At 52.8% G+C, this 140,288-nt stretch overlaps 4 protein-coding genes across 16 annotated transcripts in view; 3 read left to right on the top strand and 1 right to left on the bottom strand.

The window, feature by feature from the left end:
• The window catches only part of FAM76A (family with sequence similarity 76 member A), a 10,459-nt gene extending 9,987 nt beyond the window's left edge, over positions 1–472 (bottom strand). Inside the window, exon 1 of the mRNA XM_057531580.1 lies at positions 299–472. Within this exon, the coding sequence (XP_057387563.1) occupies positions 299–379 (81 nt within the window). The 5' untranslated portion in view covers positions 380–472. The remainder of the gene's footprint in view (positions 1–298) is intronic.
• Positions 473–25,698: 25,226 nt separating this feature from the next.
• Positions 25,699–28,952, top strand: IFI6 (interferon alpha inducible protein 6). 3 transcript variants are annotated; one of them, XM_007170496.2, is made up of 5 exons: positions 25,699–25,797; positions 27,198–27,297; positions 27,651–27,719; positions 27,800–27,949; positions 28,738–28,952. In XM_007170496.2, the coding sequence occupies exons 2-5, from the start codon at positions 27,228–27,230 to the stop codon at positions 28,842–28,844; spliced, it is 396 nt and encodes a 131-aa protein (XP_007170558.2). In that variant the 5' UTR covers positions 25,699–25,797; positions 27,198–27,227; the 3' UTR covers positions 28,845–28,952. The 3 variants fall into 3 exon arrangements, with proteins under 3 accessions (XP_007170558.2, XP_007170557.2, XP_007170560.2); XM_007170495.2 differs by having other exon boundaries at positions 25,712–25,797; positions 27,010–27,297; XM_007170498.2 differs by lacking the exon at positions 27,651–27,719 and having other exon boundaries at positions 25,712–25,797; positions 27,010–27,297.
• A 20,786-nt stretch (positions 28,953–49,738) lies between these two features.
• Positions 49,739–67,245, top strand: FGR (FGR proto-oncogene, Src family tyrosine kinase). 6 transcript variants are annotated; one of them, XM_007170492.2, is made up of 13 exons: positions 49,749–49,815; positions 56,827–56,889; positions 57,906–58,138; positions 58,611–58,713; positions 59,533–59,631; positions 62,739–62,842; positions 63,087–63,236; positions 63,922–64,077; positions 64,174–64,353; positions 64,953–65,029; positions 65,266–65,419; positions 66,195–66,326; positions 66,435–67,245. In XM_007170492.2, exons 3-13 carry the CDS (start codon positions 57,919–57,921, stop codon positions 66,641–66,643), a joined length of 1,584 nt encoding a protein of 527 aa, XP_007170554.2. In that variant the 5' UTR covers positions 49,749–49,815; positions 56,827–56,889; positions 57,906–57,918; the 3' UTR covers positions 66,644–67,245. The 6 variants fall into 6 exon arrangements, with proteins under 6 accessions (XP_007170553.2, XP_007170554.2, XP_057390567.1 ...); XM_007170491.2 differs by lacking the exon at positions 56,827–56,889 and having other exon boundaries at positions 49,739–49,815; XM_057534584.1 differs by lacking the exons at positions 49,749–49,815; positions 56,827–56,889 and adding an exon at positions 52,891–52,934.
• An 8,132-nt stretch (positions 67,246–75,377) lies between these two features.
• AHDC1 (AT-hook DNA binding motif containing 1) lies at positions 75,378–140,076 on the top strand. 6 transcript variants are annotated; one of them, XM_057547685.1, is made up of 7 exons: positions 75,469–75,835; positions 76,067–76,164; positions 118,397–118,574; positions 123,646–123,757; positions 123,903–123,940; positions 124,337–129,244; positions 139,459–140,076. In XM_057547685.1, the coding sequence occupies exon 6, from the start codon at positions 124,411–124,413 to the stop codon at positions 129,199–129,201; it is 4,791 nt and encodes a 1,596-aa protein (XP_057403668.1). In that variant the 5' UTR covers positions 75,469–75,835; positions 76,067–76,164; positions 118,397–118,574; positions 123,646–123,757; positions 123,903–123,940; positions 124,337–124,410; the 3' UTR covers positions 129,202–129,244; positions 139,459–140,076. The 6 variants fall into 6 exon arrangements, with proteins under 6 accessions (XP_057403662.1, XP_057403668.1, XP_057403648.1 ...); XM_057547679.1 differs by lacking the exons at positions 75,469–75,835; positions 123,903–123,940 and adding an exon at positions 75,378–75,396 and having other exon boundaries at positions 123,541–123,757; XM_057547665.1 differs by lacking the exon at positions 123,903–123,940 and having other exon boundaries at positions 123,541–123,757.
• The last annotated feature ends 212 nt before the right edge of the window (positions 140,077–140,288 follow it).

Here is a 140,288-nt window from a genome sequence, read left to right as displayed (position 1 = left end):
GCCGCGGCTGGTCGAGGGCGAGCGGGGGACCAGCTGTCCCCTCCCCCGACCTCACGGGGTTCGAGAACAATCCCTCGCGGTTGCTAAGCACCCGGACACGCCGGCCGCTGGGGCCTGGACACGGCCCGGGTCTCCCCCACGTGCCCCGCCAGCCCCCGGCGGAGCGGGTGCGGTTCCTCAGCTAGGCGGGCCTGCCACGCCCTGCCCGGGGGACCCCGCCGGGCGTCCCCACAGAACCGGGAGCTCCGGGCCGCGCCTCCAGCGTCCCAGTTCCCGGCTGCCGCCCCAGCCCGCGCACCTTGCACAGCTGCTGCCCCTGAGACAGCGCCTCGAAGGGGAAGCGCTGGTGGCACTTGGTGCAGGCGTAGAGCGCCGCCATGTCCGGCCCGGGCCGTGCTCACAGCCCTACCGGCCCGGCCCGCCGCTTTATCTGACAGTCTGAAGCACAACCTGGCGGCGGCAGGCTGCGGGCTGCGGCAGGCGGGCGGGTCCTCGGCTGCGGGCGGACCAAGGCGGGCGCGGCGGCGCTGGGCGCCCGTTCACAGGTTCATTTTGACGTCTATCAAGGAGGAAGGGGCGGAACAGGGAGCTTCTTACGACTCTGATTCGGTCTGGACTGGAGTACGCCACTTATGACGCGGGCGGCCTCGATTATGTAAAGCGCAGTCACGAGGGGGCGCCGCTGGGAGGGAAGGTCTCCCGCGGGGGGACCTCTGAAGTGCCTAGACTCCTCCCACTTCGCTCTCTGTTCCCGCCCTCGCTCCTCCTCTCTCACAGCTGGAGCAACCGTACTTCTCGCGATATCTCCACGGAGTTGTGATGTTTTGGTTTCCATGGAGTTGCCCTCTCGCAGCTGGTTGAGCCGAGCGCGGTGCATTGTTGAACTAGAACTTGGCCGCCACCCCGAGCCTGAAGAAGATGGGGGCTTATGAGAAAACGCCTCCAACGTCGGGGTAGGAGGGGCCCGCACAGCCTTCTCACTCGAGGGAGGAGAGGAAACGTGAGAGGCAACTTAGAGGGATGCCCTCTGTCTGAGATCCCTAAAAAAGAGGGACCTCTAGGGTCCCTGACCTCCAGAGAGAAAGAGAGAAGCCCCAGAGAGAGCACCCCTATTTTGTGGAAGAGGGGTGCTAGAGTGATGACAGCTCCTCCAGGAAGGAGAAGACGGATACTAAGGCGAGGCCCTCCACCCCTGAGAGTCCTCGTGCCCTGGAGGCCCCCTCTGAGTGGGATGCAATTGGCCTGAGGACTGCTTCCTATGTGTCTAATCCAGTTGCACCCTCAGCTTCTCTGTCGAACAACTCCCTGGCATTTCCTGGTTAGGTCCGGCCACCGGAAGGCAAGCCACACCCTCCCAGCTACTCTGCCTCTTTTCAGGTCCCAGCCTAGTGCATCTAGGGGCTGTCCAAGGAATTACAAATTTCTTGTTCTTGAGGCTTTGGCAAAGCTTCCTGCAGTGCTGACCTTTCCAGGTCTCTGCCCTATAGCTGCTCTTACTTTTGACTCTGCTCACCTGAGCCATGCTAATTGCAGTTTTACCTAAACGTGCGTTTTTTAACAACGGAGGGCGCATTTATGGCTTATATATCCGTGCCCCCCCAAATTTACTCTTTTATACCCAAATCCAGCCCCCTACTTGTGACTTTGCCCAAAGATGTGTATTAATCAAAGATTTAGACTCTGGGGTCAGAAAACAAAAGTTCAGAATCACTGCTCCACTTCTACTAGCTAGGTAACCTTGAACTTCTGAACTTCTCACTATAGCTGAATTTCTCAGAGCCTCTTTCCTCAATTGTACAATTGGGTCATTGTGGGGATCAAAAACAGTACATGGAGGGTAATGGGAAACTGCTTCCTGGGTAAGGGGTTTTACTTTGGAATGATGGAAATGTTTTGGAACTAGATAGAGGTGATGGTTGCACAACACTGTGAATGTACTAACTGCCACTGAATTGTTCACTTTAAAATGATGAATTTTATATTATGTGAATTTCACCTCAAATTATTTTTTTTTAAAAAAGGATGCAGGGAATTCCCTGGCAGTCCAGTGGTTTGGATTCTGTGCTTCCACTGCAGGGGGGCCTGGGTTCGATCCCTGGTTGGGGAACTAAGATCCTGCAAGCCGCCACATGGCTCAGCCAAAATAAATAAATAAACAAAAATTTAATTTAATTTAATTAAAAAAATTTTTTTAAAGATGCAGGTTTGGGAGCCAGACTGCGTGGCTTTGAATCCCAACTCTATCACTTAGAAGCTGTATGACTTTGGGCATATTAAAAACAAACAAACAAGAAACAGTACATGGAACTTGGTACACTAAATAAATGCTATTAGGAGAAACTGAATTTCTTCTAGGGAGATGCTGGTGCCATCGATCATGGAAACACAGCCTCCTCTCTGCTCACACGCATACTCCACACTGGGTATGGGCCTCTCTATGTTTCTACTGCCTCCAGTTCTGGTCTCTACTATATTATTTACCAGTTTTGCAATTACCTATCTACTTCTTTTTCATCCATCAGATTATGGCATTATGGAACAGAAAGACCATATCTGGGTCCTCTGTATCACCCAGTGCAGGGCTAATTAATCCATTCATTCAACAAATATTTACATATTTACTATGTGCCAGGTTCTGGCTTAGGCACTGGGGATACGCTGGTGTGTAAAACAGATGTGATCCCTGCCCTTGTGAAGCCAACAGTCTAGTGGCAAAGACAGTTAAATAGCAAGGACTATGAACGAATAAACATGCTGCAGGGATAAAGAACAAAATTGGGATAGGGAGAAGGTAGGGGGAGTCACTTGGGTAGAGAGAAGGCCAGGGGATGCCAAGGCCTGAAGGTTGAGAAGGACTTAGACATATGACTTAGCCAAGAATGTTCTGGGCAGAGGGAAAGGTGATGACCTTGAGGTGGAATATTTCTTGGCATTTTCAAGAAATGGAGGAGAGGCCAGTATAGCTGGGGCTTAGTTGGACAGAGGGCAAGTGGAGAGGTTGGCAGGAGTCAACAGGGGCCAGATGTGTAAACCCTGTAGACCCTGATACGGATATGATTTTTTTTTCAAAGTACAGCATATGAAGTATAACGGGAAAGAAGCCATAGGCAGTTTTTAAGCAGTCAAGTGACAGATATAAATTTTTTAAACGATTTACTTGGCTGCTACGAGGAGAATAGACTGTAGGGGGCCAGCATAAATGCACAGAGATCAGTGAGGAGGCTACTGCAGTCATCCAGGTGAGAGGTGATGATGACAAGTTTGCAGTGGAGAGAAGTGGAAAGAGTCGGGATATATTTTGAAGATAGAGTCAACAGGACTTAGGGGTGGATTGGATTTAGGGGGTGGTGAGGGAAAGAAAGAAATTATGGTCTATGTGCCCAGCTGTGTGCAGATGATGGTACCATTTGCAACAAAAGGGAAGACTAGAAGGACGGGTTTCAGAGACAAAACCAAGAGTTTTATTTCTTTGCTTTTTTTTTTTTGGCCACGCCACATGGCTTGTGGGATCTTATTTCCCCAATCAGGGATCAAACCTGGGCCCCTGGCAGTGGAAGCATGAAGTCCTAACCACTGGACCATCAGGGAATTCCCAAGAGTTTTATTTTTGACATAGTAAGTTCTAAATGCCTATGGGACCTCCAGAGGGGGAGACATTATGTAGGTGGCGGCTCTAGTCTGTACATCTCTTAGAGGAGAGATCTGGGATGAAGAGAGTTTGGGGGAAAATGATCAGCATATATGCCCTGAGACTGGCCAATATTACCTTGGAAGCCTAGAGAGAGGAAATAGCAGTGCCCCTTCCAGAGTCAAGAGAAAGTCCATCCAACAGAGATCTTGTCATGAGGAGATGCCTGCAAAGGAGCCAGGAGCAAGAGAGTTCAGAGAGGAGAGTGGTTTCACAGAAGCCGAGAGAAGAGCAGGAGACATCAGTCAACAGCGTCATCAGCTACTGGGAGACTAAAGTGAGGACAGTGACTGATGTTTCCTGAACTGATCTGAACACACACCTGTTTGCTGAATGTCTAGCCTGTCAAACCTTATCCCCCTTTCCCTTTATCGAGGCTCCTTCCATGTGTCTTTGGCAACAGCAGTTGGGTGTGTCCCTGCGGGAACAGTAGGAAAAAAGGGTATTTCTAGCAGGATTGTTCATGGTAGCAAAAGAAAAGGGGGACAAAAAGGAAAAAACCATGGACAGAATAATGGATGACTGAATTGTGCTGTGCTTAGAGTATCATGGAAGTACACAGAGGGGACACTTAGCTTCAACAGGGTCAGCTCTCCCAGAGTGTCACTGCTTGCCTCCTGTTCACAATCTCCAGAAAAATCTTCATGCTAAGGAGGATGGTGTAGGTCCAGGGTGGAAGTGGGGAGTTGATAAAAATCAAAACTCCCTTCTATTGGCAGGTGTAAATTCTTGATCTGCAAACTCAGAAATAAAACTTTTTTAAAAACTGAATCCAGACAATCCTGCAGCCTGTGGAACAAAAACCACATTCACAGAAAGATAGACAAGATGAAAAGGCAGAGGGATATGTACCAGTTGAAGGAACAAGATAAAACCCCAGAAAAACAACTAAATGAAGTGGAGATAGGCAACCTTCCAGAAAAAGAATTCAGAATAATGATAGTGAAGATGATCCAGGACCTCGGAAAAAGAATGGAGGCAAAGATCGAGAAGATGCAAGAAATGTTTAACAAAGACCTAGAAGAATTAAAGAACAAACTAACAGAGATGAACAATACAATAACTGAAATGAAAGCTACACTAGAAGGAATCAATAGCAGAATAACTGAGGCAGAAGAACGGATAAGTGACCTGGAGGACAGAATGGTGGAATTCACTGCTGCGGAACAGAATAAAGAAAGAAGAATGAAAAGAAATGAAGACAGCCTAAGAGACCTCTGGGACAACATTAAACACAACATCATTCGCATTATAGGGGTCCCAGAAAGAGAAGAGAGAGAAAGGACCAGAGAAAATATTTGAAGAGATTATAGTCGAAAACTTCCCTAACATGGGAAAGGAAATAGCCACCCAACTCGAGGAAGTACAGCGAGTCCCATACAGGATAAACCCAAGGAGAAACATGCCGAGACACATAGTAATCAAATTGGCAAAAATTAAAGACAAAGAAAAATTATTGAAAGCAGCAGGGGAAAAATGACAAATAGCATACAAGGGAACTCTGATAAGGTTAACAGCAGATTTCTCAGCAGAAACTCTACAAGCCAGAAAGGAGTGGCATGATATACTTAAAGTGATGAAAGGGAAGAACTTACAACCAAGATTACTCTACCCAGCAAGGATCTCATTCAGATTCGATGGAGAAATCAAAAGCTTTACAGACAAGCAAAAGCTAAGAGAATTCAGCACCACCAAACCAGCTCTACAACAAATGCTAAAGGAACTTCTCTAAGTGGGAAACACAAGAGAAGAAAAGGATCTACAAAAACAAACCCAAAACAATTAAGAAAATGGTCATAGGAACATACATATCGATAATTACCTTAAACGTGAATGGATTAAATGCTCCAAGCAAAAGACACAGGCTTGATGAATGGATACAAAAACAAGACCCATATATATGCTGTCTACAAGAGACCCACTTCAGACCTAGGGACACATACAGACTGAAGTGAGGGGATGGAAAAAGATATTCCATGCAAATGGAAATAAAAAGAAAGCTGGAGTAGCTATACTCAGATAAAATAGACTTTAAAATAAAGAATGTTACAAGACACAAGGAAGGACACTACGTAATGATCAAGGGAGCAATCCAAGAAGAAGATATAACAATTATAAATATATATGCACCCAACATCGGAGCACCTCAATACATAAGGCAACTGCTAACAGCTATAAAAGAGGAAATCAAAAGTAACACAATAATAGTGGGGGACTTTAACACCTCACTTACACCAATGGACAGATCATCCAAAACGAAAATAAATAAGGAAACAGAAGCTTTAAATGACACAATAGACCAGGCAGATTTAATTGATATTTATAGGACATTCCATCCAAAAACCGCAGATCACACTTTCTTCTCAAGTGCGCACAGAACATTCTCCAGGATAGATCACATGGGTCACAAATCAAGCCTCGGTAATTTTAAGAAAATTGAAATCATATCAAGCATCTTTTCTGACCACAACTCTATGAGATTAGAAATGAATTAAGAAAACGTAAAAAATGCAAACACATGGAGGCTAAACAGTACGTTACGAAACAACCAAGAGATCACTGAAGAAATAAAAGAGGAAATCAAAAAATACCTGGAGACAAATGACAATGAAAACACGATGATCCAAAACCTATGGGATGCAGCAAAAGCAGTTCTAAGAGGGAAGTTTATAGCTATACAAGCCTACCTCAAGAAATGAGAAAAATCTCAAGTAGACAATCTAACCTTACACCTAAAGGAACTAGAGAAAGAAGAACAAACAAAACTCAAAGTTAGCAGAAGGAAAGAAATCATAAAGATCAGAGCAGAAATAAATGAAATAGAAACAAAGAAAACAATAGCAAAGATCAAAAAAACTAAAAGCTGGTTCTTTGAGAAGATAAAACAAAATTGATAAACCATTAGCCAGACTCATCAAGAAAAAGAGGGAGAAGACTCAAATCAATAAAATTAGAAATGAAAAAAGAGAAGTTACAACAGACACTGCAGAAATACAAAGCATCCTAAGAGACTACTACAAGCAACTCTATGCCAATAAAATGGGCAACCTGGAAGAAATGGACAAATTCTTAGAAAGGTATAACCTTCCAAGACTGAACCAAGAAGAAACAGAAAATATGAACAGATGAATCACAAGTAATGAAATTGAAATCGTGATTAAAAATCTTCCAACAAAAGTCCAGGACCAGATGGCTTCACAGGTGAATTCTATCAAACATTTAGAGAAGAAGTAACACTCATCCTTCTCAAACTCTACCAAAAAATTGCAAAGGAAGGAACACTCCCAAACTCATTCTATGAGGCCACCATCACCCTGATACCAAAAACAGACAAAGATACTACAAAAAAAGAAAATTACAGACCAATATCACTGATGAATATAGATGCAAAAAATCCTCAACAAAATACTAGCAAACAGAATCCAACAACACATTAAAAGGATCATACACCATGATCAAGTGGGATTTATCCCAGGGATGCAAGGATTCTTCAATATGCATAAATCAATCAATGTGATACACCATATTAACAAATTGAAGAATAAAAACCATATGATCATCTCAATAGATGCAGAAAAAGCTTTTGACAAAATTCAACACTTATTTATGATAAAAACTCTCCAGAAAGTGGACATAGAGGGAACCTACCTCAACGTAATAAAGGCCATATACGACAAAGCCACAGCAAACATCATTCTCAATGGTGAAAAACTGAAAGCATTTCCTCTAAGATCAGGAACAAGACAAGGATGTCCACTCTCACCACTATTATTCAACATAGTTTTGGAAGTCCTAGCCAAGGCAATCGGAGAAGAAAAAGAAATAAAAGGAATGCAAATTGGAAAAGAAGAAGTAAAACTGTCACTGTTTGCAGATGACATGATACTATACATAGAGAATCCTAAAACTGCCACCAGAAAACTACTAGAGCTAATCAATGAATTTAGTAAAGTTGCAGGATACAAAATTAATGCACAGAAATCTCTTGCATTCCTATACACTAATGATGAAAAATCTGAAAGAGAAATTATGGAAACACTCCCATTTACCACTGCAACAAAAAGAATAAAATACCTAGGAATAAACCTACCTAGGGAGACAAAAGACCTGTATGCAGAAAACAATAAGACACTGATGAAAGAAATTAAAGATGATACCAACAGATGGAGAGATATACAATGTTCTTGGATTGGAAGAATCAATATTGTGAAAATGACTATACTACCCAAAGCAATCTACAGATTCAATTCAATCCCTATCAAATTACCAATGGCATTTTTTAACGGAACTAGAACAAATCATCTTAAAATTTGTATGGAGACACAAAAGACCCCGAATAGCCCAAGCAGTCTTGAGGGAAAAAAACGGAGCTGGAGGAATCAGACTCCCTGACTTCAGACTATATTACAAAGCTACAGTAATCAAGACAATATGGTACTGGCACAAAAACAGAAACATAGATCAATGGAACAAGATAGAAAGCCCAGAGATAAACCCATGCACCTATGGTCAACTAATCTATGACAAAGGAGGCAAAGGTATACAATGGAGAAAAGACGGTCTCTTCAATAAGTGGTGCTGGGAAAACTGGACAGCTACATGTAAAAGAATGAAATTAGAACACTCCCTAACACCATACACAAAAATAAACTCAAAATGGATTAAGATCTAAATGTAAGGCCAGACACTATAAAACTCTTAGAGGAAAACATAGGCAGAACACTCTATGACATAAATCACAGGAAGATCCTTCTGGACCCACCTCCTAGAGGAATGGAAATAAAAACAAAAATAAACAAATGGGACCTAATGAAACTTCAAAGCTTTTGCACAGCAAAGGAAACCATAAACAAGACGAAAAGACAACCCTCAGAATGGGAGAACATATTTGCAAACGAATCAACGGACAAAGGATTAATCTCCAAAATATATAAACAGCTCATGCAGCTCAATATTAAAGAAAAAAACAACCCAATCCAAAAATGGGCAGAAGACCTAAATAGACATTTCTCCAAAGACATACAGATGGCCAAGAAGCACATGAAAAGCAGCTCAACATCACTAATTATTAGAGAAATGCAAATCAAAACTACAATGAGGTATCACCTCACACCAGTTAGAATGGGCATCATCAGAAAATCTACAAACAACAAATGCTGGAGAGGGTGTGGAGAAAAAGGAACCCTCTTGCACTGTTGGTGGGAATGTAAATTGATACAGCCACCATGGAGAACAGTATGGAGGTTCCTTAAAAAACTAAAAATAGAATTATCATATGATCCAGCAATCCCACTACTGGGCATATACCCAGAGAAAACCATAATTCAAAAAGACACATGCACCCCAATGTTCACTGCAGCACTATTTACAATAGCCAGGTCATGGAAGCAACCTAAATGCCCATCGACAGACGAATGGATAAAGAACAGGTGGTACATATATACAATGGAATATTACTCAGCCATAAAAAGGAACGAAATTGAGTCATTTGTTGAGACGTGGATGGACCTAGAGACTGTCATACAGAGTGAAGTAAGTCAGAAAGAGAAAAACAAATATCGTATATTAATGCATGTATGTGGAACCTAGAAAAATGGTACAGATGAACCAGTTTGCAGGGCAGAAGTTGAGACACAGAAGTAGAGAACAAACGTATGGACACCAAGGGGGGAAAACCGCGGTGGGGTGGGGATGGTGATGTGCTGAATTGGGCGATTGGGATTGACATGTATACACTGATGTGTATAAAATTGATGACTAATAAGAACCTGCAGTATAAACAAAAAAACAAACAAACAAAACTAATACTAAAGTTTCTTTGGGTTATTTGTATGGAAATACGTTAATATAAATGTTTCAGACATTACATGAAATTTCTAAAAATCTTATATGTTCTGGTATAATGTTATAAGTCACAATTCTAGTTATTACTTTAAAATGTATATCTCAGAAATAACTAAATTTCCTTGTCAATTGCATTATTATGAATTAAGTCTTTTGTCATTTACAAACAGTTCTGGGTGTACTCTGATGCTTTTGCAAAAATGTTCCTATAAAAAGGTTTCATCTTCAAGGAATTCATGGAAAAGACTCTGACAAGTCCAGGCTTCTGGTAACTGACTATACTGCTGAACTGAATGAATAAGCATTTTCAGAACTCTAATGGAAAACTGATGAATTCATAAAAGTGCTAACAAAAGATCAAGATGAAAAAAAAAATTAATTACCTGGGACTGAGCAAACTGATAAGGATGACTATAATTTTTGTGACTTTCTGTTTGTTTGTTTGTTTGTTTTAATTTTATTTATTTATTTATTTATTTATTTTTGGCTGTGTTGGGTCTTCGTATCTGTGCGAGGGCTTTCTCTAGTTGTGGCAAGTGGGGGCCACTCTTCATCGCGGTGCGCGGGCCTCTCACTATCGTGGCCTCTCTTGTTGCAGAGCACAGGCTCCAGACGCGCAGGCTCAGTAGTTGTGGCTCACGGGCCTAGTTGCTCCGTGGCATGTGGGATCTTCCCAGACCAGGGCTCGAACCCGTGTCTCCTGCATTGGCAGGCAGATTCTCAACCACTGCACCACCAGGGAAGCCCTGACTTTCTGTTTAAATAATAAAAAAAAAAAAATCCCACAAGGACTCAGAGGCAAAAAATATACAAGTCAATTTTCACTGCAAAGTAAAGGACCTGTTACAGTGGAGGATTACTGGACTGAATGTCAATATTAGGACATAGTATGAGTGTGTTTCGTGTTTGGTAATTGCAATCATTGTTGCTTTTGTTGTGGTCATCCATTTACAATGCTTGGTGTCAGTTTATCTCTTGTAAAAATAAAATACAGTGTGTGTGTGTGAAAAAGAAAAAAACCAACACACTTTAAAAAAAAAAAAAACTGGGCTTCCCTGGTGGTGCAGTGGTTGAGAGTCTGCCTGCCCATGCAGGGGACACGGGTTCGAGCCCTGGTCTGGGAAGATCCCACATGCCGCGGAGCAACTAAGCCCGTGTGCCACAACTACTGAGCCTGCGTGCCACAACAAGAGAAGCCACCACAATGAGAAGCCTGCGCACCTCAACAAAGAGTAGCTCCCGCTCGCCGCAACTAGGGAAAGCCCGCGTGCAGCATCGAAGACACAACGCAGCCAAAAATAAATAAATTTTTAAAAAAGTTAATTATTTCCCCAGCTTTATTGAGATATAATTGGCATATAACTGAATTTAATTTCTATATTATTTATCCAGTAAACATGAATTGCACATCTAGTATCTAGTGCTAGGCCTTGGAAGGACAGCAACGAATATGACCAAGTCCCTGCTCTCGTGAAGCTTCCATTCCAGAGAGGGGAGAGACAGGCGATAATACGAGTAAACAAACGTATAACATAATTTCAAGTGATGCTAAGTGCTCAGATAAATAAGTGGAGGAAAGGGACAGAGAATGATGGGAAAGGCTCTATTTTAGATAGAATGGTCAAGAAGCCTTCCCTGAGGAGGTGGCACATGAGCAGACACCTAAATGAAGTGAAGGTGTCAAGCATGTGAAGATCTGGGGGAAAGAATTCCAGAGGAAGGGGACAGTAAGTGCAAAGGGCCTGAGGCTAGGAGCGCTGGGCATGTCTGAGTAACAATAAGACCAGTGAAAGGGAGAATGGTAGGAGATAGGTTAGAGAGGCAGCCAGCAGCCAAATCCTCCAGGGTTTATGGGCCATGATAAGGAGTTTGGAAATTGTTCGAGGGTTATGCGAAGTCATTGGAAGGTTTTGAACTGCAGAGTGTGCGATCTGATTTACACTTTAAAAGATCACTCTGGCTGATCTGAGATGAGAATGACAGCAGGGAGACCAGTTAGATGACCAGAGGTGATGATGCCTGGGACTCAGGAGAAAAAGGTAGAGATGGTGAAAGGTGGCCAGATTTGGGATAAGTTTTTTTTCTTTCATTGTGGTAAAATATACATAATTTGCCAGTTTAACCAGTTTTAGATCTATAATTCAGTGGCATTAAATATATTCAGTGTTATGCAACTATCATTATTTATATCCACCCATCTATATATTTATATCCAGAACATTTTCATCATCCCAAACAGAAACTCTGTACCCGTTAAGCAATAACTCCCCAATTCCCCGTCCCTCCAGCCCCGGTAACCTTTATTCTACCCCCGGTCTGCATGAATTTGCCTATTCAAGATACCTCAAATAAGTGAAATCATACAAATTTGTCCCTTTGTGTCCGGCTTATTTTCAAGGTTCATCCATATTGAAGAATGTATCAGAACCTCATTCCTTTCAATGGCTGAATAATATTCCATTGTATGTATATATCACATTTTGTTTATCCTTTCATCTATTGTTGGACATTTGGGTTTTGTCCACCTTTTGGCTACTGTGAATAATGCTGCTATGAATATCGATGTTCAGGTATCTGTTCGAGTCCTTGCTTTCAATTATTTGCGATACATACCTAGGAGTGGAATTGCTGGATCATATGGCAATTCTATGTTTAACTTTTTGAGGAACATCCAAATTGTTTTCCACAATGGCTACACCATTGTACATTCCCACTAGCAATGAATAAGGGTTCCAGCTTCTCCACATCCTTGCCAACACTTATTTCCTATTATTTTTCTTTATAATAGTCATTCTAGTGGGTCTGAAGAGGTCTTCTCATTGTGGTTTTGATTTGTATTTCCCTAATGATTAATGATGGGCATCTTTGCATGTGCTTATTGGTCATTTGTACATCTGCTTTGGAGAAATGTCTGTTCAAATCCTTTGCCCAGTTTTAAATTGGATTGTTTGTTTCTTGTTGTTAACTTGTAGTAGTTCTTTATATATTCTGGATATTAATCCCTTATCAGATGTATAATTTGCAAATATTTTCTCCCATTCTGTGGGGTTTTTTTTTTCACTTTCTGGATAGTGTCTTTTTTTTTTTTTTAAATGATTTTGCTTTTTTTTTTGTAAAGCTATTTTAATTAATTAATTATTTATTTACTTATGGCTGTGTTGGGTCTTCTTTTCTGTGCGAGGGCTTTCTCTAGTTGCTGCAAGTGGGGGCCACTCTTCATCGCGGTGCGCGGGCCTCTCACTCTCGCGGCCTCTCTTGTTGCGGAGCACAGGCTCCAGACGCGCAGGCTCAGTAATTGTGGCTCACGGGCCTAGTTACTCCGCGGCATGTGGGATCTTCCCAGACCAGGGCTCGAACCCGTGTGCCCTGCATTGGCAGGCAGATTCTCAACCACTGCGCCACCAGGGAAGCCCTGGATAGTGTCTTTTAAAAAAATTTTTAAAAATCGAAGTATTGTTAGTTTACAATGTTGTGTTAGTTTCAAGTGTACAGCAAAGTGATCCAGTTACACATATATAATATATATGTATATATGTATATTCTTTTTCAGATTCTTTTCCATTATAAGTTATTACAAGATATTGAGTATAGGGCTTCCCTGGTGGCGCAGTGGTTGAGAATCTGCCTGTTAATGCAAGGGACATGGGTTCGAGCCCTGGCCTGGGAAGATCCCACATGCCGCGGAGCAACTAAGCCCGTGCACTACAACTACTGAGCCTGAGCTCTAGAGCCCGCAAGCCACAACTACTGAGCCCATGTGCCACAACTACTGAAGCCTGCGTGCCTAGAGCCCGTGCTCCATAACAAGAGGCCACGACAATGAGAGGCCTGCGCAGCGCAATGAAGAGTGGCTCCCACTCACCACAACTAAAGAAAGCTTGTGCACAGCAACGAAGACCCAACACAGCCAAAAATAAATTAATTAATTAATTAATTAAGAAAAAAAAGATATTGAGTATAGTCCCCTGTGCTATACAGTAAGTCATTGTTCATTTCATATATAGTAGTGTGTATATGTTAATCCCAAACTCCTGATTTATCCCTCCCCCCATTTCCCCTTTGGTAACCATAAGTTTGTTTGCTGTGTCTGTGAGTCTACTTCTGTTTTGTAAACAAGTTTATTTGTATCATTGTTTTAGATTCTACATATAAGTGATATATGATATTTGTCTTTGACTTACTTCACTTAATATCATAATCTATAGGTCCATCCATGTTGCTACAAATGGCATTATTTCATTCTTTTTTATGGCTGAGTAATAAGATAATGTCTTTTGATGCATAAAAGTTTTTAATTTTGGTGCGATCCAATATGTCTATTTTTTCTTTTGTTGCCCGTGCTTTTGTTGTGACACTTAAGAAACTATTACCAAATCAAAGATCATGAAGATGGGATAAGTTTCGAGACTAGAACTTAAATGGCCAGCCAAGGGATTGGACACTGGTGTGAACAATAGAGAGGGATGAAGGATGTGTGTCCTATGTTTTTGGCTTGAGCAACTGGGTAAAAGTGATGGCATTTACTGAGACGGGAAGAGTCGTGGAGGTGCTAATTTGGAAGGGAAAATCAAAGCTTCCATTTTGGCCATGATAATTTTGAGATGATTATAAGATGAATAGGCAGTTAGAGATACAGACCTAGGGTGTAGAGTATCAGCGAGGGCTGCAAGTGTAACTTGGAATTCATGAACACGTAGATGGTTTCAAAAGCCATGAGATCATCTGGGAAGAGTGAAGAAAGAACCAAAGACAGGCCTGGAGCTCCAAACAATAGATTGGGAACTGAGGATGGGATGAAGGAAGGAGAGAGTGGTAATAAGCAAATGAGACTGAGAAGGTACAACCAGTGAGGAAGAAAGAAACCCAGGAGAGTTTTGAGTCTCAGAAGCCAAGTGAAGAAATGGCTTCAAGAAAGAGGTGATCACCTGTGGTAAAGGGTGTTTGGTGAGCCTGACATGACCAGTTTCACTGGGTTGGCAGGAAGAAAAGCCTGCTTGGGATGGGTTAAAGACAGAATGGGGGGAGAAGAGGAGAAAGAGAGAGAATGAGAGGTGAGGCAGTGGAGTCAGGGAGTATAGAGAAGCATTTAGAAAAAGTGGAAAACAAAAACAGGATAATAATTGAAGGGGGGCCTGGGGGTCAAGGGAAGTTTGACCTCTTTGTCTCAAACTGGGGTTATGACAGTAAAGGGGAAATTAGTGATACAGGAGAAGGAGGAGAAATTTGCAGGAACAAAGTCTTTGAGTAGGTGAGTGGGGATGGGATCCAGTGTGTAAGTTGAAAGTTGCCTATAGGCATAGCAGGAGGAATAATTTAGAGTTTTCCCCACACACTCCCCAGGACCTGCATCTAAGTTCTAGGAGTCTTCTGAACCACAAACACAGGTGGAATGGAGCAGGGTAAGGAATATCTAGTCTTTGTCATCTGTCCTTACTGACATCTTCCTCCCTACCTTGTGTGAAGTCATCTGTCCATGTGGCTTGCTGCTGTGTCCTCCTCTTCATGTCTGCCAGCAATATGTGCCACACCTACTCTGCTCAAGGCCACTGGAGAAAATGTTCCACTGCTCCCAGTGCCACCCTCAAACATGAGGAGTCACATTCTTCAACCATTCCTTTTCTACTGCTCCTGGACTGGGTTGGGTGTGAGGACCTAGGGTAAGGCTAGGCTGCTGTTACAAAGAGAATGAACAATCACTCAGTGGCTTGAACAAAATAGAAGTTTCTTTTTCTCTTGTATAATTGCAATGGACTGAATATGTCCTCCCAAAATTCATATGTTGAAACCTAATCCAGAGTGTGATAGTATTTGGAGGTGGAGCCTTTGAGAGGTGATTAGGTCAAGAGGGCTAAGCCCTCACAAATGGGATTAGTGCCCTTACAAAAGAGGCCCCAGAGAGCTCCCTTTCTCCCTCCACCATGTGAGGACACAGAAGACAGGAACCAGGAAGCAGGTGTCTTCATCAGACACTGAATCTGCCAGCACCGTGCTCTTGGACTTCACAGCCTAGAGAACTGTAAGAAATAAATTTCTGTTGTTGATTAGCCACCCAGTCTATGGTCTTCTGCTATAGCAGCCTGAACTGACTAAGACAATCATGGTCTAAGGACTAACATTCAGGTCATCTGGTGGCTGTGCTCTCTGTTGTCATCCAGGCACCCAGATTCCTTCCACTGTCTGCATGATTGAGGCTAGTTCATGTAGAGTTGAACTGGCAGAAAACGTCCTGGAGTCCTCCCCCTCTCAGTTAACAACAGTTCCATTTTTCCAGTTGTTTGGGCCAAAAATCTTGGTGTCATCCTTTACTCCTCTCTTTCTCTCATATCTCACATCTGGATGGTCAATAAAGTCTAGGTATCCCTCACTAGTTGAGCTCCTATTATCCAAACTCAGAAACCAAAAAGACACAGATAAATATTTTGAAAAGTCCTTCAGTATCTGAGCCCTTACTACTACAACCAGCCTTCCACCTAGGCCCTGTGTTTTAGGGGGCCCTGCATATCACACACACACATCAAATAAAGAACACACAAGTGCCTCTGACTCTCAGGATCTGAAGCTCAGCACTGGCACAGCACAGCTCGTAATCATAAACATCTGCTCTAGGACTAGCACCATTCAGGCCCTGGGGAATGCTTCTAAAATCTCTTGCCCTATGTCTTCAAAACAAAAGTTGACTGTGTTGATTGCTATAAAAGTTTACAGGTTGCGTCGCTGCCAACATCAGGGACAGACATGGCTTCAGTGTCTGGGGAAGATTGAGAGATGGAAGAGCTTAAGTAAGAGAAACAACAAACTGGTTGACCTGCCAAATCCTTCCTCTCCGATAGCATGAATGTAGTTATAAATCCTTGCATGACAAAGCATCATTTGCCAGTAGTGCCCAATATCCATTTTCTTGCTTCTCTTCCAGTTTCAATTCCAAATGAGACGTACTCATAAAGTACCTCAACATTCACAACAGCTGCACATGGCAGCAAAGGGATGTTTTCCAATTAAACAATTATTACTCACCTGGATATGTATAGCTCTAGATTATATGTGAAGCATAGTACAAATTCTTTCTATTAGCATTTAGATAGCATTTAGATAGATATTGAACACTAAAATGGTAGAAAGTTTTATTTAAAAAAAATAAGATAAAAATAAGATAAAATTTACCAAAACAAAATATATCAGCTTCAAATTTTGATTTAAAATGTTACATTAATATGTATAGCTTGCTTTTCTATTTGTAATATATGATTTAAATCTTTTGGAGTAATTTAAAATTTTTTTAAATATATAATAAAATTTTTAAGTTTAATTTTTAGTTAATCTTTTGATGAAAATATATTCAAATTTTGTGTATTCTGAAAACAATTACATTTTAATTTTAATTCTTTAAATCAGAGGTTGGTAAACTTTTCTGTAAAGGGAGAGATACTAAATATTTTAGGCTTTGTTGGTCATTGCATTCTCTGTCACAACTACTCTGCCATTGTAGCATGAAAGCAGCCATAGACAATACATAAATGAACTAATGTGGCTGTGTTCCAATAAAACTTTATTTACAAAAACAGGCAAAAGGCCTGATTTGGCCCACAGGTTATAGTTTTCCAGTGCTGTCAAGAGAACACAAATTACGTGAAATTTTTAATTATGAAAAAATATTAGTAATTTTGCTGAAACAAAATCAAGAAAAATACATTGTAGGTGTGTCAGTACCCTTCAGCCAAAGACCAGCAGAAACACACCTGTAGTTAAATGAATTGGATTTATAACTCCCAGCAGTGAGGGAGAATACACATCACTAGGAATCATAGGATGTCTCAGAGGGTGTTGGGAAGAACCTATTATAGGATCTGGGCTAGGGTTGAGTGACTTGGGGGAAGGTCTAAGAAAGTGAGGGATTGCTCTAGATTGGATGTCAGAAAGAAAGGGCAGGGACTTCCCTGGTGGTCCAGTGGCTAGGATGCTGCACTCCCAATGCAGGGGGCCCAGGTTCCATCCCTGGTCAGGGAACTAGATCCTGCATGCCACAACTAAGAGTTCACAAGCTGCAACTAAAGATTCCACAGGCCACAACTAAGATCCCACATGCTGCAACTAAGAACTGGCACAGTCAAATAAATAAATAAATATTTTTTAAAAAAAGATAGAAAGCAAGGACAGTGCTATGATTGGGGATGTAACTTTGATCTATAGAAGGAAGAGACTAGCCCAAGGGTAAAACTAATTGGTAAGAAGCAGCAGTCACTCATTTTAGCTAAGGTGGGGTTGTTTGATATTTTGACTTGTTGTCTATGCTTAGACAAAATATAAAGTGGCCTTGTTTTGTCTCATTTTATCATGGTGTCAGACTAATCTTCTCTGAGACTGGTATTCTGTGTGGTCATTTATGTTCAATAACATGACCTAGCTCTGAGTGCCTGGCCAGCCTCCTTTTTTTTTTCTTTCTTATATGGAATAAATACATAATTTATTAATTGTGTACATATTTTCTTGTTCCTCATGCAAGCATTTCCAGTCCACCAATAGAACACCCAGATATGTACTAATATTCAGTCATTTTAATAGACTTTCAGTCATATAAAAACCATAGGTTTCTATACATATTTTTCACTTTGTTGTTATGAAGCTATATTTGTTAAGGTAAGAAGATAGAATATACCTTAAATAATAGGTTTTTGTCTTGATTTAGAGTTTTTAAATATTTAGACATCTGGTAGGTGAGCAGCCATTTATACCATTGTCGCAGGCCCTGTAGAAGTGAGTCATGGGCCTGTTTGCTTCTCCCTCATCAAACTCAAGATGACATGACCACTCTCGCATCAGAGCTCACCATCCAAGCTCAGAAACCACATAGATTCAGATAGTGAGGGGTAGTCAGGATACTTCCAGAATTCAAGCACTTCTTACACCCCTGTTGTCAATACTCTGGTCCAAGCCATTTCAATTTCTCATCTGGTGTGATGGGCTTTGTATTATGTCAACTCAACCAAGCTGCAACTATGTTTCCCAGAGTTCCTTTTCTTGTATAGTTTTGGATGAGAATTGGCCACAGAGGGAGATCTAGGCAGGATTTAGGAGGTGGAAGTGAAGCTGTAGACATGCTTATGCTTGGAAGGCTAGTACAGGGTCAAGTGCTGCTGCAGTTCATGCATGTTTTCACTGATCTGTTGGCTCCCCTTGTCAGTGTAAGGCAGCAGCTGGGCCATAGCTCCTCCAGCACCGCCTCCCCGCCCCAATCTCTGCCTTCAGCTTCTCCAGCTCCAGGGTAAGTGTGTGTTGATGAAAGGCACCAGCTTCTCTTGCCAGTCATCGTCAAAATTGGAGGCTTAGAGGTGGGGAGAGAGAAATGCGGGGGTGGAGGTCTAGTTTGTCCTCATAGATTCCAGTTCATCTTCATGGGTGCCAGCTTGACCTTGCCCTCCACCACTTCATGTCCATCTTTCAGAACACCCATCATTTAGGACTTCCCTGCTGACTCCTAACCCAACATCAGAAGCACAAACAACAGCTGTACATAAACTGTGTAACCAGCACCCATAATTGCATATAATCAAATATGTATAATAAATCCCTTATTCCCACCACTCTTAATGGTCCTGCTTCTCTGATGGAACCCTGATGGATACATCTGGATTATTGCAACTGACTCCTAACTGGTCCCCTTGCTTCTGTCCCTGCCCTCCTGGGAAGCCAGAGTGATCCTGTGAAAGCTTTTCAGACATGTCACTCCTCTGCTCAAATCTCTCCAATAGCTTCCCATCTCATTCTAAGTAAATGCCAAAGTCTTTCCTTTAACTGTACCAGATTCAGTTTAGATGTCTCTCAGCAGTCAACATCCTTGCCTCATTGCCAAACGTTACTGGCTGCCTCAGCATCATCAGGAGGCAAGAGCTAGTCTTTGGCATAAACTCAATTAAGCCTGCTACAGTAGGAACACCAGAAGCTTTGGCACTCATGTCTGACCCAACTGGGCTTATGAAGGCTCTGTCTTCCCCAGCAACAGCCCAGTGGAAGGAGTTAACACAGTTCCAAAGGGCAGACTGTTAAGACCCTGTTGGCAACCATGAGACTAGACAATGAAAAATTGATGACAGGGCTTCCCTGGTGGCGCAGTGGTTGAGAATCTGCCTGCCAATGCAGGGGACACGGGTTCGACCCCTGGTCTGGGAAGATCCCACATGCCGCGGAGCGGCTAGGCCCATGAGCCACAATTACTGAGCCTGCGCGTCTGGGGCCTGTGTTCCGCAACAAGAGAGGCCGCGATAATGAGAGGCCCGCGCACCGCGATGAAGAGTGGCCCCCACTTGCCGCAACTAGAAAAAGGCCTCGCACAGAAACGAAGACCCAACACAGCCATAAATAAATAAATAAATAAATAAATAAAAATTTAAAAAAAATTGATGACAGATAAATTCCTTACTATGGACTATTCCAAGGCACAGTGGTTCCATGTGACCTCTTCGAAGAGATCCCATGTGACTGAGCAACTGGCCTTGATTTTTGTAGACTCTGGCCAGCTAAGTAATGTAAGAGCTTATATTTCTTTCCTTCTTTCTCTGTTTCACTTCTGTTCTCCCCCTCACTTTTGCTTCCTTGGGACTGCAACACCCAGGAAAGCATCAGTGTACAACCTTTGATTCAGGCTCCATTTTCTAAGGAACATACATTGACATTTAGTACCAGAAGAGGTCCTAGAAAACAGACCTCCGGGGTGTGATTTTGTAGTTGAATTTCTCACCCATGTGAAAGCAATAAGGATCTCATTGTTGGTAGTAGATGGAGTGATAATAACTTTGCCCTTCAGCTGGCATCACAATTAGTAAAGCTTTCACTTGTGGTGAAGGGAAGGCTATGTAGAAAAAAAAATCACAGCCAATCACATTATAAGTGGCAGAGTTGCAAAGGTCTCTAAATGTACAGTGTCAGTAGATCTCCTATGTCACAGTCAAGGCCCTGATAGGGAAAGAGTAGGATCCTGAGACCGGGGCTAGGGATATCAGGGTAGACAAACCTAAGAATCTTTATCTCATAAGTTCTCCTGGGTGGCAGAAGCAGCCCCTGCCCTCTTGCTAAGGAATAACAGTTTCTCACTTCCCTGAGACTACACAATAATCTCACATGAAGCAGGTCCTTCATAAGATATTTGTTCTCCTTAATACAAATGTCACTCCCATCACACACTCAAATAACTGGGGTCTGTTCCTAGCAAATCCTAAGTGGGGAGATTTAAGTCCTTACCCAGGAAAAATAAGCTACACATCAAAGGAATCGAAAGGCCTGGCTAATATATGTGGGAGTGATCTTGGGAGTTTTAGACATGGCAGTGAGGAGGCAGGCATGGCAGAATATAAGACTGGCTAATGGGGAATACATCATCATGGACCACACTTGAGTAAGTCAGGCTTTAATATGCTTGCAAGGATGCCTGAGCTGGTCTCTGGTAGTTTCCAAAGAGGGTCACCATCAATTCCTTCTCTCCCTCTATGTACATGCCACTCCTCACATCAGAAGATGGAGTCTATTTTCCTCCTTTCCTTGAATTTGGACTGGCCTACGACTTGCCATAACCAACAGAATATGGTAGAAGTGACACTGTTCCAGTTCCAGACCTGGCCTTTGAGAAGGCTGGCAGCTTCCATTTCCTCCCTCTTGGATGCCAGCCACCATGTAAGAAATCCAACCACACGGACACCCTTACACTGTGAAGAGACACCATGCTGAGAAAGAGAGATGCCTGACCAGCCCCAGATGTTCCGTCCATCCCAGCTGAGCTGCCATTTATGTAAGTGAAAAGGACATCCTGGACATTGTACCTCCTGCAACACCTACAAACAATACATGAAGCGTACAAACACCCAGCTGAGCCTAACCCAGGCTGCGGAATTGTGAGAAATAATAAATTGCTGTTGTGTTAAGCCTTTAAGTTTTGGGTGGTTTGTTATTCAGCAATAGATGATTGAAATATGATCTTAATAGTTTGCAAGGATGGTTCCTTAAAGCAGGATGACGACCTACAGTAAATGAGGTCAAGATGCTAGAACTTCCTTGGTAGAGTATTAAGAAGAGGTCAGAAAGTTCAGGGAGGTGGGAATGTAAGATCTAAGAACTCAGCACCCATGTCCTCTAGGAGGGCCCACACAACGCCCTCTGCACTAAGTCAAAAAGGAACTCACTGATAAAGGGGACACCAGCACTTCTGAGTAGCTCAGTGGTGACTGTTCTGGGTACCCTAGGATTAAGAGTAAGAGATGCTGCCATGGTATTGGGATCCCTAATATCAACAGTAATGTTGGGATTCCAGAATGGCAGAGGTGGCATCCAAGACCAGGTGAATATAATTACTGTCAAGGGCAGCGAGGCCAGAGTGACAATGAGGATGCCTCGGTCTGCAGGAATCTATGGCAAGTTGTAATGGGGACGCGATGGATGGACAGCTGACTGGGTGATCCTCTATTTTCATATTTTTTTAAAAATCAGGAGCTGGTAAGCAGACGACTGACATCAGCTGCTACAATGGATAACCACAGTCCCTTATCTAGATTCTAGATCTAAGTTCACAGAGCCAGAACCCCTTGACTATAGCAGAGGCCATCCCCCTAAAGAAACAACTCTACAGTGATATAGCATAATTATATATAGTAAATATTCCTCCAATCCTTCCCCAAAGGAATCTGCTGTCATTTACCAGGATAATTGTGCATTGGAAAAAGGACAATATTCAGAATATTGAAAGATTGTTAAAGAAATGGAGTCTGAATTGACACAAAACAGAGTTCTCTGGCTAGAGCAGGGAGTAAAGGAGGCCAGGTGATATAGATGGAGTTTAGCCTAAGTCCAATGGGTTCCAAAGAAGCTGACAGAATCCTTTCATTGATTCCACGATCTGCAGGTAAAGGCTGTAATGATAGGAAGAGCCAAGCAGAAGCTCCTGAAACTCCCTGTATTAGTCAGAGCTCTCCAAAGAAACAGAACCATTAGGATGTGTACATATATAGTGAGGGAGGGATTTATTTTAAGGAATTAGCTCATGCAATTGTGGAGGCCGGCAAGTGCACAATCTGCAGGGTAGGCTGGCCACTTGGCGACCCAGAGAAGAATTGATGTTACAGCTTGAGCCCAAAGGCGGACTGCAGGCAAAATTCCCTCTTCCAAGGGGGAGTCAGGTTTTTTTTTTGCTCTTAAGGCTTTTAACTGACTGAATGAGGCTCACCCACTTTATGGAAGGTAATCTGCTTTACTCAAAGTATACTGATTTAAATGTAAATCTCATGTAAAAACTACCTCACAGCAACATCTAGAGTAGCGTATGACCAAATATCCAGGTACTGTGGCCTAGCCAAGTTAACACGTAAAATTAACCATTACACTGCCCTACAGCTGATTTGTGCAGTATTATTTCTGATCTAATACTTTGGCTGAGCTTGGATTCCCCATCGTATCCCCATTCAATTCACCTGTCTGGCCTCCAAGAAAACAGATGGATCAGGTAGACGATGGATAGGTCACTGTGAACTTAACCTTGTGATAGCCCCAATCAGAGCTGTTCTCCTGGATGTGGTATCTTTACTGGAGCATATCAGCACAATCTCCAGCACTGGTGTGTGGTTATTGATTTAGCAAATGCTTTCTTTTCAATACCCAAGAGAAGAGATGATCAAAGGCGGTTAGTTTGCCTTTACATCACAATATGACAGTGAGAACACCTTCACTCTCTCTCCTCAGGGCTTTGTTAACTTTCCAGCTCTCTGTTATCTATAGTCTTCAGGGAACCTGATCACCTTGACATCCCACAGAACATCATATTGGTCCACTATATTGATGACATCATGTTTATTGGACATGAACAGGAAATGGTAAGCACCATATTTGCCAGAGAGTGGAAGATAAATTGCATGAAGATTCATGGTCCTGCCACACTGGGAACATTTTTAGGGGTTCAGTGGTTTGGGGCATGCCAGGACAAGTTATCTCACCTCACATATCTCTTAGAAAAATGCACAGTTTTTGGTGGGCCTCTTTAGATTTTGGAGACAGAATAGACATGCTTAGAACTACTTCTCCAACCCTTTATTAGGTGACCTGGAAAGCTGCCAATTCTGAGTGGTGCCCAGACCAAGAGAGGGCTGTATAGCAGGTTCAGATCATAAAACAGGCAATGCGGCCACTTTGGATTATATGATCCTGCAGATACAATGTTGCTGGAGGAATCTGTGGTGGATAAAGTTTCTGTGGGGAGTCTCTGAAAGCTCAAATAGGAGAGTTGCAGTGAGGACCCCTAGGATTCTGGAGTAAGGCCGTAATTACCATGGTCCATTTGAACAAAAAGGTTCTGATGTGTCACTGGGCCCCAGTAGTGACTGAGCATGTGACCGCCAGCTGTCAGGTGGCTGTATGTCTAAAGCTAGATGTTATCAGACGGGCACAGCAGCAATCCAATATGATGGAAGTGGTACATTCAGGGCTGGGCTCAAAGATTTCAGAGGCATAAGTAAATCAAATGAACAGGCAGCTCAGAACTCCCATGGCATCTAACTCTGTTGATGTGACACCTCTCCTTTAATTCATACCTATGGCCTCATGGAGGGTTCCCTATAGCAAACTGATAAAGGAGGAAGGGAGTAGAAGCCAATTTACACACAAGTCAGTATAGGCACAAGCTGGAAATGGACCACTCTATTACAACCCCAAGGCGGGATAGCCCTGAAGGACGGCGTTAAACTCCCTGGGGGCAAAACTCCAAGCAATATACTTTGTCCTTCCTTTTGTATGGAGGAAGATATGACTGAAGCACAGATATACACTAATTCCTAATAAATGGCAAATGGCTTGGCTAGTTGGTCAAGGGCATGGAAAGAGAAAGAGCAGAATTTCAGAGACAAGCAGGTCTGGGTAAGGGGCATATAGATGAACTTATCGGAGTGGGTGCAAAGTATGCAGATCTTGTGTCTCACATTAATGCTCACCAGAGACCATCGAGGCTCTCCAGCCAGATGGCCAAATGTCCCATCTTGTGGATGTCAGCCAGCCTCTAAAGTTAGCCACCCTGTTGCTTTGCAAAAGACCCATAAAAGGGTGGCCGTATGGAGCAACTGGGCCCGTGAGCCACAATTACTGAGCCTGCGCGTCTGGAGCCTGTGCTCCGCAACAAGAGAGGCCGCGACAGTGAGAGGCCCGCGCACCGCGATGAAGAGTGGTCCCCACTCGCCGCAACTGGAGAAAGCCCTCGCACAGAAACGAAGACTCAACACAGTCATAAATAAATAAATAAAAGAACGTGAATTTCTTTAAAAAAAAAAAAAAAAAAAAAAAAGGGTGGCCGTAGTGGCAAGGATGGAGGCTGTGAATGGACCAAACAACTTGGGCTCCCTTTCATCGAGGCTGATCTGACAACGGCCAACAATTAGTCAATCAGCCAGCAGCAGGCAGCAGCATAGAAACATTGGTCAGGGAGGGCAGCCAGCCCCCTGTGGGCAGGTCAGTTATATCAACCCCCTTCCTCCTTGCAGAAAGCAATGATTCATCCTTACTGGAATTATATGTACTCCAAATACGGTTTGCGTTTCTAGTTCTGCAAGCATCGCCATCCAAAGGTTGAAAGAATGCTCAATCCATTACCCAGAGCCAGAAGACTCATTTTATGGCAAAGGATACGTGACAATGGCCTCATGAACATGGGCTTCACTGGTCTTACCATATGCCCATCACCCAGAAGCAGCCAGCCTGAGAGAACAATGGAATGGAGTGATTTCATTTCCACAAGTTTTAATATCCTCTTCTGCAAAATAGGATTATAAACAGTTCTAGTACTTCACAAGACGTTTGTGGGATTGGATCTCTTTCCTGGCCCTTGTATGCTGCAAGTGCTCAATAAGTGGTAGGCATTATTATTAATTGAATTAAACTGTGAAAGACCTTCTGCCCCAGGAGGAGCTGGTGATCGGGCTTCACTAAGCCCAGCAGGGCTGTGGATCTCACTCTAGTTTGACCTGCTTTGAATACTCTTAGCTATTCGGAAAGTCTCTGACTTGAATTACACTTTTTGGCCAGTACGCAGCTCAGCAGAGAGGTTGTCGCTGAGCAGAGCTGGAGGGGAGGAGAAAAGATGCTGCAGAGCTCGAGAAACCGAAACTGGAAACTCTGACAGGGATTGGCCACCTGTGGGCAATCTGAAAGGACTATGAAAAAACCAGCCTGAGAGCTGTTACCTCACTGCAGTTCCCGTCTATCAGCAGCCTGCAGGCAGGAAGATTCCTTCTCTGCTCTCCTCCAAGGTAAACCCAGAAGCTATGAGATGTGGGTGTCAAGCTGCCAACCTCTGCCAGGCTGCCTGCCTGTGAGGCTCATGCCATGAGAGCCAGGATGCCCATTCCTCAGGGAGTCTACACCCGAGTGCCCTGGACTCAGAGTGGTCTGAGGGGATGTGTTGGTGGGCTTTTAGGGGGTTGGGTTGCAAAACCCCAAGAGTCATGAGACTTAGCTTATAGATGCCATGTCAGCAGTCTTTGGCCTTAACTCTGTCACTTCACCTCCTTGGGCTTTAGTTCCTCATCTGTAAAATTAGAATCAAGCTACTTTACTTGCCCAAAGGACTGGACGATTTCGGAAACCCCTTTATTGCAGAATCTAATGTGACAGTGTGTTTATCTTTGAGGATAGATGAAGTGATCTGAAGTAGATATTCAAAGTGTGGGTTTGGGCATTAGTCAATTGTGGCTTTAAATCCTGACTGCTACTCCCTAGTTTAGCAGGCTTGGGATTATTACTTTTCTGAGCTTCAGTTTCCTTATCTATAACGTGTGGTTTAGAACAATGGTACCTACTTCATGCGGTTGCTATGGGTATAAATAACCTTGTGCCATAAAGCGCTGAGTAAGTGCTCAGTACAGAGGAAGTTGTTTGGGTTTTTTGTTCGTTTTCAATTCAAGGGAAATGCATTGAGCAGACAAAGTTCACATTAGAGGTGAGTTGTGGTGGGGGAAGGGAAGTGTGTTTCTATTTTGCTGTGTAATGGAAAGAGCATAGGTTTTGGATTCTGCAGTCTTGAGTGTGTGTCTAGGCTGCACAGTTTCTTGTGTGACCCTGGGCAAGCTCCTTTACCCCTCTCTGCTTTCTTTGTGAGAAAGGAAGTTGATGTGAAGCCAGTGTTTGGGGCCTGTAAATATTCAATGCATTGGGAGAATAAATCTATCAACAACCATCGTTTAGAAAATTCTGTGTGACAGACACTGTTCTAAATGCTAGGGATATAGTGGTGAACAGTTGCAAAACTCACAGCCACCCTCTGAAATAGGCTTTATTAATAGGCCCACCTTAGGGATAAGGAAACAGGCTCAAAGAAGTCCCAGGTATCCTGCTTAAGACAAAGCCAGAAACACAAACCACAGTAATGATACTAGCTGACTTCCGTTGAGTGCGCAGTGCATGCCAGGCACGGTACCAGAGAGGATTCCATCCTGTAATTCTCATAACCACCGGTGTGGCAGGAACATCAGCGCCGCTGGTGCCGTGAGGAAACGGAAAGCCTGCGGCTCCTTAGAGGGGTCCTGGGCTCAGTCCAGAGCATCTCGCTGCTTTTTGTGGACTCATCCTCGAATCGAAAGGGAATACAACAGAGCGGGAGTGGCTCCAATAGGGCTCTGGGGACCACCTCTTCCCTCTCCCCCATCCCAAGTACGGCGACAAAGCCTTGCGCTGTGCCACCATGCGGCAGAAGGCGGTATCGCTCGTCTTGTGCTACTTGCTGCTCTACACCTGCGGCTGCGAGGAGACAGGTAAGGATCCTGGGGCACCTCAGGACTCTGCGATAAAGAAGCGGAGAGTTTCAGGATCCCTGGTTTCGAGACCCAGGCGTGCCTCTGAACGAGAGAAGCTATTCCAATGGACAGTGCGGGGTCCCTGTCTAGAGACCCAGCTTCGAATCCCTGCTCTGTCAATTCTTCCATTCTCCCGAAATGAGTTCATGCCAGTTCTGTACCAGGCAGAGCGCTCTGGGAAAAGTCTCTTCCCTTCGTTGAGGCTCTCCGAAATGGGAGGATGGTGGCCCCACCTCCGGGGGTGGTCCGGAGCATCAGGCACAGAGTAGGGGACCCTGCTCCCCACTGGGCATTGTCCACTCTCCTTCCAGACAAAAGACGCTCAGGGGACGGTGACTCCGGGTTCTGGGGCACGCTGACCTACATGGCCGTCGGAGGAGGTGGGTCTGGAGGGCGGGGAGCCCCGGAAGGTGGGGCGGGCCCTGCGGCTGGCGTCCCTCACTGCTTCCTCTTCCTCCAGGGCTCATGGCCATGGCGCTGCCCGCACTGGGCTTCTCGAGCACAGGCATCGCCGCCAACTCGGTGGCTGCCTCGCTGATGAGCTGGTCGGCCGTGGCGAACGGGGGCGGAGTGCCCGCCGGGGGGCTGGTGGCCACGCTGCAGAGCCTGGGTGAGTGCGGGCCGGGCCAGGTGGCCCTCTTTTCTGTCCTGAGCCCTTTTCACAGGCTAACTCAACTCTACTAGGTGGGGCTTCTTCTAATGCCTACCACTCAATGGGGAAACTGAGGCACCCAGGGATTAAGGAATTTACTCAAATTCTCCCATATAGTTAGCACCACGGCCAGGATTCAAACCCAGTCAGTCTGCCTTCTGGCTTTCAGACTCTAAGGCCAGAGCCTTCACTAATGCTTTGGCCAAGTCGCAAGTCTCAGTTTCCTCATGCGTTAACCAGGATAAACATCCTCAATTTAACATTTTATGAATCTCCTCAATCTCAGAGAACCAGAGTGGCAAAGAAATGTGGTGAAGCGACCCAGTTCAATCTCATACTAACCCTGGTCTTGCATTTCTTGAACATCATGAAGGGGATAGATCAGAGCACAGAATGGTGCTTCTAAAAAACGTGCTTTCACCTCTCTCTCTCTTTCATCCAGCCCTTTCTTTCGTTCTTTCTTTTTTTTTTTTCCTCTCCCCCTCTGAGGCGTCCAAAATCCTACAGAAAAACCACCCCTGACAAACTGCCCCTCTGCCTTTCTGAACCCTCCATCTTCCCTCAGTTCTGGAAGGCAAAAGCCCAAAGAACCAGCCCAAAAGGACACAGCCCTTCTCAGAGTGGGCAGAGAGGAAGACAGACCAGGCTGTACCCCAGCAGTGAGAGGTGAAGGGTGTGGGCAAGGCTAGAAACAGTCCTGTGCTATAAGATAACCATCTCTCTCACCAACTGTATTTGCTTTACAGGGGCTAGCGGTGGCAGTGCCCTCATGGCCAAGATTGGGGCCCTTCTGGGCTATACTGTCCACAAGCAAATTGAAAGCAGAGGGAAGGAGAGAGCGGATGAAGAGTAGCTAGCAGCTCCCTGGAACCCCCTCCTTCCTCCTTGTCCTCCTTTTCCAGCTGTAGTCCAGAGGTTCCTCTTTCACACTTGGCAATGACCTAGGTAAAAAACCAGAATAAACGTCTCTCAGAAAACACTGTGTCCTGCTGTGAGTCGTGCTTGCTATGGGAAGCCCAACAAGATCTGGCTCTGGTCCGCCTCATCCACACGCCCTACCCGCATTTCCCCCAAAGGCCATCACAGCTCCTGGAGCAAAACTAGCTGATTTTGCCTCTGAGCCTTGGCATATTCTGTTCTCTCTGCCTAGAATGTCCTTCTGAAGCTAATAACCCAGCTCAGACATCTCCTCCTCCGGGACTCCTTCCCAGCACAGCTGCTACTCCTGTCACAGCCTGAATGCTCAGGCTCTATTTCTCAGGGTCCCTGGGGAGGCAGATTCTTTCTGTTTTCGGTGAGAGAAGTTTCCAACTACTTCCCTGATTGGGCAGAGATGGAGAAGCCAGATCTCCATTCTCCAAAGAAGTGCTAGAGTGGTCTCCCTCAGGCGGAGGATAGAAGGCCAGACATTTGTCTTGGGGAAACGGTGTAACAGCAGCTTTTGGGGGGTCAACAAGGCTTCCCTTCCCTCAGAAAACTCTGGGGACAGGGTAGGCAGTTTTCATCTGGAGCCTACACGCCTTCTGAGGGGGAAGGGAAGGCCAAGCCCTTGGGAGGATCTGAGGTTTGGGAGGCCTGTTCAGTGAACCAGAGTGCCAGGACCTAGGCAGGCGGGGGGCAAAGAGGCTCTGGAAATTGTTTGGTAGTAAAGCTAGGGCTGGTTCTATCACCAATGGGGAGAGAGAGAGAATCGTGCTGTGGTTCTGGTCTGAGTGGGTGCACCAGCCTCGATGCCAGACCAGCCTTCTAGAGAGATCTGCACCCCTGGGAAGTGGCCATGTGTGAACTACAAAAGCTGGTCACTAAAGGGCCAAGCCAGCTGTCCTCAGGCCTCCCCCACCCAGCCCCACTTCTAATCCAGAATTTCTTCTTCGATTACAAATGTATGGAGGTGGGTAAGAGGCTCTTTCATGCTTGCTCCCATCCCCAGGTCCAGCGCCACCCCTGCAGGTGGCAATGGTTTGCCTCAGCTGGCTTGCCCCAGGCCCCCAGAGAAGCAGTGTTTGTGGAAGAGGGGACACAGGTGGCGGAGGCACCATTTGCACCTCCAACACTGTCTCCACAGCTTGTGTCCAAGAGCGGAAGCTGAGCTGAGTCCCCTGCCCTGATAATCACCACTGGGCCTCAGCTGAGTCCTGCCTTGGTTCGGGCCATTCACTGAGGGGCAGATGGAGTGGACTTCTGCCCAGGAGGGGATGGGGTCTCAAGCATCACACTCTCCCAGGCCTGGTAATTGCACCCCAGTTTGTCTGTAGAGTTGATATCCCAGAGACAGAAACGGGTATCCCTCAGCCCCTTCATGGCGGGCACTGCATCTAATGCATCTCTCCTCCCCAGTGCCTGGCACACAGTAGGTGCTCAATATATGTGGGTAGAATTGAACCTGAGGTTAGTCTCCGCCCATCTACCTGTCCCTTTACCTTTCCCAACTTTCATGGGAAGGAGGGACTGGACCGCTTGTTCTTTCCCTGGGGAGCCCTTGATAATACCCGCTGTCACTGCCATGCAGGCCTCGGGGAGGGGACCTCAACCCCCTTTAACACTGTGGTCAAGTAAACACAGGCCCCTAACCTTTTATTCAATATTCTGTAGCACAGATGAGGCTGGGTTTTCAATAAGGCAGTGGAGCAGAGTGGGTAGGGATGTCCCTCTGGAGTCCCACAGACCTGGGTTCAAACCTGCCCTGCCATCTCCTACCTGCATGCCCTGGCACAAGTTCCTTTACTTCTCTGTGCCTCAGTTTCCTCCCCTGTAAGCTGAGAATGATAATAGCATCTACCTCGTGGGGTTTTTGTTATGAGATTAGATGAAATAATGAACAGAAAGAGTTTAACATGATGCTGGCACATAGTAAGTACTCAGTACATGTCCGTTATTATTATGATTAAGGACTTGCATAAAGCAAAGAGGAAATAGCCAAATAACAGCCAGGAATTAGATAACCTAACTTTGGAGTCAGGGTCTACTTTCTGGGGCTCACAGCCCCTGTTCTTCCTTCCTCCTAAGGGTGGGCAGCCTGCCCCAGGGGCAAACACCCTCCTTAGACATCATATTGCCTTGAACAGCGTCAAGGCCAGAGAGAGATGGACAGCTCTGCCCCCAGATTTTAGATCTGAGGCCTCAGCAATTCTCAAGCTGAGTGACACTGGCAATGACTCGTCTTTAAGGAGATCCTCTGCCTACCACAGGATCCCTTTGGGCCTGTCCAGGATAAATCTTTGCTTTCATTCTGCAGAGGTTTACTGGGCACTCACTCTGTGTCAGGCACTGTGCCAGGTGTTAAGGACACTGCAGTGGAAGAGACCCAGTTCCTACATACTTGGAGCCCATAGCATACAAACTAGGAGCCCCCCCAAATCATCCATGACCCCCTTTCTCCCTCCCTGTCACCACCTCCTTGCCCCCATCTCCTTTTACCCATCCTGGCCCTTGTCAACTTTCACGGACCACGGTCGTCTTGTCTACAAAGTATGAGACAGAATGATGACTACAAACCAGAATTCACTAGCGCAACAAGTCAGGAGATGCTAATCACCTTTGGACTTCTCCTTGACAATGGCCTTCAGAAAGACACAGTGCTGAGTCCTGGCCCAGCTCCAGGGTGGGGCACTCAGGCAGGTTACTTGCCCTCTCTGAGTCCCAGCTTCCTCATTTTCAAAACCAGGGGGGTTGGACATCAGAGTCTCCGAGCGCTTCCTGCTCCAAAACTGCTGAGCCTGAAGCACAGACTTCTGAATCCCCTGGGTCCTGTCAGGTCCCAGTCCTCTGAGATTTTATTTTTGGAAGCTACCAAAAGCCACCTTGTGGTGCCAACTTTGGTGACTAAGGTGGGTGATGGTGCTGAGAGATGCCTGTTTGGTCACAAATGAGGGTGGCTAGAAACTAGCAGGGCAGTTCCTCACTCTGGGACCACACCCTAAGACAAGCCCCAAAATAGATCCCATCTGTGTGGCTTATTTGATGGAAAACAGCGTTGAGGTCCCCTGACATCATCATTTCTCTCTGGACCTCAGTGTCCTAGTCTATAAAACAGAGGAAGGGAAGTGTTGGACTCTCCTCTAGACCTAGAATGTCTTTCCAAAGTGCTCAAGTTAGAGGTGTCTTGCTTTTTGATAAAAATCCCTTTATCTAGAGATTTCTTTTATTCTTTAAGGGCTTCCCTGGCCCCCAGACCCTTGAAAGTCCACTCACTCTCTCTCCCGGCAAGCCTCCCACAATTCCATTGCTCTATGCATGGATGTGGCCACCAGGTGGCAATACAGTCCCAGCCTGGAATCCTCAGCCTGAATCATCCTCCAGCAGCTCCACCAAGATCAACAACCCTCCCTGGGGCCAGGCCCCCCACAGATGTTAGAGACCAAAAAGATTCAGGCCCTGCACCTGCTCTGCAGCAGGAGCTCCTGAAGCTCACAGGAGTGGTCAACCCTCAGGATCTCTGCAGGGCCTGCCTCTTGCTCTCCTTCCAGGCCCTCAGTCCTGCAATGCTGGGATCTCCTGAGCACAGCATTCAGGACCCTCTGCAATCAGATCTCCCTTCCAGCCTGTGCTTCCAGACCTGAGCCACAGGGATTTAAAGGCAATGAGAGGAGCACTCCACACAAACATTTCTTGTCTGGGCAGCAGATGGTGATGCCAGGAAGAGGGCATCCCTGGACCCAGACTTGAAGGGGACCTGGGCCAGCAGAGGGCCTGGGTCAGCAGTAGCCGGAGGGAGGTGAGGCAGGGGAGGCCTGTGGCTTCCTGTGAAGAACTGAAGAGCCACTTCCTTTAAGCAGATGGCTATGAGGGAGGGGCAGAAGATTAGGGAGCACGGGCTTCCTGGCTCAGGGGCAGAGGAAGGCCCTAGGAAGACCCTATGAAGCGGCCCAGGGCAGCCTTCTATTTCCTTTCCCTCTGGGGTCTCCATGAAGCAGACAGTGCAGACAGGCAGGGTCACACCTTTCCCATGTGCTGTGAAGCCACAGAGAGGAGAGTCAGGTTAGGGGCAGTTCATTTGTACAAGACCAGTAAACAAATGGCGCCTTGGTTACTCAAAGAAGCAGGCCCAGAGGCACCTCCAGGCATGCAGGAACTGAGGCTAGACAAAGGCCTTCCCCCTGACCTTCCAATGACAGTTCCTTCTTCACTCTGGGGTCTCCGCTCAAATGTCACCTACTCGGAGAAGCCCTCCCTGACCACTACTTTAAAGCAGCCTCCTTGTTTCTCTCTACCACAGTGGTTCCCAAACTTATCTGCAGCTGGGAATTACCTGGGGGCTTCAAAACATACAGATACCTATGTCTCACCCACAGAGATTGTGATTTAACTGGTCTGGGGTGTAGCCTTGGGCTTTGGAAGTTAAAAAAAAAAATCTCTGGGTGATTCTAATGTGCAGACAGGCAAGTGTGGGAACCACTGTGCTAGCATATCATCCTGTTTCAATTTTCTGTATAAGGCCAGTAAAGAAATGGGGCTTGGTTACTTCAAGAAGCAGGCCCAAGCACTCAACCCCAAATACTCAAGTCCAAGTACTCAGCTTCAGAACCCAGTCCCAAACACCCAGATCCAAGGTCTTACATATATCAACTCATTTAACCCTTACCACAATCTTCTTTTTTTAAAAAAAATATTTATTTATATATTTAGGCTGTGCCAGGTCTTAGTCGCAGCACGCGGGATCTTCGTTGTGGCGTGCGAACTCTTAGTTGCGGCATGCATGTGGGACTTAGTTCCCCGACTAGGGATTGAACCCGGGCCCCCTGCATTGGGAGCGCAGAGTCTTACCCACTGGACCACCAGGGAAGTCCCTTTACCACAATCTTCTTAGGTGTTATTAGGATCCTCATTTTACAGAAAAGAAATCAAGGCAGAGAGAGGTCAAATCACTTCCCCGAGGTAAACAGCTGACAAGTGACAGGCCAGGATTCGAACCCAGTCAGCCTCACTAGGACAGTGCCTGGCACCCAGAGGGGACTCTATAAGTGACTGTCCAATCAAGGAACTTAATTTTAATCTCCTTGTGCCTCACCCATCCAACCCCATTCAACTGAGCAACCAGGCAGCCTGGAGATTCTCTTTTCTAATTATTTCTTTAGTCTGTTCACGCGTCTCCACCCACATGGCCCCCCTCTCAGCATCTAGCTCACTACCCTCAGGCCTGGAGGGCAACTACAAGGTCCTTCTAATGGGTCTCCCTGTGTCCACTCTTGCCCCCCTGTGTTCACGCTTGTCTATTCTCCACATAGAGTCAGGAAGATCTGAAAACAAAGTAGATCAAGTGACATCCGCCCCACCTCCCTCAAAACCAACGGTGGCTGCCCATCACACTTAGCATAAAATTCTACTTCCTGGGCTTTCCTGGTGGCACAGTGGTAAAGAAACCGCCTGCCGGGACACGGGTTCGAGCCCTGGCCCGGGATGATCCCACATGCCGCGGAGCAACTAAGCCCGTGCGCCACAACTACTGAGCCTGCGCTCTAGAGTCTGCGAGCCACAGCTACTGAAGTCCGCGTGCCTAGAGCCCATGCTCCGCAACAAGAGAAGCCATCGCAACGAGAAACCCACGCACCACAACGAAGAGTAGCACCCACTCGCCGCAACTAAAAGAAAGCCCGCGCGCAGCAACGAGGACCCAACATAGCCAAAAATAAAATAAATAAATAAATAAATTTATTTAAAAAAAAAAATTCTACTTCCTTACTTTGGCCTTCAAGGTCTTTAATAACCTGCTCCCCCAAATCTCCAGAGTCGTATCTCACCTTCCTTCCCCTCCGCCAACTCTTTTCCAGCCATACTGGCCTCTTTTCCCTTCCCAGAACCCTCCAAGAGCCTGCCAAGTTCAGTGCCTGTCCACAAGCTCTTTCCTCTGCTTGGAACACTCTTGTTGCTTCAGGAGTCAGCTGGAATGTAACTTCTCCAGAGACCTGAGCCCCCAGTCTAAATTAAACACTCCATTGTTCCAGCAGCCTGTACCTTATGTTCCTAGAATTGATCACGGTTATAATAACAGCACGATTGGTATAAGCATTTTGTTACTGTCAGACCTGCTCACTAGACTTGAGCTCTCTGAGCACAAGCACAGGACTCATCGTTATTTACCGCCAGCACCCAGCTCAGCGCCTGGCACACAAGAGGCGCCCAGTAGCTTTCGTTGAGTGGATAGACAGATAGGTGGACAGCTGGATGGACAGACGGATGGGTGGACGAGTGACTGAGTGCACAAATATATTTTAAAACTTATAAAACTATTCACCTGCCTGTATTTCTCAGGTCAGCTATAAAGTGCGCGATTCACAAGGGGGTTATTTTCATCCTTCTAGAGGCCCCACCCACCAGCCCTTCAAGGCCTTTCTCAGGCCAGGCCACTGGGCGGGGCTTCCGGGGGCCGGATGAGTGACGTCACGAGAGGCGTGCCCTGAGTCAGCCTCTGCTCCCTGATTGGCGGGCGCCACGAGCGGCTGCACTCACAGCCACTGCTGTCGGAGTAGATGCAGTGGGACCCAAGGCGAGGGAACGCAGCAAGGCGTGCCGGTGGACCTCGGCGAGGCTGTTCGCAGCCGCGCCAGCCTCACCTCATCGGAGTCCCCTGAGGTCGCGTTCACGTAGCGCCGAGCGTTTGGCCAGGTTCTCGCCATCCTGCAGGGAGATGTGACAGCGGAAGGGGCCCGCGCTGTGGCTGGACGGCTGCCCGCAGCGGGCGGGGCAGAGAGCCAGTGACCAAACCTCGACGCGCTCACCGAAGCGCTGCTATTTCGGGCCGCTGACCTCAGCGAGGAAAGTCCCAGAAACACAGCCCCACACTCCCCCCTCACACCTCTGGACACGCTTCACCTCTTCCCCCCACCCCAAACTCAGACCCCAAAGAGCTGGACAAGGAGTAGCACTGGACTCCTATTGCCTCCTTCAGACCCCATGCCAGCCCTGCAGGAGATGCTGTTCCCATTTTACAGATGCACAAACTGGGGTTTCTGGATGGATGCTCTTTACCTAAGGTCACACGTGAGGTAGTGGCCAAGCCAGGGCAAACTTCAAAGCCCAACCTCTTTCTTCTACCCCTCAGCTTGGTGTCTCTTGTCTACCTGCCCTGCTACCAGGCCCATCCTGCCAGAAGTATCATAAGGTCCTGAGGGTCCCATGGCTCCTGTTCCACACAGCTGGATCCCACCCCCACTGGGGCCTCAGCAGCTGTGTCTGGGCAGCACATGGGGGTCACAGGTCCTGGGTTGGGCAGGCACCAGGTGGGAGGGGGCATAGCTTCCCCAGGTATCCAGGTGGCCTCCCTCCCTTCACTCAGGTGTCTCCACCTCATCCAAGGGCCTTCCCTTGCTACCCATCTAAATACTACTTCCTACTTGCCTTCTGTCCTTTTATCTGCTTTATTATTTTTTTCTTGGCACTACCAAATGACAGGTAATTATTTGCTTGGCCTCCATCTCTGCTGAGGAGCTGGCTCTCATCACCTCTGCTCCCTCTACTCTCTGTGGCCTTTGCAGAGACATTCCCCAAGGGACCCTGCCTCTCCTGCCTCCTCCTATTGTCCTCTCTCCCTTCTTCCTCCCACAAATGTTTATCCATGCCTACTCTGTGTCACTGAATAAGCTCAGTGCTGGTCCTTGCAAAGGGAGAGACTGACAAGGAAACCACGTTATAATTCATTCACCCATCCCCAATCCTATTGCCTTCCCCTGTTCTGCCCCCAGCGGTGCAGTCTGCTCTCCACATTGCAGCTTGAGCCATCCTGATAAAAGGGAGGTCAGAACATGTCACTCTTATGCTCAACCCCCTCCCATGGCTCCCTAGCCCGGAGGAAAAGCCAGTGTCCTTGCTGTGACCTGCAAGGCCTGCATGAGCTACCTCATCGCCTCCCACTCTCCCCTCTGAGAGCTCTATTCTGGCTGCACGGGCTGCCTTGCTGTTTTTCAACATGCCAAGCATGCTTCTGCCTCAAGCCTTTGCATTTGCCCTTGGTGCTGCTAGGAATGTCTTCCCCAGGTATCCAGGTGGCCTCCCTCCCTTCACTCAGATGTCTCCACCTCATCCAAGGGCTTCCCTCACTGCCCATCTAAATACTACTTCCTACTTGCCTTCTGTCTTTTTATCTGCTTTATTATCTTTTTCTTGGCCCTACCAAATGACAGGTAAGCAATTATTTGCTTATTGTGTGTTCCCCTACAGGAGTATAAGTCCCATGAAATCTCCTACAGTTCCCCACCACTCAGGAGAAAAAAAAGGGGGGAAAGAGAAAAGAATATCAGGAAACTATGAAGAAAGAAAAGACAACATTAACCATACTACTATAGATAATTATATTTAAAGCCTCAATAATTAAAACAACTTGCTTTGGATGCAGGAAGAGACAAAGGAATGGGCTGGACTAGAATGTCCAGAAATAGACCCAACTGTACAGGAGAATTTAGTATTTGATAAAGGTGTCATCTCAAAGTGGAGAATGGACTCTCTAGTAAATAGTTCTAGGACAACTAGGTAGCCGACTGGGGGAAAAATGAGATCTCTACCTCACATGGAGCATTAGGATAAGCTCCAAAGATTTAAATGTTAAAAAAAATTAAAATAAATAAAAGCACTGGGACTTCCCTGGCGGCACAGTGGTTAAGAATCCTCCTGCCAATGCAGGGGACATGGGTTCAGGTTCGAGCCCTGGTCCGGGAAGATCCCACATGTCGCAGAGCAACTAAGCCTGTGCGCCACTTAGCTGGCATAAATAAATAAATAAATAAATAAATTTAAAATAAAAGCACTAAAGGAAAACGGGAGAGAATCTGTAATCTCATAGTGGGAAAAGTCTAACCATGACTCAAGAGAAGTCATTAGAAAAGATTGATAGGGACTTCCCTGGTGGCGCCGTGGTTAAGAATCTGCCTGCCAATTCAGGGAACATGGGTTTGAGCCCTGGTCAGAGAAGATCCCACATGCTGCGGAGCGACTAAGCCCTAGCACCACAACTACTGAGCCTGCACTCTATCTAGAGCCCACGCGCCACAGCTGCTGAGCCCATGTGCCACAACTACTGAAGCCCGCGCACCTAGAGCCCATGCTCCGTGACAAGAGAAGCCACCACAAAGAGAAGCCTGTGCACCACAATGAAGAGCAGGCCCCACTCGCCGCAACTAGAGAAAGCCCACACGCAGCAACGAAGACCCAACGCAGCCAAAAAAAAAAGAAAAGAAAAGAAAACCTAAATACATAAATAAACAAAAAAGAAGAGATTGATAAAGTCAACTATATAAAATCAAAAACTGTTGCATGGAAAAATCATATAAATCAAGTCATAAGATGAATGGCAAACTAAAGGAAAATATTTGCATCTCAGATCACAGATAAAGGGTCATCTCTCTAATTTATAAAGAATTCCCAGAAGTCCATTAAAAGGGTCAACAATCTAGTAGAAATAGGCATAAGATATGAACTGACAGTTTGCAGAAAAGTAAATACAAATGGCTTTTAAAGATATGGAAAGAAGATCAAACTCACTCGAAAGAAATGAAAATCAGGAAAACCACACTAGGATACCATTTCTTAACAGTCTGGCAAAAAATCCAAAAATTTAATAGTATACTCTGTGGGCATTTCTGTAAGGAAACCATACTCTCACACCTGCAAATATAAATTGGCACAGGTCCCCAAAAGGGCATTTTGGCAAAAATCTATCAAAATTACAAATGAGTCCAGATATTCTACATCTGGGAATTTATCCTTTGGATATACTTGCACAAGTGAGAAATGATGTATGGATACAGTTATTATCTGCAGCACTGTTTGCAATAGCAAAAGACTGGAAACAACTCAACTGTCCATTAGTAAGTGTTAGGTTAGGTACAGCACAGTCTATCCGTAAAATGGGATACTATGCAACTAAGAAAGAGAATAAGGGAGATCTGTGTGTCCAGATGGGGAAAGGATATCTGTAAGGGATATTAAGTTTAAAAAACAAGGTGCAGAGCAGCATATATGATATCCCACCTTTTGTAGGAAAAGGGGGGAGAATTATATATACAGTTGACCCTTGAACAATGCAGGGGTTAGGGGCTCTGAATCCCTGCACAGTGGAAAAACCCATGTGCTGCTCTCTCTGCCTCATAAACAAAGGACTTGATAAATGACTCACACAAGGGCAGGAACGGAAACAGTTTGGAGAGAATCAGGATTCAGACTCTAACTCTTTTGATTCCATAGATTGCGATCACTAATCAAACACAAACTTTTCCCCACACAATTAAAGATCTGTAAAATGAAAATCCAGGTACTATATTTATTGGAAAAAATCCCTGTATAAGTGGAACCACCCGTGTCGTTCAAGGGCCAACTAGATATTCAAATTCCTACTGAGGGGCAGGGCAACCAGTGATTAAGAGCACAGGCTCAGAAGCCAGACTGCCTGAGTACAAATGCACATTCTGGTACCATACTGGGTTCAGTAGTGTCCCACCAAATGTCCACCTGGAACCTGTGAATGTGACCTTATTTGGAAACAGGGTCTTCGCAGATGTAATCAAGGTAAGATGAGGTCATCCCTGATTAGGGTGGACCCTACATCCAATATGACTGGTGTCCTTACAAGAAGAAGAAAATTTGGACACAGCGACAGACACACACATATGAAGACAGAGGCAGAGATTAGAGTGATGCATCTACAAGTCAAGGAATGACAAGGATTGCTGGCAACCACCTGAAACTAGGAATGAGGCATGGAAATTCTCCCTATAGCCTCCAGAAGGAATGAGCCTTGTTGACACCTCAATGTTGGACTTTTAGCCTCCAGAACTGTGAGAGAATAAATTTCTGTTGTTTTAAGCTGCCCAGTTTGTGATAATTTCTTATAGCAGCCCTCGAAGCTGTAGTAGTAATACAGCTACTTAGAAGCTGTGTAATCTAGGAAAAGTGATTTAGCCTCCCTGTGCTCCAGTTTTCTCATTGGTCCTGGAACCAATCCTCCACAGATACCAAGGGACAACTGTCATTGAGTCACTATATTCTTGGACAAGTAACTCAGCCTCCCTGGGCCTCAGTTTCCCCATCTGTAAAATAAGGACAGTGAGATTGACCTTACTGTGCATTTAGTGTGCTCGGTGACCCAATACAGCAGGCATCTCACATACATCATCTCAGTTCATCACATAACAGATTTTATTAATATAGCCATTTTACAGATGAGGAGACAGGCTTAAGGAGTTTGAGCAGCTTGTTCAAGGTCACCCAGTCAGTAAATGGAGTAGTCAGGATTTGTCTAGAGGCCAATGTCAAGGTTATGGAGAGAAGGCAGTGTCAATCAGTTCAAGCAGACCCTGGGCCAAACCCCAGCTTTTTCACTCATTCACTAGTTGTGTGACCTTGGGTAAGTCTCTGGAACTCTTTGGCCTCTATCCCTATTAACAGGAAGAATGACTCTACTTCACAGGGAGATAATGCAGGTAGAATGTCTAGAACAGGGCCTGGCATACAGTAGGTGCTCAGTAAAGGGTGTTCCCTCCTCCCTTCCTTATTTCCCTGCTCTGGTAGGGATTTCAGGCCTGCGAGCTGACCTAGCTGTCTTAGACACAATATTTGTGTTCCCTCCTCCCATATTGAAAAGGCCTGGGGGACTGCTGGGAGCACCCCTCACTCCCAGGGTCACTCCATTCGCAGGGAGCCTCTGCCTGCTGGGGTCTAGGGGATAGTCTCCAGGCTGACGGAGAGCAGCCCAGTCGGAGAAGGGATATTCCGGCCACAGGCCTGACACAGAAACCACAGCATTGTGCCACCTCATTGCGCAGTGTGTGTGTGTGGCTAGGGTGTGCGCACAGGAGGTAGAAGGGCTGGTGCTCCGGCAGGGGCGTGGCTGGCGCTCTGCCCTATGTTGAGTGAGCTGCTGGGCTACTACCTGCTGGAAGGTGAACACATTGTGTGGACGGCGGCTGGAGAAGTTGGCACAGTCCAGCTGCTGCTTGTCCAAGTGACAGCCCAGTACGTCGCTAACGCTATGCATGGTGGAACAAATAGGAATTGTATCCTGAGGGCCTGAGCCACCCAAACTGGCCCACTTTCTTCCGCCCACCACCTACTGACACCCTCTCACTGAGCGCCCTGGCCCCCAAGGGCCTCAGGTCTCACAGGCTGTGAAGCAGAGTAGCTCCTCCACCCCAACAGGGCTCCTATACTCTGGAAATAAGCAAGCCCTCCATAAAGCAGGAGGGACTGCAGGTAGACTGCAGAGAGACCCTTGGAAGCAAGGGTCTGTGCCCAGCAATGCTCCCCACTTCAACTGGGAGTCCCATTCTTGAGAAAGGGTTGCTGAGGAAAGGAAAGGAGTCCTGCCCAAAGTTAGAGGGATGGCCAAGTTAACCTGACCCTTATCTGGAAGCCCCAGAGCTCAGATGGGATGCCGCATCAGGACTGGCTTCTCCTTGGTGCCACTGACTTGGAGGCCACAGCGGATATTGGCCCCCCCAAGGCCATGGTCACCAGCATCACCTTGTAGCCCATACTGAAGGGCTGCTTATGGCTGAACTGGAGAGTGATGACCTGCCTTGAGGGGCAGGAGAGAGCATGGGACTTCCAGGGACCCCAGAATCCTTGGACTGCAGACTCGGGGCTGAACAGGGCTCTCTGGGCAGCCTCCAAGACCATACACCATCTCCACCACTATTCTCACTCACCTCTGAAATATCCCAGCCCACTCAATGAAAGACTCCAGCCCTCTCTGAAGTACTCCTGTTGTCTCTGAAATAATCCAGCCTCCCCCAGAAGACTTCAACCTTCTCTATAACATTCCAGCTTCTCTCTGAAATACTCTAGATCTTCCTCACTCCCCATAATATTCTAGCACTTTCTGAAATAACCCAGCCCTCAGTGAAATTCTGTAGCCCCCCACTATACAATATTCCAATCATCTCTGAAGTACTCCAGCCCCGGCTTTGAAACAGCACTCCACTGTTAAGCTGCAGCTCAACTTTATTTTTTAATTTTATTTATTTATTTATTTATTTAGGCCGCACCACACAGCATGCAGAACTTCCCCAACCAGGGATCGAACCCGTGCCCCCTGGAGTGGAAGTGCAGAGTCTTAACCACTGGACCGCCAGGGAAGTCCTGCAGCTCAACTTTAAATGTGTGCTCCAAGTTCAATACTCCAGTCGCCCTGAAATATGCCAACACACGTAATACTCCTCACCTCCCTATAATACTCTAGTCCTCACTCCCATTATAGTCTCCACCCCCAGTGAAAATCCTCCAGCCCCTTCAGTAACACTCCAGTCTCACTCTGATAGCCCAAAACCTCTGTAATGCTCTGTCTGTCCACAAAGATGGACCCCCAGGCCTGCCTAGAACATGCTGAGAGGTAGTACTTGCTCTGGCTCCTGCTGGTTCAGACATCCTCCTGGACCTCAAATGGCTCCTGGACATCAGCATAGGGCAGCATCAACACCCCTGCTGGGAGGAGGCTGTGAGAGGACCCCACCAGCTTCCTCACAGTCCTCCAGCCAAACAGAGTCCCCTTCTAGAAATCTTCCCCCCGCCCCCACCCAGGTGAAGGGCCCCACTAACAAAACATGATAGTAGTCCCCAAAGGTTGGCGGCGCCCAGGCCCTGTGGGACAGCACACCACTGACCTGCCAGGTCAACTTGTCAGGAACCCCCCTGGCTGGGTCAGCTGCCCAGAGTAATCCCGCAGGCTCAGTCAGCTCCAGCACCAGGCCGGTTTCCCCCTTGTGCTGCTCTGACACACCTGTCCTTTGGCTCAATGGATCTAAGATAAAAGGGCAGTTAGGCCAAGGCCAAGCTGCCTCTGTTCAAGGAACACAGTGACCCAGTAGGGCTTCTGGGTCACCAGGGAGTGGAGCTGGGCCCCTTGGGAGGGTTTGGGGGGCTACCTGCCCTTTTTTGTGCTTATCCAAGTGCTACCCACTGGGTCACCCTTATGTGAGGGTGAGTGTAGCCAGAACCTAGCAAGTCCCTGACCACGAGGTGGCTGCATGGAAGGTGATATTAATTATGGGTTAGCAAGAGGAAGGAGCTAGGTTCCAAGGCCAGCTCTGTTGTGTTACTTTAGGCCAATCACTTTTCCCCTCTGAGCTGCAGTCGCTTTACCTTTGAAACAGATAATAATACTTATCTTGCCCCTTACCAGTTTGCTTCAAGGCTCAAGTGAACTAGCAGTTAGAGAATGAATCTTGCATTTAACAAGTATTTATTGAGTGCCTACTATGTGCCAGGCCTGCATCAGACACAGACATAAAGTATTTATTATTTCTCCCTGCATCAATCAGCTTATGTGCGTGCAGGGACTAGGGTATACAGTGGTGGTGGGAGAGATTCTAAAACTCCTGATCAGACATCCCTCCCTGGCTCCTGACAGCCTTTTGTACACCTACTATGTACGAGGTACTTTCAAAGGCATCATATCCTTTACTCCTCATCCTGGGAGATAAGTATTAAGTTCTGGTTTTACTGATGTGGAAATTAAAGTTTAGAGTTGTTAAGTCACGGTCTAAGAAAACATAGCTAGTAACTTATGGGGCTTAAATTTGGTCCATCCTACCTTTGACAAGGAAGAAGTCAGAGCAGCACCACATCCTGCTGCCCTCCATGAGCCAGGTCTGTTCCTGGGGGTCCTGGCAGTGGGGCCTGAGCCAGTGCCATCTCTGTCCTCCAAGAGACCCCAGTCCCATAGAGGACAAGAGGACCAGACTCCAAGCAAGACATCTGGAGGTTGAATAGGCCTCATAGGGCATCCTGTCCCACCCTGTCCTTGTACAGATCAGGAAACAGAGGTCCAGAGGTGGGCAGACCCTTGTTCAAGGTCACACAGCCCGTCAGAGGCCCTGCCTCTCACCCAGGTAAAAACTTGCTGCTCATAAAAGACAGAGCATGCCAATTGCCCTCCAGCTGTGCCGACAAGAAGTGCTCGAGGGTCAGGGAAGGGAGAAAATACCACCTGCCTAGAAGGCTGAGCCTGGGCAAGAAAAGAGGAGAGAGAGGCTGCCAGCTGGGGAGACCTCTGGGCCAAGGGTTGGCAGTGGGACTTGTGTGCATCACCATGGGGGCCCATCCACTGCCCATACATGAGGCTAGTCCATGAGGATCTCCTCTGTTGCTCTCCCTGGTGATTCCTGAGACCAACCATTCTGCTGCTGAGCTACTCTGAGAACGTAGCTCTTCCTTCTCCTGAGCTGAAATTCTGCTGCCTGAGGCTGCACCCGCTGGTCAGATTTCTGCTGTCTGGGTCCCCAGAAGGAGTATCATCCCAGAGCCTCGAGGGGTGGAAGTCGGGGGAGGGACTCTATCAGAGTTTTCACCTGTGGGCAATCTCCTATTTCTCCTTCAGAACCCACTAGATACTCTCTCCTCTGGGGAGTCATCCCTCTCCCCCAAGCAGAGTTCATTCCTTTCTTCACTCCTGTTTTCAATCAACGACTATCAAGCACCTACTAGGTGCCAGGCCCTATCTATGTGCTGGGTAGATCTGGTGACCGAAGCCCTGCCCTAGTGGAGCCGAAAGCCTATTCGGGAGGGAGAAAAACACATTGACTAATACACACCCTGATAGCTGGTTTTTTCCCCAAAACTATCTAGCCAAATTTTATACATTACATTTGGCAATGAAGTCTCTTTGGTCTCCTTTAATAGAGAACAGTGACCCCATCCTGCCTTTTTTTTTTTGTAAAGACAACTGTTTTAAATGACCTAGTCAGTTGTCTTTCAGAATGTTCCACATTATAGGTGAGTGTGAAGGTTCCCTCTAGTGTCGTTTACCGTATTCCTCTAAACCTGGTATCGCTTGGAACTGGAAGTTAGGTGGAGACCACAGGATGGCAAACTTTCTCTGTGAAGTGGCAGAAAGTAAATATTTTGGACTCTGCAACTCATACAGTCTCTGTTGCAAGTACTAAGCACCGTCGAGTAGCCATACACAGTACGCAAATGGAGCGTGGCTGTGTTTCAGTTACAACTTTATTCAAGGACATTGAAATTGGGATTTAATGTAATTTTCATATGTCACGCAATATTATTCTTTCTTTGATTTTTTAGAACCATTTAAAAATGTAAAAACCATTCTTACTTCAGGGGCTGCACAAAAACAGGCAGAGGGCCATCTTTGTCCCATGGTTTGCTAACCCCTGATTGGATTTAGGTTAAGCATCTGTAGCAAGAATTCTTCATAGTGATGGTGTATACCTAATAGTCATCGCGTGAGGAGGCACGTACTGCCAGCTTATGCCAGTTACGGGGTGAGTTGCGGGATGTCCGCTAGACCTCTCCATTGAAAAGAGAGATCCTCTTTGCAAATGCCAGGTCAGCTGTGCGGGGCTCCTTCAGCATTATGTGAACATTGTGTTCTTTAGAACCTTTCAACTAGTGTTTTTAGCACCAGCTATGCACTGAATTGTGTCCCCCCCACAAACTCATATGTTGAAGCCCAAACTCCAGTGTGACTGTATTTGGAGATAGGGCCCTTATGGAAGTAGTTAAGGTTAAATAAGGTCATAAGGGTGGGGCTCAAATCCAATCAGACAGGTGTCAAGGATAAGAAGATACACCAGAGGGCTTCCCTGGGGGCGCAGTGGTTAAAATCCGCCTGCCAATGCAGGGGACACGGGTTCGATCCCTGGTCCGGGAAGATCCCACATGCCGCAGAGCAACTAAGCCTGTGCGCCACAACTACTGAGCCTGCACTCTAGAGCCAGCAAGCCACAACTACTGAGGCCAAGTGCTGCAACTACTGAAGCCTGCGTGCCTACAGCCCATGCTCCCCAACAAGAGAAGCCACCGCAGTGAGAAGCCCATGCACTGCAGCGAAGAGTAGCTCCCGCTCCCTGCAACTAGAGAAAGCCCGCACACAGCAATGAAGACCCAACACAGCCATAAGGAAAGAAAGAAAGAAAAAAAGAAAGAAAGAAAGAAAGAGAGAGAGAGAGAGAGAGAGAGAGAGAGAGAGAGAGAGAGAGAAAGGAAAGAAAGAAAGAAAGAAAGAAAGAAAGAAAGAAAGAAAGAAAGAAAGAAAGAAAGAGATACACCAGAGAGTTCCTTCTTTCTCTGCCATGTGAGGACATATTGAGAAGGCAGCCGTCTGCAAGCCAGGAAGAGAGCTCCCACAAGAAACCCACCCTGCCAGACCTTGATCTGGGACTTCTAGCTTCCAGAACTGTAAGAAATAAATGTTTGTTGTTTGAGCCACCCACTCTATGGCTTTTGGTATGGCAGCCCGACGTGACTAACACATCATTGACGATTCTTGCCTAAATTGATTATCTAATTGAGGCTACAAAATGGAGTTTTTCTAGTTCTCACATTCCCTCTAGTATATTAGCTGGCATTCTTCTACAAAGAAAAGCTTTCCTTCATCAAGTAGGAATGAACTGCAGCTCCTCTTAAAAAGACAGAATAAATGTTAAATTCTCTAAGGGAAAGTTTTTGGGTTTTTTTCTTTTTTAATGGGAAATTCTAGAACCTGTTTGTATGCTGAGAGGATAACTCTTTGGAGAGGGAAAGACATGGTGCAGGAGAGGAGGTTACAGAAGGCGTGAAGTCCTAAAAAGGTAGGAGGATGTAGAGTGCAAGTGGGGAAGGGGGAAAAAGGGTGGGAAGGGGGAGGGCAGAAGAAAGGGTGTGAACTGGTCATCTGGGCAGACGTACAGGGCCAGCTTACTAAGAAACGCACCGGAGGGTTGCTGGGCCTGGTTAGCGCTCTTTGAATCTGGGAGCTGTAACTCTTGTCTGTCTGGCAGGTGGCTTTCTCCTCCTCACCCCGAGAAGGTGAATGGTTGGATTGCTGCAGGCCTGGGGCTTTCCAGGCAAGCACACTGGAGGGCGGCAAGGCAGGGCAGGGGCTTGGCAAAGGGGCACCATAACGACTGACCACAGAATCCAAGATAGTTGAAAACAGAAGTGAGAGCGGGAGAGTGATGGCTGGATGGGAAATGGATGGGAGGTCTCAGCAGCTTGCTGGGCCTTGATTTTTGGTTTTGGTATCAGTTTTCAGAATTGATTTAAAGGAACACATGAGCGAGCGGGGGAACTGTGAGCACTAAGGATAGTGGGGGAGGCCCCCCTGTGGCCTCTTTGCCCTGTGCCCATTGTCTCCTGTGTCATATGGGGAACACGTGCCACATGGAGGGCAAGGACTGGACCTGACTCCTATTCGAGCCTCCACCACCCAGCCTGCCACAGACTAGTGACAGGGAAGTTTGAGTATGATTGAACGAATGAATGAATGATAGCAAACACTTATACGGCACTGTGTACCAAGCACTAGTCTAACAGCTCATTGATTTCTCCCAAGACTTCTGTAAGGTAGAGACTCCCCATTTTACAGATGAAGAAACTGAAGCATGGAAAGGTAAAATAATTTGTCCAAAGTCACAGAGCTAGGAAGAGGCAGAGTTGGACTGCAAACCAGGCAGTCTGATCCCAGAGTCTGTGCTCCTAACCACCAGGTTATTCTGAATGGATGAATGAGAGTCATAGACTCGACCTATCTCTGTCTCTCTGGGTGAAGCCAGGTATATCTTGAGGTCAGAGCCCCGATCTAGTCAAGAGAGACCCCGAGACGATCAACAATGAACTGAGAAATACTCAGTTCTAGATTGTGACAACTGCCATGAAGGAGACAAACTGGGTGCCAAGGGCAAGAATAAAGGGACCTCCTTAGATGAGGTGGTCAGGGAAGGCTTCTCTGAAGAGGCAGCACTTCAGGTTAAGGATAGAAAGGAGCCAGTACTGTGAAAAGCCAGGGAAAGAGTGTCCTAGGAAGAGGGAACTGCATGTGAGAAGATCCTGAGGCAAAACGTCAATGTAGTCTAGGAACTGAAAAGGATTCCAGCGTGGCTGAAGAGGAGGATGGCCCAAATGGGACTGAAGAGGTGGGCACGGGCCAGGTACGCAAGGCTTGGGAGGTCATGGCAAGGCATTTGGATTTTATTATTCTTCCCTATTATTGAATTGTGTTTTTGTTATTCCAAGCAAAATGGGAGGTAAGCCGTGAGAGAGTTTTAAGCAAGGAACTTATGTGGTCTGATTTGTATTTTAAAAGCAGAAGCAGTTCTGTTCTGTTCATTTGCTTATTCATTGATTCTTGAATATTTTCATTCATTCTTTAATTCTTACATTCAGTCGTTTATTTTTTCATTGGGCTTTCATTTGTTTACCTGTTAATTCCTTTGCCCCTTGATTGATTCATGCACTCCTGTACCCAGAGAACCTGCCTCTCTGTGCCAGACCCTGCCTGGGCTCCAGGGGCACTGCCAACAGCCAGGTCTAGTCCTTGGCCTTGAGGAAAACATATCCCACACCCCACACCCCAGGAAAATGATGCTGAGTGCTCAGCTGGGGATAAGAAGCCAGCCCTTGAAGGATGACAGAGCCTGATAGATTGGGGGATCCCCAGGGATGGGACCAGTCTCTTTCATGTCTGTGCTCCCGAAGCCTGACACCTGACAGGCAATGATAAATGTTTGTTTGTTAACTGAACAGGTGGAACAATAGCCAGTCAGGGAGTGCTTGATGGCGGAGGTGATGATGTCCAGCCAGGGTGACGCCACCCTTCCCAAGTCCCTGCACCTCCACCTCCTCCCCTTTGTCTTCCTCCCCCCATCCTTCCTCCCATTATCCTAAGAGAAAGGCATCCTTACCTGCACCCCACTGTTCTCTGCCACCCCGCAAGCATATTGAGACACACATGAGCACATGCGTGTGCACAGACACACACAGGCATTCAAACGCATCCCTGCTCTTACACAGAAGCACATGTGCCTGCATAATGTGTCCCTGTTGTTGATTCCAAAATTGCAGTCATCACATTCATTGCCTCCAATCACACACTCACACACACACACACACCTGTTCTTACACACGCTCCCTGCCTCCCCACTATATCCCAACACACACACTTCTCCACCAAACAGCCCTCCCACACACATCTCTTCCTCCCCAGACAGGAGGGATTCTCCTGGTCCTGGCTGAAGGCTGAAGAAGTAACAGTGGTGGGAGGGGGGATTGAACCCCAGGTTGAGGGGAGGTCAGGGACCCCTGATCGTTGGAAAGGCTGGAACTGTGATAGAAGATGCTACTCAGTTTTTCTAAAACTTGGGTATGTGGGGGAGGCTTGACACCTCCCTGCTTCCTCAGTGTAGCCCAGTGACTGATCCTCTGAAAAGCAGTTTCCTAAGAGAAGGGTCTTCTGCTGCTCCCCACCGTCCTAGATCCCTGCCTCCCCAGCGGTCAGTCCCCAAGGATGGCAAGGTGTGGTGACTGGATCCAAAGTGGCCCTGGTGACAGCAGTGTGAGGTCAACTGGCTGTGAGAATTTGGGTTAAGGTCTGTCCGCATCTGGTCCTCAGTTTTCTCAGCTGCAGAAGTGGGGTGGGGCAGTGACAGAGAAAAGCCCCTCTTAACCTCAAATGCCATGATTCTAAAAGAGCAGGTGCTTCTGGGTGTGAGGAACCTGCCCCTTTGGAGGGGGTCTTGGGAAGGTTGTGCTGGGGGTTCAGGTCTGGGGACAGGAGCCAGGGTGCAGGGGGAGGCCTGGGAAAGCCGAGCCGCGGTAACCCGGGGGGGAGGTGGGAAATGGGGGCGGGAGGGCCTGGGATTTGAGGGCCCCTCCCCGCTGCGGGCAGCTGGCTTGGGGCTGGGGCGTGACTGCAAGTTCTCCCCGTCGCCACCGCCATCGCGCCGCTGCGGCTGCAATAAGAGAAGTCCGAGGCTGCTTCCTCCTCCCTGCCCAGAGGGGGCGGCGGTCAGAGGCGGGCAGCACCCCAGTTTTCTCGCCCCCACCCCCCGTCGCTACTTGTGGCTGCTGGGAGCCCCGGCTGGCTAGCCCCGGGGTCGGTCAGAAGCGGTGTCCCCTGGGACCAGGTAGGTGCAGTCAGGTGGGGCTGGATGGGCAGGCGGTGCCCCGCCCCCAGCCCGCCCTAGGCCCCAGGGTCCGGGCTGCGGGAGAGTGGGGGGACGTGAACTTGGGGAGGATTGTTGAGGGAGTTGAAGGCCAAAGAGACCCCACTCTGAAAAGAGCCTAAAAAGGAAAACTGAGGAGACCTGGGGCGTGAAACTGGTAAAATTTGGGGAGGGGGATGAGGGAATATGGGGAAAGTAAACTAAAAGGACCCCCAAAAATGGTCTGGTGGGGAAAACGGAGGGAACCTCTAGAGATAGAATTTGGGAAGGGGGCTGAGTCGGGGAAGGGAAACTGAGGGGACGCACACAAGGGCCTGGGAACCTTGAAAGCGAGAATTTGGGGAGAAGCTGAGAGGTCTGGAAGAGAGGAACTACTAGGTGGGGGGCCTGGGAGAATCAGGTGAGGGAGTTTGCCAGAAAGGGGTCAAGGAGAACCATTTATGGAGGACGCAGAACGTGGGGCGCAATTCCGGGGGTCCAGAAAGTCCCCCTATCCGGAATCGGCAGAAGTTGGGGGCGAAGTCTGTAGCTGGGAAGGGAGGGGAGTCTGCCACGCTGCAGCCCCCTAGACTCTCCCGCCCAGCACAGGTGGGCGGGTCCCGGTTGGCTAGGGGACTCCTTCAACTTGCTGGAGGCGTGGGTTCCCGTTTCCTGGGGAAGTCCCCGCCCTCGGCAGGGATGGGCCTCTCTGGGTGCCCCCTCCCCGCCCGCGGTGGCGGTCTCGGTCCACGTTCCTCTCGGGATCCGGGAATTGCTGGCCGCCCCGACGGAAATCCTGCCTTTGACCGCGATTGCAGGGAGGGGCTGTCTCCGTGGCAACAAGAGGGCGGAGAGACCGAGCCCAGCGCTTGGCTGCAGCAGGGCTCAACGCCCGCGGTGCCCCCTTTGGTCCCCTCCCCCCCGCCCATTTTGGGTCCTCAGTCGGGGGCGGCCTGCGGGATAGAGGAGTAAGGCAATGATGCTCAGTGTTCGGGGATCCTGAGGTGGGGAATCTGCAGTCTCAGGGACTTAGCCAGACTGGGACCTTGATTGCTGTGTGACTTTAGGCGAGTTATGGGGCTTCTCTGGGCCTCATTTTCCTCATTTGAATTATGTAGGACATTATCTCTGCCCCTACCCAGCTCCCATCCCCCACCTTATCCCCAGTCATGAGAACCAGGTGCAAAAAGCAGTTTTTGCCCAGTGTGCTGGAGGGGTTAAGACTTATCACTCCTTCACTTTCTCAAAAGCATGGAGCGGGACCAAAAAGCCTGACAGGGCCTCCAGGAACCAGCACACAGCTGACTTCTAGTGAAATAAATGTCTGTGGGTCTGTTGAGGCCCCATACTGGGAAAGGCAGCAGGTTTGAGATCTGTCCCCAGCCCACCCCCCTTTTTTTTTGCTATTTTTTGTGTTTATGTTCATGGTATAAGCACTGGTTTGCCAGCAAGTTTTGCCGTTCTCAATTCCAAATAATACAAAGTTCAAGAATATGAGTTTTATTGAAACTTCATTTTATTGAAACCAGTGATCCCTGAGTCCTTTGGCATCCTTCCATCTGTGCGTGGTGGTGGGAGAGCAGGGCTCTGTTCCCACTTCTAAGATGGGAAGATGGAGGTTTGGGAGTGAAGGACTGACAGGCCAGCAGTAGGGACCCAGTGTCCAGGGCATCCCGTCCCTGATGTGGTGAAGGAAGTAGCCAGAGATGAGGCCTGCGTTCCCCCCTCAACCCTACCAAATCCCACATAGCCCTCCGGAGAGGGGAGCGGGTGAGGAGGGGAGTGATGGAAGAAGGTATGGGGCTCCTGGGCTTCATGGCTGGCTCCTGCTCCCCAGTGGGTGTGAAGCGGTGAGTGAGGGTGGAGAGTGTGTGTGAGTATGCTTTGGGCTTTGAGTGAATGAGCATGAACATGTGAGCATATGTGTGGGTGTTTGGGTGTTCTCTGCAGCCACCTGGGGCTGACGTGGCAAAGGAAGTGGCCAGACTTTTGGGAGGATGGGTAGGGAGACCCCAGAACTGGGGAAGGAGGAGCCAGGGCCCTTCCTGCACAGAGCAGACCAGGCTGGGTTACCATGGGACCCCGGGGAAGTCTGGCCACACAGTGGAATCTAGGCTCCTGTTCCCTCAGCTCCCCCTGGACCACCCATGGCTCTCATCCCCCAAGAATCTCAATTCCCTCAAGACCCCTATTTTAGAGGTTAATGGGTAGATTTTCAGCAACAGATGAGAAACCACTTTTACCCACAAGAAATGGAGAAAATTCAGCTGATGCCCTCAGGGCCATGTGGAGGGTAAAGTGAGTGTGGCCCCTCTCCCACCTCTACGCACCTGGCCCTACCAGGGTGGCAGAGTCAGACTCTGGTATGTCTTCTTAGCCCCTGGGTGTTCAGGGCTGGGGGTGGTAAGGCCTCAAGCAGGAATGGTACGACATGGTTGGAGGTTCTATGAGAGGTGAGGGCCTCAGTGAGGGAGATGGGGGCTCAGTAAGGGCACTAGAGCCAGTGAGGGGTGGAGGGTCCCAGTGAGGAGTGGAAGCCGTCATCAGGGGTGTCAGGCCTTGGTGAGGGATGCAGTGCGGCGGGACTGAGACTTGGGCCTGCCTCTGGCCAGCCCAGAGCCCTGAGGAGGAGCCGGAACTCTTGCTGGATGGTGGTTTCCTGCTGCTGTTCAGTCCCAGTTCCCTTTTGGTGAAATCCCCCAGGCAGCTGGGTCAGCTCAGCCCTCCCGCCTCACCCAGAGCACTTCTCTTTCTTCTCAGCCTTGCCACTCCTCCTCCCTCAGCCTTGGAGGGGGCTTCTTCAAGGGAAGGGAACCGAAGTGAAAGTTCACTGAGCAACTACTGAGCGCCCTGTGCTTTCAGGGGCTTGACCGCAGTTGATGTGCAGAAGCAACCCCATGAGGTAGAGATTTAGATTCCTATTTTCTAGGCGAAGAAACTGCAGCTCAGAGAGAAGTGAACTGACTTGCCCAGTGTCTCAAGCTAGTTGTCAGGCAGAGTAGAATTTGAGGTGAAATCTGTCTTCAGATCCCACAGGACGTCCTGTGTCTACATCAAAGCCCTGATGTGGCGTTGGCAAGTATGGACCTCAAGAAAGATGGGTGAGCCTGGGGCTCCTATGTCCAGGAGTAGGGGTGGGAGGGAGGCAGGTTCCCTGCTGGGTGGCCAGCTGCCATATGGCAGGGGTGGTGTGATCAGTTGGCCTGGAGCTGGGTAGGAAATATGACATTCACCAGTCAGGGACAGCATGACCTCCTGCTCAGGCTTTGGAGAGCATAGCCGGGAACAGAACTCTGGACCCAAATTAATAATCCTGGCTTTGAATCCCCTGTCTGACTGTTTGACCTCCAGCAAGTCACTTCCCCCCTACACACAAGAGGGAGGTAGACTGATAAATGGTCCCTGGGGGCCATTCTAGCATACGGTTCTCAGCCTCACTCAGCCACACTGGGCAAGAGCCTTCCCAACAACTGCACAGAAGGTACAGATGCAAAAACTGAGGCTCAGAGGGCTCATGTTATTCACCCAAGGCCCCAGAGCTGGGTAGGACCACACAGAGGGAGATGCTGAAGGTGGGAACAACATGGTCCAGGACTGGACCTCAGCTCTGACATCCACAACCTGATTTTGATCCAGATCAGACTTTAGAAGCCAACTCCTGTCAACCAGATGTTCAAGAGGCATGTTTATTAACAGACTCAACTCCCTGCAGCAACCAGAACACTTGTAGCCGTTCTCTGAGCTTGTGCCTTTCTGGTGTTAGCAGGCAGCCTAGATCAGCGCTGAGAAAAGAGAGACCTGGATTCAGATTCTAAGAGCTATGAAAATCAGTGATTGCCTGAGAGACCCTGGGCAGGTCACTTCCCCTCGCTGGGCTGTAGTGAGAATTCAGGGCATGTAGCACAGGGCCTGGCACACTGTAGGTGCTCATTAAGGTACATACATTATTGCTTTCACAAGGACTTCAAAATACAACATTGCTTATGACGGGCTTTGGAGCCAAATTGATTGGGGTTGCATTTTAGCTTCCCCTTACTTGCTATGTAACTAATCTTAGGGAAGTTATTTAACACCTTTGTGACTCAGCTTCCTTATCTGTAAAATAGGGGTAATAATAAAACCTACCTTATAGGGTCACTAAATGAGATCAATCATGGGAATTGCTTGGCACAGTGTCAGGCACTGAGTAGGTGTTTAAAAAATTAGCATTTTAAAACTAATAGTTATTGCCCCCCCACCAGACTTCTAGGAAGTCAAATTACCCTCCTAGGAATTGGTGGCTGGTAGTTGAGATCAGAGCTAGGCGAGGACGAAGAGTCCTGGGGGGCTATTTTCATGCAGATGCCAAGCAGAGAGGACCCTACCTGCTCCCTTTCTCTTTTTCCTATCTTTAGCTCTTTAGTTCTCTGTCTCTGCCTCTCTCTTTCTCCGTCTCTGTCCCTCTCTGTCTCTCTACCTCTCATTTTCTGTCTGTTTGTCTCTTCTCTTTGTTTCTTTCTGGCAGTGATATGCTGGAGCTAGCTAGCTGGTACTGGCTCTTGGGAGCTGATTCTGCGAATCTCTTTCCAGCCCAGCGTTCAGGAAGTCACTTTGGTAACTTGAAATCATCCATGATGGTAATATTTACACCATGAAAATCAGCAACTGCTACAAATCAGGGCCCTTTTTCCCCCTTTTCTTTTAAGAGTCAGTATACCAGGATACCCTCACCCCTGCCCCCGCTGCCTTGCCAGGGCTCTCCCTAAGCCCACAGAGCCTTCCGCCTCCTTCTCGGAAGCTGACAGTTTCTGAACCCACGTTCCACTCCAGGCATGCAGAATTCTGGGCTCCCCTTAGGCTGATTTGAAAACATTGTGGTAACAGGTACCTGTGAATTGTTGGAAGTGGCCGCATTGTATCTAAGTGGGGACCCAAGAGGTTGCATAAGTTTGTATCTCTTACAGAGGGGAGCTCTCTGTGGGTCTCTGACTCAGGGATGGGGGAGCTACATATATCTCTGGGTTTCCCTCTGGGGGCTCCATGCACCTGTGCATGCTTGCAGGAATGGCTGTAATCATCTGTGTCTGTGACCAGGCAATGGAGAAAAGTGGTTCTGATCCTGGAACCAAACGCCAGGATACATCATCTGTGTGACCTTGGGCAAGTTTCTAAACCTCTCTGTGCCTCAGTTGCCTTATCAATAATTATAATACTTACCTCGTAGAGTTGTCGTGAGAATAAAATGAGGTAATATATATAAAGCGTTTAATGCAGTGGCTGGCACAGAGGAAGTGCTATAAATCCTCCATATGCTATTCTTCGGGAGAGGCTCTGTGTGTGTGTGTGTGTGTGTGTGTGTAGATGGGTGAGGGCTGAAGGTGTGTGTATATTCACAGATGTCTGCATCTGTGAATCTGTACAGAGGAGCTCATAGTCTCTGTGTGAGGCGCTACGTGTAGCTGAGGTGACGTGTGTGCGTCTGAGAAGGTGTCGGGAGGGCCGTGTGGACCTGCGTGTAGGGCTCTGTGTTGTTTGAGATGTGCAGTGTGTCTTCCTGTGAGAAGACCTCCATTCTCACCCTATAACCTTTGTTTTCATCTTACCCCCATCTGTTTCCTCAGTGCCTGAAATCCCCTCCCTTGGCTCTAGATGCCCCCCACCTCCACGTCTATTCTCTCCCTGAGTCTAACCAGCCCTGTAGCCCTTCGGACAGTGGCTTCACCCCAGGGGAGGGGTCCTGAGGTGAAGATCTCGGCAATGGCTTGGTGAACAGGGCCTATTTTGGGGCTCAAACCACAGCCTGCCTCACAGTTCACCACATGGGTGTCACCCCCCCCACACACACACGGGAGAACGGTTACAGTGGAGCATGAGACAGGCTGGTGGGTCTAGAGTGGGGGTCAGGGCACTGATGTGACAGAGCCATCAGCTAAGCAGCTGGATCCAGTGGATCCAGGAAGGCTTCCTGGAAGAGGTGAGTAGTGCTGGGTAGGAAGGGCAGGACCCATAGAGAAGAGGTGGGAGGCTATCCATAAAGGGAACTGGACTTGGGAGTTGAGAAAGGCAAGACCAGGCACCTGTCCCAAGGATCCTTGGGCCCCTCTGGGAGAAATCAGGGTTCACTGGGTTGGTCCCACCCTAGGACTCTCCATTCCTCTCATATCTGAGAAAACCGAGCCCTCTCCCCAGCAGTTCCTCTCTGAGTGTTGCAATGGCAGAGTTTCTGGAGGGGCGTGGAGAGCCCTTGCTCAATGACCTGCCTGCCGTGTCACTCAGAGGACACAGCTACTAAGAAAGGCTTGGCTCACTTAGGGACTCCCCAAGGGACCCTGGTGGCTCTGGCTTCTGACCTGGGCCTTTCCCTGATGTGGGGATAAGAACAAGCTCTGGAGGTAGGTGTCCACCTGCACTCAGCTACCAGATATAGTCCTGGGGTTGCCGGGGTTTACCCAGCCCAGGGTGGGAACAGAGGCAGCGCCCGGAGGCTGGGCTTGTTTTTAGGAGACAGTGACCAGAGGCCTGCAGTGAGCTGAACAGGGCTTGACAGAAATCCTATTACAGACATGGGTCTAACCCAAAGATACGAGTGTGTGAGTGTACGAGTCTGTTAGCCTGAGAGGCAGCCTGTGGCGTGTGTGTGCCTGTGTGTGCTACCATGCATCAGAGCCTGGGCTCGTGTGAGAGTTAGTTGTGTTGGTGTGTGGCAGTGCTGGTGAGCACGCTCATGCAAGTGTGCAGTGTGAGTACTGGTGTGTGACTGTGTGCTGCCGTGGGTGCTACTCTATGTGTTGGTATGTCAGGTGGATGTGAGTGCGAGAGGGCTGGTGTGGTGGTGTGTCCTGTCTGGGGGTGGATGTCTAAGTGAGCTGGGGCTGTGGGAAGGAAAATGAAGGCAGAAGACACGCTAGGGCCGAGCCCAGGCCCCCTGGCTTCCTGGAGAGGACAGGCGCTGGCATCTGGCTGCAGGAACACTGGCAGAGACTTCACCTTCCGTGTCCTCTGTCTCGCCTTCAGGTCTCTGGCCCCTCCCAAGGACCATGCCGCAGCCCCACTGACCCAGGAGTAGGGGCCTGAGGGGTGAGTGGGAGGAATGGGGACTGAGGGCTCTCAGGGTCAGGAAATGGGGTAGGGGTGGCCTTTCTGGGCCCCACAATTCCTCACAGCCCCCTCCTCCTACAAGGACCCTGTTGCTAGGTAACAGATGGGGGAGCCGGAATGAGGCAGCTTGAAAGGCCAGAGGCTGGACCCACGACAGGAAATGGCCTTGATCCCCCTCTGCAGGGAAGCTCCAGGTGCAGGCACACAGCCCTCACACACACTTACACACAAACATGCATTGATACATAGACATGCACACACACACAGAGACACACACATACCCACAGAGACATGCACACCTACTTACACAGACCTACACACACAGATACACACACGCAGACAGGCACAAATACTCCCACTCAGGGCTATGCACACAGTCGTGACACACAGATACAGAGGCACCCACTCACACACACCCACCTGCATGCACAGTCACACACACACAGGCACGCACATGCACGCTCACACAGAAACACACGCATACGTAATACTCATACAGACATGAACACATAGAGTCATCACATGCAATAAACATACACACACTCATACACATATTCACATACACACACAGACGCAGACATTCACAAAAGGCTGCACATACACACACACACACAGACACACACCCACCAGCAAACTCACAAATACTCAGAGATACACACACAAGCACTCTGACGGAGTCACAGAAACCCAACACACTGAAGCACTAGGAGGCAAAAATATGTAAATGAACACAGCAACATCGTGAAGCAGAAAACCAGCCCCGTGGAGGAGACACATACTCTCTCCACACACACTAAGGCAGCTGGGGGGGGGGGTGGACGCAATGGTGGCCCTGCCCCACCTTTATCCCTCACTAGGGACGACACCTCCTACTCCAGGCCTGAGAGAGGAAGCTGCATGCCTGCGTGAGTGTGTGTGTGCAAGCATGCGTGCATGTGTGCCTAGGGTGGCATATCTGGCAGGGGCCCCACGTGAAGCATGCCCCCGTTCCGTAGCAGGGCACGTGGAATGGGCTGTGTGTTCTGCAAGAAGTTGGAGCCGGGGCCCAAGGAGGATGTTGGCCTGGAAGAGGACTTCAGGGGCTACGGGGCTGCAGACCGCTATGGCCCTGCCCCTACTCAGGGCTGGCCTGCATCCTCCTTCGCCCATATCCCCAACTACAACAACTTCTCCCCTCAGCCCGCCAGCCCCGCCTTCCTCAACGGGGGCACCAGCAGGGGCATCTCAGGTGAGTCCAATGGGCTGGAGTCAGGCACTGACTGGACCCTGGCAGGACCTAGGGGAAGGAGAGACTTGGACTTTCCCTTAGGAGCCTCCATTATGATTTGGGAGACACGGCCCTGCTTTTAGCACACAGTCTGAGGGAGTATGTACAGCTCTACCCTCAGAAACCCTAGTCTGAGGGGGAGACGTAGTTCTGTTCCCAGTCTGAGTGAAGGATTCTGATGACAGATGCCGGTGGGAAGTCTGCTTGGTGGGGGAGAGCAGAAGCGACTCCCCAAGGAGTCCCCAAGGGGGGAGGGATGGGCTTGAAGGTGTGTGTCCTGAATCCATGTCCAAAGCAGAAATCCACTGGATTCCAAAGACCTTTGCGATCCAGTGCACTGCAGCAGTGGGGAGGCATAGTGCCTGGCTGTGGAACAGGACTCTGGGGATGCAGCCCCTGTGGTGCCCCCTGATGAGTAGCCCTGACTCTGCAGGGACTGGGGTGACCCTGTTCATCGCCCTTTATGACTATGAGGCCCGAACAGAGGATGACCTCACCTTCGCCAAGGGCGAGAAGTTCCACATCCTGAACAACATGTAAGTGACCAGGCCACCCAGCTCAGGACATGGCCTGGACGGGGAGCAGGACCCAGAGAGGAATCCTACCTGGTCCTTGTCCTCAGAAAGCTCTAGCCTAGTTGGGGAGGGATACTTGACAATCACAAGCCGGGGTGATTGCTACTATGTAGGGGAAGCCTGAGGAACTATGGGCACAGAAAGAATACCAACCATGGTCTCCAGGGTAGTAGGGATCAGGGCAGGCTTTCTGGAAGTGATTTCTAAGCTGAGACTAGAAAAATGAATAGACCTTGAAAGAAGGGGTGAGAAAAAAGGAAGAGAGAGCGAGAGAGAATGAAACTAGAGAGAATGAAACTAAATGATGACTTCTGGAAACCACCAAGTGGTTCAGTATAGGTGGGCCATACAGTATGAAGTGCAGAACAGAGAGAGCAGATCCTGAAGAGGTGGGTGGGAGCAGATTCTGCAGGGCTTTTTAAGCCATCCTGAGGAGTCTGGATTTTCTCAAGAAGGAAATATAGCCATTGGAGGGGTTTTTAATGGAGAAGTGACCTAGTTAGCTGTCCACTGCCCGCCCAAACCCCAGCCCAGCTGAAGTGCCAGAAAAGAAAGCCAGGAGGCCCAGATGTCCCCAAACATATTCCTTCAGCGGGGAAAAGCTCCCGGGGCAGCTGCAGTGGCTGGGGGCAGAACAGACGAAAGCCTTGGGGAGGGTGTGTACCCAAGGTGAGGGGTTGGCAGGGCCAGTGTCCACCTGACCCTCGGTGTGACCCTGCCTGGCCCCATGGTGCCCCAGGGGCTGGGTTGCCAACGCCGCCGCCTGTTCTGTGCCTTCAGCGAGGGTGACTGGTGGGAGGCTCGATCCCTCAGCTCTGGACAGACTGGCTACATTCCCAGCAACTACGTGGCCCCTGTGGACTCCATCCAGGCTGAAGAGTAAGTAGGGGTTGGGGGGAGGCCAGCCTTACAGACAGGACCCTGGAGTCCAGACTCAAGGCCACCTCTTGGGCAAGTCACAGCTCCACTCTGAGCCTGTCTCCTTACCTGTAATTCTGTAAGATCTTTGTGAGGATAAAAAGATAATAATGATGACACTAAGAGTAGGTAAATATTATCTAGCACGTACTATGTTCTGGACACTATTCAAAGTGCTTCCTGTGCATTAACAAAGGTAGAAACTAATAGAATCCTATTTTACAAATGAGGAAACTGAGGAACAGAGAAATTAAATATCCTGCCCAGTTCACATGGCTAGTAAGTAGGTGGAGCTGGTATTTGAACCCAGATAGGCTGGCTACATTTGTTAAGCATTATATATATATATATATATATATATGGCCTCTCGGAGATAACAACAGTGTATGAGCTTTAAAAAAAAATTGTAAAGTGCTAAACAGATGGAAGGGGGCATTACTTAGAATTAATTCTATTAAGGAATCAGGGAAGTATCATTTATGGAGTATCTTGATGTAATTGAGATACTGTGACAGATACTTTACCTATCTAGATTCATTTAATTCTCACAGTAACACTATGGATATTATTATTGTCCCATTTTACAGATGAGGAAACTGAGGCTCATAAAAACTCTTTATCTAGCCTCACGTATACATACATATATGGGAAAAGTAAAGATTGGAGAGACTGCAGAATGGGAGTCACCAGGACTTGGTGACTGATTTGCCATTGGGCTATGGGGAGTGGGAGGAATCCAGGGTGACCCAAAACCTTCTTGAGGAACTGAGTGGGTGCCATTTGCTTAAGTGGGGAACACAGGAGCAGGTACAGATACATGAGCGGGCTTGTTAGCTTGAATTCATGGAGAGGAACACCCACATGGAAGAGACGGCCAGCAATTAGATTAGGTTGTGTTTTGTACGCGAGGTGCCCAGCCCATGCCAAGCCATGCCCCTGAATTAGCCCAGAGGAAGGGGCATCTTATTCTCATTGGAACTAAGGCTCCTTAGTTTGTTTGCTGTGGCTCCTGCAGAGGGCACACCTGGGCTGGGGTGGCAGGACTCTTCAGCGTGGAGATGATAATTAGAGCTGCACAGGGGAGTGAAGGAAGAGGGAGAAGAGTGGGAAAGAGATTGGCCCTAGGACCCAACTTTGGAAAGAGCTGTTGGAAAACCAGGCCAGGCTAAGTCAGAACAGCCAAGAGGGCGGAGGGGAGGTTTCAGGAAACAAGAGAGGGAGTGTCAGAGGCTGCCACTGGATTTGGCAATGGGGGTGACCTTGGTGAGAGATCTCTCCACATGAAGTGGGGGTGGAGGCCAGACAGCAGAGCCTGGGAGGGAGTGGGAGGTGAGGAAGTAGAGACCCAAGTGTGAAGTGCTTTTTCAAGTGAAGGAAGGTGAGAGATATAGCAGAATGTTGATGGCAAGATAGAGCTTAGAACGGTTTCCTTTGGGGAAGGAAGAAATGTGGGCATATGTAGAGGCTGGTGGTGGGATGGAGAGGCTGCAGATGGGGGCTGGTCGGTGGGGAAGAGGTGTCCTTGAGCAGATGGGAGTGAACGGGGTCCTGAGCTCAAATGGGATGAGGCCTTCATCTGGAGAGGGTGGTAGGAGGCATGGAGGAGAGGAGAGGTGATGAGGTAGAAGGGGAGAGGTTTGGGGGTCCACATCTCGGCGGCAGTGTTGTGAAGTTCAGAGAGGCACTCCGTGCAGTGTCATGGTTAAGAACAGTGTCATGGTCAAGAGCGCATGCCTTAGAGCAGACAGCTTGGGTTCCTATTCTGGCAGCACAGCTTAAGAATCGAGTGGCTGTGGGTAAGTTGCTTAACCACTAGGCATTTCAATTTTCTCGTCTGTCTAACGGGGGTTAATAATAGTACTTACTTCACAGTGTTGTTATAAGAATTAAATGAATACATATATGTATGACAGCAGAGCCTGACACAAAATAAGTGCTGTTATGATTATGTCAATTATTAAGGAAGTAGCTAATGTCATGGGTGTGAGTGGGGGCAGAGCATTGAAAAAACTTGGGAATGTGTTCTGTCTGCATAGTTCTTCAACAGTTTCTCCTTTCCCACCCTGCCTGCCCTCCTGGACATGCTATTCGCCAATGCCGTCCCCTGTTCCCCAAACTGTGCGTAGTACCCAGGTATGGATTGACAGTCCCAGAGTTCACTGAGACTGCCACCTCCCTTGATTTGAAAACTATGCTCCTTTTAATTCGGCCCAAGACGGTCACAGGCCAATTTAGTGATCAAATGACATCTGAGTCTTCTACGACGCCTACGGCCACCTCGACTCTCCCAGTGTACTCTCACAGTTGGTTTCAGGCTACAGTTCAGTCCCAGGAGGAATATCCAAGAGACAGCAGGAATGCTTGAGGTCTGAGCTTGAAGTAGAGACTTAGAACAACATCCAAATTTAAGAGAGTAGAGGAAAAGCAGCAGTCAGAGCAGGGCAGGAGCAGTCAAAAAGAGGGGAAGAGGGAGTTCCCTGTCAGTCCAGTGGTTAGGACTCGGCGCTTTCGCTGTCGTGGCTCGAGTTCAATCCCTGGTCAGGGAATTAAGATCCCACAAGCCACGAGGTGCGGCCAAGGGGGAAAAAAAGGAGGGGAAGAGAAGCAGGGAAGGGTGTCGTTCTGGACGCCAAATGAGGAAACGGTTTGAGATGTGTGCAGGGAGAGGAATCTGAGCGATTGCCTGCGATGGTGGGAAAAGAAGTAGGGTCGGTGGCGAAGGATTTCAGGTAGAGCTCATCAGCCGGCCCTGTGGGCAGGTCAGTTCCCCTCTCTGTGCCTCAAGTTCCTCATCTGTAAATGAGCCTATGGAAGGAGCGGTAGTGAGATGGACCCTGATGAAGTCACTGATGACTGGGATTCTAGCGATTTAAATTCAAGAGAAACCCAGAGAGTGAAGAGAAGTCTAACCTTTATTGGGCACCTTCTGTGTACCAGGCATTCTACATTCGCCTTCTCTGTGATCCTCCTAATCAGGCTGAATCTTGGCTAGTGAGGTGACTTTTCCCAGGAGGCTGAGTTGGGGGTTGAACTGGGTGTATCTGACTCTTGCCTGCCCTTCCCAACAGGTGGTACTTTGGAAAGATCGGGAGGAAGGACGCGGAGAGGCAGCTGCTCTCCCTGGGGAACCCCCGGGGGGCCTTTCTCATTCGAGAGAGTGAGACCACCAAAGGTGGGGCTGTGCCACTGCCCATCCAACAGGGAAGCCTAGCCATTAGGGGGAGGCTAGGAGCAGTGGGGTGGGACTTGGGACAGGGCCACGACTGGGACAGGGTTGGTGGGGCAGAGCTAAAACTGGAACTGGGTTCAAGGGATGTGGCCATCCAACCTCAGAGTCCCCAGCCTTTTGGGCCTCTCTGGGCTCCCAGACTGGGGATGAGGAGGAAAGCAGGCCCAAAGGTGACCCTTGCCCACAGGCGCCTTCTCCCTATCCATCCGGGATTGGGACCAGGCCAGAGGCGATCACGTGAAGCATTACAAGATCCGCAAGCTGGACACAGGCGGCTACTACATCACCACGAGGGCTCAGTTCGACTCGGTACAGGAGCTGGTGCAGCACTACCTTGGTGAGGGCAGCCCTCAAGGCTGGCGTGTGCTTCAGATTCCTGAACCAATCGGCTGAGACTGAGGCCCAGAGAAGGGAAGGGGCTCCCAAAGCAGTAGTGGCTGGACCAGAACTAGAACCCAAATATCTGGGCTCCCAGCCCAAGATCCTGCTCTGTAGGTTTCCAGAGGAAACTGAGGCATGAAGCTGTCCATGGCCAAAGGATGCCCTCTAATGTCTGAGCTGGGTAGGAGACTGAGTGGACCTGACTTGGAGGATGGGCTGTGGGGTTGAGGGGAAGGTTTGCATCCATGCCTGGTTTCCGCTTTGGTTGGTTAGGCCAAGGATAGGTCTGTGGAAGGGTGAGGGCTTCATGTCCACACCATTGTCTGGAATTCCCAAATCCATTTCTACCTGTCAGGCCCAGCTGGAGGCCACCTCTTATGGGAAGGCCCAGATGGACGCCACCTCTTATGCGAAGGCCCCCAATCCTTTCAGGGATCATCTCTCCCTCTGGTGCCACCTCCTTCCCTGGGCACCAACATGTTCACCTACTCAGTGGATCAGGTTGCCTTCTGCCCTGGCCTGTGACCTCAGCTGTGTCCTAGTTCCTTATAACTGATCTTGGGGGCTGGGGTGGGATGAGGAATGTGTGGGCCATTCTGGCCTGCCTTTGACCTCCAACCTCCCAATCCCCCACTGCCCAGAGGTGAACGATGGGCTGTGCCACCTGCTCACGGCGGCCTGCACCATCGTGAAGCCGCAGACGCTGGGCCTGGCCAAGGACGCCTGGGAGATCAGCCGCAGCTCCATCGCGCTCGAGCGGCGGCTGGGTACCGGCTGCTTCGGGGATGTGTGGCTGGGTACGGAGGTCCTGGGAGCGGGGGCCGGGGCCCGAGGCAGGGGCGAGGGCTTGGGACGGCGGCGAGCCGGTCCTGACAAGCCTTTCTGCCCGACAGGCATGTGGAACGGCAGCACGAAGGTGGCGGTGAAGACGCTGAAGCCGGGCACCATGTCCCCGAAGGCCTTCCTGGCGGAGGCGCAGATCATGAAGCTGCTGCGCCATGACAAGCTGGTGCAGCTGTACGCAGTGGTGTCGGAGGAGCCCATCTACATCGTGACAGAATTCCTGTGCCATGGTGAGGGGCGGGGTCATGAGGCGGAGTCTGAGAGGGCGGGATTTGGGGCGAAGTTAAGGTGCGTGTCTCTGGGGGAGGAACTTGGGTGGCGACTTGGGATGGGACGAGGAACAATGGACAGAGTCCGAGTGAGGGGCCGGAATAAGTGAAAACACAGGAGTGCTGGCAGTGGGGGCGGGGCCAAGTTAGACGGGGCGGGCCCGGCCTGGGGGCGGAGCCTTTGCCTCGGGGCGGAGCCTCGTGGGTGGTCGGCTGGTGGGTGGAGCTTGGGCGAGTGAAGGCGGGATCTGTGATAAGAAAGGATCTGGGGCAGAGTCTTAGTGGGGCTTGTCTAGGGAGGATGGAGGAAGAGAAGAAACGAGACGTGGGCAGAATCAGGGTGTCTGTGAGAGTAGGGCCTGAGCGAGATCTGTGAGGGGTTGAGGCACCTGGCAGAATCCTGAGTGGGGGCGGATCTAGGGTGAGAGGCCTGGGAGCAAGGGGGTGGGGGTCAAACTATGTGAGAGGAGTCATGGAGAGGGGCGAGGCCAAGCGAGAGAAGGCAAGCCTGGAGCTGGGAGTAGTGTGTTGATGCTGATTTTTTGAGTTCTCCTCCCCAGGTAGCTTGCTGGAGTTCCTCAAGGACCGGGAGGGCCAGGGTTTGAGGCTGCCCCAATTGGTGGACATGGCAGCCCAGGTAAACCGGGACAACAGCCTTTATCTCTCAGAGCCCCTCCTATTATCTTCCACAAATCCCTGTGTCCTCAAACGCCTAGCCTACCCCTGGAAGTGCAGCCCCAGCCCCTGGATAATCTGTGCGACCTGAGACAGGGCACTGCCCTTCTCTTTGAGCCCCAGTCTGGAAAGTGGGTTTTTCAAATGATCCCTCACGCAAACCATGGTGTTCCCATCTCTCTACACCTTCACCCCCAGGTAGCTGAGGGCATGGCCTACATGGAGCGCATGAACTACATCCACCGAGACCTGAGGGCAGCCAACATCCTTGTCGGGGAGCGGCTGCTGTGCAAGATTGCTGACTTTGGGCTGGCCCGTCTCATCAAGGATGATGAGTACAACCCCCAGCAAGGTGCCCTGCCTCACCCCACCTTCCAAGAGCTCCCCAGTGCACCAAGGGGCTGCCATGGGCCCCACCTCCCCGCAGACCATCCGGGACATTCCCACTCTGATGTAGTGTAAGAGGCAACTCTGGGTTCAAACCCAGCTCCTCCACTTACCAACCGTGTGGCCTTGGGCAAGTCACCTAACCTCTCTGGGAGCTGTCTTTTCTCACAATAAAATCCTCAATGAAAATATTCAGACAACAGTAAGTCAACAGATATTTATCAAGCACCTACTATGTGCAAGGCACTGCTATAAATCTCAAGTGAAAGACCATAGAGTGTAATAGCGAAAATGCTGTAGCCAGAATGCCTGGGTATGAATCCTAGACACTTACAAGCTGTGTGATTTGGGCAAGTTATTAACTACTCAGTGCCACCTTTTCCTCTTCTGTACAATGGGGATAATAATAGTAATAGTAAAAAAAAATAGTAATAAAACTCACAGGGTTTTCATGAAAGTTAATTGAATTAATGCATGTAAATCGCTTAAAATGGTGTCTGGCACGTGGTAAAGGCTATACAAGTGTTAGCTATTATTATGATGAGAATTATTACAATGTTTGTAAAGTGCCCGGTACTATACTAGACACAGTAGCAAGTGCTGGCTAGATACCAGGTCTTTTCTGTTATGTCCAGAGACCTCTGGGCTTACGGGCCCCAGTCCTAAAGATGCCATTCTCTTAATCCAGCTGTTCCCAGGGATTTCTGCACTAACTTTCCCTTCTCCCCCAATCTCTCCAGGGACCAAGTTCCCCATCAAGTGGACAGCTCCAGAGGCTGCCCTCTTTGGCAGATTCACCATCAAGTCAGATGTGTGGTCCTTTGGGATCCTGCTCACTGAACTCATCACCAAGGGCCGAGTCCCCTACCCAGGTTTGCTGGGAGGTGGGGAGGTGGAATGGTGGTCATGGGAAGGGCTTCTTCCTGGTTGCCTCTTCAGGAGGGGCTAGGCCCCCTGACTGACAGAGCCCCACCCTCCAGGCATGAATAAACGGGAAGTGCTGGAACAGGTGGAGCATGGCTACCACATGCCGTGCCCCCCAGGCTGCCCAGAATCCCTGTACGAGGTCATGGAACAGACCTGGCGTCTGGACCCGGAGGAGAGGCCTACCTTCGACTACCTGCAGTCCTTCCTGGAGGACTACTTCACCTCCACAGAACCCCAGTACCAGCCTGGAGATGAGACATAGCCTGTTTGGGCATCAACCACCTCTCTGGGGGTGCTCACCAGCCCTTCCAATCCCCAGGGCTCTTGTCCCAAAGCCCCCCCAGGCCTAGAACCCTATAGAGTCCTAGCATGTCAGAGCAAGCAAGTTGCTTTGGCATCATCTAGGGCAACTCATTCATTTTAAAGATGGGGCAAATCAAGGCTCAGAGATAATCCCTCACCAACTCTGGCCCCAAGCTCTATTTCTCCCCTTCCCACTTCTGCCTCTGCATGCCTCTAGTCTTCCTGTCTGCACTCCCCCACAAAAGAAATGCTCAGATCTTGTCTAGTTATTTATAAAACTGTATATCCTTTCCCTCACTTATCTCCTGTCCCTGCTTTCCTGCCCTGTCATCCCACCCTGGTCCTGGCCCCCAGAATTCACCTCCTACTCAATTCTCTCATGTCTGTATGTTACAAAGAGAGGGAAAGTCTTTGCCGGATCCCTTTCCTGCTGGGTGGATTCTGTAGTCCGGGACTGAGGTCCAAGCCCAGGGCGAAGGAGAGTGTTGCTGAGGGCTCATCACCTCTCTGAATCATGTGTGTGTTTACTGATTTTGTAAATAAGAAAAGTGACAATATGAATCCTTGAGCCGTGAAAATCCCTTCCTGTGGGAGGGATGGTGGTCGGTGGGAGGTGAGTGGGGTTGCTTTGGCTGCTGGGAGGCAGGGGAGGTAAGAGAGCACCCTAATGCCTACTAAGCACAGGGCACCCAAGGTGTGTTCTAGGACTCCTCAAAGTCCTGAAGCTCATCCTCATGTGAGTTTAGGGCGAGTTGAGAGATGGATATAGAAGACAGGTAACTGCAGATCAAAATATCTCCTTCATTACTGATGTGGCTTTCAATCTGCATGCAGTGGTTTTGCTAATTCTTTACTTGATTTCAGCAGATTTACTGTTCATCACAGGCACCACAGCAGACCCTCAGGCCTCCCCCAGTGGGGCAGGGGGAAGACCACAGTGGACCCTCTGCAGCTCCCCAGAAGGGACAAGGGGTGGGTGGGGAGAGGCCTGAGAGTCTAGCTCATTGGATTTCACTTGAGGCAACTGTGCCCCCAGGGGGCTTTTGGAGAGGTTTGGAGGCAGTTTTGTTAGTCACAATGACTGGGGGCTCCTACTGGCATGCAGTGGACAGGGAGGGGGGGTGCTTAACAGCCTGCCCTGTACCCTGCAATGAAGATTTGTCCCGCCCCCTGGCTCCCCCATTGAGAGACTCCAGCAGCTGATGTGCCTCTGGGTGGAAACAAGACGAACAGGGAATAAGGATTCCCACCTCTCCCATCAGGAAGTTGTTGACCCCTGACTTACTAAGGGAATGGCCAGGGGAAAGAGTCTGGGGGCTGGCAATCACTGCTACGCTTGGCAGACAATGACTAAGCATTGACTCTGTGAAGGGCCCTTTGCTAGGCAGGACCCTGGGAACACAGAAATGAACAAGACCTGTCCCTGTCCTAGAAGAGTTCACAGTCAGGCTGGGGAGAAATAATAGTAATAATAACTCATTTATTAAGTGTCAGCTGAATGCCAGATGGGTTTACATCCATCTTTTCGTTTAACCCATTCCTGAATCTGGGTCTATGATTAGCCCCCCCCCATTTACAGATGAGGAAACTGAGGCCCAGGGGTTACATGATGTACCAAGGTCACACAGATATACGTAACAGAGCTGGGATTTGAACCCAGGTCTCACACCAAGGCCCATGATCCTTCTACCAGACCTTGCTGCCTCTGGGCCTTGGGAAAAGATCCTATCTGCCCCAGGTGGATGTCTGGGTGATCCTTCTCTCTCGAAATATTGGTAGAAGGAGTCCCTGGAAACCCCCGAAGCTGAGTGACTTAAAGGAAAGTGGATGAGGTGGCCAATGCAGATGGAGCATTCCCTGTGCTCAGCCCTGTGCTGGGGATGGCTGAACAGGAGCGATAAGATGGGTAGAAGCCAAGTGGCTGCTTAGAGAAGTGGTCACAGGAGTGGGAGCCTTAGCTCTGTACATTCCAACTCTCAGGGGCCAAGGCTTCCAGAAGGCCATGGTCTCTTGCCAACCAAACTCACAAGAGCCTGATGTATAAACCAGAAGCCTAGTGTTTCCACCTGCCATGGAGTAAACAGATAAGAGAGCACAGTTCTGGAGCTGTAGTGTAGTATTGTGAATCTTGCCTCTACCACTTGCTAGCTGTGCCATTTAGTGCAAGCTATTAATCTCTCCAAGCCTCAATTTCTTCATCTTTGAAATGGAAATAAATGCACAATACATGTTAGCTGTCTTTGTCACTACCACTTACAAATCATTTATTCTATGCCAGACATCCTACTAAGTGCATGCAGCCTACTAAGTGCACAGAGCCCTATAAGGTGAGGGCTACTATATCTTGATTTTACTAATAGGGAAACTGAAGCACAGTGAAGTAAATAGATTATAGGACATAATGGCAGAGCAGGGGCTTGAACCCGGTCCTCTGACTCCAAAATCAGTGCTCTCAGTCTCTAGAGTCTTTTCCTGGGACCAGACTATTCCTGTCTGCCCAAAGGGGCTCTGCCTGGCACCTGGATGTCCATTTAGTTTAAATGGAGGCCCAGCAGGGCAGTGAGCCACCTGGAGTCCACCAGGCCCCCATGACTCCTCAGCAGAAACCAGAGCCACCTGAGCCTGGAATCCCTATGTCTACTGGTTCCCTGTCCCTCCCTCTGGTGCAGCCGAATGAATTCTCCCTTGCACCCCCTTTTCTGTGCATCCTTCTGTTCCCTTCAGATAGAGCACAATGCAATTGATTAGGCCTCTGTTTTCTCAATTTCAATCACATCCTCGCCCTGCCTCCCTGAGATTACAGGCAGGTCACCTTGATTGCGGTTTCCACCGTTCACAAAACTCTTCAGTCATTTACAAAACCATCTCTCGCCTCATTCACTCCCCCACCTGGCTCTTCTCCTCTGTGGTGCATGATTTTACTGGCTTAAGACTCAGAGGGCAATTTTATTTCCAAGTTCATGGTGGGGGAGGAGGACACCTAATTGACTAATGCTGGGTGTTTCACATGCCTCGTCTAATTTGAGCCTCGCCATGAGGCAGTGCAGAAGTATGATTATTCCCGTTTTACAAAAGTGGAAACAAAGACTCTGAAAGACTACAACGCTTGCTCAAGGTCATCCAGCTGGATGATAGAGTCAGGATTTGAATGCAGGTTTGTGTGACTTCAAAGTCTTATGCATCCCTCTGTGTCACATTGCCTTATTTGATGGAGCAGCATGGGAAAGTATAATACTAAACCAGAGTCAGGGCCAGGGAGGATAGGGGGTGGGGGTAGCCCCATATGTGCTGAGGATTGTTTTCGTAAGAGAGCCAAGTCATTTATTAATTTCACACACATCTACTGATGTCTCCTGTAGGCTGGTCCTGTCCAGGAGACAGAACAGTAAACAATTACAACAATTAGGGGCAAGGTCAGTCTGGAGGCCAAGGGAGACTTCTTGGAGGAGGTGAAAGAAAAGTCTGCTTGATGAAGCAACCAGAGGGTAAGATCATCTCCCACTGAGGGAATGGCATGTGCAAAGGTCCAGAGGTATGGGAGAGCAAGGCCAAGTCAGGCAAGAGCAAATAATTATGTATGGGAGGGTTGAGGGAAAAGATGAGGCATATAAGAAGATGGCTGGAAGGTCAGAGGCAAGAGGTAGGAGGGTCAGAAAACCAAGGGTTATGGTCCCTGAGTTGTGGAGAAAAGTCAGAGAGAAAAAATCTCGGTGCCCCAGGACCTATTGAGATGAGTCTATTCTGGATCCCACTGCTCCAGTTCTGAGCTGGGTGGACCCACTATCCACTACAGGAGTTCTCTCCCAGGTACAGTATCAAAGCCTCCCTCCCACCCGGCCATCCACATCCATTACACCACACACACACACACACACACACACACACCCTGGATGGTCTTGCAGTGGAACACACACACACACACACACACACACACACACACACACACACACACACACACAGAGCCTGGATGGTCTTGCAGTGGTGTCCATACTCCCTCTAGTGGTCATTCTGGGCACTACATCCAAAACTGCAGGAAACTTTCCTCCGAGACAGGAGGACCAGGTCCCTTCAGAGCCTCCCCATCCATCAGAATGGAAGAGACAGTAATTCAGTACAGTTCCTGCTCTCAGAAATCTCACAATTTAATGATGGTGAGGGTGAAGTGGACAGGCACAGGCAGAAGATGTAGGAGAACAGGGGAGGGTCCTAACTCAATTGGGCAGGGGGAAGTCTTCTCAGTGGAGGTGTTGCTTCACCACCGGAGACCTGAAAAAGGAGTGAAAGTTTGCTAGCAAGAAAGAAGCAAGCAAGAGAGGGGTATTCCAGACTTGACAGAATTAAGTAGCTCAGAGGCAGGAAATGGGACCGTGCAGAGAGTTACAATTAAGTAGGTGTGACTGGAGTGAAAAATTTGAGGGGAATCAGTGGCTAAAGATGAAGATGACGAGGTAGGCAGGGGGTCTTGTCTGCCATTGCCCTCGGGCTAGGATTCCAAACCTTGGGCCACGGAAGCCAGTGAAGGGTTTTGAGCAGGGTAATAACAGAGTCAGATTCATTTTCCAGAAGGAGCCCAGTGGTGACCAACACGGAGGAAGGATGGGAGGGTAAGAGGTGGGAGAGGAACACCCTTCTTGGACACAAAGAACCACACCAGGTCACACAGAGCTTTGGGCAGGCCTGTGAACCAGACATATCAACACACGTGATGACACCTACAGACATGTCAGTGGGACCCCAGGCTGAGCACCCAGACAAACAAACACATACTGACATACACTCAGACATATGGTCCTCGAGCCAAAAGGAAACCAAGGACACACATTTACCCCCAGACACAGGCTGACAGTGAGAACCATGCACACCCTGATGGACACAGGAATTCACACACGCACACACAGACACACACACACACGCAGTGTGGCTGTCAAGGGCTCTACCCTGCCCCCCTCTCTCTCCCCCTGGGTCCCTCACCACCTCGGGCAGGAACAAAGCTGACCTTTGCCCTCTGGCCTCTGGCCTCTCCTCCCACACCCCCTGCCCAGAGGGAGGAGCCGTTTGAAGTCTGGGCTGCAGCTGGGGTTTCCTGTTGCCTGGAGGAATGTGGGAGGACTTTCAGGGAGGGGCGAGTGCAGGGAGGCTAGCCCACGAGGAGGGATAATGGGGACCTGGGGGCCTTGGTTCCCACTGTACCACAATGAAGGAGGGCTTCCTGCTTCCATGGTCTCTTGGGCCCCAGCTCTGAGCCGTTCCCATCCAGAGGAGGGGAAAACCAAGGCCATAATGGCTCCAGTCCAACGGGCCTCTTGTTCCTGGATCTGTAGCTCAGTGGCTCAGGACAGGCCCTCAACCTCTTTTGGCCCAGTTTCTCCTTCTGTGGACTGGGATGAATCCCTCTCCAGCAATCCAGATCTTTGCTGAGGTAGCTCCAAGAGTGGGACCAACCCCAGAACTTCTGTAGTCAGGGAAGGCAAGGCTCCCTTCACTCTGCCCTTTCCAGGAGCTCCAGGGGCCTGGTTCCAGGCTGCTGTGACCTCTCAGTTACTGTCATTGTTATTGTCATGACTTAATAATCCCTCAGCATGCCCGTGCCAGTTTTCAAAGTGCTTTCACATCCATGTGTTCAGTAAATCTTCTCAACAGCTTTGCCTGTAACACAGAGAAAGGATTACTCCTCAATTTTACACATGTGGAAATTGAGACTCAGAGAGTTTAAGGACACACAAGTAAAAGCAGAATCAGAACCAGGTCTGGGGAATTCCCCGGCGGTCCAGGGGTTAGGACTCCACGGTTCCACTGCAGGGGGCCCAGGTTCGATCCCTGGACGGGGAACTAAGATCCTGCATGCCGCTTGACACAGCTAAAAAAAAAGAACCAGGTCTGTCTGGCCCCTATTCCACATGGCCTCCAAACCCTTAGGCCCCAAAACTTTACCTCTGGACTCTCACCTCTATTTCCTAGGGTCTAGCTATACCACCTTCTGCTTACATTGAATCAAAAATGGTTGGAGTGAGCGGAACCCAGAAAGGGACGATGCAGGTTCTTCCAGAACCTGGGTCCCCTCCTTCAAGTCCGCTTTCTCTGGGAGCTTATAGCTACCCTGCCCAGCCTGAGGTGACCCCAGATGCTGTTTTTGAGGACTGGGTAGCCCCCTTTTAGACTAGGCTGGTGAAGCAGAGATGGCAATTAGACACTAGGTGGCAGCAGCCACCTACAGGAAGACTCGGCTTGAGTTTGGGGAGCCCACCCCCCCTCACCCAACACAATTTTAAGAGGTTCCAAGAGAAAGACCAGCCCCCAAATGACTGGGAAACCCTGTAATGCTTGGTTTCCAGCTATGCCCAACACCTTGGGGACTAAGAGCACCCACCCTGTCTGGGGAGGGGGCCGCTGAAGCAGCCTGGAGTGGAAGGGGAATGCATGGACAACCCCACCTAACTTCTATTCCCCTCTCACTCGTGGAGCCGTGGGCCCTACTAACCTTGCACCTTATGACCTAACCTCTCCCCTCCCATGCCTTTCCCAAATGCCTTTTCATCCCAATCTACCTGGGGCTCCCTATTTCCCAGAAGCTATCCTGTATGCCCACCCAATTCCCTCCCCAAATTTGATTCAGCTTAGGTGGGATCTTCATGCCCTTGGGCAGAGCCTAATAGTTAAGGATGTTGTGAGGGGGTAAAAGAAAGGGGAACCTGGGCCTCTCCTACGCTCCCCAGTGATAAGTCTCGCTGGTGGGGACCAGCTGGTGCAAGATGCCAAAGTCCCATCTATTTGTGATAACTTTAGACTCAGGCTTTGGAGGTGCAAAGGGCCCCTAATGACTTTAACCACTGCTTTCATTAATATCTGACCTTATAATTGTTCCCATTCAATGAATAAATCTTTGAACCCAGGGCTTGCCTGCAAGGAGAAGCTGCTCCCAAACGGGGGCCTCTGCAGCTGGCCATGCCAGCCCCATGATGCCAGATCAATAGGTGTACTATTTAGACCCTAAACCTCTCCCATGGCTGCTGTGCTCCCAGTCCCCGCAAAGGGCCAACAGAGAGTGCCCCCTAGATCCCCTCTTTTGCCCTCTGGGGGTTCCAGACTGTCTAGAGGAGGGGCTTGGGAAGGGTGGAGGTGTAGGGAAGGTGGTGACAGGGAGCTGCAGTTGGCAAAATGACACCACCTGCCTTTGTCACATGCTGGCCATCACGTCGCAACACCCCGCAGGGCCAAAGGAAGAGTCAGAAACAGGTGGGACAAGGACAAAGGCACCGCTGAAGAAACTTCAGACATGGGGCAAGACAGAAAAAAGCCAGCAGACACTGGACAAAGGAATGTCAGACACACAGATGAAGTGGGACCAGCGCAGGACCAGTCAGGGCCGGTGCTGGTAGACACCGAGGACTGGACAGCCACCATGCATTATTCATCTCCGTATCCCCTGTGAGCCCTGCACACCTCAGTTAACACTTGTCGAATTGAAGTGCCAAGGGAGGACACACAGACACTGGGAGAGAAGGTCAGACGGAGACCTGGGGAGTCAAAGCTCCCTGCCACAGCCCAGAGGTTAAGCAGTGGGCTTTGGAATGAAACGGATCCTGGTCTGGCTGGGCTCTACCACTTCTTCAGTGGGTGTCATGGGCCTCAGTGCCCTCATCTCTAAAATGGAAATGATAACAGTACCATTTCACCAGGTCTTTGCAGGACTCAAGAGCCCTGCGGTGTTCAGTAAATGGCAGCAGCAGCAGTTTTCCTTTCTGGGCTGTCCAGATATCTTCCCTTGGTAACCAGGCCCTGGCAGTGCACATTTCCATCTGTGGGGATAGGCCAGGCAGGGGGCCAGAGCGAGGGGCTGGATAACAGATGTGACCTGAAGAGGAGGTAGGTGAAAGTGCTGAGTCCAGCCCCCTGGGCACAGCAGGGGCTCTGAACTGTTGAATCTGAATGTTGCTTCCTGACACAAGGAAAAAGCTCAGTCGAATTCAGGAAGGCAAGCGGTGTGTGTGTGTGTGTGTGTGTGTGTGTGTGTGTGTGAGAGAGAGAGAGAGAGAGAGAGAGAGAGACAGAAAGAGAGAGACAGAGAGAGAGATCTGTGGATTATCCAGGAATTTGTGCCCTCGCCGCCCTTGGACTTCTAGAAAAACTAAGCTTTGGTGGGGGTCGCTAAACCCAGAGCTCAGAACTTGAGACGGGGTCACTGAGTGAGGAGGAGGTGCTGGTGGGCTTTGAGGTTTCTAGAGCAGCCCTCTCGCCATAAACCCTTGCGCTTTACTCAGTAGGAAACCTTTTCATAAAGGGAGAACGCCCCCAAATTCAGGGAGCCGGTCCTCTCCTCTTTCCTCTTCCTCTCTTATTTAATTGGGATGCCCCAGAAAGTAGCAGGCCCTTTAGCTAATCCCTCGATTCCCTGTTCTACTCTCATTCCCTTCGCAGACCCCGCCCCTTCCCTCCCGCCCGTAACCTCTGCTCAAGCCAGAGCCCCCGCGGGGGACTAGGAACATGGGAAACGTTCCCAATCCTTGGGGAGAACCAGCACCCCTTGGTAAAAGACGACTCGCCCCGGCCGCAAGGGCCCGGGCGCTGGGGTCCCTGCAGGGTCCCGGCCGCGCCGTCGGAGCTGCTGGCGCCGCCCCGCCCGCCCCGCGCGCCGAGCGGCCGAGGCGGGGACTACAAGTCCCGGCGTGCCGCGCGCGCGCTCCCCCCTGGGGTTCCGGATGGTGAGCGGCGAAGGTAAGGCGAGCTCGCAGAGGCAGCGGCGGCGGCGGCGGAGACGGAGAGAGGCAGGCAGGCAGGCAGGGCGAGGGCGAGAGACGGAGGGAGGGAGCGAGCGAGGCAGACCAGACAGACAGACAGGCGGGCGGGCGGGCAAAGCGAGCCACCCGCCAGGCTGCGCTCAGCCCCGCTCGCAGCGGAGAGAGCAGAAGGCAGGAGGAGGGAGGGGAGGAGGGGGAGGGAGGGAGAGAGGGAATCTAGCTACCACCACCCAAAGCCAGCGTCTGCTTTCTGTCCTCATTTCCTTTTCCCACCCAGCTCTGAAAGCAGAGAAAGGCAGAGGGAGCGAGAGATAGAGACAGTCAGAGAGACAGACAGACAGCCAGAGAGAGCAGGAGGGAGGAGGGCGGAGGAGGAGGAGCAGGAGGAGGACTACGCGGGGCGCGTTCCCTCCCAGGTTTGCAATTGGGGGGGGTGGGGGTGGGGGTGTCCAGGGCTGTGAGAGTGTGTGCGCGGTGGGGGGAGCGAGGTGGGCACAGAGAGCGAAGGAGTGATCGAGGTGGGGGGCGCCGCGAGAGCGGGGGGCCGTGTCCAGCGGAGTTAGCGGCGGAGAATGTGAGCCGAGGCGCGAGCCATGCTGTCAGCAACGGCGGGCGGCTCAGGGCTCCACCACGACTGCTCTCCCCAGCTGCCGAGCGCCCGCGTCGCTGCCGCGGCCGGAAGACAGACGCCCCCCAAAGCCCCTCGCCTGGCTCGGACCAACGGAGCCGGCAGCCCAGCACTCCGGTGAGTGGCGCCTCCTCCCCAGCCCTAGACCCCCGCTGGGGACCGGCCGGCCGGGCTCTTTTGTGCAGCGCACCGGGGGGGCTCCGCGCCCCCTCCGCGCGCCCGGGTCCGGTCCGCCGGACCCCGTGGCTGCGGTGCCCGCGGTGCGATCGGTCTTTGTTTCCACCGGGGCCCGCGGCTCGGCTGGGCTCGGCTCGAAGCCTGGCAGGCAGCGCCGGGAAGGGGGAGGGGGAGGTGGACGAGAAGGGGGGGCGGGGAGGGGGGGTTCTCGGGTTTCCTGGCCGCCCCGCGGCTCCCCCGGCTCGGGGGCGAGGTGCGCGCCCAGCGCTGCCGCGCGCCCCCTCCTCCTTCCCCCTCCCTCCGTCTTTGGATTTTAAACTGCAATTTGCTCTCCAGCTTGCTGAGAATGTGGGGGGGGTGGGTGAAGGGGGGGACCGTGGGAGCGGAGAACAAGGCTGGATTTTAGGAACGGCCCTGGGAAAGGGGGAGACTGCGGAGGGAGGAGCCCCTCCCCTTCAACCCCCAAATCCCAAGGTTCTGCTGGTGCTCTGGGAGTTGAGGGGCGGGGACCTAATGACCCGGAGGGGGTGTGGGGAGGAGGAGGGATTTGGGGGCGGCCAGGGCCGTAGGGGTTGGGCCGCGTGCCCGGTTACCTGGTGAACAAAGTCGGCTCACTTTTGCATAAATAAATAAATAATCGCCTATCAATGCGTTTCCTCTGAGGCTCAGATTGAATCGGCCCCCTCTTCCCCAGGGGGTGGGGTGCTGAGTGACAGCTGTCAGCCCCCTGGGCCGGTAGCTGGGGGTGAATTGCAGAATCTCTCTGCTTTCTGGCTAAGGGCGCATTCCCCTGCTGGGTCCTGGTCCCCAGGCAGAGCCAGAGGGGCAGGGGGCTGGCTCTGAGTCTAGGAAATAACCTTGTTTCCTGTTCTACAGGAAAAGGGACAGCAACCCAGAGTTTGGGGGCTGGGGATGAAGACTGATGGGAGCTGGAGGGGTTCCCCAGCAGCCTGACCCCCCAGCCTCCTGCCAGGCGAAGGGGCCAGCTGAGGGAGGAAGGATGTGGGCCTTGCTGGCCGGAGGCGGGAGCTGGGGCCGTCCCTGAGGCGGGCAGCGGGCACTGAGAGGGAGGAGGGAGAGAGAGAGAAGCGGGGGCGGGAATTCTCTACCGCAGACCCTGGGGGCCAGGGCCAGATGTGGAGGGGTGGGGAGTCCCCCCTCCCTCCTAGCTTGGGGGCCCTGGGGCTGGGCTGGGAGGGGCTGAGCCTGGTGCCCTCCGTTCTGCACCAGTGCCTGACTGGCAGGGCCAGCTGAATTTGGGCCCAGGCGTCACCCTGGGAGGTAGGGCCAGGCTGCACCAGCCTGGCCCCTGAGCACAAGGAGGGACCCTTGGGGGGCCTGTGCCTGTCTGGCTGGGCAGGCGTTTCCCGCCGGACCAGTTGGTGTCAGGCGGGACTTGGCCCCAGCTCCCTGGGCAGAGCTCAGGGTGTGAGGACAAGCTTTGCCTCCGGGTCAGGGTGGCCACATTTTGTCCGCTGCTGCCGCCGGCGGGGCGGGGGCATGCGCCCGGGCCTGGGCAGAGTCCTGCCAGGAGCATTTGGGGTGTTTCTATTGTTGGCTTGTTCCTGTTCCGTGTGGCCCGGTGTGTGTAGCTGTGTGAGCTGGGGCTGTAGGTGACAGATTACCAGTTGGTCCGTCCCCCACCCACACACAGCCCCCACCCCTGCCGCCTGGAGGGGCAGGCTGGGTTGTGGTGGTGAGCTGCGGGGGGGACCCCCCAGGTGGCATGTGCCTGCAGCTTGCCATCTCCCTCCTTTGAGCAGATGTATATTTATTTTTATAGTAATGGAAAATCAAACTGGATAGTAAGTTGAATTCATTTTTTTCTTCTGCTGTGTCAATAGTTGGAATAACCCCCAGAGACTAGTGAACTTCTTGCCCCAGAGCTCCCACCCTCCAGAGGTTGCAAAGATCAGTGAGGGCATGAGCTTTGGGGGACCAGTTCAAACCAGTGACTCGTTGTCCCTCTTGGTCTGGCATTGGGGCAGGTGCCCAGGTGGGCGGGCATTGCCCCCTCCCCAGGCATTCCCCCCACACCCCACCCCACCCCGGGTGTAGTCTGTCCTCTCAGCCACCTCCTTGGTCAGTGCCTGAGCTGTGCCCAAGCCCTCAGGGACCTTCTCCTGGTGGGCTCTCTCCCCCTGCCTGGGCTCCCGGCCCACGTGCTGATATTTATTTTCTGTAGTAAAATCCATTTTTAATGCCGTTACTTTTGAAATAATATAGAGAGAAACAAATGTGATGTGTTTAAGTTGCCCTCTGTGAGTTTTTAATGTGATCTATGGCTGAGGTAGTGATGGAAGGAGCTGTTCGGCTTGGAGGAATTTGGTGTCATAAAGAAAAAGAGCTTGCTGTTTATTATGGTTGCTGGGCTGGGGGGTCTGGAACAGGGTCGTGGGGGCAGGGAGCCCCAGCACCCCCAGGTGCTGTGGATGGACAGCGTTGCTTCTCAGTTTGGAGGTGTGTGGGTTCCAGGATTATTTTGCATTGCTCCCCAGCCCTTGATGGGGCCTTTGGTGAGGGGGCGTGGGAGCTGGGGGGCTTTGTCCCCTCCCATTCCACCTGGTTAGATTTGGGCCGGGAGGCTTATGGAACCCCCTGCTGAGCTAAGTGGAGGTGTACTGTAGGGAGGATGGATTTGGATTCTAAAGGAGATTAAGAGAAGGGATCTTTACCTGCTTGGTGTGGCTGTGCTGGAGGCTTGGGGGGCAAACTGTCCCTGGCAGAAGACCTTTTTTTTTAGAGGGGGCTGATCTGGACCGGCAGAGCCCCAGAGGGACATTACTTATTCTCAATCAGCCTGAGAGCGCTGGCTCGAGCCACTACCTCCTCTTGCCTCTGTTCCCCATTGGACAGGGGCTTCCTCCAGGCAAACCTGATCCCCCTCACTTCCCCTCTTCTCTGCTCTGCCCCACCCCAAGTCAACTTCTTTTTTTTTTTTTTTTTTTGGTTTGTGGAATACAGAGCTCTGTGCCTCAGGCCAGCCACCCAAGACCACAGGGTGCCATGCCTTCATACCAGATGCCCAGGCACTTCTGGCGTGATTAGTGAGGTCAAGCAGACTCACCATTATGGGATGGAGCCCAGCTCTGCCTCTAGGTCCCCTGGGTCTCTTGGGACAGAGACGGGGAGGGGGGAGCCAGGATGGGGTGGAGCTGGGAACTGAAGGGGGGGAGCAAGGGTAACATTGTTGCTAATGTCAGCAGATGGGCCCACCAGGGAGAGAGCTGGGGGAGGTGGGGAGGAAAGAGACCCAGACAGCCCCACGTGAGGTGGAAAGAGGAAAAGATGGTGACAGAAGCCAGTGATGAGGGGGTGAGAGAGAACACGGTCAAGGAGAAGAGCCAGGATCACAGCCCCTGGAGATGGCATCCAGGGGACCAAGAAGGCCTAGGCATGTGCCACTCCCCACCCCACAGCCCAAGATGCGCGGGCACTGAGAGCCTCTCACCCAAGATCGAATGCTGCTAGGATTGTATCTGGAGGAGAGACAAGCAAATGTCTCTGGGAAGAGGGAGGAGGACAGGTGGCAGAGAGAGAGAAGGAAGCTCTCCCACAGAAGGAGGGAGAACGGGGAGACAGGGGGATTCCAGGGGTCACTTGACTAATGCTCCTGCCCCAGGGCAGCGTCTCCCGACTCCCCAAATGTCTGGGAACAGAGCTGAGCTCTTCTTTGGACCTGGGGGCGGAGCCTGAGGCAGGTACAGCGCCCCACAGGTTGTGGGTGCTCTGTGTCAGGAGGCACCGGGCTTTTAAAAGCGGGGAACATTAGGACCGTTAGAGACACCAGGGGTGTCATCCGGTTGGATCCCCCCCACCTTGTCTGACAGGAGGAAATCCAGTCTAGAGGGGGCCCCCTCCCCTTGCTTGCCTGGGACCTAGGCTCTTTCCGTCCACCTCTCTGTAGTTAGAGAGCTGGAACAGCTGCAGGGGGCCTCCTGGGTGCGGAGGGGGCCAGAGCCTGGGGAGAGGAGCAGGCGGGCACCCTTGTGGCCAGAGCCCCCCCAGGGGAGGGGGAGGCGCCGCTGCCGGGAGAGAGAGGGAGGGAGGGGAGAGAGGAGGGGAAACAGTGAGTCAGGCTTCCAAGAGCTGAGGATGAGAGAGCCAGGGCTGGGAGGGAGAGGGCAGGGAGGGCTGCTCAGAAGCGAGGAGAGGGAGGGGGCCCAGCCAGGGGCAAGGAGAGCTCTAGAGGGAGGGAGCCAGCCCCTGGCCCTGGCCCAGCGGCAGGGCTGTGCAGGGCTGTGCAGCCAACATGGACTTTGCCCGTGGCAGGTCAGGAAGGAGCCAGATTCTGCCCCTGCGGCGTCCTTTTCATTCCCTATTCCTCATTTTTGATCCCACCCCAGGGTCTCAGGACGAATGACTGACTGTGTCATCCCATCCCTTCCTCAGTTTCCCCATCTATTGTGGGATTTGGACTGTGAGCTCTTCTTTGAGAGGGAGGAACAGAGCCTCCTGGGGAGTGTTGAGGGGTACCTCCTCCAGCTGCTGGCTTTGTGCCGGGGGCCCTACTGGAGGCTGCCACCAGTCAGCGTAGGGTGCAGGTCTCCGCGGTAGGGCTCCTCTTGAGCCCTCAGAGTTGCTGGGCCAGGGAGTGGCGATGGTGGGCCACGAGTGCTGGGGTGCAGTGTGTGTGTGTGGTGCTGGGCTGGCAATGGTAGGTGGACTGCCAGGGGCCTCTCAGGATGGCCGGGGCGTAGACAGGGCCACGAACTCCAGATGTCCAGAGCCAACCTCCATTTGGGGAGGGAGGAGACATCCGTGTGATCCACCCCCCTCCGCCTTATCCCTGTGGGTCAGAGGCTCTGGGGCAGCTGGGAGGTAGGAATGGCCCTGTGGGAGCTGGTGAGAACTGCCTATGCGGCCCCTCGTGTCTGGAGCTGGGACCAGAACTGGAGGGATCCCCAAGGACTGCCTGGGAGGGAGGAGGGAAGGAGCCCCCCTCCCACCCATCTGACAGGAAGCTATGGCTTCGCCCAAGGCCTGGCATCCCCCAGCCCTTCCCTCCTGGATCCCCAGCGTCTCTTCCATTGGTGAGGGGATGAGGGAGGTGGGCACTGAAGCTTCCTCTGCTACAGGGCCTGGCTTTGGGGGGGAACGGTGAAGCGAAGGCAAAGTGAGGCCCCCTGCCTCCCCCTACGCGCACACACGGACTCAGCTGCAGTGAGGCCCTGCTTTCTCCTCTCTCTGCTCTGGGGTCCTTGGCTTGGGAGCCCAGGGGAGGGGCCACTTCTGCAGCTGGCTGGCCCCGAACTCCCAGCTCAGCCCAGCTGCTACTGAAGCTTCCAGAAGCTGCAGCTCTGCACCCCCTCCCCGCCCCCTGAGCCAGGAGAGGCCTTTGCTGACCTGGGGGAGGGTGTCTTGGTGAGCGAGTGGGCACCCTTAGAAGGACTAGCACAGACAACCAGACAGATGGGTGGCGGAGCAGATGGACAGAGACACCCACGCACAGGCAGACGGAGAGAGACGGACAGATGGACCAGGACTGGGAGAGACGGACATACAGAGGTGCTGGCAGAGACAGGAGTCAGAAATACGGAAGGGCCTGGGGAGAGAGAGACAGACAGAGACTTGGAGACAGGGAGATCCAAGGGGGGAGACAAGGTGACTGAGATGGGAGAAGGAGAGATATGGGGGAGAGAGGGAGAGGCAGGAAGAGATAAAGAAAGGGGGAAACCCAGACCGAGAGAAAGAGAGAGGAGGGACTGAAGGCTACAAACCACAAACAAGGATTTGATGAGAATCTGGAAGGTGTTTTCTCCTGCTTCCCTCCCCAAACCCCCAGGCCAGCCAAGTCTCCATTCCTTCCACCCCCGGCTCAGTTTCCAGCTGCTAAAGAGGTCAGGGAGAAAGAGAGAGAGGAAGACACACACACACACACACACACACACACACACACACACACTCCCCCCAGATCCCAGAGACCCCTCTCCCCTGATCTCTTTGTAGGGGGAGGGAGTTGCGGAGGGTGCCTCTCCTAGCCCTGACCCCTACTCACAAATGTACATATCTCTTGTCTCAGAAAATATCTCAGAATACTCCCCACTCACTCCCCACTCACACTCACTGTGTGTCTCCTCGTGTAGGTGCACCCCCCCACACTCAACACCTGTCCACAGGGGCCTGGCCTCACACACACTCACAAATACACATTTTGTGGCATACATGTCTCTGCTCTCACACTCATCTTGAATCTCACAAACATAACTGGTGAACCTGTCCCTATGCTTTCTTACCCATACAGGCAGTGACACACAGGCCTCATCGTGGCTTCTCAAAACATGTTGATACACACACATACACAGTCACACTCTCACACAACAGTGGCAGTCACCCCAGAGCAGAGAGAGGACTCTTTCCCTCTGGAGGGGAAGATCAGGGTTCCCAGGGAGCCATGGTGTCATGGTGGGGTGGGGAGGTATGCCCCCCACTCTGACCTAGCTGGCAGGGCAGGGAGGCAGGAGACACTTTCAGCCGGTGGCAGCCCTCCTGCAGGGCCTGGCCTGGACACAGAGAAATGGGCTGGTGTGAAAGAGCTGAGAGCTGGTGAGAGTGTGTGTGCACATGTGCAAACATGTGCACGTATGTACAGGTATAAGGGATGGTGAGTGTCTGTTACAATGTGTGTGAGAGAGACTGAGTGCATATGAGGTGGGATATGGGTGTGACAGGGAGATCCACTCCCCAAGGTGTGTGGAGTGTGTGGGTGTGGGTGTGACAGCTACTTGTCGGGTATGTCTGTGTGGAGGCATGTATATGTGACAGGTGCATGTGGCTGTACCTGGCTTTGCAGTGAGCGGGTGTGTGTGATGGGCGTACACATGTGAAGGACTAGGACCCTGGGACTGAGGGACATGTGTACCAGGGTGCAGTATTCTGCAGATGCGAAGGTGTGGGGGGTGTTTGCATGTGAGTGTAGTGTAGGCAGGGTGCATGGATGAGGGGGTAGCTGCCTGTGTGAGGCTGTGAGCTCGTAGCCTGGGTTGGAGGGCGGTTTTCCAAGGCAAGGATGCTGCTTGAACAGAGGCCACCGGCATGAACACATGAGAAGGGGCTCCAAGGCACACAGTTGGGCGCTGACCCACACAGACACACAAGGACAGACATACCCGCCCCTGTCCTCCCTCTTCGTCTCTCCTGGCGTCAGTGGTTTTCAAAGGAGCCTCCGTGAGGACCGTTTGCTGTGCAGTTCCCCCCACCCCCCAGCCCGTGCCTCTTCAAACACAGGGATGCCCTCCAGGCAGCTTTGTGGAGGCTCCTGCCTCCACCATCTGAAGGCAGATGGGTGGGCTGGGATCCGCTGCCGCCCCCCAGGGAGCGAGGAGGCGGCTCTGCTCCTCCGGCCTGGGCGCAGGAAGAGCCAGATGGACTGCCTGTCTCGACACCCGGACGTGGGGTCTGGGGGTGGGCGGGCACCCCCAGCAGAGGGGTTCTAGCGGGCAGCCCCCAGGTGGGCCCCTGAGCAAAGGCCTGGACTCTGCCCTTCACCTCCTCAGAGGGGCACCTGCCCTCACGCCGCAGCCCCATCACCTGTCTGGGCACAGGGGCCCAACTCCAGCCCCTCGCACCTCCTAAATACACAACTGCTTCCCCACTGACAGCTCCAGCACCCCTAAACACACAGCCCCAGCACGCCCCCAAACGCACAACCACCACATGCCTACCCACCCAAACACATATTACAGCCCTAGTACTTAACCAAAACCCAGATGTTTATGACCCCCAATATACCCCCAGACACCCCAACACACACACAAGGCTTCTACCACATCCTCAAACAGATCATCTCCTCCTCCAACCCCAGCACCTCCCCAGATACACCCAGGACCCTACTGTAGCCCTGATACCTTCCACACACTCAGGCTCTCTGAGCCCCAGCACCTAACCAGACACCCACAGACTCTCCCGACAGCCCCAGCGTTTCCCTCCGCTGCAGCTCAGCACGTCCCCAGACACACCGATACAGCCCCCTACACCCTTCCAAACTCTCCCCGCGACATACACGTACACACACCGCCTCGACACCCACTCAGAGGGGGACACCCCTGCAGCCACACCATTTACCTCAAACACACAGACATAGTGCATCTTTGAACAGTAATGTCCCCTCAGCCTCTCATACTTGCCAGGCCGTGCACGTGCATGCGCACCCCGCACACGCACACGCACACACAAACCCCAGATCCCAGCACCTCCGCAAACAAGCAGTTCTCTGTGCGTTCCCCAGCAAGCTCCAGCTCCAGTACTTTCCTCAGCCATCCAAGGGCCCAGGGACAGCCCCCACCCCTCTCCAAACACCAGTCCCGCACTCATACGCAAACACACACAGCCCCAGCCCAGTCACCCCTCAGAGCAGCTCTGCCCTGCGCCCACACCTCACCCTGCAGCCCGCACTCCCACCATCACACGTTCCAGCACAGCCTCCGTTCTCAGCGCTCTCCATCACCGCTCCCCCATCCCACCTTGTTCTCCCCAGCCTCCCTCCCCCAAACCCCCCCCATAGCCTCCCTCCCCCAAACCCCCCCCACACCCATAGCCTCAGCCTTGCAGACACACTGGCCCACTCTTCTGTGCTCTCTCTCGTTCTCGGCTGCCTGGTCCTCCCCCACTTCCCAGAGCCTCCTCTGCCTGGGGAGGCATCTCCACCCCCCCTCATTGCCCCAGGCCTTTCATTCCTGGACAGTGAGGCTGTACATCTGGTTCAAAGCTGCCCCACCCAAGACCCTGTGCTCTGGGCACCCTGGCCTGGGCTTTTGGGGGTTTGGGGCCTCTTTGGGGGCTCTTGGCACCTGGTCGTCCTGGTGTGTCAGCCAAGAACTCTGAGTACCCAGCCCTGCCCTGACTCTGGCGTGTAGGGGTGAGGGGGGGGCCTGGACAGGGGGATTTACCCCCAGCCTGTGCTTTCTCAGGTGCTTGCCAAATCCCCCTCTTCTTGGGCTCACCTGAGGGGGACATTGGGCCTGGAGCTTCAGGAAAAAAGATGCAGAAGGTGCTGGCTTGACATGCTTCCCCTCCCACCCCACCCCCCCCCCATCCGGGCTTGGGGCTTGGTCTCCCTGGGAGTCAGTTCCGACAGTGAAGGTTACTTTACTAGATGCATGATTTTAAACGGAATCTCCACCATCTGTTCCACCCCCTAATTACAGATGCACAGAATCCGCCTCAGAGGGCAGCATGAGGGGAGTGATTTAGAGGCTGAGCTGCTTCTGCCTGCATTAGGGCTGGGGAGACTGGGGGGGGCCTCTGGGTATTGCTCACAGCCCCCCAATCCCATCTCTTTCCCAGGGGCCCCTTGTGTCTCTTCTCTTGCTGGGGGGAAGGCTCCTAGAAAGGTGCCCTGACCCCCTAGACCTGAAAGAGGAAGCAACTGCAATGCTGAGGGAGGGGTCCCTGAGAGATCGCCTGTGTCCCAGGCCCCAAGTCTGGGGAGGCAGGCTCCATTAGAGCCTTAAAAAATTCAGTGGATCGATCTCCTGCCTGCTTCCTGTGCCCTGGGGAGCCACAGGCGCTGGCCTGGCCCAGCTGTCTGCCCACCCCAGGGGTAGCAAGGATTAGTGAGGTTAGGGAGGGGGCGGTTAGAGCAGAGGTGGGGGCATCCAGATTTTGGCAGCAGAGGATGTGGCCAGGCACGCCAAGACCCACCAGATGTGTTTGCACGTATGTGCTGGTCCTCCTTGGCGCAGCTGGCAGGCCCGACCCCAGCTTGAGCCTTGCCCTGTGGGGCTGGACGGGCAGCAGGGGCCGGAGGGGATGGGCCAGGGCCTGGGCCTCAGAGGGTTCTGAGGGACACCCCGAGGATGGGTCTACCTTTGCCTGTGGCTCGGGGGACCTGGGCCCCCGGCCAGCTCGCTGGTGGTGGTGGCGGCCTCGGGCACACTGCGGTAGGAGCTGGAGCATTCACTGTGGGGAGAAAGGGAGTGAGGCCGGGCTACAGGAATTTTAAAGATTGCTGCAGGCAGGAGGGTCTCTGGAACCCTGTGGAGCGGGCAGTCATGCAGAAGTAATCCTATCGCCGCCTGCCTGGAGGAGAGGAGAGGAGAGGGGGCTGGGAGGGGAAGGATGGCGCGGCCGCCCCTTTCCCACCTCAGCCCCTGCCCCGGCCAGCTGTGGAGGGAGCCCGGGACCCCAGGGGGCTCCCCCGGGGAGGCACCACCCTTCCACCACTGCCTGTGCCCCCTGGAGGGGCGGCACCGCAGCTGTTGCTCGGCTAGGAGCTCTGGGTTTTATAAATAATGCAGCTTGGAGGTGGGGGCCAACTCAGCCTTGGGTCACCCACTGTGGCATCATCTCCAGCTGGCAGTCCTGTGGCAGAGCCCCTCTCCCTTCCAGCCTGCTCCTCTTCTTTTGCTATGTGAGCTTGGGCCAGAGGCCCAGCCTGTGTGAGCTGGGCCAGGGCAAAGGAGTGTGGAAGAACCCAGAACCCCCTGGCCTTTTGTACCCAGCCCCCGCCAGCCTTCACAGGTTAACTGGCCACTGGCTCAGCAAATCCAGGCTGGGAAGGGATGACCTGCTGTACAGGGACCTCCCCAGTTCCAGCCCCTCCATTTTGCAGATGGAGTAACCAAGTCCAGAGAGGGCAGGGATGGCCAAGGCCAGCCAGCTGATGAGCACCTCCTTCCTGTCCCGTTCTGCTGTCACTCAAGGCTCTTCTCAGCCTCAGCTCAGCTAAGAGCAGGGCCTGGGGGGGGTGGGGGGGTGGGGGGGCGGGGGATGTTTGGGAAAGTGGTTGCGGCTGAGACGTTGCCATGGCGATGCTGCAGGATGCCGAGCTGAAGTGGGGGTCCTACAGGGTCTCTGGGCCCCCCAGCTCCACACCCCTGTGGTCTTCTCCTCCCCATCTCCTGTCCCCCACCCAGAGGCCTGTCAGGCAGCTCTGGTGACAGGCTGGGTGGGTGACAGGTGGTGCAGGTGATGGGCTGGGTGGGTGACGAGCTGGGTGGGTGACAGGTGGTGCAGGTGATGGGCTGGGTGGGTGACGAGCTGGGTGGGTGACAGGTGGTGCGGGTGCGAGGCAGGCAGGTGACAAGCTGGGTGGTGACGGGCCCTGCTGATGACAGGCAGGGGGTGTGGTTGGCGGGGATGCTGTCTCCTGGCTGGTGGCCTGTCGCAGCCCCCCACCCTCATGTGTGTGCACATGCACAGACTCTGGGCTCAGAGCTTGGGGCTAAGATACTAATGAGGCTTATTACGTGTGGAGGGGCAGGTGCCCAGGCTCACTAATGAGAGGCCTTTAACGAAGAGGGGAGACAGCTGGGGGGCTTCGAGGAATTTGGCTGGCCCTCCTGGTCTAGAGGATGAGCCAGGTCGGGACCCCACCTACCCTTCCCCCGCCCCCCGGCCACTTGGCTTTGTGTTAATACTACCCACAGTCATGATAGCTACCGTTGTCCAAGCGTTTGCTACGCTGGCCGAGCCCTTTTCATGCGTTTTCTTATTTCAACTCAGCAGTCGTAGGAGGAAGGCACTATTGCCCATTTTATAGGTGAGGAATCTGAGGCTGAGAAGGCAAGGGACTTCACATAACAAGTTTCTGTTGCAGCTGACATTTTAATCTTAAGTCTCTCTGTCCCCAGAGCCCGTGCTCTTAACCATCCCACCAGTAAAACTCAGGTCTTGGTGCAGACCCCGACCTTCTCTCAGGGCCTCAGTTTCATTCTTCTGGAAAATGGATGTGCGGTGGAGGAGTGAGCACCATACGCTCCTCAGCTCTGACTTGGGTGGCTTCAGGGACTCCTCCAGTTACCTGCCAAAGCCTCACCCCATCTGGCCCAGATTCTAGGTGACACCCCTGGACTGGAGAGAGGGCAGGGCTTAGCGCTGAAGGAGCGGAGCTGAAGGGGGGACGCCTGGGGTATCCTAACCACTTCCTGCATTGTGTGGTGGGGAGGCTGAGGCCTGGAGAGGAGCAGCAACGGCCCAAGGTCACACACCCTGTGAGCTGTAGGGCCCCATGGGATCCCAGGTCTCCTGGCCTGTTGGAAGGGCGGGGCTGGGAGTGGTGCCAGAGCTGGGAGGTCACCTCCTCCTGGACCCCACCCACCAGCCTAGCTTCTTCCCTGGAGGTTGTGAGCCCCTACATCCTGGGAGGGTGCAGGGGGCTGTTGGCTGCCTCTTTAGGGCCATGCCCCTTCCCCGTCAGTCTGGGCCCCTAGTGTCAGTTGAGCTCCTCCCTTTGGGACCCATTGGGGTGGAAACTCCCTGGCAACAGCTGATGGATGGGTTAAGGCCTTGACATTGGCCTGGGGCCACAGCATGACCCTGGAGGGACCAGGCTAGGGCTGGGGGGCTTGGAGGGGAATTTAAGGGAGAAGAATTAGGCTCATAAATCTTGGAGCGTCTCGATTCTCTTCTCCTCGACCTTAATCTCTTACCAAACCTGCTCTCCGGCTGCTCCAAGACTGAGGGTTGAGGGGGGTCCACCTGCCCATTCCCCTCTCCCTCCAACTGATGCCCCCCCCAAATTGCACCCCCTATGGGGAAGAACGAGTTGCAGCCACTGCCGCTGGACAGAATTAAGAACTTGTGTGTCTAGACTACTGGATTTGGCCTCTGATTCATAACGGTAGGCAGGGCAGAGAGCTTCATTGCCTCAGTTTCCCCAGCCTTGGGTTTGAAATCCTCTCCTGGTGCCTGACCGCTCAGTCAGGAAGGAGTGCTAAGACCAAGAGGGATTTCACAGCTGCGGGACACATGGCCCTGTCCTCAGAAGCCCCATTCTGAGATAAGCAGCACAGTCCTGGCCTTGAGAGCCCTCAAACCCAGAGGTGAGGTCTTGAACTCAGGCTGGGTGTGTGCTGAGGCTCAGGTAGGGAGTGGGTGGTGCTGGGTGGCTGGTCTTCGATGGCTTTCTGAAGCAAAGGCTGAGGCTGGGGAGAGGCCAGAAGAAGGGTGGCGGTTTGCCTGGGGGGCTGAGGAGCCGGCTGTGGTTGGGGGTGGGAGGCTGGAAGGGTCTGGCTTTCCCATAGTCCCAGGCAGCTGTAGCCTGAAGTTCTGGGGCCCTCCTAGCTCCCCAGGGAACCCGCTGCTGCCCGGCCCTGGGGACCCAGGCGTCCTGGCGGGTGAGGGCGGGTCTCCGGTAGGCACCCTGCCAAGCCTCGCAGCCTGCTCACCAGGAATCTTGTTGCTGAGAGATGGAAAATCCCGGCCGGGCCTGCAGCTCATCCCTCCCCTCCGGGAGGAGGAGGGGCCCAAAGATTCCTTCCTGCACCCGCCCTCCCATCTGGGGCAGGGCCCTCCTCAGCAGTGGGTGGGGCTGGGGGGCCCAGGACAGGCCTCTAAGGCTCCGTCACATGTCCTGGAGCCTAGCCCAGCCAGCAGTGGGCACTGGGGCACTCTGGAGGCAGAACGGGCCTGGTGTGGCAGAGGAGAGGTGGGGGTAGGGTGCTGAGGCCACAGGGGGGCCTGCATAGGGGCCTAAGCCTGGCCCTGGCCCCACTGGCTCCCCCAGGGCGGAGGGTGAAGAGTTGGTTCTCTCCTTGGACAGGAAGACGAATGATCCCATTATGGGAGCGTGATTTTGTTCCACGTGTCACGGAGTCTGAGATTAACTTGCTCACCAGTCTGTGACAAACCCCTCACACCCAGCACACACATACACACACAGAGGCACAGAGACACACGGAGATCCTTGGTCTCACAAATGCACCTTCCACAGACACACATAAGCATTTCCATACTACAACGCATGGCAGACTGTCACATGCAGATACACAAGCACACACTCACACTTAAAGATACACCGAGATCTAGACCCACAGTCTCCAAAGCACAATGTTCTCCCACTCACACTAAGGCCACACAGACAGAGATACAAGCAGACGGTCCAGGGGGATGCTCGCAGCCCTACTTAGACATGCACAGATCAAGGACTCCCGGTGCCCCACAGGCACAGATACACGTAGACACACACAACTCCAGACACAGTCTTGTGGACAAGCCTAGACCAACCGCCACACACACTGAGACAAAGGCTCAGATACATACGGAGACAAAGACAGGCACAGACACACAGCCGGCAGCACGCACACAAGCACAGGCGTGCACACCCGGACACAGACAAAGACAAATAAATGCCCAGAGGTTTCGCTGTGGACAAAATGTGAGGCGCACACACATCTGGGCCTCCTGCTCGACCTCTCTGCCTGGGGACGTGGTGATCTGGCGCCGGTGGCTCCAGGGAGAGCTCTGAGGAAACTTCTGCTCGGTCAGAGCCCCCCACCCTGGGCCCAGGGCCAGCCCCCACCTCTGGCTCCCAGCCCGTGGCCGAGGCCATGGCAGCCACACCCTCAGCAGCGCCCCGACATCCTACCTTACCCTCCGCGTGTGCACACTCACGGGCACACCGTCTCCTCCTGCACGTGCTCACGACACCCTCCACGCCCGCACACTTACGGCTTCTCCCTCACACCCCCCTCAGGTGTCCCCCCCCCCCCCCCCCCCCCCGTTGTCTTTCTCAATCACTGTCCCCACCCCCTCGCCCTGCAGACACGCACAGCCTCCGGCACAGCCTTCGTGGCCCACACCCTCGCCTTCTCACGCAGACCCGCATGCACGGATATAACGCACGGGCTCTCCGCCACAGACCCACAAGCCACGTACACGCGCTCCCTCACATGCTTCCTCAGCGCCGCTCTCACAGACTGATTCACAAATGCAGCACACACACACACACACACACACGCACACTCCCCCGCATACATCCCCACCGCCTTCTCACATGCGCGCGTGCGTGCACACACACACATACTTTCAGAGCCTCCCTCACACCATCACTTTCCTTCCTCTGTCTCTCACAAACACTCCCTCTGCCAAGAGCGTGGCTCTGCTGCAGAGCAGCCCCTGAAGTACTTGTCACTGTACTCCACCACGTCCTTGGCCTTCCTGGCCTCAGTCTCTTCCCTTCCACCTCCAGCCCTGCATACTGTGGCCTTGTATTCTTTTGCCATTTCTCCGTTTAGTCAACAAGAATATATAGAGTATTCATCTATTCAACAAATGTTGACTGAGCACTGATTATGGGTTAAGCGTTGGGGACACTATGGTGACAGAGGTCCTTCCCTCGTAGAGCTCTCAATTTTGTCGCCAATTTGTTTGTTGCTTGTCTCATCTGACTAGAATGGAAGGTAACCCTTGATCTTGGATGTTGAGAGATGTGTAGGAGTTCACAGGAGGAAAAGTAGGGGAAGGGTGTTCTAGACAGAGGGAAAAGCATATGCAGAGCCTACAAGTAAATCAAGGTACAGCAGGCTGGAAACTGAGGTGACGCTCAGAGACTAGAGGAGAAGCTGCAAAGAGGGAAGAAGCCAGATGTCACAGAGTTTAGATGCCATGCTCAGGGGTTTAGATTTTGTCTAGTGGGCCACAAGGAGTCATGGGAAGTCTTTAGTGACAGGACAGGGTGAGGAAATGATGGTGGTCTGACCTAGAAGAGGTGAGTGGGAAGGAAAGGAGACTCATTTAGGCACAAGAACCAGTGGGGTTCCAGTTCCAGAGCTGTGACCTCAGGAAAGTCACACAACCTCTGTGACCTGGGTCCATCACATGAGGATGGGAGACAGTACCGGAGCCGGGCTTATGGTATATGCTCGATAAACAGTAGCCATTATTGTCAGTTATCGGTAGGACATGGCAGGGCATCAGATGAGGAGGAGATTTTACAGAGCACCTACTGAGTGCTGAGTACTGTGCCAGGTGCTGGGCCCAGAGGGGAGGTGGTGTGCGGCTTCGGGAAGCTCACACACCGTAACCACAGCTCACGAGGACAACAGAGCGCGGGGTGTGAGGGTGGAGGCAAAGCACCTCGGAAGGTTAGAGGAGCATGAGGGCTGTGGGTGGCTCACGAAGGAGCTGGCATTGAGCCGGACCCTAAAGAGGCTGGTTGAACTTGGGCAGGCAGAGGTGGGAGAAGGAGCTTTGGGGAGAAGGAGCCCTGTGAATGACAGCCTGAGGGCAAGGAGTCTAATCCGGCTGTTGTGTGGGACACAGGAAGGGGGTGCCGTGGGATGGGATTATGGAGGCGAGACCTTGGTGGCCAGGCTAAGAGCGGGGGTCAGCACGGGCTGAGCTGCACTCTAGAAATCCCATTTATTGGTGGTGACATGGAATGTGTCCATTAGAGACTGCTCCAGGCTCCGCCAGTTAGCCATTGGGTGACGGTGAACAAAATGCCTTGCCCTCTTCGACCTCAGTTTCCCCATCTGTGTGATGAGTTTAGTCTTGTTTAGGAGGGAATTCCAGTATCATGTCCTGGGGTTGGTCTAGCCTACTTTGTTGGGCATCTTCTGGCCTGGGATTCTGGGTCTCAGCAGTGCTTCCTTCCTGAGCACTCTCAGCCAAAGAAAGGAGCAAAATGAGGGGTTCCCCAGAGGCAGGTTTTGGGCGCTGCAAATGAGGGGCCAGGAGCTCCACACAGAAGGAAGGGGTCTTTGCCAGGATCTGACTCCAAGCCTCAGAGGGAAACCAGAATAGAATGCCAAGGTCCGTCTTCCCTCTTGCCCTGACCCGTGTGGTGGCAGATATAGGCCATGTGCCCAGTGCCTGGTCCAGGGGGTATCAGGACTATTCCTGCCCACTGACAGAGGAGCAGGGCTTGGGTTCAAGAATGTGGCCCAGGGCTTAGAGTCCCCTGGGGTTAAGGAGCCAGGAGGCCAATCTCAGGGTGGCAGAGCCAGGTAAACGCCCATGGGTAACTGGGTTCATTTATATTTGGTGTTGCCAGGAGTTGTGGTCTAAGGCAAGTCCTGGTGACACCCCAGCTGCCCGGGATCCTGGCTGCAAAGGGCTCTTTAAGCATCTCACCTGTGAGGTGGGGCTGGCAGAGAATTAATTTCCTGTGCTATTTTAATTTTGCTGTATTTAATTTGCTGTTTATTTTAATTAATTAATGGCGGGTAATGGTCTATTGTAACTTGCTGCCGCTGGCTCCTCTTCCTTTTCAGAAGGGTGGAAGGCCAGGCCAGGTGATTGCCGAGTTAGCAGTGGGGGCACGGGACGGCCTTGGGGGCCTGACCCTCTTCCCCTTTGCCCCTCAATCCAAGGGTCTTCTCCACTCTCTGGTTCTCCTCCAAAGGGGCCCTCTCCTCCCCCCTCACTAGTAGCCCCTCCTACTTCTTCCTCTTCTCCCCTCAGGCCTGCCTCAGGGCCTCAGATGCAGTAACTTGGTGAAGAGAGGCCAACATGAGGCCCCTGCCTGTCCCCCCCCAGAAACTGTATTTTAATGTCATAGGTGGTGGATTAAAGGACAGGGAGCTTGGCTTCCGACCGAAGTGGTGCTTAAGAGCTGTTGGGAAAACTTATAAAGTGGGGGTCAGTTTTAAATGGCAGCTCCCTTCCCCACCTCAGTGCCCAAACCGCACGCCCATCGGTGTGGTCAGGCCTATGGGACACTAGCATGTTCAAACACCTGTGAGCACATCCATGGGCGTGATTTCAGTTATTAGTTAATCTCTAGGACAGACCTCCAGGGGAGGATTATCCCCTGTAGAGAGGAGGAAGTGAGGTTCAGAGAGGCTAAGTGACTTGTCCAAGGTCACACAGCAACTAAAGAAAGCAGGGTCTGGATTCTGGCTATAATCTATCTGGCTGCATAGAAGGAGTTAACAGTTGGAGGGAAGGGTGGGGAAGTGGCTTGGGGCTTAGGGTAGGGGGATTAGGTCAGAAGACTGATGGGGCCAGGAGATGGGGTCCTCTGGCTTTCGAGGATGTGGGGAGAGGAGAGGAGTGGGTCCTTGCCACAAGGGGCTTCCCAAGATGTGAGGTCTCTGCCACCTGTTTCCATTTCCCTCGGTGCCTTCAGTTGTCTGTTTGGAACTAGGGTTTGCTTTGTCACTTGCACTGTACCTTACCAGGGGGACCCTTCCATGGCTAGGTGGAACTCTACTTTTATTTATTTAACAAACACATAGCATTTACCACGTCCCAGATACTCTTCTAACTTTATAAATAGATATTCATTTAATCATCATGGTAGTCCTCTTATTATCGTCTTTATTTTACGTATCAGAAAACTGAGGCTTAGAAAGGTTAAGTATTGATAACTTGTCCAAGGTCACACAGCCAGTACCTGGTGGAGAAGCCTTTGAACTTGGAACACAGGGATCCAGAGTCCTAGTTCTGAGCCACCATACCATCCTGCCCCCTTAATGCTCTAAGTGGGAGATATGGCCCTGAATTCCCAGGACGTACTGCATCTTTGGGGAGCCTCTAGCCTTGGTTGAAGGGGAGCTCCAGCCCCACCCTCACCAAACCCAAGTTTGATAGGGCAGACAGAGCCCACAAATCTAGACCTGCTTTGTGAAGGAAGCTGGCAGAGTGTCAGGGTGTGCCTGGCTGGGAGGCGCAGATCAGCAGTTAGGAAGCCTTTAGAGCACGGCCCGTGGCCACAGTTCTGGCCATGGTAGGGGGTCGGGGACACAGAAGTGTTGACAGAAGCATTGCCTCAGACTGAGCCCTCAGAGAGCTTGCCTTCTGACTGACTGGAAAAACAAGGCAGGTGTGTGTGAACAGTTATCAACAGTTGTGTAAGACGGGAGAGAAACAGCACAAAACCCGATGCCGTTGAAAGAGTTTGGGCTTGGAATCCTTTGTGGCCGTTTGACTCCTCTCTCAGCCTCAGTTTCCTCACCTCTCAAGAGGAAATAATGATGGCTCTGACTCCATAGGATTTTGTGAGGCTCAAATGAGATAAAATGTGAAGGGTTTGAGCTCTGGAGCAGGGGCCCAGTGAGCATCCATCTAGATGGCATTGGAGCAGATCAGAATGGGAATAGTGAGGATGAGGAGGCCAATGAGGGTCTCGGCTTTGGAGTCAGACTGCTTGGGTTTAAATCCCAACCATGACGAGTCGCTTACCCTCTCTGGCCTTGATTTCCTTGTCTGTAAAATGGGTATAATAATAGTGCACCCCCACCACCACCATTGGGTGTTGTGAGGATTAAACTAGTTAATTCATTTATTAAATAAGCAATATTGAGCACCTGCTGGGTGCCAGACATATTTCTACTCACTGCAGATAATAAATAGTCAGTACATGTTAGCGATCTTATTATCGTCATCAGTCATTTTCAGGAGGCAGGGGACTGTTCAGGGAGGAGAAAAAGAGTAGGCTGAGGCTTTTCAGGGTCTTTGCCTAAACGGGGATGAACGACATTCTGATCACAGGCTGATATTTAGTGAGTGCTTACCATGTTCTCGGCACGTTAGCTTATGAGGCTTATGAGGTGCTCACGTCATCCCCCTTTTGCAGGTAGCAAACAGGTCGAGAGAGGTGTAGTGACCTGCCCAAAGGAACACAGCTAGTAGGGGGTGGAGCTGGGTTTTGAGAGACCCAAAAGCCAGGCTCTTGATTACAGAGTTTTAAACCTGATTAAGAGATGGCATGGGGTGGGGGCAGTGATCCAGCAGAGGAAGGAGGGAGAGACCTGGCCAGGAGAGGGACAGAGGTGGACAAAGCCTCCAAACTCGGCAAACAGTGAGGAATGGACCAAGTCAGCATATGCTCCCCCAGTGGGTTTTCCCAGCAGTAAACAACAAGGCATGAGCTCAGGGAAGGGAGCGAGTGAAGACTGGAGGCCAGGCTTCCCAGAAGAGGTGGATCTTGAGAAACAGGCAGAGTTGAAAGACATGGGGAGCCGGTGCATTCCAGGCAGAGCGCACAGCGTCCACAAAGGCCCTGAGGTGAGTGAGCAGCCTGGTGTAGGGCTGAGAAGTGGGAGGAAATGGCTGAGGGAGGTCAGAATGAGGGTTGGGAGGGCTGGTGGCCTCAGGGGCATAGAGAGAGAGACAGCCCCAGGGAGGTGGGGAGGATGACAGATTCAAGAGGCCTAGCTAATGTAGGAATAGAAATAACTTCCCATCTGGACAGGAAATAGAGCACAGTGAACAAGAGGGCAGGTTCTAGAGTCACATTCTAGTCAGGCTGCTTCCTACCGTGTGATCAGGGCAAGGCACTTGATGTCTCATTTTCAAAATGAGGGGTAATGAAAGCACCTCTCTCCTAAGATGAAACCATCTGTGAGGAGTGCGGAGTGCAGTGCCGGGCACGTAGTAAGCGCTTGATTCATTCATTCATTCTTCAACTACCAAGTGCACACTTGGTGTCAGGCACTTTTTTAGGTCACATAGCAGAAAACAAAGTAGATAAAAATCCCTGCCCTCAAAGAGCTTACATTTAGAGGGTGAAACCGTTAACACAAAAATCAGTAAAATATATGGTTTGTTAGATGCTGATAAATGCCAAGGAGAAAAATGAAACATGGAAAGGGCTTGGGGAGTGCCAAGGTTACAGGGTGGTTGCAATTTCAAGTAAACTTATAAATGGAAGCTATTGTATAGAATTATTGTATAGCTGTATTATAGCATTATTTGTATGACAGGTTTTAGTAGAAAAAGCACCTTCCAGTTTAGGAGGCATTTATCCTTCATTAGAATCACTCAAGGTGTAGGTATTTCTGTCCCCATTTTATAGATAAGGACGTTGAGGCTCAAAGAGAAGATTCTGACCTTGGAGTCATGACTCTTGAGGACAGGCTATACTGGCTGACTCCCTGTGACTCCCTGTGACAAGAGGAGTGTTGTTCCTGAAAGTCTGGAGAGAAGGAGAGAGAGGCTAATTGGAGAGGATATAGAAAGTGGCTAAGGTGGGTCCGTGTCTCGGGATAGAGCTGAGCTGGAGAGCAGGGGCAGAGGCCTACTTCCTGGAGCCAGAGCTCAGGTCAGCATACCTCAGTGTGGCCTGATCAGAGTGGGTTCAAAGTGGCTGGACCCAGGGGCAACCCTGAGGGCAGAGCAGGGGCAGCAGGCTGGGCCTGAGACACTGCATGATTGAGCAAAGGGGCAGAATCTGTCCAGAACTGAGTGAGTGTGTGGGTGGTATGGAGAATATTGGAGGGGGTTGAGGAGAGGACTGACCAGACAAGAGGGAACAGTGAGGAGGTTGGTGGAGCCAGAGCTGGCTGTGCAGGCTCTTGAATATCAGGGTAAAGACCTCGGCCTTGATGTTGTTGTCAGCAGTGGGGAGCTATTAAAGTTTTTGGAGCAGGGACACGGTGTCATGAGAATGAGATTTGAGGAAGATGAATCTAGCACTAGGTAGAGCAGATTTAGGGGAGGCATTTGGAAGTGGGGAGCCTGCCGGGGGGCTACCATAGTTGACCAGGCAAGAAATGATGAGGAGGTCGGATCAGAGAGACAGCTTGGACTAGTGGAAAGAGTGGGGCCCAGGAGACAGTACTCCTGGGTGCTACCCTTGGGTCTGCCTCGAATTTTCTTTTTTCTTTCTTTCTTTTTTTTTTTTTTTTTTTCCCCTTGGGCGCACCTCGCGGCTTGTGGGATCTTAGTTCCCCGACCAGGGGTTGAATCTGGGCCCACGGCAGTGAAAGCACCGAGTCCTAACCACTGGACCACCAGGGAACTCCCTACCTCGCATTTTCTGAGGAACCTTAGGCTAGTAGTCCTTTCCCCTCTGTGCCTGTTTCCCCATTTGGATTGAACTAAAGGCTTCCCCCTGCTTTTTTTTAACTCTTTGGGCTAAGGATCCATTTTGAGAAGATGATGAGCCTTCTCTTCAGAAAAATACTAAAATACATTTTGGTTAAAATTGTGTGAGGTTTACAGACTTGTCAAAGTCCATTCATAGAACCAAGCTAGATCATCAGTAATAGTAAAAACAGCAGCTAGCGTTACATGCTTATTATGGGCCAGGTGCTTATTATGGGCAAAGTGCTATACATCGTAATCCTGTTCAGTCCGCTCAACAACCCTATGAGGTAGGTACCATTATTATTGTTCTGTTAAGAGTTGAGGAAACTGAGGAGGTCTAGAGAGGTAGAGTGACTTGCCCTAAGTCAGAGCTGGAATCAAAACCTGGGTGTGTCAGCTCCAGAGCTTGAGATCTTAACCGCTATGGTTAAAGGCTAGGATTCCAGGATGGAGGAAGGAAAAATGGCAGGGAGGAGGGCAGATGTGGGAGAATTTTCAAAGAAAGCCATGGAGAAAGAGACCTAGAGAGAAACTGTGGGAAAGGCAGATAGTGGAGCCAGCTCAGTCCTGAGGTGATAGGCACAAGGTGGTTGGAGGTGAAGATTCCGTTTGGAGGTGCCTTGTGTAGCTTCCAGGATATTGGTATCTGTCCCACATGACCCTCAGCTAAGTGACCTGCTCTGGAGCCTGCTGGGGAGGGGTGGGGCTACTCTGTCTTCTTGGCTTGATTATGTTCTGCCCCTTTGGCAGGAAGAGCTTACCCCTGACTCTTTGACTCAGCCTCCAGTGCTGTCTCTGGAATCTACCCTTCCTCCCCCTTCCCAAGGCCATTGACAAGGGCCAGTGGGCCTTGATCTCTCTAGGGGAGTTTGGAAGTGGGGACACCCTTTCCATCCCAGAGAAGAGTACTGGGGCCCGTGTCCTGAGATCAGAGTGGGATCTGGAACCCAAACAGCATTGGGTACATGTTAGGTTCTGGTTGAGATCCTGATCAGCAGTACCATCTAGGAGGAGGTGATCGAGATTAGACTGGGCCATAGTCTCAGGCTGGAATCTAGATTTATGGTGGGTTGGACTTGTTGGTCATCTAGAATAGGGGTTGGAAACTTTCTGTAAGTAGTCCGATAGCAAAAATTTTAGGCTTTGTAGACCATTGGGTCTCTGTCATGAGTACTCAGCTCTGCCATTGCACCTTGAAAGCCTTCATAGACAGTGCATAAAATGAACGAGCATGGCGGGGACTTCCCTGGCACTCCAGTGGTTAAGACTTTGCCTTCCAGTGCAGGGGGTGCAGGTTCAATCCCTGGTCGGGAAGCTGAGATCCCATGTGCCTTGGAGCCAAAAAACCAAAATATAAAACAGAAGCAATATTGTAACAAATTCAACAAAGACTTTTAAAATGGTCCACATCAAAAAAAAAAAAAGAATGAGCATGGCTCTGGTCCAATCAAACTTGAATCATAAAAACAGACAGCAGGCTAGATTTGGCCCTCTGGCCATAGTTTGCCAATCCCTGATCTAGAACCTTATTCTTCCTGCAGATGTCTAGATCTTAAATATTGCTAGACAGTGATCTAAGCAAGCCAGGCTGGGTGATCTAGAGCCACACTCTTGCTGGATCTAGATATTGGGAATTGGTGATCAAGAAATGTTCTAGAGAGTGGTTTAAAGCAGACTAAGCCATAAGCTCTGGCTGAGCCAGATTCACAGATAGCTGGGGAGGGGTGGTGTGGGATGGTGAGATTTAGACCCACACGTAAGGCTGTGGTCTGGATATGGGGAAGTGGGTGAGCTAAAGCCACACAGATATTGATCTAGAGCAGGCAAAGTCTTGGTCCAAAGCCAGAACACCATATGATCTAGAACAGCAGTGTCCAATGGAAATGTAATAGGAGCCACATATACAATCTAAATTTTCTAGTAGCACATTAAACAAAGTAAAAAGAAAGAAATGAATTAGTGTTAATAATATATCTTATGTAACCCAATATACCCAAAATATAGTCATTTAAACATATAGCCATTGTAAAAATCATTGAGATATTTTATATTCTTTTTTCATATTTAGACTTGAAAATCTGGCATATATTTTATATTTACAGCACATCCCAGTTGCAACTAGCCACATTCCCAGTGCCCAATAGCTAGTTTCTACCACATTGAGCAGCATATTCTACCAGCATTGGGCAGTTTGGAAGCAGGCTTTTCTTTGGGACCAGGGTCCAGAGGAGTCATGAGCCAGGATGATCTGGAGTAAATAGAGTTGGACACACCAGAGGTTATATTCTTAGCAGACTTGAACTGGGTATAGACTGGCTTTTCCTGGGAGAGCATCTAGGCCCTGGGTTGGGAGGTGGTAGTGGTAGTGGTGGTGGTGGGATCCCTTCCCTGGAGTCCTGACCAACTGGCCTCCAGCTCCTCCCTCCCTCATCCCAATGTCACCTCTGACTCTGGAGTGTGGTCTGGCCTGGCAGGTGGGGGTGGGGCGGGGTAGCAGCTGGACCCTTGAGGGAGCAGGAGCTCCACCCCTCCAAGCTAGCTGCTGCCAGCCTTCCTGGACTGACTCTGTGGAAACAGGGGGCCCAGAGACAGAAATAAACTGCCAGGTTTCCGGGGCGGAGTGGGGGGCCTGCCAACCTTTGTGCTTCCTTGCTAAGGGGTTGGGGGGACAGGAAGCAACTCCCGGCCCTCTCCCAGGCTGTTACCCCTGCATGCCATCTCTCCTTACCCCCAGGTGTCCTCACCCCCATGGCTCTGAGGCTGGGCTAAGCCTAGAATTTGGTGGATTAGTGAACCCTGGGGGCCCAGGAGTCTGGGTCTGACCCTTGGGAGCAGAGGGTGATCCTCCAGGGCCCTGGACACAGCTTTGTGCCCATTTCTAGATCCCATCCTAGGGGCCCCAGTAGCTGCCCCAGGGCAGGAGCTGAACAGATTCAGAGGACTGCAGCAGGGCATTAGACTAGGAGTTGGAAGATCTGTGTTAGATGCTCAGCTCTGCCACTAACTGGCCAAAGGCAACTTTGGGCAAATCACTTTGAGCCTCAGTTTACTCTTCTGTGAAAAGGGGGCAGTGTTTGTCCTGCTCATCTCAGGGCACTATAGTTCAGTGGTTTACTCAGACTCTGGAGCCAGAGTTTTGCTAATTCTGCCCTCTGCCACTGTGTGACCTTTGGCGGGTCACTTAACCTTCCTGAGCCTCAGTTTCCTCATCAAAAATGAGGAAAAAAGGAACATTACCTACTTTATGGGAACTTTATGATCAAGTGAGTTAATGCATGCTAATTATACAGGGCAAGTGTCCAGTGTTGGTTCTTGCCATTCGGCAGACCATAAGCTCAAATGGGTTGTAAGTGAAAATGCATTATTCGAATATGAGGGATTCTTCCCCTGTTAAGAGTCCTCTCGGACTGCCTCATTTTATAAACGGGAAAACTGAGACCCCCAAAAGAGAAGGCATTTTGGCCAAGGAGAGGCACACAGCAAGCAAAACCTTTATTTGGTACCCACCGTATAAAGCCAGGTAGCTCACCCCCAATTTACAGGTAAGGAAGTCGAGGCCGGTGATTGGCTACCGGTGCCCAGTGGCGCTATCCAGTGAGGCCTGAGTCCGCTGCTAGGGAGGGAGTGCCCTGGCCGCCCGCGCTCACCGGAGGAGGGGCGTGCAGGTAGCGGGCGCCCTGGAGCCGTAGCCGGAGCCAGGCGCGCTATTAATAATCCTGCCGCTCCGGCTCGGCCTCGGCCGAGAGCGCAGGTCCGGATCGCCGCCGGGCGCCTCCCGGGCCTGGGCCGGGGCCCGAGCCCCAGACGGATCGCGGCGGCCCTCCCCTTCCCCCCGCCACGTGACACCCCCCCCCCCCCCGCACTCCGCGGGCAGCCGAAGGCCCGGGCTGGCGGGCCGGGGGCCAGGAAAAAGCCAAAAACACCGAGGCTGGGCCGCTCCCCTCCCGCTCAAAATAGCCCCCAGCCGGGGCTGCCACGCATTCCGCTGGGCCCGGGGCGCGGGAAGGGGCGGCCGGCCGGGCCCCCGCCCGGCCCGACGTGGCTGCCCAGCCGGGTTGGAAGGGGGGGCGAGGGCGGGCCGCGCGGCCGGCCGGCATGTGGCTCTCCTTCGGGGAGCCTTGGCAGCCCGGGCTGCGCGCTGCGCCGGGATGATGGAGAGCTTCTGGAATTTCCTGCAGCTGGAGAGCGCGGCCGGCCGGGGGAGCGGGCTGAGCGCGCGGCTCGGGAAGGGGCGCCTTGCAACCCGACCCTAGGGGGCGCCCCCGCGGCGAGGGTACTGGGGGGAGATCTCCAGACCCGCCCCCCAGACTGCACGCGAGGCAGGCGGCACACACACCCCCATCCCCCGCTGCGCTTTTCGGGTCTGGCGGGGGTCCAGACCCGCCCCTCCCGGCCAGGGCGGCGGAGAGGGGCCAGGTGCAGGCAGCGCCCCTCCCCCAGCCGCCTGGTTTCCCTCTCGGCCCGTCACCTCCTCCAGGAGTCAGAAGCTCTGCGGCCTCATCTGGGAGGGGGCGGGGGTGGCAGGGATCAGGGGGCTGTGCAGGCCTGCCAGGTAGCCCGAGAGGCGGCGGCGGGAAAAGTCGGAGACGGACCGTTCGGGCCCGAGAACGGCTGGGCCTGCGGACCAGAGCCTCCTGCTCAAGCTGGAGGCGCCTAAGGGGTTCTAGGAGGGTGTTGAGGCCACCGTCTCGCAACCACCCCCCAACCCCCATCTCCCGCAACTGTGGACCTGGTGGTGGTCGGATGTGCCAGAAAAATCCTGGACAGTTTTCTCGACGGCGGCGGCAGCTTTCTTTGGGGGCGGCTCTGCACCTTGCAGGTCCCGGAGTCCAGAAAAGGGCTCCTGGGAGGGAGGGGCTTCCTTTTACAGGAGCCCTGAGATCCAGGGGAGTAGGTAAGTGACCTCTTAGGGCTCACTCTGGGCACGGTGTCTTGCGGGAGGGAAAGAGGTCTACCCTGCCCTTTGTGGGGGAGGGGAAGATATGCTTTCCCACCACTTTGCTAGTTCCAGTACCATTTGGTGCTCTGCAAACTGATGAACCTTTTGGCAACTCAGCAGGCACCTCCCCCTCCTGGGGTGGACCCCCCTCTCCCCTTGCCAGTGGTCCCTGTTCAACTTCATGTCCTGCCCCAACCCAGCAGACCCTCACCGTGTGAAACAAGCAGAGGGGTTAGGTGCAGTTCCAATACCTTTTCCTCCACTCACTGGCTGTGTGACCTTGAGCAAGTCCCTTCACTCCTTAGTCCCTTTGCTCTTTTGAAAAGCTAGATGATAGTAGGTAGGCCACGGCCTTGAAGTTGAAGAACATTTAAAGCAATCACCATAGTGTCTGCATACAGTCAGGACAGGAAATAAAGACAGCCCCATTCAGAGCCTTCAAAGTGTTCGACTCCCCCTTCCCTTCCAACAACCTTGAGAAATTCAGCCTTCCAAGGTAAGTAGTGCCTCTCAGTTGGGCTGGGAAAGATGGAAAGACATTGGTTCTGTTGAGTGTTCATTTATTCATTAAACACATATCTAAGGTTGTTCTCAGCTAGTTCCAGTCTGGGGGAGAGACGTACATTTGTGCTGGAGACTGAGAAGTAGGACTGTTCGCCACATTATGTTAAAGTTGGAAGGGCCCTTAAGAAATCCTTCCTGCTAGGCTAGCTCTTAGTACAGATGGAGAAACTGAGGCCCAGGGAGGAGGCAGGGTCTCCTCACAGCGCTCCTTCTGCTGTTGGGGGGTGGAGGTGGAGGTGGGGTTGGAGGCTGGCAGACAGCTCTGGGGCCGGGAAGTTGGGGCAGCCCCCGGCCCAGCTCCCTGGGGCATGGCCCTTGCAGGCTGAGAAGCTGGTGGACTTCTGCTTTCTTCTCCCTCCCATCTCCTTGCTGACCTTTCACTCCACCTCTGCTAGAGTGGGTGGAGGGTGGAACCCAGATACCCAGATTCAAATTCAAATGCTTATTGGCTCCCCTTCAGCCCAGGATGTTGGGCCTGGGCCTGTGTCAACTCCCACCCTTCCCTCTCCTCCTATCCCACCCTCCCCCCAGTTCTCCCTGTTTCCTGTTGGATGGGCCTTCCTTGTGTACTGGAAGGAACTCAAGGCTCCACTTGTTGTCTGTGTGAACTTGAACAAACTACACCACCTCTGTGAGCCTCATTTTGCTTTTCGGCAAAATGGAGTTGAAATTAAAACTACCTTGCAGAAAACGTCTTTCACAGCATCCCAGAGGCTCCCTGGCAGAGAACTATTTAAATAATAAAAGGCAGGGACTTCCCTGGCAGTCCAGTGGTTAAGACATCATGCTTCCACGCGCTTCCACTGCAGGAGGCGTGGGTTCAATCCCTGGTCAGGGAACTAAGATCCCACATGCCACATGGCGCGGCCAAAAAATAATAATAATAAATAAGTAATAATAATAATAATAATAATAAAAGGCAGGGATTCCCTAGATGTACATTCTAGGCCAGGTATAGGGAACAGAGCAGCCTCCCTTCACCTTTGGTTTGGGGAGGCAGCTCTCTGGGGCCCTGGGATGGGAAGTGGGTTGGGGGTGAGTGTCTACTAGATAAATTTGGCAAAGTACAAATTCGAGGAAGCTTATGTGGCCCAGATTCCAGGGCTGCCAGGTGCCCATGTGTCTGAATACACTGCTGGGCAGTTCTCATAAACTCTCTAGGACTACAGGCTCTCCCTCTCCTAGCTAATCCAGTCCCATCTCGCTCTGCCTCAGAGAAACCTTCCTAGGCTGACTGTCCCCCACCCCCAGTTATCATGGAGGGCCCTCAGAGACTGTAGAAGAGAAAGGGGCTGGAAGCAGCAGTTGGGCTGTGTGACTTTGGGCAGGGCACTTCCCCTCTCTGGGCCTCGGTTTCCTCCTGCATAGCAGAGGAGGCTGGATTAGTGACTCCCTAAGGCACCTTCCAGCTCTGACAGGCTCGGAGCCTGTGTTGACTGATGTATCCTAGGAGATAGGAGCACACAGAACCGAGTCAGCTGGGAGATTCCTGTTGAGGTATCCCCCACCCCCTCCTCCAGAAAGCTGGAGTGCCTCCCTTCCCAAGACACACCCTCCAGGGATCCTGGCTGTGATTGTGATGGGTGGAGGGGGCATATCACCCAAGTGGTGCTGCTGATTCCCAGGGTCCCTGTTGTCAGTAGAGAGGCCTGTGCCTAAGAACAAGAGCTTGTGTCAGGCAGGGCTGTGACACTCTGCTTGCTTCTAGGGGAAGGGAATGTGTGTGTCAGTGACCAGCCAGCCTCCAGGGAATGGGGGGTGCGGTGCATGAGGCAGCTAGCTTGTGGGATGGTGTGTCCAGAAGAGCAAACACAGGGGCAGTTTACTGGTGTGTGTGCAAGACAAGGAGGCTGACAATGGGAGGGAGGAAGGAAAAAAACATAGATGAACCGCAGAGCCAGACTTTGGGTTAGGGCAGGCTGTGTGGGGAGGCTCCAGCCTTATGGGGAAGTTACAGAAGGTTCAACACAGTCAAACACAGTTTTGCTTGTGCCTCGGTTTGTCGGCTTGTTTATAGGTGCTGTGCTGAACTGCACTGTTCTGAAATGCAGTTGTCACATTCTATTGTGGGGTATCTGTGCAGGGGTGTTGTCAAGGTTTTCTGAACAGCAAGTGTCTGGCTGTTTGCGGGGAGTGTCTGTACAGGACGATATTGTAAGGCAATAGGCGTCTTTTGTCCGTTTGGGGTACCCTCAGATTGTACGAGCGGCATCAGTTCTGGCTGTTAGGAAGCCTTGGGTTGTATTGGGGGAATTGCCAGGCTGTGAGGGATTCCTGGCCACGTTTTGGGTGCCTCTTCCCCCTCCATGTCTTACACACTGGGAGAGAGGTCTCCTGTCTTAATCAGTCCCTCCGCAGGTAGGCAAGCAGGCAGTCGCAACCCGCTCACACTCACAGTAATTTTACCACGGTGCCTAAATCAGGAACAGGCGTGAATTGACCTTTTAACCCCTTCCCTGCCACGGGATTAGACTGTTTCCTGTTCAATCTCCTCCAGAACCAGTTCCATCCCTCCTGGGGCTCCCCCCCACCCAAGGAGTGGACAAGCAACCCCCACATCTCTTTTCTTCCCCATCTCTCTTGAGCCTTGCGGGGGGCCTGAGGGCCAGGCTGGTGCAGGGCCTGGCAGGAGCCGAGGGCCCAGGCGGGAGTGATAAATATTGAAGAGGAGGGATTTCGGTGTGGGCTGGAGCAGCTGCAGTGGTTCGAGTGTCACACTATCTCTCCCCAGGTTTACTGACCCATTTCCATTCACGCGGCTGCCGGTTTCCTAGCAACGGCAACAGTCCCCCCAGAACAGGCGGAGTGTGTGTCTGCCATTAGCGACTGCCGCAACTGTGTCAAGGTTACCCCGCTCCCTGCAAACCCACCCCGGCGGGTTTGTTTTCTGCCAGCGCCTGGCACACACCGTGCCAGCCTGGGAGGGCGAGGGAGGGGGCCGGGGGCCAGCCCAGGGGCTTGGGTAGGGGGGGCGCCGAGGAGGAGCTGTAGTTCCCTGTCCAGTGGGAGCCAACTTGGACTGAGGCCGAAGCAGCCGCCCCCCCCTCTTGGCTGGTGGAATTCCTAAGCCCGAGGGGAGCAGGGGGCGGGGCTGTCCCTCAGCCCTGACCCCCGAGATTCCAGAGCCTGGGGGGAGGGGTGTGGGCAGAGGGGCCTCCGGGAAGCCTGCCCGATCTGACCCCACCTGGCTTGTTCTGCTCGTGCCCTGGCTTCCTCCCACTTCTGCGCGGCTCCACGCTCTTCTCTGCTCTCAGCTCTTTGTCCCAGCTTCTGTGCCTGGTCTCCCCCATCAGACTCCCCAGGGCAGGGTTGTATTTCTCCCATCAGACCAGGGGCTCCCGAGGTTGGGGTTCATGATACCTCCTTTCCTTCTCTTCCCTCAGCACCAGTTCATGACTGTTTTTCTAAATGTCTTGGGAGATGAGACTAAACAGTTGGTGTGGCAAAGGATAATTTTTCTTAACAGGGACTAGCAGGGCAAGTACCCCCATTCCACCCACTGGGGGAAGTAGGTTCTGCCTGCACTCCCCAGCCTGGCAGCACTCGTTTGGGAGTGGCCATTGGAAGTAGAGTACCCCTCTTTTTCACCCTGGAAGCCTGGCTGCAAAGGGTTAAAGCAGCTCCCACCTCACCTTGGTATGTGAGCTCCCCCAGGCTGGGGGGATGGGAGGATGGGGGTCTGTCGCCTTATAGCCACTCATGTGGTCAGCTCAGACCTGACTAGTCACATTCCTGCCCAGGAGGACCAGGGCTTGAGGTGGAGGGGCAGGGGCCTGGAGGGGGCTGGGTTTGTAGGAATCGGGGTGGGGGGGGTGGGGGTGGGGGTGGGTACCGAGAAGGTGGGGCAAGGGGCTGCTGGGAACATGGAAGGATTGTGCAATGTAAACCTCTGGAAGCCTGAATCAGCCTCCTATTCCTCTGGGTCTGTCTCCCTGTCTTTCCTCCCAGTTTGCAACCCCCCAAACATTCCCGTGGTCCACATAGCTGTGACACAGGTACAGATCTGGTCCCAGTTCTAAACAAAGAAAAGAGTGTGGCAGAAGCAGTTTCTGACATGCAGGGTGGCCCAGAGATTTGTGGGTAGCCTCCAGTGTGACTTTCTGGTGCTTGGAGGAGGTCGGCTGGGTTTTTGGCTGGGTCAGAGGCTCTGAGATCTAGGGTACAGAGCAGGCTGTGCTAGATAGTAGAAAGAGACCTGGGCGGGGACCCAGGAAGCCTGGTTCTCTGCCCAGTCCTGTACCTGACTCCTCATGATCTCAGTCTCCCCATCTGAGGGGCTCAGGCCAGTGGTCTCTTACAGCCCTCCTGTCCTGTTGGTCAGCGGTTCTGGGTGAGGGATGAGGAGTGGGGGGCAACGGTCTGGAGGGATTGTGGGAAGCTGCCAGCTCAAGGGGGAGTTTGCAACGTGATCCCAGAGCGAAAATAGCCCAGGTCATTTTCAGCTGCTTGGGCGGAGGTATCTGATCCCAGCAGGGCAGGGCAGCTTGGGCAGGGGGCAGGGAGGAGCATTCTGTAAAGCTCTCTGGGAAACCAGACCCCAGGATGGGAGGGTGGGAAAAGGTTGGCATGCCCGGCTGGGCTTCCTGAGACCACCCCCTCCCCGCGGGGGCTCTGGAATGGAAAGATGAGGAATGCAGAGGGTTAACAGGAGGTGAGGGCTGGACTCCAGCCCCCTTTGGGTCCTGGCCTGGTTGAGGTGAAAGGTCAGCCCCAAGGAGTCCAGGCACAGCTGGGGAAAGAGTAACCCGATCCTAACCCTGCTCAGGGGATCATAGAGCCGCCTCCCCCAGGAAAGGTGCTTTGACATCCCCAGGAAGGAGTTTGTTTGAAGGACTTGTTCTCAGCAAGCACTGGGGGCTAGGGGAAGGTCCTGCCCCAAGGGGTCAGGGAGAGCTGCAGGCCTGGAGCCGCAGCCAGTATGGCAGTGCTTTTTCATCCTAAGGTCAGGGGAGGTGGAGGTGAGCTTGCTGGAAAGGTTAGAGGTAGCCTGTTCTGGCCTTGCTCCTACTCTGTGTCCCATTTATGACTCTGATAGCCAGCATTGGGGATTGGGGAAGCTTAAAGGTAGGAGACTACCCCCCAGAGCACACACTGATTAGTGAGAGAAGCTGCCTGATACTAGACGGTGACACTGAGATGTGTTTGGGGTGGAGAATTATACCCTAACTCTGAGATGGCTTTGCTGTGTGTGGTGGGGCGTTAGAGGGTAGCATGGTGTGATGGGAGGCAGAGATAATACATGGAAGAACATGGGCTATGAAGTCAAGTTTGACCTGGGTTCAAATCCTTGCCTCTGCCTTAGGCAAGCTGTTTAACCTAAGCCTCAGTTTCCCCAGCTACAAAATGGGACTAATAGTACTCACCATAAAGGGCAATTGTAAGGATTGGCACAGAACAAGTGCTCAGTAAAAAGTAACCCTTAGTGAGCCTCATTATGTCCCAAAGTCACACACTAGTGTGGCACCCGCATTAAAACTGGCAGTCCGGCTCCAGAGGAGTTGGTGAGCTGCTAGAGTTGGTCTGAGGGAGAGGATAGTTATGAGAATGTGACTGGGTCAGTGTCCCCAGGGCTCTGCAGGAGAGACTGTGGGAGTATCCAGGTCACTTGGGCTAGGATGGGGTGAGGTGAATGATGTTTAGTCTGTGGTGAGGGGTGGCTGGGGCAAAGTTCTTCTTAACGCCAACCTCTGGGGCTGGCGACAGCCCCCTGTTCCCCACCCCGGCGGGTTTGTGCAGCCATGTGTGGGTGTAGCTCTCCCCGGAGTGTGGCTCTAGGTATGTTTGAGAAGGCGCAGGCATCCCAAGAAAGAACAAGTCGCCTTTTGTACGAGTCCAGCCCGGGGCTGGGCTAGGCCCTCTCTGGGGGATCCCCTGTTTCCGCGCCCAGCTCCCTGCCTACGGACAGCGCCCCAGCCCCGCCTTCCACCTGAGGGGGCCGCGAGGCTGCCTGAGCGACCCCTCCCGGGACCCACGCTTCGGCCCGGAGCAGGGGGGCGGGGTCTGGGGCAGGGGGCGTGTCCGAAGACCTGACCCCGCCCCATGACATCACTCCAGGTGCTACCAATCTCCGGGAGCCGTGCCCACGGGCGGCCCGCCCCTCCCAGGCTCCGCTCTCCGGAGATCTGGAGGCGCAGTAGGTGGAGGAGGAGGCAGCGCCGGCCCATGGGGCGGGGAGACCATTGAAGGCCTCGCCCTTCCTGCTCTGGGCGGGGCTGAGCACATGACCCTGAGAGTGTACAGAGCAGCTCACAAGACCTCCTCTCTCCTGGTGCACTCTACCTACTTGCCCACCTGTCCAAATCTTACCAGGTACCTCTTTCTGCAGGAAGCCTTCCAGAACCGACCTCCCCCCAATCTTTTCTCTGATGACCTACACCCTTTTAGCGACCCTCCGTCATAACGGCGATACCAGTACTGACTGCTCCTAACAGCAGCAGCCGTCCACTGAACGATTTACCAGACTGCTCCGTGTTTTTCATTGAATATCTTACCTGATGGATCTCTGATTGCTTTCTACCTTGTCTTATGAGCCTTTCTCACCCACTGGGTTGGAAGTTCCTCTGGGCAGGGGTTCCAGACATGCCATGGCTCAGAATAGGCACTACTAAATGTTTAGGATGGATAGTAAATGAGGAGATAGGCTCATGGAGGGAAAATATCCTGGCAGAAGTCACACAGCAAGTAGGTAGAACAATCAAAGCTAGAAACCAGGTTTCCAGGCTCCATTCAGGTCTTTAGTTCTGGTGTGTGACTTAGAGTAGGGAGTTGCACAGGGGATGCCATAGACCTTCCCTCTTCCCGTAGGAGGGCTTCTCCCCCCACCAAAGATCAGAAGAACCCGAAATCTGTTTTCCTCCGCAGTCCACACACCTTGTACCAGAATCCCTGACTTCTGAGAGGATGAGGAAGAAGAGATGTTGGAGGAGCTGGGAGGGCTTTTGCAGGCCAGAGTGGCAGTTCTGGGCTATAAGGAGTAGTGTGGTTCCAGTAATTGGGGGGGTACTGGTTCTGGGGACATAAAGCATTTCGCTTGCAGGCGGGAGGTTCCAAGCGGGGCAGGGAGGAGGGTTGGGAGCCAAAGTATGTAGGGGTTCAGTGCAAGGGAGGCAGGGATTGTGCTGGGCCAGCACTCCCCCCACCACCGAGCCGGCCCGGTGGAATGCTGCGAGGCCCGGGGGATGGGGCCAGGCAGCCAAGGTGTCTCCGGTGGCACAGAAGCAGTTAAGAGCTGCCTCAGCCCGTTCCTTCAGACAATTAGTGACATCTCGCTTGACAACACCACACTGAGCCGATGCAGACCTCAGCCCCCCCTCCCGGCCCCCCCATGGCCGCTTCAGCTGTTTATTCTTGGGCTTTAACAATTGGGATTCTGACTTGGAGGAGCGGGCGCCCTGCGCTGCCCTCTGACCCTCCGTCGCCTTGGCAACTGGAGCCCGGTAGGCCTGGGCTCTGCGTTAGGATTACAGATCCTGAATTCACAATCTTGCTGCTCCCCTGCAAGCAGAAGCAGCAGCAGCAGCAGCATGCGGGATCTTCAGCTAGACTGGAGGGGACAGAGAAAGAGGATCCCCAGGGGCCAGCCTGAGGCACGGGTGGGAACCGGGGATGCCCACAGGCACCCCAGAGAGTGGTGTCCCCCATGGAGTGGAGCAGGGCCCAGAGCTCTGCTCAGCTCCCAAGGTCTCCCATCCTCTCTCTGGAAACTTTCTTCCTGGTAGAGCCCCGAGGGCAGGGGCCAGGCTTCTTCATCACTGCCCTCTTTCCCCCTCAGTCTGCCCCCTACCATGCCCAGAACTCCAAGTGCCAGCAGACTGTGCCCCTGCCGTGCCTGCAGCCATGGCAACAGGCCCCCCTCCCTTGTCAGCTCTGCTCCTTTCTCCCTCCCCGCCACCACAATCTCCCCCCACCCCCAGCAGCCAACTGCCCCAGCTGAAACCGGAGCCGATGCATCTGTGAGCCTCATGCCCAGACCCACATTCCATTTCTGTCCTGTCCCCCCCAGCTCTGGCGACGACATCTCCCCCTCCTCCTCTTCAGGCCCCCTCCCTCCTTGCCTCTGTCTACTCCTGCTGCCCCCACCACACACACACTTTATCACTTAGTGTCTCCCCCCTCCTCCCTCCCCAGTCTCTTGAGTGCGTCTCGCCCTTTCACTCTGTGTCTTTTGGTCTTTGGGTGTGTCAGTCCCTCTGTCTGTCTCCAGCTCCCTGTGGTGTCTTCAGTTCCCTGAGCCTTGCCCCGTCTGTGGCAACTCCTTCTCCATCTCCTTCCCCTCTGCATGTGTCTTGCTCTCTCTCTCTGTCTTTGTCTCTGCCTCATCCTGCCTGTCTCTCTGTCTCTTTGTCTTTTTCCTCCTCCTCTGTCCCTTCTTCCTGAGTCTCTTTTTCGCTCTTCTCCTTCCTCTGGCTTCTTCTCTGTCTCTCCCGCAGCCCCTCCCTCCTCATCTCTTCCTGCCTCTTCACCCTCATTCTGCCCCGTTTCTCTTGCCCCCACATTCTCCCTCTTTCCGTCTCTCTCTTCCTGAATCTGATTCTTTGCCTTGGTTTCTCATTCTCTCTCTCTCTCTTCTTCCGACTCTCTCCTTCTAGTACATAGATTTCTTTCCAGCCTTCTGTATCTATTTCCCATTTGGCCATTACCCTCACGGCCCCTGGGTTGGAACTGGGAGAGGGGGGCCCTCCAGAATCACCCCGAAGGAGTCCCCTTTCAAGTGGGGGCCAGATGTCCTGGCGCCCCATTGGGCACACGTAGTTGAACCTGAGATGAGGAGGGGAAGTTCTAAGGTCAAAGAGCCAACAGGGGGTGGGGTACCAGGAACCAAGAGTGCCAGGCCTCCCTTCCCAGGGTTTCAGAGGACGGGCTCCATCCCTCTAGCTTACCTTCTACCAGCCCAGGTGGAGGCAGAGGGTAGTCCTAGGGGCTGAGCTGGCCCAAGAAGCCCCCGGCTCTAAGAACTCAAAGTAGAGCATGTTTAGGCTTCCTTCACTGATTCCTGGGATTTGTTCCTCCCCTGCTACAATGACAGCTGTTTCAGACTGTGCCTCAGTTTCCCCCAGTGGTGCAGAGTTGGGAGGGTACTACCCTTGCTCTATCTCTGACTTTTTTAAAGTACTTTGAGTTCCTGGAGCAAAATCGGGCTTATAAAGAACAGGGAAAGGGTAAAGTGACTCCCACCCCCTTGCTCACCACTACTCTGTGCTGGAGGGGGACTCCAGCACAGAAGAATTTGTTTGGCTCAGGGCAGGGGTAGAATAAGGGTCCTGTCTCCTTAAGTATCTGGTGGAGGACAATGCCCACCCCCCGCCAGCACCCCCCCCCCCCCCCCGCAAAGACTGGCAGCCCCTGCTGTCAGGCCCTCCCTCCCAGTCTGGGCAGTGGCCTCTAGCCCTTCTCCCCACAGCCCCTCTTCAGAATGAGCTTCGCGTCAGGGGAAACAGGCCCTGGGGTGGGGATGCCAGGCCTCCAGGGCCCAGCCCTTGCCTCTGGGTGTGATGAGACCTGGCCAGACAGACAGTTCTAGGACCCTGGGGTCTGGGCACTACTCACCAAGTGGCCAGGCGGGGGAGTAGGGGTGCCTGGGGGAGGCGGGTTGCACGCAAGGCATGCTGGGCCCCCTCGGCGGGTGGGTGGGGGGAACAAAGCTGGCATCGAGGCCTCAGCTAAAATTAGCCGCTTCCCTGCGCGGGAGCGAGCATGCCTGCCAGCCGCCCAGATCGCCGCTGCCTCGGCAGGCCATCTGTCGCCACGTTTTGCTCAGTCCCCCAGGGCCCCCCAGCTCCAGCCACCCTAGGGGCTAGACAACTCTGCTCTGAAGCTGTCCCCGGCCAGGGCTCTGGGCTCTGCTGCTGTCATGCTGTGTGACCTCAGGCTAGGTCTGTCCCTCTCTGAGCTCCTGTACAACGAGAGGGCCCCAGACACTGACCTCCCAGTCCCCCAGTCCTTCCAAGCACCAGGTGCTGGTGCTGGTCATGGGGGCTGGAGTGTGGGCTGCCTCCCTCCCATAGAGCTGGCCCTCTGGTCCAGAGTTTGAAGGTGGGCCAAGTGGGGTTTAGGGTAAAGGTCAGGCTATATGACAGACTCCTATCCATTTCCTTGATCTTCACTGGACAGTAGGGCAGCTCCATAAGCAACAACACCCTAACACACACGTGCACACACAATCATTCTCCAAGCAGTCTTAAGAAACAGCTTCAGGTGGGAAGCCTGGATGTGGAGGCTGAGTTCAGCCGATACTAGCTTGATCTGTGGCTTGGGCAAGTCTCCCGCCCTCTCTTAGTCTCTTTTCCCCTCTTCAATAAGAAGCTCCTGTTTGCTGAGCACCTGTCCGCTTCATGCTGCGTTATCTCGTGAGGCTGGCGTTATCATTCCTGCCTTCCAGCTGAGGAAACTGAGGTACAGAAAGCTGAGGTTCCTGGTGCGGAAGCGGTGGAGCCAGGGGTTGGACCCGCTGTGTCCTCCTTCCCGTGGCCCCCAGTACTCTGCCTGCTGGGCTGCAGCCTCAGCGCTTCCCTGGCTGCTGCCTCTTCCCCCGCTCCCCAAAGCCAAAGAGACTGAGCCTCTGCTCCAAGGTCACTCCGCTTGGCCTGGGAGGAGTTCAGACTTGAACCCAGGCCCCTTGGCTCCTGTCCTCCCTCACTTTCTGGCCAGCAGGCTGGGCCTGTTCCCTGGGTGAGTCATGCCCCTGGACTTTGGCCTCCTTGTCAGGCTCTGTGGCCTGAATTTGGAGAGGGGGCCCTTGTAAGAAAGAGGGGCTCCCCTGGCCACAGTGGGAGTCTGAAGCTATCGTCCCACTCCCTCAGCCCTGGGCCCCGAGGACATGGTGGCAGCGACCCCTACCCTGCCTCCCCTCCCCCACCTCTAAGAAGTCTTGTAGGAACTGCTCAGGCCTCGTTGACAGCCTCCCTCCACTACGCAGTCTGCCCCCTCCCTCGATAACAGCTACACTCAGTTAGAAGTGGGGTGGGGGTGGCTGCTTGGGGAGGTGGCGTTTTCAGGTTGTCTGTGTGTCCAGGCGGCTTTCTTCCCAGCACTCATCTTCCCCAGCTCCGGGCCAGTGGGTTACCCAGGAGGGAGGCCACGGCACCTCCCCTCCTGGTGTTCAGGGACCAAGGTCACACCCAGAGCCCTGTGCACCTCCACCTCCTGGGGCCAGTGGTGTTTGTCACTGGGGCAACATGTGGCTGGGCCCGGCTCTGGCAGTGCTGGGGTGACATTCATGCCCTGTGAGCTGTGACGCCTCTGCGGGCAGAGGACGGCACCACCAGGCTGGCAGTGATGGGGGAGGGGTGGGGTGGGCTGTCACCCGTCCAAAGCAGCCAGGGTGACATGTCGTTTACCCATCCTGCAGTCTGGAGGGAGGAAGGGGTGAGGTTGATGTCCCTGGCTTATACTTATATGTGTGTTCGGGGGAGGGGTCCGTACCTCTGTCACAACTGGAAGGTGAGGCGTGTGTGTGTGTGTGAGAGAGAGAGGGAGTGAGTGAGAGACAGGTTCTCTGTGCATTTCACATACTATCAGTGGGTGAGGGGGCGCCTGGTTGTATGTCAGTTACACCATTGTGAGGGTGACAACCTGTGTTCTTGTCTCATACTGTCTGGGGGTATCAGATGTGCCCATCTCAGGCTTTGGGGGAAGTGACAGGTTCTGTGCTTAGCTCATCCTGTTGGGAGGGTAGTCACCCACTCGTACTCCTGTCTCTCTGACTGTTGGGTATGTGTGAGATGTCACCATGTGCCTATCTCATGCCGGTGTGGGGAGTGACATGTGTGATTATCTCATGCTGTTGGGGGGTTGTCAGTAACTTGGGAGCTTGTCTGTCACCCTAAAGAGACAACATGTTGCCCAGTGGTATGGGGCTGACAGTTGGCAGGGCCCCAAAGGGCAGGCCAGAGCAAGCACCCAGGCCACGGGCACAGGGACAAGCTGGGACGGGGGAGTCCCTGTTCCACAAGACCTACCTTCTGACCCAGGTGCCAGCCCTTGGGACTGTTCCCTAGGAGGAAGGACCCAGCGTTTTGCAGATGGTGTGGAAAGGGGCCTCTGGGGCTGGGGCAGGTGTGACCGAGGAGGTGGGGCGCCAGGCAGGGCTGGCATGGGGACCTGTGTCCCCGCAGGTCTGGGAGACCCTATTGCCTGCCTCTCCTGCCCCTGAAACTGTTAAACTAATTAAGGCTGTGGAGCCGCAGGATTAATCGGGGCAGCTCGGCGCGGGCCGGGAGCTCAGGTAGTCGATTAGTGCGCCGCGGAGGATATTGGATTTCTGAACCGCAAGTCAGCACTATTCCGGCCTGTTATCTCTCCCAGGCTCGAGGGTCAGGAGGCGGGAGGCTCCGGGCTCGCTGGCCGCCCCGCCCGGCGGCTGCGGAGCAGCCGCTCCCCCTGCCCACCCGCGTCCCCACCCACCGCCCCTGCCCTCCCTGGCCCTGCGGCAGGTTCCCGCTCTGTCACCCTCGGGTCCCCTCCATCAGGCTTGCGGCCCCAGTGCCGCCCTCCGCCCCCTCAGTCCCTCCTGGCCTGACTCGCACTCTGTGCCTCGCTGACACGCTCGCTCCTCAGCTTCTGACTAGTGTCTCCACCCCAGTCGCCTTCCCTGTCGCTCTCCCTGTCCCCCACTCTGTTAGCCTCTCCCATCACCCGTCTCTGATCCTCTGCTTTTGTGTTTGTGTGTGCCTGTTCTCATGTCTCTCTGTCTCTGTCTCTCTCCCTGTGTGTCTCTGTGTATCTTTCTCGCTCTCTCTCTGTCTTTTCCTCTCCCTCTGGCGCTCAATCTCTCCTCTCTCTCTCTCTCTGTCTTTTCCTCTCTCTCTTGTGTGGTCTCGGCTGGTGTCTGCAACCAGAACAAATCTCCCCCAGCCAACACCCCCTGAACAAGGAGGCCAGAGCAGCTAATGGGAAACATGTGATTCTGCCTTGCGCCTGGAGCACCGTGAAGGGAGCCTTAGTCCCAGCTCAGCCCCTGCTCCCCCCTTGCTGCATTCCCCCCACCACGCTGTCCCCTGCCTCCCAGCATCCCCCCAGCCTGTGCGGGCACAGGCGCTAGTTCCCCAGTCATTTACATTTCCGGGGGTGTCGGAGCTGGCGTTTATCAGTTGGGGAGTATCAGGCTGTGGAGGGGTTGGGAGCAGCTTTACTCCTTAGGTCGCCCCAGCCCCCAGGGCCAGGCAGACCTCATGCAGACTCCCCCCACCCACCACCACCATATGTAGGAGAACAGGGCCAAGATGAGCTGAGCTGTGGCGGCCTTGGGGGGGCAGCCAATCCACCCCCACTGGAGGGCTCTGGGGCCACCCAGATTTCCATCTTTTCCGCCCTCCTGGGCCTCTGGGGAGCTGCAGAGGTGGGGGCTCCCTAAGGGCTTGGGAGCTGCCCGGCTGCATTTCTCTGCCCACCCAACCACAGGGGAAGGGGGGACGGATCAGAGGAGGGAGGCTCTGGCAGGTTGGAATTCTCCTTCTCTGCCTGTGGATAAATTGTCCCTAATCCAGGCTTGGGGAGTTGTCTGGCTCCTACAGAAAAAGAGAGAGAGAGAGAGAGAGAACGCAGGAGATAGGGAGGGAGGAGGGAAGCAGGCATACAAACACAGTGACACAGACACACGCTGTCTCACAAAGGGTCTCCCATGCACACACACACACACGCGCGCGCACACGCACTGACAAGTTACATAAAGGCACCACCCAGACACTGAGGCACCGTTCTACTGACAGGCATACCATGGCACACAGACTCACACATGTTGACATTGACACAGACATACAATGACATGGCACAAGGACCCACTGACATACACAGATGCACAACGATAAAGTCAAACAGCACACACACACAGAGTTACACACGTGAGCACATACTGACCCGCAGTGAAACAGACCCACAGGGACACTGTGACCAGTCATGCCATTACACCGTGACCCTGAAAACCCAGAGAAAGGCAGAGGTAGGAGGGAGGCAACACTGACCCACAGTGACACCAGTGCCCTCAGTCACAGGCATCGAGACTGGAAGCCTGCAGGGACAGCAGAGGATCCGCCACACACCCCGCCCCCGCCCCCCGCCCCAGTACACACGCCCAGAGAGTCAGAGATGGGCAGAAGCCGGTCCAGCTCCTGACAATGGTGAGGTGCAGAGAGCTGTGTGCACACGGGCACTCACCCCCTGACCACAGCTGGGCACACCTCGTCACACATTAGGTACACACTCACACCTCTGTGTCCCCACAGGCGTGCAAACATAGGCTCAGCTGGACACACACAGAGAACTGAACAGACCCAGATGCACACACCCACACGTATAATTGAAGACACCGAACACAAGTATCAGCTCACTCACACACACACACATACACACAGTCCCATATGTGTACACTCTTACACATATACTCGTATAGACATACAAATACACCCAGAGAAGCATGCAGAAGGCTAACTAGACCCAGGAAGTCACACACAGGTGTATTTGCCCAGACAGCTGACGCTCACAGACGTGCATCTGTACAGGCAGGATCTCTGACACACACACACACACACACACACATTCCCAGGCAACCAAAACCTATAAGCAGTCCATGAGGCCTGGTTCCCAGACCCACTCTCGGCTTCAGTACAGACCTCAGGGAGGCAGACAAATGGGCAGGAAGCAGGGTGGGGCGGTGGTAAGGAGGGCCATGGTTATTAAAGAAAACAAGAGACATATAACCGGTCGCTGATGGAGAAGGGTAAATGCCAGCTGCGTATACACCTCTTATGAACATCTGCATTCACCATCACTTTGAACAGCAATTCTCACACCTACGTTGTAAGTGAGCTCTTAGCATTTATAGTTTCCCCAGAGTGCTTCTCCCCATTCATAAGCTCTCCCCATTTTATAGATGAGAAAACTGAGAGCCCAAGAGGTTAACTGACTTGCCCAAGATCACATAGTTGGTGAGAGTTGAGCCAAGGACCATTCTGACTCCCAAGGCCAGGTTCTTTTCACCATAGCACGTGTGTTCATGTTCACACATACATGTACCTACCCGCACGACGATACTACCTGGGGTTTCAAGAGATAGGCTCACCCTCCCCAGTGAAATGAAGTTGGAGCCAATTTCATCCTGTGCAAGAGTGGACCCCATCTAGGACGGCCTCCTGGTCCCTCTGTCTGGCTCATCCTGTATCCATGCTTATGTCTGGGGTGCTGTTTTTGTTTCCACAGATGGGAGCTTGCCTGCCTGTCTGCCAATTGGCCTGGACCCCAGAGCCTGCCCAGCTAAGTGCGTGCAGAGTGCCCCGGCTTCGGGGCGACTCTCAGGCCACCGAAGAGACCACCCTGGAATCACTGGCGAAGACAGGCCTTTCTTGCTGAGCTGGGCCTGTCTGCACAGCCTGCTCAGGTAACAGTGTATAGGGAAGCCGGGTCTGTGCCTGGCCACCCCAGGAAGTGGGAATCAGGGGTACTTCCTTCCCAGTCCTAGCAGGGATTCCCGCCTCCCAGCTTAGGCCAAAAAGAGGCCCTTTAGAATCAAAATATTTTAACCCAACTTAGACTCCCCATTATCCAGAAAGGTGAGGTCCATGGATATACAGGCAGTTCCCTGGAGTCCTGCCTCCTAGTCTGGGAACTCTTCCCTGTACCTGGATGACCTGAGAGAACTGGGAAGGGAAAGGGGTTGTGACAGTGACCAGAACCCAGGACAGAGGTAGAGACCAGAATGCCTGATGTGTGAAGCTGACCCCGCAGGACCCCTCTCTTCTAGAGTCTGTGGAAGCTGAGAGGACCTGGGTATGCTAGGCTGCCCTCCTGAGATGAGATGGGGCAGGGGTGGGGGCAGGACTCTGGGCCCGGATTAGCCCACCCAGGCTCCAGAGCCACAGAGGCCAGGTGGGGCTGCCCTGCCCTGCAGAGGCAACTCCCCGAACTGACACATGAAGCCTCAAGCCTCGGGCTCCAGGAAGCTCCCTAGAGCCCAGCCTGCCTGGGGACCCCACCCAACTTCCAAAAGAGCATTCCTGGGGCCTGAGGTCTGGGGGCGGGGCCTCCTGGGATTGTAAGGGTGGGGAGGTTCAGCTGTGGGAGGATGCAGAGCTGGATGTACCTGACTGTATATGTACAGGGCATCTCATGTGCAAGTCCTCCGGCTTGTGTGCAATCAGGCACATGCAGGACTCTGTCCGTAGGTGTGCAGGGTTCTGCACACAAGAGTAAGTGGACTGGGCTGGGGGACATTCAGAGGCTGTGCATGTGGTACATCGGAGTGAGTGTGCAGGATTCAGAGCGTGTCCTGGGCAGGTGTGGGGAGACTGGAGTGTTGTGTGTGCCACACTGGATGGTGTCTGTGTGCAGGGCGCTAGTGTACACTGGAGAGGTGTGTAGACAAGAATCTGAACACACTGGGGTGATATGTGAGTACAGTGGGGTGGGGTGCGTACACAAAGATCCTTCAGCGTGTCACCGGGGAAGCGGGTGTTCAGGGTTCCGGCTGCACACTGGGGGTGGTGTGTGCACGTGGCTCCGTTTGTGCTTTGGAGGTGGGCTGGGCAAGCCTTCAGCTGAGCTGGGCTCAGCAGTGCCCAGCCTTGTGGCCAAATTGCTGAAGTCACTTCCTTTCCAGCAGCAACTTTCCAGGAGGAGGAGTTCTTCAGACCTGGGCGGGGAGGGGGGTGCAGAACAAGGAGCTCTCAGGGGAAGGAGGTGGGCGGTGGTGAGAGGCTGTGGGGAGGGCCTGGTGGGGCTGGAGGAGGGGAGTCCTCCAGTAGACAGAAGGAAAGACAAGGACAGGAGTCTGGAAGGGCCAAGGGCAGGAGGGGATGGGGGCGGAGCAGGGCGGGAAGCGCACAGTCCCTGGGTGACCTCGGAGAGAGGAAGGGAGGGCTGCCCGGCAGGGTGACCCTCAGGTTCAGCCAGAGCTGGCACTGGTGCCCACACACCTGGCACCCAGGGCTGGGGGCTGGCAGGGGGCGGGTCTGGGGCAGACCTGCTTGCCAGGTGCCCCGCTCCGGGCAGGAAGGGGGTGGACAAGGGCTGCACAAAGGAGCTCTGTGTGGCTGGGGGTAGGGTGGGGTGGGGTGTGCTGTGCTGTGGTGGGGAGCCCTGATGATTCCAGGGGGTGGGGCGGGGCTTGCTCCCCTCGGGGGCATCAGTGGCTCTAAGGGGACACCTAGTGGTGAGGGAGGGTAGTGCATGGGATGACCTAGGTGGGAGGGGTGCCGAAGCTGGGTGGGGGTAGATTAGAAGTCAAAAATTAGAACTGGTGGTTGGGACTAGGACAGTTAGAGGAAGCTTCAGGGGAGGGGGCTGACTCTCTGGACAGTGAAGAAGTTTGGTTTAGAGGAGCCCAACAAACCTAAGTGCAGACTCCAGCTCTTCCCTGTCATGGCTGTTTGTCCTTCAGGGCATTACTTAACCTCTCTGAGCCTCCATTTACATGCCAAATAAGTGACAGCTGCCATTATTTTTTTCATCATTGTTATTTTAGTTATGATTTTGGTCTGGAGTCAGGTTGGAAGAAGATCTTCAGGTACAATTGGGCGGCTGGGAGGGGGCTGAAGAGAAGGAAGTTGAGAGGGGTGATGCATAGTTCCTGAAGGGGCAGATCCTGGGAGATAAAGGCCCTGAAGGGAGGTGATGGGGGAAGTTTCACAGCAGCAGTGATAGCCCCTTTGATGCAGAGTTTTCCATTTGAGGACATCCCTGAGCCTTCAGTCCGGGCTGGGAGGGAAATGGTGTTGGGGGGGTGGGGAGGAGTATGCAGGCTAGAGAGAGGGTCATGAGGCCGGAAGTGAGAGCTGGGGCTGGCAGCCTGGCTCCCCTGGGGAGGTTGTGGGTGGGGGAGGGGAGGCTGCCTGGGGAAGGGGTGGGGTGGTCACAGCCGCAGCGGGGGAGGGTGGGGCTGGGGACTCAAGGATGTGGGCTGGCCCTTCCCGGCACTGTGCACAGCAGGTTGGGGCCCCCAACCCCCTTCCCTCCCAGCCAGCTGGTGTCCCCATAGGCAGGCTCAGACACACTGACCCAGAAGCAGACAGATGGACAGAAGAACCTTTTCGACTTTGTTCACAGACGTGGGATAGGTGGTGCCCTTGGGAGGGGTCCAAGAAAATGGTTGCCTGGGTGTGGTGGGGAGGGGTGCCAGCTGCTTCCCTCAGATCCTGGAGGCTTCGAGAGAGAGCAGTGGACAGAGTCAGGAGGTCTGGCAGGACGACGTGCCCAAAGGTCTTCACGGGTGGGTGGAACAGAAGCAACCACTGGAGAGGAGGTTTCTCTCTTCTGCCAAGATCACACCCTCAGGCCCCAAGTGGGAGGTCTCCAGAGCAGGGAGGGTTGGTGAGCCCCACCCTCAGTAAGGGAGGGATGATGGCTTCTGGTAGGCATCTCAAAGAGGGCAGCACTGTGGATCAACCGTACTGTTGGAAATCTGACCTGGAGACTCCACAGAGTCTGAGCCCCTTCCCTCCTTTGTGAGTGTCTTACCCACAGTCCTTCCTGCAAGAGCAACAGTGAGATTCTTGAAGCAGAGAGAGCCTAGCCTAGAAGGGGCCAGGCCACAGTCTGCAGGCAGGCATGAGAGAGAACAGAACCCTGAGTGATCGAGTAAATGGGACAGTGAGGAACAGCTGAGGCCTGGGACCTGCAGGGACAGGGGATGTTCTGCCTGGATGAGCAACAAAGAGGCCCTCTTCATGCCATTTTGTGGTCTTGGGCAAAGTCTCTTTCCCTCTTGCGGTCTCAGTTTCCTCATCTGTAAAATGGGAGGCGCACGAGGTGGCACTAGAACAGTGTAGCCACTAGGGGAGCCGATTAAAAATACAGATTCCCAGATGTCCCTTCAGATTTATGAGTCAGACTCCCCTGGACTAGGGTCTGGGTATCTGCAAGGTTACGTAGCTTCCCCAGGCCCAGGGTTTGGAAGCCAATGGGTTAGATGATTTTAAGGTTCCTTCCATCCTTAAGTGAGACCACAGCTCTAGAAGGAGCACTTTCAGGAGTGGCTGAAGGAGAGTTGCAGGAGCTGGGAATGGAAGGAGGCTTTGGACTTGGCAGAATTAGGAATCTTGCCACTTAGCAGCTCTGTGACTTCAGGCAAGTTATACAACTGCTCTGAGCCTGTTTCCTCTGTAACGTGGAAACAGTAAACCATGTCTCCCAGGTTCGGTGAAGATTCAGTGGGTCATATATGTGGAGGTGCTTCATAGATTGCAAATTGCCGCCCACCAAAGGGGAGTGGATGAGTGTCCCTGCCCACACTCTCCTGTCCCCAAGTCAGCTCTGCAGTCTTTTCTGTGGAGTTAACAACCCTGGGCAGCGATCCTCCCAGTGGTCATGGACCATTCAGCTCCCTGCTCCCCCAAACCCCAGCTCCTGGGGATCAGCCGGGGCCCTGAGTCCCCAGGCTCCCTTGGGTGTCAGACATGCCTGGATCTAAATCCCAACTCTGCCCTGACCAGCTCAGGGAATCAGTCGGTAAATATTTATGTAGCATCCATAGCCCAGGCCCTGGGGTCAGGGGATACAACGGTAAACAAGACAGACACAGTCCTTGCCCCTGAAGAGCCCACACTCGGCGAGGAGACACACTGAACAGCCAGTCATACAAGTAATTGACATCAGTCATGATAAATACTGTGAAGGTGAAATAAAGAGGGCTCTAAAAATATGTAGCAGGGGCCGGATCGGATCGAGGCTAGAGGTGGCATGGAGGGCGGAGAATGTCCCTTTTCACATTCTTAATCTCCTTCCCTCCTTCCACATCCTACTTGGGTCCCACTTTTGGGTCTGGAGAGGAAAGAGAGAGAGCCTCAGGGGGAAAGGCGGGGCTAATTGTTCTGTGTGCCTCATTCATTCATTCGTTCAGTAAATATTTTTTGAAGCACATTTGTGGCCCATGTGCTGATCCGGGGGTTGGGAGATACACACAGAAGTCAGCAGGACAGAAATCCTTGCCTTCATGGTGCTTAACCATCTTCCAGCGGATGGTTTCCTCGACTGTGAAAGCGGGGATGATAATCGTATCGATCTCAGGTTTGCAGGGGGGTTAGGTGAGGCAATCCATATAAAGCACTTAGTCCGGTGTTTGGCAGCAGAGAAAGTGTCCCCAGAATATGAGCTTTTGTCGTTGTTGACTCCCTGGTATGATTTGTTAAACCTCTGACCTCAGGCACTCTTCAGTTTTTCTTTGCAGCTCTTATCCCGCTAATAATTAAGTCACTTACAATAATCTGATAAGTGTTTGTCTACCCAGTCCTTGTGCAAAGTAGGCACTCCATAAATAATGAGCATATGAATGAGTGAATGATGTTACTTCATCTCTGAGCCTCCATTTCCTCATCTGCAAAATGGGGTTATTAATAGCCCCTACCTCGCAGGATCGGTATGAAGAATTAAATGAAACGATGCCTGGACAGCTTCCAGCCCAGTGCCTGGCGCGCAGTAGGTGCTCACTAAACCTGAGCTGCGGTGGTCCTTTCCAGGCGCTGTCCACGCCCCGAGGCCTGGGCTCAGGCCGAAGCTGCTCCACAGCACCCCCAGCTGACAGCCAGCGACTGGCAGAGCCCCCAGGCACGGGGGCCCTCTCTCTTTCAGGTCAGCTGGGCATGCGCTGGAGGGAGTACTGGGGGAGCTGGGGTTGGTATGTGGGGGAGACTGGGCCCCGTGGGCAGGTGGGCAGTGGTTGGGCTGTGGCCAGCAGACCACTGAGATCTCCTCTTGCCTGTCTCGTTGCCCACAGAGATCTCCAGTGTGACAGCCCAGGCGGCAGAGCCGAGGGTGAGTGGCCGGGGTTCTCCTCGAGCCCTGGGGATGGGGCAAAAAGGAAGAGTCTGTGTCCTTGATAGAACTTCCGGGCGCTCTGACAGGGGCCTGGCCCTCTCCTGACGTTTGATCCACCTTGCTGATGGGCTTCCCTCTCAAAAGCGGGTGAACTGTTCTCCCCCAGCCCTTAGCCAGAGTCTAGACAAAAGTGGGTGAGCTGTCAATAAGTGGAACTGGGGCCCATGGGGGTTCACGATGCGTGTGGTGGTTTAGGAAAAGCTGGGGGTCAACGAGGGGATTGGGCTTTGGGAGGGGACTCAGGGGAGGGGTGCAGGGGATCACTGAGGTCATGGGGAGCTGATGAGGACTTAGGCTTTTGGTGAGGGACCTCCTGCCTGTCCTGCCCGGCAGGTCCTGGTCCCGGCTTCTCGCACCCTCATGTCAGCCCCGGCCCCGCCCGGCGGCCCGCGGAGGACAAGGTCAGGATGCGTGTGAAGCCCCAGGGCCTGGTGGTGACTTCCAGTGCCGTGTGCAGCTCTCCTGACTACCTCCGGGAGCCCAAGTACTACCCCGGCGGCCCCCCCACCCCCCGGCCCTTGCTTCCCGCCCGGCCCCCTGCCAGCCCACCCGACAAGGCCTTCGCCCACACCTTCTCCGAGAACCCGCGCCCACCCCCACGCCGGGACCCCAGCACCCGGCGCCCACCAGTCCTTGCCAAGGGGGACGACCCGCTGCCCCCGAGGGCGGCCCGTCCTGTCTCCCAGGCCCGCTGCCCCACCCCCGCGGGAGACGGCAGCAGCTCCCGACGGCGCTGGGACAACGGGCGGGTGAACCTGCGTCCAGTGGTCCAGCTGATTGACATCATGAAGGACCTGACCCGGCTCTCCCAGGACCTGCAGCACAGCGGTGTGCACCTGGACTGCGGTGGCCTCCGGCTCAGCCGCCCACCTGCCCCGCCCCCTGGGGACCTTCAGTATAGCTTCTTCTCCTCACCCAGCCTGGCCAACAGCATCCGCAGCCCTGAGGAGCGGGCCACCCCCCACGCCAAGTCTGAGCGGTCCAGCCACCCCCTCTACGAGCCTGAGCCTGAGCCTAGGGACAGTCCCCAGCCCGGCCAAGGCCATAGTCCCGGAGCCACGGCCGCGGCCACCGGTCTGCCACCAGAGCCCGAGCCAGACGGCCCTGATTACTCAGAACTCGCTGACGCCGACATCCTGAGTGAGCTGGCCTCCCTTACTTGCCCCGAGGCCCAGCTGCTGGAGGCCCAGGCCCTCGAGCCACCGTCGCCTGAGCCAGAGCCTCAGCTCCTAGACCCCCAGCCCCGCTTCCTGGACCCGCAGGCACTAGAGCCGCTCGGGGAAGCTTTGGAGCTGCCGCCCCTGCAACCTCTTGCTGATCCTCTGGGGTTGCCGGGCCTGGCTCTACAGGCCCTAGATACCCTGCCCGACTCCCTGGAGTCGCAGCTGCTCGACCCTCAGGCACTTGACCCCCTGCCCAAGTTGCTTGACGTCCCTAGCCGCCGTCTGGAGCCCCAGCAACCCCTGGGACCCTGCCCGCTGGCTGAGCCCTTGCGCCTGGACTTGTGCTCACCTCATGGCCCTCCTGGGCCTGAGGGTCACCCCAAATACGCCTTGCGGCGCACCGATAGGCCAAAGATCCTGTGTCGCCGACGGAAAGCCGGACGGGGACGCAAGGCAGACGCCGGCCCCGAGGGCCGTCTGCTGCCCCTGCCTGTGCCCACAGGGCTGGCGGCTGCCCTGGCTGAGCCCCCGCCCCCGCCCCCGCCCCCACCTCACGCCCTGCCCGGCCCAGGCCCAGTCCCAGAGCTGGAGTCCGAATCCTCCCAGACCCCAGTGGTCCCTACCCGCAGAGGCAAGTGCCGGGGCGTGCGGCGCATGGTGGTCAAGATGGCCAAGATCCCCGTGTCACTGGGCCGGCGGAACAAGACCACGTACAAGGTGTCGTCTTTGAGCAGCAGCCTGAGCGTGGAGGGCAAGGAGCTGGGCCTGCGCGTGTCCACAGAGCCCACCCCGCTGCTGAAGATGAAGAACAATGGGCGGAACGTGGTGGTGGTCTTCCCACCCGGCGAGATGCCCATCATTCTCAAGCGGAAGCGCGGCCGCCCTCCTAAGAACCTGCTCCTGGGCCCCGGCAAGCCCAAGGAGCCAGCGGTGGTGGCGGCCGAGGCAGCCACTGTGGCGGCAGCCACCATGGCCATGCCGGAGGTGAAGAAACGGCGGCGGCGGAAGCAGAAGCTGGCATCTCCCCAGCCGTCCTACGCAGCGGATGCCAACGACAGCAAGGCCGAGTACTCAGACGTCCTCGCCAAGCTGGCCTTCCTGAACCGCCAGAGCCAGTGCGCTGGGCGGTGCTCACCGCCCCGCTGCTGGACACCCAGTGAGCCCGAGTCAGTGCACCAGGCGCCCGACACGCAGAGCATCTCCCACTTCCTGCACCGTGTGCAGGGCTTCCGACGGCGAGGTGGCAAAGCAGGCGGTTTTGGTGGCCGGGGTGGGGGCCACGCGGCCAAGGCGGCCCGATGCTCCTTCAGCGACTTCTTTGAGGGCATCGGCAAGAAAAAGAAGGTGGTGGCCGTGGCAGCCGCTGGGGTCGGGGGCCCTGGCCTCGCTGAGTTGGGGCACCCACGCAAACGGGGCCGGGGGGAGGTAGACGCCGTGACTGGGAAGCCCAAACGCAAGAGGCGGTCCCGGAAGAACGGGACTCTGTTCCCGGAACAGGTGCCCAGCGGCCCAGGCTTTGGGGAGGCAGGCACCGAGTGGGCCGGGGACAAGGGTGGTGGCTGGGCCCCTCACCATGGGCACCCAGGCGGGCAAGCTGGCCGAAACTGCGGGTTCCAGGGGACCGAGGCCCGGGCCTTTGCCTCCACTGGGCTAGAGAGCGGGGCTTCGGGCCGTGGCAGCTACTACAGCACAGCCGCACCTGCGGGCCAGACGGAGCTCAGCCAGGAGCGCCAGAACCTCTTCACCGGCTATTTTCGCTCCCTGCTCGACTCGGATGACTCCTCCGACCTCTTGGACTTTGCCCTCTCAGCCTCTCGCCCCGAGTCCCGGAAGGCATCAGGCACCTACACAGGGCCCCCCAGCAGCGCCCTGCCCGCCCAGCGGGGCCTGGCCACCTTCCCCAGCCGGGGAGCCAAGGCCAGCCCGGTGGCGGTGGGCAGCAGCGGGGCTGGGGCGGACCCCTCCTTCCAGCCGGTTCTGTCCACTCGCCAGACCTTCCCGCCGGGCCGGGCAGCGAGCTATGGGCTAACCCCCGGCACTTCAGACTGCCGGGCAGCCGAGACCTTCCCGAAGCTGGCTCCTCTGGCTTCTGCCGTGGCCCGCTCACCTACCACACACCCGCCTGCCAACACCTACCCCCCGCAGTACGGGGGCTACGGGGCTGGACAAAGTGTATTCGCACCCGCTAAGCCCTTTACGGGCCAGGACTGCGCTAATAGCAAGGACTGCAGCTTCGCCTACGGCAGTGGCAACAGCCTCCCTGCCTCACCCAGCAGCGCCCACAGCGCCGGCTACGCCCCACCGCCTACCGGTGGCCCCTGCCTGCCACCGAGCAAGGCATCCTTCTTCAACAGCTCTGAGGGGGGCCCCTTCTCTGGTTCGGCCCCCACACCCCTGCGCTGTGACAGCCGGGCCAGCACGGTCTCACCCGGCGGCTACATGGTACCCAAAGGCACCACAGCCTCTGCCACCTCTGCCGCGTCCTCGTCGTCCTCCTCCTTCCAGCCCTCGCCTGAGAACTGTCGGCAGTTTGCGGGGGCTTCTCAGTGGCCTTTCCGGCAGGGCTATGGAGGCCTGGACTGGGCCTCGGAGGCCTTCAGTCAGCTCTACAATCCTGGTTTCGACTGCCACGTCAGCGAGCCCAACGTGATCCTGGACATCTCCAACTACACGCCGCAGAAGGTGAAGCAGCAGACGGCTGTGTCCGAGACCTTCTCCGAGTCGTCCTCCGACAGCACCCAGTTCAATCAGCCCGTCGGCGGCGGTTTCCGGCGTGCCAACAGCGAGGCCTCGAGCAGCGAGGGCCAGTCGAGCCTGTCCAGCCTGGAGAAGCTGATGATGGACTGGAACGAGGCATCGTCCGCCCCCGGTTACAACTGGAACCAGAGCGTCCTCTTCCAGAGCAGCTCCAAGCCAGGCCGCGGACGGCGGAAGAAGGTGGACCTGTTCGAGGCCTCACATCTGGGCTTCCCGTCAACCGCCTCGGCCAGCGCCGCGGGCTACCCATCCAAACGGAGCACCGGGCCCCGGCAGCCTCGGGGCGGACGGGGTGGCGGGGCCTGCTCAGCCAAGAAGGAGCGGGGCGGTGCGGCGGCCAAAGCCAAGTTCATCCCCAAGCCACAGCCGGTCAACCCGCTGTTCCAGGACAGCCCAGACCTCGGCCTGGACTACTACAGCGGGGACAGCAGCATGTCACCACTGCCCTCGCAGTCGAGGGCCTTCAGCGTGGGCGAGCGAGATCCCTGTGACTTCATGGGACCCTACTCCATGAACCCGTCCACGCCGTCGGACGGCACCTTCGGCCAAGGCTTCCACTGCGACTCGCCCAGCCTGGGTGCCCCTGAGCTGGATGGCAAGCATTTCCCGCCGCTGGCCCACCCGCCCACGGTGTTTGATGCTGGCCTGCAGAAGGCCTACTCCCCCACCTGCTCCCCGACCCTGGGCTTCAAGGAAGAGCTGCGGCCGCCACCCACAAAGCTGGCTGCCTGTGAGCCCCTCAAGCATGGGCTCCAGGGGGCCAGCCTGAGCCATGCAGCTGCAGCCCAGGCCCACCTGAGCTGCCGGGACCTAACGCTGGGCCAGCCCCACTACGACTCCCCCAGCTGCAAGGGTACGGCCTATTGGTACCCGCCAGGCTCGGCCGCCCGCAGCCCGCCCTATGAAGGCAAGGTGGGTTCAGGGCTGCTGGCTGACTTCCTGGGCAGGACGGAGGCCGCGTGCCTCAGTGCCCCACACCTGGCTAGCCCACCGGCCACACCTAAGGCCGACAAGGAGCCACTGGAGATGGCCCGGCCGCCCGGCCCACCCCGTGGCCCCGCTGCAGCTGCTGCTGGCTATGGCTGCCCACTCCTTAGTGACTTGACCCTGTCCCCCGTGCCGAGGGACTCGCTGCTGCCCCTGCAGGATACCGCCTACAGGTATCCAGGCTTTATGCCGCAGGCGCATCCCGGCCTGGGTGGGGGCCCCAAGAGCGGCTTCCTGGGGCCCATGGCGGAACCTCACCCTGAGGACACATTCACCGTCACCTCCCTGTAGTGCCAACTGAAGTGCCGACTGGACCTCGAGGTTTTGTTCCTGGGTGAGTCTGAGGATGTGGGTGCAGTGGGAAGAAGCCGGGGGGTGGGGGGGATTGGGGGTGGTGAGGGGGATGAGGACATTAGAGCTTGGGCAAGGGGAAGAAGTACAGTGATGAGCAGGAAGGATTTGAGGACAAGATTGGGGACCCGAGTTGGGATTCAGGGAGTCTGGCATTAGATGTTGGGAACAGTCTTAGGGAGGAGATGGGGCCTTGGGTGGGGAACCCAGTGCGGGGCTTGGGCATTCAGGGGGTCCCATTATTGAAATGGATGGAGAACCGTAGACTGGATGGGGCCATCTAGTTCGGTTCATCAAGCGTTCATTTCCGTCATCCATGCTAGGTCCCGGGCAGGGACCACCTGAGTCCCAGGAAGCACTCACCACTTGAACTCTTGCAAGGGAGGGCGTTTGCATCGCCCTGCGTGTGACCGATGGAGGAAGAAGCAGGTTGGATAATTATCCACCGAGGCCCATCCAGGATACTGACCCTGCCTGCTTCCTTGTCTCCCTGGGAGCTTCATTTAGTTGAAGATGCAGTCTGGCAAGGGCCGGGCTGAGGGTGTGGCCAGTATGTCCTTTTCTGGTCTCCCAGGGTACCCCAAAGGCTATTTTTCAACAGGGGTGTTGGGATCTCCCTGTGCCTGGGGACCTGTAGCCAGCGGGTCTATCCCCAGGCAGGATGTTTCCTACCTAGAAAAAGCCAGTCCCTTTCCTGAAGCCAAATGCTTTTCTTAAGAATTCCATTAGGGAACTACCTGGCAGTCCAGTGGTTAGGACTCCTCGTTTCCACTGCAGGGGGCGTGGGTTCGATCCCGGTTTGGGGAACAAAGATCCTGCGATCCTGCAAGCCTCACTGCGCGGCCAAAAAAAAAAAAAAAAAAATTCCGTTAAATATTGTTAGGTATTCAGATATTGTTTTATCAGGTACTGTCACCTCCTTGAGTTTTCTTAATATTTTGTGTTTAGGAAAAGGAAAATAAAAGAGGGGAAATGCCCCCAAAGTGGTAAAACGGGACAGAGTTGGAGGAATCATTTTCTTGATGAACAACCTGCTCCAGAAATGCAGCCATAACTGGCCCATGAGATCCCAGTTTTGGAACAGACCTGTTACAAAAATTGACCCAGACGTGGTGGGTGGTGATGGAGTGGGCTGGGGACCTGTTTGAGCCCCTCACTTCCCCCCACCTCTGCTACTACTACAGCCTCCTGGGAGTGCCTTTTCCTGGAGAATGAATAGCAGGGCTCCTGGAAAGCCCCGTCCCTGCTCTGGGAAGGCTATTCGAGGCCAGGGTGACTCAGGGTCCTGAAGTCATGTCAGTGGAAACTTATTACCCCCTCTCTGCCTGACCTCAGCTCCCTTGGTGCCTGAAGATGGCAAAGGGCAGCACATGGGAGTCAAGCGGCCTGGGGAAGGACTATTCCCCAACTGGCCAACTTGCTACATGCCCTTGACCAAGCTTTTGCCCCTCCTCCACCCACCCCCCGCCTCTGTTTCCCCGTCTGTTGAAGGCAGTTGACTTTGTTAATCTCTTGGGCTCTTAAAACTCTGCATGGCATAGACAGTGGACCAGACTTTCTTGGGGGGCAGCATATTTTTCCTCCTAATGAAACCAGACCGAGATTTAAATGGCCTTCCGTTCCCCATGCACCTCATTGCAAGCAGCAGAGCCGCAGATCTGAAGCAGGCCAGGGAGAAGCTGCTTAGGGTTTAAAATGTCAAACTCCTGATCCTTCTCACTGGAGGGGAGATGTCTCATGGATAATCCAGACATGTGAAATAATCAGAAGACCTTTCCTCCTGGGCTCTGGGTGGGAAAATAAACGGGTGAGGGGGCTGGGTGTTTGGGCAGGTCACGGCTCAGTGAGATACATAATGGAACCACCCAGTGAGGCCTGAACGCAGGAGGAACTGGGATGCCATCCAGCCCCACATTCTGGCCCCGCTCCCCACTCAGAACTGGGAGTTGACAACACTGTCCTCAAACCGATGCATTCAGTTGTTCCAGAGACGTCTGTCCAGCACCCACTGCATGCCAGGCACTGGGGACACAGCAGTGAACACCTCAAACGAGGTCCTGGTCCTCAGGGGGCTTCCAGTTTAGCGGGAAAGACAGTAAACAGGATGACACAAAGCATTTGGTAATTATCGCTGTAGGAAGGACTGTGCAAGAGGAGAAAAGCTAGGAGGCCATGAGGGCTTGCAGCCAGTTGACCAGATGCTGAGGCTGATGCCTGAAAGATGAGGGGGGTGTCAGCCAAATGGGGAGTGGGAAGAGCATTCTGGGCAGAGGGAACAGCAGTGGGTAAAGCCCTGAGGCAGGAAGCGGCTCAGCTTTGAGGAGCCGATGGGAGGACAGCAACACTGAGTGAGGGGGTGAGGGGGCAGGGCCAGATCATGCAGGGCATTGGAAGGAGTTTGAACTTTGTCCCAAGACAAATGGGGAACCACTGAAGCGTTCTCAGCTGGAATGTCCTGGGCCACAGTGGAGCAGGGCCGGTGTTGAAGGAGGGAGACCGGCTGCGGTAGCCCAGGCAAGCAGTGGTGGTGGCTTGGACCATGGTGGTGGGAGGGCTGTCCCCCTTCTTCATCCAAACACTCCCTCATCCAGGAAACCCCCCCCCGCCCCCCGCCCAAGGACTGATTACAATCATTGTGGGAGTGAAGAAGCCTTGGGGATATAGGGAAGGAGAACAGTGAGGAAAAAGAGTTAACAGAGGGAGTGTCACTGTCAACAGAGGGCTTAAGCAGGGAGGACAGTGACACACTCATTCACCAACAGGCAGTGAGCCCTTTTGACCCTGGGCACAGGGGGAGCAGTCACTGAGCTTAGCCTCACATCTTGAGCCCCTCCATGCCCGTCCCGATACCAGGCACAGGGAAGACAAAGCAGACGTGGCCCCTGTCCTCAGAGTGCCCATCCACCCCAAAAAAGCTAAAACGAGCACACAGAGAGCCTCAAACACCTGGTGGGAAGTGGCAGGGAGAAGCAAAGCTCGTGCACCAGGAAGGTGGGCCATGGGGTCAGAAGTCACCTCTCTGCCCCTTTGGTGAGGAAAGGGACATATATTCGTGCTGGGCCCTTTGTGCAACACTGCCTCACTGACCCTTCACAGCAGCCTGGAAGGTGCGGTTCCTCACCCTCACCCCCCCATCAGAGAGCTGAGGAAACAGGTACAGCTCTGAACCCTGCCCAGGGGATCCATAGGCAGTAAATCATGGCAGAGTCATGATTTGAACCCAGTACTGCACCCCCTGCCAGCCTGGATGCTCTGCTCCCCCTCCACTCTGTGCCCCTGATTCCCCATCCGCAAAATGACGGGTTGGTTGGATGCTCCCTAGACGCTTTCTGGGTCTGACATTTTAAATGGATTTTGAGGTTCTGTGAAAGAAGCTGCATCTGAGCCCGTCCTTGAAGAATAGGCAAGACTTGGACACACGGAGACGGAGACGGGGGGAAGGGCATTCCAGGCCGAGGAAACCGTGAGCCAGGGCAGGTCACATCCCAATGTGAATTAGAAGAAGAAAGCTTGGAGGAGCCAGAGTGGGGAATGTGGGACCTCAATGGTCTGGGAGCTGAGTTGATGGGACAGAGAGGGAAGTGGGGCCGGGGTTGGGGGGGGGTGGTGAGGGAGACTTGGGCCCCACAAACATCTCCTAGTCCCTTAGATGGAATGCAGAGCCAGACAGACTGGCTCTGCCTTGGGCCCTCACGGCTGAAGATCAGCCCTTCCAGACCCTGGGGAAAGGGTGGGAGGGTGGGAAGGGCCCTCCAAGGTGTTTAGGGATCTCGAGTCCCCCCTCTCCTCCCTATTCCCTCTCAGGCCTGGACCTGAGGCCAAGAGAAATGTCACAGGTCCTCCAAGGTTACACCAGCTGGGGCCTCACTGGAGCAGAAGGGCGGCTTCCAAGGCCACCAATCAGCCAGGGTCAGCAGGCATGCCCGGACCTGGACCAGGCACTGGCCGCTCTGGGCTTTGTCTCTCCATGTCTTGAAACCTCAAGAGGTCACCTGATCTTGCCTCTGGCCCTAGGCAAGAGGCCCTCACGTCAGGGGTCAGCCAGACCTGCCCTGCCTCTCCTGGGCTCCTCTTCCCACTCTCTGGGGCTATCCTCCCTCCAATCCTATCTCTTGCCTCTCCTGCAGCCATTTTCAGGCCAGGCCTTCTTGTGCTGAGCCCTCATTTCCTGGAAATACAATCTCTGCATGAGCATGCCCTCTCATGCTCCTCCTCTCCCATCTCCCCACATCCCTGTGGACCCAGAAGAACCCAAGGGAGCAAGGCCCTGAAACTGCAGGGTGGTGGCTAGGAGCATGCCTGTGGGCACAAACAGGCCTCCGTGCAGAGCCCGGTTCCATCCCTTACCAGCTGTGTGACCTGGTGAGTCACGTCACCTCACTGAATCTCTTGTGAGAATTAAATGAGATTACCCGTGAAGCACTTAGCCTGTCCCTGGCACACAGGAAGCACGTAATCAGTGGTTGGTAGATGGGTGAATAAAATACCTCCCCACCGTCTGCGCGCATCACACACCTCTGACCCTTTCCTCCAAGCTCAAGACTCCGTAGCCAGCACTCCTTCACCTGCTCTTCCTGCTTCCCTTCTAGGAAGGAGCTTGTATTCTAGTATGGGTTTGGGTCCTTTGGCAGGAGGCTGTGAAATACCACCTAGTTATATGCCTTAACAGTGGGGCTGAGTCCTCCCTGGGCGGTCCAGAGACAAGGTAAGTCACAGACCCCACACCAAGGGACGTAAAGCCTGTTGGGCAACAGGACCCAGACTCCTAAATGACCCAGGTCAGCTAGAAACTCTGTCCACACACAGTTATCCACAGCAGTCCTCTCTTTTGGTACAGATAATCTGAAAGAAGATTGCCTTGTGATTTTGTAATACATCATGATTTCTCTCCCAGCAGATTTGCCCTCCTTGTCATCCTAACTTTTGCTGCCATAGTGCCCTCTGTTTGTGCTGGAGGGCAGGAGGAAGTAGGTTAATTCTGTGTTCAACCAGCATGAACCAGGCGCCTGCCCCGGGCCAGGCATTGCATCTGGTACTAAAGGTACCACTGAACAAGATGAGCAGTGTCCTGCCCTCATGGAGTTTACAGCCTTGAAACAGGTGTTCATTACAAGCCTCCATGTGGGCATCACTCTCCAGGGGAGGGACTGAAATGCTCCCACCGGAAATACCAGGGACCACCCTCTTGAACCACGGGCAGGGCAGACAGCAAGAGCTTCCTGCGGGGGGCCGGGTCGAGGGGGCAGAAAATGGGTCTTGAACAAATTTGAGGCTTCGGAAGCTATAGTCCTAGCTCAGCCACCTGGGTCAGCGCAACCAGTGCGTGTCAGGTCTCTGCCCCAACACCTGCCCCCGCTTCCTGAGCCCATAGCCCCCATTGTGGCTGCTGAATGTCTTTCAGCATTTTGGGATGCATGGTGTCTGGAGCAACCGCCCCCCCCCCGAATATTTACTGGATGAATTGATTAAAACATGTCTGCTCTTGTGACTTCATTGCTTAACACCTTTTGATTGCATCCTCCCCTCGCCAGCCTCCTTGCCTCCAAAATAAAGGCCCGACTTCCTAACCTGGTATTCTGGGTATTCAAGGCTGCTTCTTCAGCCCTGACCTCCTGCTCACACAGCCTCCCTTTCTAGCTTTGTACTGTGGGGTCAGGAGGGAGCTTTCCAGGCCCTTTCCTCAGTGTGCCCTCTGTCTTCGCTTTAGCTGTTCCCTGGCCTGGGCCGCCCTTTCCTAGTCATCATCCATCTCCCACCTGTCATTTCCTATCTTTCACTCAGACACTGCCTCCTCCAAGAAGCGTTCCAGGATCCTTCCCAGGCACAATTAATCTCCAGCCCTTTGTGCATCCATGACAGCCCTTCCCGGGAATGTCTTCCTCACCATGCCATCAGCTCCTTTAGGCTGGTTACTCATCTCTGTACACTGTCCCTGTCTCCCCAGTGTCTCGTCATGCCGGGGACACGTCAAGGGTCAGGATTTTTTTTTTCCTGGAGTCAAAGAAGGGCATGTAGACTAGGGAGAATTGTGAGAGAAAAGGTTAGGCATCGGGGAATGGGGCATGAGCTGGTTTCTCTCAACCCTACTGTTATCAGATGCGCTTCTAAGGATGAGGCAGGGGAGGGGTGTATAAATAAACCAGTTCCAGCTCTCAGGCTAACTGGGCTTTTGGAGTTCTGCAAATTCAGAACCTCCCAGTTTACAGAGAGGAAGAGGGACTCGCCCAAAGACACAGAGCCACCCAGGCAGGGAAGCACGGAAAGGTAGAGCCAGGAAGGTCCCTTGGGGATCACCCAGTTCCATGTTCTTGCCGCTTCCTCAGCCTCCACTCAGTTGCATGCCCAACACATACCCAGATTTGGGACAGATGTCCTTACATAGGCATCTCCGATCGGGAGGGTGGAGGGTGTGGGTGTTAGTGGTGGGGGCGTGTATAGCCTCCTCCCAGGACAGGTAAGGAGTGTGAGGCTCTGAGAGGTGAGAGATACGCACAAGGTCACACAAGCTTGGTGGGCAATCATGGATGTAAACCCCATTTGGTCCCACTAGCATCCCTCTCTATGCCCCGCAGTGGGGGAGGTAGGAGAAGATCTCTAAGGAGGGAATGACTGGCAGAGCTAGAGTTTAAGGAATGCCTCTAGTCACTGGTGGACAGATTTTGAAAAACTTCCCTGGAGTGAGGAGGAGAGCCACACACCCACCCACACGCCACAGACTACCCATCCCCAATTGGAAGCTTCATCCCTCAGAGAACTCTGGGTCCAGAGGGTATCTCCATCTGTCAGGTGTGGTCTGGGCCTCAGGGAAGCAGTATCCTCTCCACAGTTAAAGGACTCAAAAGCCTGACTTTGCCTGAAGACATCAGAAGGGCTGGATCAGCCTCCCTGGGCAGCTGTGGTTTGTCTCTGACCCCTTGTCTTTGGTGCTCTATCTCAGTGCCTGAAGATCTCTGCCATTCCCTGTTCAACCCCCTTATTTTACATAGAAACTGAAGCCCAGAGAGGGAAAGGACTTGCCCTAGGTCACACAGCATATCCGTCTCTCAAATCCTCATGCACTCTTTGCCTTCTGCTCCACTGCCTTGTTTGATGCTGAGACCCCTTTCTGGAGGGTAGAGACTAGAAGGTGGGGTTAGAGCTTAGCTCATGGCCTGGCAGTTAGTGGCTATGAATACATGTCTGCTGGTTGCTTGAATGAATGCTCCTTTTGCCGGGGAGAGCAGCTCTCTTTGGACAACCTGATTTATATGTGATCTGTAGCATTTTAAATCCCTGCTCAGCTCTCCCTTGGCACCCCCAGCGCCCACTGACAGGCAGAGACCACTTAAAGCCCTGGCCTCACAGATGGTAAAACTGCTGGAGCATGAGACTCTGGAACGTGCAGTCCTTCGTTATGGAGGCACTAAAAGGTTAAGTCTCATGAACAATGGCTGGTGTCCTGGGGCGCCAGCCACATGCTGGCATCGGGGATGCGGAGGTACCCCACGCAGGTCTCTGCCCAGGAGGAGCACGGAAGGGAATGACAAGTGCCCCAGTAGCTATGGTAACAGGGTGGTCTGAGGAGGCGTCTGGAGATGTGCAACACCTGAGCTGGACCTTGACTCGCCGATCGGACTTAGACCGGTCACGGCTCTGTCATTCAGTCGGCACATATTGTTGACCCCAGCATGTGCTGGGCGCTGAAGAGCCACAGTCCCTCCCACCAAAGCTGGGTGAGATGCCCGCACTGTGCTCCCTGAGTCCCCCAGGGCTCCTCTTGACACACCCCCATCTCCCTGCGTGTGATCACCTGGTTTGGGGTCCGCTTTGCTTCCCTCTGTGCTCTGTGAGCCCCTCAAGGGCAGGGACCAGATCCGTCTTGCTCTCTGCTTTGTCTCCAGTGCCCAGCACTGGGCCACCTGGCCCAGCAGCACTGCTTCTGTTCCGTGGCGAGTTGAACCTGGTGAAGTCAGGGTTCTGCATGGCCATAGCATTCTGCTTTCTCCCTGGCTCAGGAACCTCTGGTTTTGATTCTCTCCCCATCCCCCACCCCCCACCATCCCCCCAGATTCTGGCCAAGTCATGAAAGCTGGGGAGGGTGGTGTGAGGAGGAAGGTGAGACAGCGGTGGCTTAGCAGAGGGTGAGAAAGCCTCCCTGCTGCCTGGCCGCCGGCACCACGGGAATGGTTCTGGCAGGAGCTGCCTGCTGGGCTGAGATCACCATGGAGACCTGGCTTGGAGAGGGTCACTGGCAGTGGCTAAGGGCTGGAGGGGGCGGGGGTGACAGGGATTTGTGCAGAGGCTCCCAGCCTGCCCCGGGGCCCTTAGGGGGAGCAGGGGAGGCTGGGGTTCAGCACAGTTCGCTTGCTAAGTAGTTTGGAGCTGCCCATCCTAAATCTCCCCCTCACTTGTCACCCCAATACACCATATCTGTCACCCCAACAGAGGTTCCTTAGCTTGGCAGCTGTTCTTCAACTGCAGTAAAGCTGTCCTACAGATAGATGCCCCCAGCCCTCCAGCTGAACCTGTCCCCCCACCCTGTTTATCACCCTAGCTGGAGAACTGACACCCACCCCCACTGCATCCCCTGCCCCAATCACCCCAGTTGCAATACAGCTTTTCTCCCCCATCACCCCAGTTGTAATACAGCTGTCGCCCTAACAAGCACACCTCTTACCCCTACGGCTAATATTCCATCCTCCCCTCACCAGCAGGAGACCTGACAGCTTAACAAAGATGCAGCTCCTACCCTCCCCCTCATGCCTCTGCATGCCACCTGGGCTGAGGCACCAGGATGGGGTGCTGTCCTGCCTCCCAGGAGCCCACCTGGCTCCCTGAGGGGAGTCCTGGCAAGTCCAGCCTCGGGACAAAAGTCTTCCCGGGGGCTGACTGCCCAGCAGACAGCAGCCAAGGCTGAGCAGAATTTAAATGTGGCCCCGTTGGAAAGAGAAGCCAAGAAAGAGGACAAGAGAGGGAAGGCTTTCTGTGGCCGCCTGGTTCCTGCAGGGGTGGGGGAGGGTGGATGGCTTGCTGAGGAGTCTCAGAAGGTGGTTTTAGGACCCCCACGCCTGCCCCTTGATTTTGGTGGGTTGGTCACTCACCCAATGTAGGAGACATGAATTTCAGGGCTCTGAGAAGAGGACAGAGCTCTAAAAGAGCCAGGCTAACGACTGGAGGTCTTGAGAATAACTGAGCCCACCCCTTTCCCACTGGGTACCTTCCCACTCACCCCGGCAAAGCTAGGGGTCTGGATAGGGAGTCAGGTCCCCAGAGCCCTGCAAACATAATTAGGACCGACCGTCTGGGGAAAGAGGGTACTTGAGATCTCTATTGTCTGGTGATTGTAGGGACTGGGGACTCGAGATTTTCTGAGCTTCAGGAAGGCGGGGTGCAGCCAAACACAGATGGTATTGTGTTGGGCAATTTCTTTATTCCTTTATTCAGACAGACTTCCTCATCACCTCACCTCTCTAAGGAACAGAATGACTTTGATAGGGAATGGGGAGAAGGTTGGATTTGGAAGAAATTAAAGCAGTGGTTCACACCTGTGCTGTGCTAAGGCCCTGTCTTCGCATTATGTCATTCCTCAGAACAGCCTAGGTAGGAGGAATTACTAAACGAACTGTTAACATGAGGAAGCCGAGGCTTGGGGAGCCTAGCTGGCCCAGGCCCCATGAAGATAATGACTAGTACTAATTAGTATCACTTATGACACATTTATGGACCAGGCTTAATCTGCCTCAAACCACTGAACCTTCCCAACAAATTTACGGGATAGTTCTGTTATCCCCTTTTTACAGATGAGTAAACTGAGGCTCACAAAGATTCACTGACTTGCCCAAGGTCATAGAGCTATTAAATGGTGGTGCTAGCGTTTGAACTCAGCTGTGTCTGACTCAGGAGCTCAAGTTCTGAACAGATTGCACTGCCTGGAATCCCAGCTCCTCATCCAGCACATCCTTTACCTCTCAGTGGTGTGGGCCTTGGACACACACCTATTTTACAGATGGGGACAGTGAGCTCAGAGCAGGCCAGAAGCAGTCCGGAGGCTCATGGACGGGGCCACTTGGAATTTTCTGGGAGAAGGAACAATGCAGTTCCCTTCTCTCAGAATCCTGGTAGGAACCGGGTGGAGGTCCCGCTTTTAGCCTCCCAGTTCCCAGAGCTCAGGGTCTGTCCCTGCCGCTGACTTCTGCCTCTTCTCTTGTTTCTCTGCAGCTTTCAGAAAACCAACGCCAAGACCCCTCCCAGCGTCCACACGGTCCTCCGGCAGGCGCCTGCCCCTCTGCCTCCCGCCCCACCTCCCCTGCACCCCCTGCAGCCCCATCGCCCCCCCACCCCTCCCTGCCCATCTCCTCCACGCAGAAGCCGAAGGTGAGCCCTTTCTGCACAAAACCAGCAATTGTAAATACTTTTTAAAAATGTACAAAACTTAAAAACAAAACACAGTTTTAGAAAAAGACAAAAAAAAGAGAGAGAGAGAGAGAGAGAACGCGAGCGTGTGCAAGAGGTTGCGAGCGGGGCCTCAAGGTGTCCAGAGCCCCTGCAAGTATGCACTGAGAAATTTATCTACAGGTCGTTTGACAAAAATGAACAATATCCTATTTATTGTATATACTGTTTTATTATAAATCGTGGATTGTATATTGCATTCTGTAAACCTGCTGTGGTCCCGTGGTGTGCAAATTCGCATGGTGGGGGGGAGGGAGAAGAACCTCTTGCGGGAGCTTTTTTTTTTTTTTTTTTTTTCTTATTTTTCACTCTTTTGGGTTTTCTCTTCTGTTGTTGTTGTTGTTTTCTGTTGGCAGGACACACCCAAAGATCCAAGTTTGTATTAAAAAGAAATGAAAAAAAGCAAAAAAAAAAAAAACAAAAACAAAAACAAAAAAACAACCTCGTGTCTTGTGAAAGGGGGTGAGTGAGGGTGGACAGAGTGGAAGGGGTGTGACAGCTGGGGGTCGTCACCAGCCACTGGGTCCCCAGAGGAGTTGAAATACCTTCATGTGTTCCCTCCCTCAGAGCTCTCCCTTCTGCCTGAGATCTGAGTC

This window comes from Balaenoptera acutorostrata, chromosome 1, assembly GCF_949987535.1.
Source record: "Balaenoptera acutorostrata chromosome 1, mBalAcu1.1, whole genome shotgun sequence".
Taxonomy (NCBI): domain Eukaryota; kingdom Metazoa; phylum Chordata; class Mammalia; order Artiodactyla; family Balaenopteridae; genus Balaenoptera; species Balaenoptera acutorostrata.
The sequence above is the reverse complement of the archived record's forward strand: the minus strand, read 5'-3'. Positions and strand labels throughout refer to the sequence as shown.

Bases quoted from the DNA above. Each gene is read 5' to 3' on its own strand.
- FGR (XM_057534584.1), top strand. From the start codon at position 52,915: ATGGACCTCAAGAAAGATGG. The intron at 58,139-58,610 runs GTGAGTCCAATG...CTGACTCTGCAG, and splicing joins CACCAGCAGGGGCATCTCAG to GGACTGGGGTGACCCTGTTC. The intron at 62,843-63,086 runs GTGGGGCTGTGC...CCTTGCCCACAG, and splicing joins AGAGAGTGAGACCACCAAAG to GCGCCTTCTCCCTATCCATC.
- AHDC1 (XM_057547679.1), top strand. From the start codon at position 123,568: ATGCCTGGACAGCTTCCAGCCCAGTGCCTGGCGCGCAGTAGGTGCTCA. The intron at 123,758-124,336 runs GTCAGCTGGGCA...CCTGCCCGGCAG, and splicing joins GGGGGCCCTCTCTCTTTCAG to GTCCTGGTCCCGGCTTCTCG.
- IFI6 (XM_007170496.2), top strand. From the start codon at position 27,228: ATGCGGCAGAAGGCGGTATCGCTCGTCTTGTGCTACTTGCTGCTCTAC. The intron at 27,720-27,799 runs GTGGGTCTGGAG...CTCTTCCTCCAG, and splicing joins CTACATGGCCGTCGGAGGAG to GGCTCATGGCCATGGCGCTG. The intron at 27,950-28,737 runs GTGAGTGCGGGC...TTTGCTTTACAG, and splicing joins GGCCACGCTGCAGAGCCTGG to GGGCTAGCGGTGGCAGTGCC.